The sequence below is a fragment of the Leopardus geoffroyi genome, chromosome C1, assembly GCF_018350155.1.
Source record: "Leopardus geoffroyi isolate Oge1 chromosome C1, O.geoffroyi_Oge1_pat1.0, whole genome shotgun sequence".
Taxonomy (NCBI): Eukaryota; Metazoa; Chordata; class Mammalia; order Carnivora; family Felidae; genus Leopardus; species Leopardus geoffroyi.
Genome location: NC_059328.1, coordinates 34,026,279 through 34,148,174, shown reverse-complemented (window position 1 = coordinate 34,148,174; position 121,896 = coordinate 34,026,279). Strand labels below are relative to the sequence as shown.

The 121,896-nt window shown below is 50.4% G+C and overlaps 6 protein-coding genes across 20 annotated transcripts; 3 read left to right on the top strand and 3 right to left on the bottom strand.

Annotated features, from left to right (window-relative positions):
• The first annotated feature begins 14,647 nt into the window (after nucleotides 1–14,647).
• Nucleotides 14,648–18,057, top strand: HYI (hydroxypyruvate isomerase (putative)). Of its 3 annotated transcripts, none has more exons than XM_045476970.1 (9): nucleotides 14,648–15,574; nucleotides 15,665–15,776; nucleotides 16,149–16,232; nucleotides 16,799–16,913; nucleotides 17,091–17,169; nucleotides 17,260–17,309; nucleotides 17,423–17,492; nucleotides 17,642–17,776; nucleotides 17,871–18,057. In XM_045476970.1, the coding sequence occupies exons 1-9, from the start codon at nucleotides 15,376–15,378 to the stop codon at nucleotides 17,915–17,917; spliced, it is 891 nt and encodes a 296-aa protein (XP_045332926.1). In that variant the 5' UTR covers nucleotides 14,648–15,375; the 3' UTR covers nucleotides 17,918–18,057. The 3 variants fall into 3 exon arrangements, with proteins under 3 accessions (XP_045332926.1, XP_045332925.1, XP_045332927.1); XM_045476969.1 differs by having other exon boundaries at nucleotides 15,123–15,574; nucleotides 17,897–18,057; XM_045476971.1 differs by lacking the exon at nucleotides 16,149–16,232 and having other exon boundaries at nucleotides 15,303–15,574; nucleotides 17,897–18,057.
• SZT2 (SZT2 subunit of KICSTOR complex) lies at nucleotides 18,050–69,410 on the bottom strand. 3 transcript variants are annotated; one of them, XM_045476963.1, is made up of 72 exons: nucleotides 69,265–69,410; nucleotides 59,347–59,472; nucleotides 58,640–58,813; nucleotides 58,170–58,340; nucleotides 54,179–54,310; nucleotides 53,300–53,441; nucleotides 52,797–52,903; nucleotides 49,088–49,298; nucleotides 48,686–48,856; nucleotides 48,037–48,271; nucleotides 47,717–47,846; nucleotides 46,823–46,965; nucleotides 46,442–46,594; nucleotides 46,189–46,303; nucleotides 45,757–45,974; nucleotides 45,445–45,660; nucleotides 44,984–45,062; nucleotides 44,645–44,739; nucleotides 44,023–44,191; nucleotides 43,708–43,822; nucleotides 43,480–43,593; nucleotides 43,141–43,311; nucleotides 42,880–42,974; nucleotides 42,509–42,632; nucleotides 42,241–42,405; nucleotides 41,947–42,151; nucleotides 41,545–41,660; nucleotides 41,188–41,434; nucleotides 40,158–40,299; nucleotides 39,904–39,996; nucleotides 39,674–39,752; nucleotides 39,276–39,566; nucleotides 38,978–39,119; nucleotides 38,682–38,789; nucleotides 38,531–38,594; nucleotides 38,123–38,308; nucleotides 37,609–37,776; nucleotides 37,439–37,517; nucleotides 37,233–37,304; nucleotides 36,849–37,050; nucleotides 35,955–36,054; nucleotides 35,145–35,274; nucleotides 33,228–33,380; nucleotides 33,043–33,145; nucleotides 32,848–32,953; nucleotides 32,650–32,761; nucleotides 31,905–32,023; nucleotides 31,636–31,800; nucleotides 31,299–31,383; nucleotides 30,976–31,140; nucleotides 30,720–30,887; nucleotides 30,222–30,361; nucleotides 29,629–29,795; nucleotides 29,404–29,501; nucleotides 29,180–29,312; nucleotides 28,938–29,068; nucleotides 28,734–28,834; nucleotides 28,484–28,660; nucleotides 28,013–28,280; nucleotides 27,852–27,931; nucleotides 27,639–27,764; nucleotides 27,315–27,514; nucleotides 25,100–25,190; nucleotides 24,874–24,954; nucleotides 24,717–24,791; nucleotides 22,047–22,260; nucleotides 21,489–21,642; nucleotides 21,216–21,338; nucleotides 20,702–21,107; nucleotides 20,456–20,572; nucleotides 19,068–19,136; nucleotides 18,050–18,931 (listed from the first exon to the last, which is right to left on the bottom strand). In XM_045476963.1, exons 1-72 carry the CDS (start codon nucleotides 69,289–69,291, stop codon nucleotides 18,788–18,790), a joined length of 10,293 nt encoding a protein of 3,430 aa, XP_045332919.1. In that variant the 5' UTR covers nucleotides 69,292–69,410; the 3' UTR covers nucleotides 18,050–18,787. The 3 variants fall into 3 exon arrangements, with proteins under 3 accessions (XP_045332919.1, XP_045332920.1, XP_045332921.1); XM_045476964.1 differs by lacking the exons at nucleotides 18,050–18,931; nucleotides 19,068–19,136; nucleotides 20,456–20,572; ... (2 more) ...; nucleotides 21,489–21,642; nucleotides 22,047–22,260 and adding an exon at nucleotides 22,831–23,185; XM_045476965.1 differs by lacking the exons at nucleotides 18,050–18,931; nucleotides 19,068–19,136; nucleotides 20,456–20,572; ... (4 more) ...; nucleotides 24,717–24,791; nucleotides 27,315–27,514 and having other exon boundaries at nucleotides 24,872–24,954.
• Nucleotides 69,411–69,420: 10 nt separating this feature from the next.
• MED8 (mediator complex subunit 8) lies at nucleotides 69,421–86,409 on the top strand. Of its 8 annotated transcripts, none has more exons than XM_045476973.1 (8): nucleotides 69,421–69,501; nucleotides 70,830–70,948; nucleotides 71,621–71,765; nucleotides 72,292–72,432; nucleotides 72,628–72,709; nucleotides 73,065–73,313; nucleotides 74,097–74,157; nucleotides 86,058–86,283. In XM_045476973.1, exons 1-8 carry the CDS (start codon nucleotides 69,496–69,498, stop codon nucleotides 86,119–86,121), a joined length of 867 nt encoding a protein of 288 aa, XP_045332929.1. In that variant the 5' UTR covers nucleotides 69,421–69,495; the 3' UTR covers nucleotides 86,122–86,283. The 8 variants fall into 8 exon arrangements, 6 of the variants coding, with proteins under 6 accessions (XP_045332929.1, XP_045332933.1, XP_045332928.1 ...); XR_006712236.1 differs by lacking the exon at nucleotides 69,421–69,501 and adding an exon at nucleotides 86,367–86,409 and having other exon boundaries at nucleotides 69,895–70,948; nucleotides 86,058–86,192; XR_006712238.1 differs by lacking the exon at nucleotides 69,421–69,501 and adding an exon at nucleotides 80,138–80,213 and having other exon boundaries at nucleotides 69,896–70,948.
• A 2,352-nt stretch (nucleotides 86,410–88,761) lies between these two features.
• ELOVL1 (ELOVL fatty acid elongase 1) lies at nucleotides 88,762–93,608 on the top strand. 3 transcript variants are annotated; one of them, XM_045476978.1, is made up of 8 exons: nucleotides 88,762–88,893; nucleotides 91,408–91,467; nucleotides 91,649–91,839; nucleotides 92,014–92,094; nucleotides 92,239–92,295; nucleotides 92,384–92,489; nucleotides 92,579–92,715; nucleotides 92,873–93,608. In XM_045476978.1, the coding sequence occupies exons 2-8, from the start codon at nucleotides 91,422–91,424 to the stop codon at nucleotides 93,092–93,094; spliced, it is 840 nt and encodes a 279-aa protein (XP_045332934.1). In that variant the 5' UTR covers nucleotides 88,762–88,893; nucleotides 91,408–91,421; the 3' UTR covers nucleotides 93,095–93,608. The 3 variants fall into 3 exon arrangements, with proteins under 3 accessions (XP_045332934.1, XP_045332935.1, XP_045332936.1); XM_045476979.1 differs by lacking the exon at nucleotides 88,762–88,893 and adding an exon at nucleotides 90,742–90,867; XM_045476980.1 differs by lacking the exons at nucleotides 88,762–88,893; nucleotides 91,649–91,839 and having other exon boundaries at nucleotides 91,413–91,467.
• A 139-nt stretch (nucleotides 93,609–93,747) lies between these two features.
• Nucleotides 93,748–97,854, bottom strand: CDC20 (cell division cycle 20). 2 transcript variants are annotated; one of them, XM_045476967.1, is made up of 11 exons: nucleotides 97,710–97,854; nucleotides 97,350–97,538; nucleotides 97,089–97,237; nucleotides 96,895–96,991; nucleotides 96,565–96,693; nucleotides 96,269–96,465; nucleotides 96,061–96,155; nucleotides 95,684–95,912; nucleotides 95,408–95,533; nucleotides 94,365–94,482; nucleotides 93,748–93,998 (listed from the first exon to the last, which is right to left on the bottom strand). In XM_045476967.1, the coding sequence occupies exons 1-11, from the start codon at nucleotides 97,837–97,839 to the stop codon at nucleotides 93,820–93,822; spliced, it is 1,638 nt and encodes a 545-aa protein (XP_045332923.1). In that variant the 5' UTR covers nucleotides 97,840–97,854; the 3' UTR covers nucleotides 93,748–93,819. The 2 variants fall into 2 exon arrangements, with proteins under 2 accessions (XP_045332923.1, XP_045332924.1); XM_045476968.1 differs by having other exon boundaries at nucleotides 97,350–97,579; nucleotides 97,710–97,829.
• Nucleotides 97,855–99,244: 1,390 nt separating this feature from the next.
• MPL (MPL proto-oncogene, thrombopoietin receptor) lies at nucleotides 99,245–114,886 on the bottom strand. The gene is made up of 12 exons (XM_045476966.1): nucleotides 114,743–114,886; nucleotides 114,461–114,593; nucleotides 113,974–114,152; nucleotides 113,127–113,425; nucleotides 112,571–112,733; nucleotides 112,190–112,316; nucleotides 107,952–108,130; nucleotides 107,647–107,789; nucleotides 105,859–106,018; nucleotides 105,598–105,694; nucleotides 103,400–103,487; nucleotides 99,245–103,180 (listed from the first exon to the last, which is right to left on the bottom strand). The coding sequence occupies exons 1-12, from the start codon at nucleotides 114,819–114,821 to the stop codon at nucleotides 102,785–102,787; spliced, it is 2,043 nt and encodes a 680-aa protein (XP_045332922.1). The 5' UTR covers nucleotides 114,822–114,886; the 3' UTR covers nucleotides 99,245–102,784.
• Between the last annotated feature and the right edge of the window lie 7,010 nt (nucleotides 114,887–121,896).

The window sequence follows — 121,896 nt, the reverse complement described above, 5'->3', positions numbered from 1 at the left end:
AAAGAGAAAGGAAATAATAAAGAGGAAAGGAGAAAACAATGAAAGAGAAACAGATAATACAGAAAAAAATCAACACACCCCGAATGAGTAAAAAGGGTAATTGATCAATGCAATAACATGGTTTGAATCTTAGAAGTATGTTAAGTAAAGAAGCCAGATTAAGAGAATACATACTGCATGATTCCACTTATATGGGGTTCTAGATCATGGCCCATTGGTCAAATCTGGCCCAATGCCTGCTTCTGGATGACCTTGAGCTCAGAGCGGTTTTTGCATTTTTAGAGGATTGTAAAGGAAAAGGAGGAGAAGTAGTAGTGACACAATCATAAGTGGCCCACGAAGCCTGAAATAGTTACCATTTGTCTCTTTACCGAAGAGTTTTCCAATGTACGAACCGGACAAACTGAGCTATGACAACAGACGTGAGAATAGTAGCTACCTCTGGGGGTGAGGGTGTGGGTGAGGGTGGGGGTGACTGGAACAGGGCATGGGCAGCTTTCCTATGTAATGGAAACGGTTAATATCTTGATTGCAATGATACTTGAACGTACATAAATTTTACCTCAATAGAAGAACCAGGAGGAGGTCCCGCCACCGCACCCATGTATTTCAGTCATTGATTAAAATAAAAATGGATCTTTAAAACGTGTGTTTAACTCCCCCCTACCCTAATATCTTTTCTCCTAAGTGGGATTGATATTTGGAACAAAGAGCTTTCTTCTAGAGGTTCTCTTTGATATTTTCACTTGGGTGAGAGCCAATCAACTAAAAAACTGATTATAAGGCTTCAGAAATTATGTCCTTAAAATTGTGCTTCCCAAGTCACAGTTTAACATGATTGAAAATGTAAATGTGTGGGTTTGCCTGGCTGGCTCAGTTAGAAGAGCATGTGACTCTTAATCTTGGGGTCATGAGCTTGAACCCCATGTTTGGTGTAGAGATTACGAAACATAAGTAAGTAAGTAAGTAAATAAATAAATAAATAAATAAGAAAATATAAATTTATGTTGTGAGAACTGCTGTTCTTTCTAAAGTCTGTCTATACGTGAATGGGGCTGAGCAGTGTGTGCTCTCTGCCTATTTTTAAACACACTGTAAATTATTTTGCAACATATTCCGTTTTCCATCCACTGGAATGAATTTGCCCGATCGAAAATTGACTTGGTCTTTAAACTGATATTAAATTCTGTTCCAGTATGATTTTTGGTTTTGAGAATCCAAAGTTATGAATTCTTCCTCCTTTGAAATTTATGATTTTTTTAAAATGCAAAATGATGCTGACCTGTGTTTGCTTCATCTGTATGTCAGAAGACCTGGCTCCCTCTTCCCTCTGATCAAGTGATAAAATTGGATTGGTAGAAAAAAACTTTGTAATATAGATTTTGAGATATGTGTGATTTATTCATAAAGCAATACACAGGAGCAAAAATCCCAGAGCCCCTAAAGGAGTCAATATTCTTACAATTTTTAATTTTGAGGATATTTCACTTAGAAGTAGGTTTCCATGAGTCTTTTAATGTCCTGCCCCAATGAGCAACAGGAAATAGGGATGAAATGTTTTAATTAATTAATTAATTAATTAAAGTTTATTTATTTATTTTGAGAGAGAGAGAGCAAGCAGGGGAGAGGCAGAGAGAGAGTCTCAGTCAGGCTGTGCACTGTCAGTGGAGAGCCCGACGTGAAGCTCGATCCCACGAACCGTGAGATCATGACCTGAGCTGAAATCAAGAGTCAGACGCTTAACCTACTGAGCCACCCAGGCACCCAGGATGAAATGCTTTAAAAGTTTAAAGGATACCACTTTTGCGACTGGCAAAGAGTTTGGACGGGAACCCTCTACGTGATGGCGGGATTCCTTGCACATGAACTAGAGACATGATTGAACTGGAAAAACGCGACTAACAGAAAAAGACAATGAGGATACCCTGTCTCCAAACCTGGGGCCATCCTCACTTGGAAGTGATGCCCCATAACTTCGTGTTAAAAAACCCCTCAAGCCTAAAACTTAGCTGAAGTGATTTTAAGTTTGTGGTGCCTCCAGTCAGTTGGCAGAAGCAAATATGGAAGAGTTCTCCATAGTGGGACACATTTTCACCGAGGCCTCACCTCCCACAGATAACATTTCCAAAGATATTAAAAAAAATTTTTTTAACGTTTATTTATTTTTGAGACACAGAGCATGAGTGGGGGAGGGGCAGAGAGAGAGGGAGATAGAATCCAAAGCAGGCTCCAGGCTCTGAGCTGTCAGCACAGAGCCCAACGTGGGGCTCAAACTCACGAACTGTGAGATCATGACCTGAGCCCAAGTCGGATGCTTAACCGACTGAGCCACCCAGGCACCCCTCCAATGATATTTTTAAGTAATCTTTACACCCAGCATTGGGCTTGAGCTCGCAACCCTGAGATCAAGGGTCATATGCTCAACTGACTGAGCCAGCCAGGTGCCCCTGCATACATTTTTAAAAGCCCTCAAACATAGGAGGTAAGAAGATGCTACGTGTGTATCAGCAGAAACAATGCACGGCAGAATCAGACCTATGCATCCGACAGCTACTAGAATGATCATACAGAGAATAGAATATATGAACTTAATCTCTTTAAAGAAATGCAAAAGACATCAAAAGTTTGACAAGGGGGTAACAGACCATCAAGAAAGGATTAGGCAGAGTTGAAAAGAAACTAAACAGAACTTCTAGAAAGTAAAAGTAAAGTGGGAAGGAAGACTAAAGTCCAGAAATGGACTTACCCGTATGTGGTCAATTTGTTTTTTTACAAAGTTGCAAAGGCAAATGTGGAGAAAGGATGCTATTTTCAAAAAAACAGCGCTGGAACAATCGAACATTCACACGCGAAAACTGAACTTTGGCATACACCTTTCACTTTATACCAAAATTAACTCGAAATGGATTGTAGGCTCAATGTAAAACCTACCACTATAAAACTTCTTGAAGAAAACATGAAAGAAAACGACTGTGTCCTGGGAGTAGGCAAAGGCTTTTTTATATATGACGCCAAAAGCATGATTCATTTTTTAAAAACATAAATAAAAACTTTAATTAAAAAAGTAGGCTTCATCAAAATGAAACATTTCTGCTCTGTGGAAGGCACTGTTGAAGAATGAAAAGTCAAGTCACAGACTGGGAGGAAATATTTGCAAAACACGTATGTGACAAAGGATATGTGTCTAGAATACATTAAAAAAAAAAAAAAAACCAAACCTCTCAAAACTCAGTAATAACAAAATAGCTCAATTTAAAAGTAGGCAAATACTTTTAACAGACACTTCCCTCAAAAAGATATTTGGAGGGGCGGCTGGGTGGTTCAGTCGGTTAAGCGTCCGACTTCAGCCCGGGTCACGATCTTTCGGTCCGTGAGTTCGAGCCCCGCGTCGGGTTCTGGGCTGATGACTCAGAGCCTGGAGCCTGTTTCCGATTCTGTGTCTCCCTCTCTCTCTGTCCCTCCCCCGCTCATGCTCTGTCTCTCTCGGTCTCAAAAATAAATAAACGTTAAAAAAAAAAAAAGATATTTGGATAGCAAATGAGCAAATGAAAAGATGCTCGACATCATTAGGTCTTAGGGAAGAGCAAAGAAAAACACTGCCAGACACTGCCACGCATCCTCAGGATGGTTCACGAAGCCAGGAGATCAGAGCTGACAGCAGTCAGTGGTGATGGTGAGACAGAGAGGCTGGGACTCTCCCAGGGCGCCTGCGAGCCTGCCGAAAAGGCAGAGCCACTCTGGGAAACAATTTGGTGGAGTGTCTCACAAAGTTAAACACACACTCAACATGTCTCTCAGCAATCACACACCTAGGTATTTTTCTGAGGAAAATGAAAACTTGTGTTTGCACTACAATCTATACACAAACATTTATAGCAGCCTTACTCATGATTATGGAAAACTGGAAACTCAAATACCTATCAACCGGAGAACAAATCAACTGCAATACATCCGTACAATGTAATACAACGTAACATAGCCGTAAAAACCAACTAGCAACACGCATTAGCAAGAATGAGTCTCAGGCATTATGTCAGGACAGAAAGCAAATCCCCAAAGAACACCTACAGTGTAATTTCACAACACAGGCTAAACTAAACAATGTGTAGTATTATATATAATATTACATAGTAAAACATATATAATAAAACTATTGGAGCACCTGGGTGGCTCGGCCGGTTAAGTGTCTGACTCTTGGTTTCAGCTCAGGTCATGATCTCATGGTCTGTGGGATCCAGCCCTGAGTCAGGCTCTGCACTGACAGCACGGAACTTGCTTGGGACTCTCTCTCACCTCGCTCTCTGCCCCTCCCCCCACTCGCTCAAACTCTCTCCCTCTCTCTCTCTCTCTCGAAATAAATAAACATTAAAAATAACACCGGGGCACGTGGGTGGTTCAGCTAAGCGTCCAACTTTGGCTCAGGTCATGATCTCACAGTTCGTGGGTTCGAGCCCCGTGTCGGGCTCTGTGCTGATGACTCAGAGCCTGGAGTCTGCTTCGGAGTCTGTGTCTCCCTCTCTCTCTGCCCCTGCCCAGCTCATGCTCTGTCTCTCTCTCAAAAACAAATAAATATTAAAAAAATTAAAAAATATATATATAATAAAACTATAAAGAGAAGCAATGAAGTAATCAACACCTATTTGGGATAGCAATTACCTCTGGGTTCAGGGAGGACACATTTGCCTTCAAAAAGAGGCACATAAAAAACCTCAAAGGTTCGGGGCACCTGAGTGGCTCAGTCGGTTACGCGTCCAACTTCAGCTCAGGTCATGATCTTGCTGCTTGTGGCTTGAAGCCCCAAGCTGGGCTCTCTGCTGACAGCTCAGAGCCTGGAGCCTGTTTCGGATTCTGTGTCCCCCACTCTCTCTGCCTTCCCCCCCTCAAAAATAAATAAAACATTGAAAACAAACAAAAAAAAAGAACCGTAGGCTTTAGTGGATCTGAAGGTTCTACTGTGCCCAGTAGTAATTCTTCCACCAGAAAGCATGGCCACGGTGCTAATGAACTAGAAGCTGAAATGCACTCTGCTCATTTTAGGTTCCTCAGGTCACTGCACAGCCAGGGAAGAGGTTCTCTAGCTGGCCTGGGGTAACTGTTCCTGGTCACCAGGGGGAGACTGAGTTGCTGCCCAGCAGGGGGCGAGGATGCAAGACTCTGGTGGGTGGAAAACTGAGAGCACAGCTGCTACGGGAAGGAAGGTACAAGTCATTGCACCAGGTAGGGAAGCTCACCCCGTTGAGGTGCTGGAGGAGGACAAAGCGAACTTGGATGGAGCGTTGGAAGCAGACCGCCGGGATACGATTTAGGCCCTATGACGAGCTACAATCATGTGGACGGTAACAGCTATGCTTCTGTGACTTTCCTGTCTGCCCCTGTTTGGTTTCTGTGGCTACCCGAGGAGTTATCACGAATACCATTCATTAGCTCACATTCTGGAGGTCAGAAGTCACCATGTTCACCATGCCTGCCTGGGTTCTCAGCTCAAAAGGCCAATATCAGAGTTAGGTTGCATTCTCGTCTGGAGCTCAGGGTCCTCTCTCAGGTGCACATGGTTGTGGCAGAGTCCAGTTCCCTGTGGCCATAGAATTGAGGCCTCCATATATCCAGATCTTCTCCAGGAAGAGCTCTCACCCTTTCAAAAACTCATCTGATTAGGTCAGGCTCACCCGGGACAATCTCCCTTTCATAACTGGTTTGGGACCTTAATTACATCTGCAGAATCTCTTTATAGCAGTACCTAGATTAGGGTTTGGTTGAGTATCCGAGAGAAGGTGTGCATACATCAGGGAGCAGGAGTTGGAGAGGCCATTTCCAAATTCTGCTGACACACGCTCCTCACTTTCACCTGATTCCTTATCCAAAGAACATCAGTGGTAGTAAAGTTTTAGCTTTCAGGAGGGCTGATGCCGGGCTGAGATTGTCTCGTGGTAAAACAGTAGGATTTTGGGCATCCCGTTGACTGGGACGTTGAGTTTTTCACTCAGATGAAGGGTAAAAGCATGTATCCTGAGGGAGGAACAGAGACGAACTGGGCCAGATACACTGTTTGTCCCTCCAGAGCTTATTTCCTCCTTGCTCACTGTCCAAGGAGGCGGGCCTATGTTGATTACATCAGCGGGTTCCTTTGTTCTCTGGCGACGTGTGGTTTACCTAGCCCGGAGGGAAGCGGGAGATTTGAAGGGGAAAGGAGAGCAAGGTCAGGGTGTGCATTTCTCAGGCTTCCACTCTACAGGCTGCTTCAAGCTGTCAGTGTCCTTCCACTGAGGGCTTCTGCGACTTGGAAGGCGGCTATCTCTACATGACCTTTCCGCCAGATTGGAGTCACCACCCCCCCAAACCCTTCACCTTTTCGGGCCTAGGGACGGTGGCAGAGCCGTCGGCACCAGCCCTCCCTTGCTGAGCTATCTCAGGTATCTCCCCTACACCCTGCCCACACCTTCCTAAATAGTGCCTTTAAAGAAAACCTCTTGAATTATCCTAATTTGAATGTGCCATCTGTTTTCTGTTTGGACTCTGACTGATACAAGAACCCATCAAGAGATAGACACAGGAGTGTGGGACAGATGGAGATACAAATATTACTTTTATGACTACCACCACCGAGGCTGGACAATATGGCTTAGGTCTGTGAGGCAAGCAGGTTTGCTGATGGCCCGCCCTCGGGGGGACCGGCCCTGGGACACTGGTGGCCTGGGCAGACTGGGATGTGTGCTTTCTCACAGACAACAGGGAGGAAGAGACTGAGCTGAGCAATTTGGCTCCTCCTTTGGGCCCAAGTTACCAAGCACATGAGTCACTCCTTCCAGTGGGGAAGACAGAGAAGGTGGGACAGGAGGCCCGGAGCCTTCCCCATGGAGGGCAGGCCTCCTTCTACACAGGAACAGGAAGCTCCGTGAAAGGCAGGACTCCTAAATGTTGCTTTAAATAAAGTGAGAGATAAGCAAAAAACCTGAAGACATAATATCTGGACTTTCTATAAAGAATGCCTACAAATCGATGCATTAGGACACTGGGAATCCGGCTGAGAAGTGGACAGAGGCTACCAACAAGCAATTCACAGAAGAGGGAATAATAATGGCACAGAAACATCTGGAAAGATCTTTGATCTCAGTAATAATCAAGGACTTGAGTTTTTAAATGTTTCTTCCCTTTCAGGTTGGCAAAAATCTTAAAAACTGATATTCTGGGGCACCTGGGGCACCTGCTCAGTCGGTCGAGCATCCGACTTCAGCTCAGGTCATGATCTCACGGTTGGTGAGTTCGAGCCCCATGTCGGGCTCTGTGCTGACAGCTCAGAGCCTGGAGCCTGCTTCAGATTCTGTATCCCCCTCTCTCTCTGCCCCACCCCTGCGTGTGCTCTGTCTCTCTCTGTCTTTCAAAAAATGAATAAACATAAAAAAATTAAAAAAAAACCCTGATATTCTTGAGTGTTGATGAAGATGGAGGGGAACAGGTACTCTAACAGACTGTCAGAAGGAATGTGAATTGAGAAAGCCCTTCAAAGAGCAATTTAGTGGTGAATTAGAGCTTTAAATGTACATGTCCTCTGACACCGCAAGTCCACTTACGGGATAGATGCAAGAAAAATATTCATATTTGTACACAGGCAAAAAAAAAAAACCCCATATACAAGCATGTTTATTGTTTGTAATAGTGACGATTTGGAGGCAATCTTGTCCATCAAGAGGGGAATGATAAAAATCTTCATATTTGGGGGCACCAGGCTGGCTCAGTTGGAAGAACATGTGACTCTTGATCTCATGGTCATGAGCTCAAGCCCCACATGGGGTGTAGAGATTACTTAAATGAAAACAGAAAAACAAAAAACCTTCATATTTGGGTGGGGGTGCCTAGCTGGCTCTGTCGATAGAACATGTGACTCTTTTTTTTTTTTTTTTAAGTTTATGTATTTATTTTTGGGAGCGAGAGTGCATGCGCGTGAGTGGGGAGGGGCAGAGAGAGGGACAGACAGAACCCGAAGGAGGCTCCGTGCTGTCAGCACGGAGACCAATGAGGGGCTTAAACTCCTGGACCATGAGATCATGACCTGAGCTGAGATAAAGAGTCAGATGCTTAACCCACTGAGCTACCCATGTGCCCTGAGCATGTGACTCTTAATCTAGGGGTTGAGTTTGAGCCCCACGTTGCGTATGGAGATTACCTAATAATGAAATCTTAAAAAAAAAAAAAAAAAAAAACAGCTTCATATTTTGGAATTAAATGCAGTTGAAAGAATGGCCAAAGAAAGGGGAAGAGAACAGTAAGGCAAACTGAGTTTATCCATATTTTCCTAAAAAATGACTTCCTACATATATTGGATTATATACTGGAAAAAAACAAGCTGCAAACAATATACACATAACACCATGAGTAGAATTCATGTGTGTAAAAATTAAAAATTAAACAAGGGAAGGACAGGATTTTGTAGTCAGAGTTACTGAGATTTTTCAAAAATCCAAATGTAAAAAACACTTTTTTGAATATTCACACCTGTACCCTTTGAGTCACATATAGACTGGTTGTATTTAACCAAGTTTAAAGTTTGCACGTGGATGGGTGTGTAATTAGTTAAGACCCCATTAGTTAAGGCTGTCAAGGCCTTGTGTGTTACTGATAGCATGCATATGTAAGAGAAGGGCACAAGAAAGCGTCTGGGTGTGATCCAACCACCAGTAATAGAATAGAAACTAGGGGTACCTGGGTGGCTCAGTTGGTTAAGTGTCCAACCTTGGATCAGGTCATGATCTCAGGGTTTGTGAGTTCGAGCCCTGCATCGGGCTCTGACTGGTGGCGTGGAGCCTGCTTGGGATTCTCTCTCTTTCTCTCTCTGACCCTTCCCGACTTGCACTCTCTCTCTCTTTCAAAATAAATAAATCAACTTAAAAAAAAAAAAAAAAGAAACTAAAGGGCCAGTTATAGGAATCCCCTTTGAAAGATAAGGGTCTATAACACGAAACAGCAAATATTATAATACTCTTCCAAGAATATTATATGATCACTCATGCAAACAAGTTTCATAAAATGATTCAATGCTGTTTTGTATAATGATGTTATTCAATGTACTGTGTGTACAAGATGATTCTATTTAAATGTGCTGAAATTTTAGCGATAGAGTCCTAATGTAGATGTACCACGGATATTTCTCTATGATGTGCTTGGATACAATAGAAAACTATGAAAGAAAAAATTCACCAAAGATTTAGTTTCCTTCTTGACACAGTCACAAGCAATCATAAATCTGTGTGATATGGACTGTTGCTGGCATACTGAATAAAGCAGGAAAGTTAAGTTCCAAAGCCTTAGCAATACAGACTCAATGGCTCAAAAAAAAAAATAATAGAGTAACACTTGAATATCGATATTCTTAAATCTAGGCAGGGTTGGATGTGAAAACATATAACATGATATGTGGAGCCCAATCTGACCATACTGTGTAAAAGTGATATAAAGACCAGTAGCTCGAAAAAGAAAGTTAAATAGAAATGAAGATGCTCTTGTATTAGAACAAGGTAGGAAAGAGCTTAATGAAGATTGGGTGAAATCGGGGCGCCTGGGTGGCTCTGTCGGTTAAGTCTCTGACTTCGGCTCAGGTCATGATCTCACAGTTTGTGAGTTCGAGCCCCACGTCAGGCTGACAGCTCAGAGCCTGGAGCCTGCTTCAGATTCTGTCTCCCTCGCTCTCTGCCCCTCCCCTGCTCGTGTTCTCTCTCAAAAAATAAATAAAAAACAACAAAAAATTAAAAAAAAAAAGATTGGGTGAAATAAAAAACATCAGCATAAACTCATGACTTTGAAAGATTAAGACTCTGATACAGGCTATATGAAATTATATAAATTTAGAAAATGCTATAAATACATAGTCCCAGTACCCAGAGAAACAAGTATTTCCTGAAATGTGCACTATTCTGGATCTTGGGATGAAAGAAGCAAGTTAGTTCTGGGACATCTTGTTTTTAGAAAGAGTTAAGATGAAGTAGAAAGACCAGCCTGGTTGATTCCCTTACAGTTTCCAAGCGCTGAACATAATGCCTCTTGGTTTTTCTTTGCTACTTTGCTCTGTACGTTCCCTTTATCCTTTCTGGCGGGCTGTCCCCAGGAGCTATGGTTCCATTAGGAAGGAGAACAGACGGAATAGAAGTTGGGTAGGTGACCTACAATGTCTGTAACAGGTTATATGGTTGATCCAACTTGGGTCAGGTGCCCATTCATTGACCAGCTCATGTGACTTGGAGGAGAGAATCGTATCAAAAAATGGCAGCACCCATTTATACCTTACGGGGAAGAAATGGTCAAAATTGTTCTGCCAAACCAAGGAACTCATCGCAGAAGAAGAAAGCCATCCTTTATTTGTTATCTATTGCTGCTAACAAATTACCTGAAAACTTAGTGTCTTGAAACAACGAACATCAAAGAGTTTCTATAGGTCAGGAATCCAGGTGTAGCTTAGCTGGTATCTCTGATTCAAACCTTATCTGTCACGAGGCTGCAATTAAGATATTATTGGAGGTATAGTCTTTAGGCTTAATGGCAGCAGACTTTCTTCCAAGCTCACTCACATGGCTGTTGGCAGGTCTCAGATCCTTGCTGGCTGTTAGCCAGAGACATTAGTCCCTTGACTTACAGGCCTTTCCATCAGGCAGCTCACAATCTGGCAGCTGGTTTTCTGCAGAGCGAGTGAGTAGAAGAGCGAGAAAGGGCACCCAAGACAGAGGCCACAGCCTTTTTATAACCGAATCTCTGAGGTGACATTGTACCACTTTTGCCGTATTGTTAGAAGTAAGTTGCTAGGTCCAGCCCGCATTCAAGGGGAGAGGGTGGGAAGACTGGGAGGCAGACATCATTGGGGGGGCCATTTTACAGGCTGTCTACCATAGGTTCTAAGCAGGTAACACAATAAAAGACCACTGCACGGAGCAGTGACACATTGAATCCAAAAAAGTGGTGATTATACTCTATTACAAACAAGCTGAGTCTATAGAAAAAGCCTTGAGGGGCACCTGGGTGGCTCAGTTGGTTAAACATCTGATTGGTGGTTTCAACTCAGGTCATGATCTCAGGGTTGGTGGGATCAAGCCTGCTTGGGGTTCTCTCTCTCTGCCCCTCTCCTGCTCACACACACTATCTCTCAAGATAAATAAACACATTAAAAAAAAAAGAAAAAGAAAAAGCCTTGAGGTTATGATGATACTACCAGAAGGATGTTAATATAAAATGTGCTAACAGGTGGCAGTAATGCTTACAGAAGTTTAAAAAAAATTTTTTAATGTTTATTTTTGAGAGAGAGAGAGAGACAGAGCGTGAGCAGGGGAGAGGCGGAGAGAGGGGGAGACACAGAATCTGAAGCAGCTCCAGGCTCTGAGCTGTCAGCACAGAGCCTGACTCGGGGCTCGAACTCACGGACCGTGAGATCATGACCTGAGCCGAAGTCAGATGCCTAACCCACTGAGCCACCCAGGCACCCCATGTGTACAGAGGTTCTTAAAAATTCATTTTTATTAAATCTGAAACATACAAAATGGTATTTATAAAATACAAGTGAGATATAAAGAATAGTGATAAAATGGAGGTGCGTAGATGCGTGATCATCTCAGCCAGTATAAGAGAAAGGGGATGGCCATTACTTCTGAAGCCTCCAATGCGCCCCTCTTGCCTCCCCGTCTGGGGTTCACCATCATCCTGTATTTTGTGATCATTATTCACTTGCCCTTCTTCACAGTTCTGCCACAGATGCTTGTATCCTTACACAAGATATTGTTTGGTTTTCCTTGCTTTTGACTTTATATAAATGGGATCACACTCTCTGTATTTTGCTTTTCACTCAAGATTATGTTTCTGAGATGTATCTAGCTGATATGTTCACACTGATGTTTCGAATTTGACCCAAGCTTCTCCAAGCTCTTCAGAGATCACTCGAATACAAGAGCAAACTCCATTTTATTATTTGAGCCACCAGCTTTCCCTTCACTTTTGCATACAACACTGGATGGCTATCCTGCAACTCACATGTATACGTATTAGTGGACAATTGGGTTGGTTTCGTATTTTTTGCTACATAAATAGTGCTGCCATGATCATCACTGGTTTCCTGGTCCACCCTTGCAAACATGTCTTCAGGGGATATACCTGGGAAAGGAACTGTGGGATCAAATGTATATAAAGGCTCAGCCTGAAGAGGTAATCCAGATTGTTTTCCAAAGTGATTGTAGTGATTCACACGTCTACCAGCAGTGAATAAATGTTTCAGTTGTTCCAAATCCAATCCGATATTTGGTAATGTCTGGCTTAGTATTTTTTGCAAACCTGGGGGTACCTGGGTGGCTCGGTCGGTTAAGTGTCCGACTTTGTCTCAGGTCATGGGGGTTCTCGAGTTAAAGCCCCAAGTCGGGTTCTCTGATGGCAGCTCAGAATCCACTTCAGACCCTCTGTCCCCCTCTCTCTCTGCCCCTCTCCCGCTTGCTCTCTCCCTCTCAAAATAAATAAACGTTAAAAAAAATCGTTTTTGCCAACCCGGAAGGTGTAAAATGAGTTTCATTAAGGTTTGGATTTGTATTTCACAGCAGGTGTGTGTGTGTGCATGTGTATATAATTTTTTTAACCACACTGGCAAGTGCAATCCGGTGATCAAACAAGACTCTGAACTCTACACTCAAATTTTCGCCATCATCCATGTAACTATTTACAAATTGTTGTTACCTTAACTCATTGTCATACTGAGTTCTTTGGATAAAAGTTAGATGCATAGAGTCAAGATCTGTAATAGTAACTTAGTGTAATACCTGTGTTGCAAAGTGGTATATGGTAGAAAGCCAAATGGTGAATAAAGAAAATAATTTTCATGGGCACCATACTCCTTTTGCGTTTATTTTGATGTATCATAGGAAGGTGTTGAAGAGAATTAGAGGGGAAAAGGAGTCATACACCTCTAGTTTATACATCATTTCTGCTGCCCTAAACAGTATACATGCAAAGAAGGAGTGGACCATTGATGTTGCTCAAATTTTGTTCCTGGTTAGACCCCAGCAGGTGGGGCTTTTCACATACTCAGAGAAGTGTTACAAAGAAGTGTTAAAAAGGAATTACTTTCCTTAGATGTTATTCTGTATGGTCAACATTGGACTGTAAACATGCTGGAGTTGGTACTGATTAAAATGTTAAACTTAGTGAGGTCACATCCTGATTGGACTATACCCGAGAAACACGTTTCAGGACAAGTCCAAGTTCCAAGTATAACAAATGGGCAAGAGATCAGGTGATCATAATAGCTGGTGGCAGTCCATTCTTAGAGGCAGAGCTGAAGAAATAGAACTTGCTAGCCACATGGATTAACTCTGATGCTGGCCTGGACCCCAGGTGTCTGAGCGGGCCTGACTTGGGGTGGAGGCAAGCAATGACAGAACAGACAGTGGAGGTTGGGTGTACCTAACGTTGTACTTGGAGCTTCCTTCTCTCAAAGCTAGCACAGAAAACAGACCAAGGTGACTTCCACTCATGTATTGTTGGAATATAACTTACAATACATATATATTTTTAAATTTATTTATTTTAAGGAGGGAGGGAAGCACGGAGAGGGTGGGAAAGAGAATCCCAAGCAGTTTCCACACTGTCAGCGCAGAACCCAACATGGGGCTTGAACCCATGAACCGTGAGATCAGGACCTGAGCAGAAATCCAGTCGGGCGCTTAACCGACTGAGCCATCCAGGAGCCCCTAAACTTACAGTTTTTAAAAGCACTTTAGCAGAGTATTGAGACCTTAATCACCTATTTGCTGACCACGTGAACCTGCCCAATCGTTTGGGTTACTGAGGATGAAATAAACGCATTCGAATTGTCTCAAGAAACATCAAGAGGCTACAAATACAAGAGCCCAGCTAAGTGTCAACATCCCAGCTTGGGAAGTGCACAGTCCCCCCGCAGCTGTGGGGTTGGCTAGCCTGGGGAACTCTACACAGAGGTTCTCAAGTTGCTACCTCTACCCATAGTGCTCTAGTGCTTCCTCACCCCCATCTCTGAGCTAGCTTTCCACCTGACTCCTGCTTATTTTGTTTCTACAGCCACAATCATCTTCCGGCAAGACCACCTCTTAGTTGACTTTCTCCTACGAACCTTGAAGAAGAGAATCTGATTGGCCAGATCATCTTCCCAAACCAGGCAAGTAAGGGGTCTTAGATCAGCGGAAGCCTTGGCTGCACTTGGATCAGATGTCCTCCTGTGGCCCAATCAGCCAGGGATAAGGGGGAACTGCCCGTCCATAGCCCCTCAGTGCAGAGACCACTGGTGGGGCCAGTTTTCCTATAGGACTTTGGCCCGGCAAATACTGTAATGGACATTTCAAAGGAACCTAAGAAAAAGATTCAGAGATGGAACCAAGAGGTGCTTTAAAGTACTTTTACAGGGGCGCCCGGGTGGCTCAGTCGGTTAAGTGGCCGACTTCGGCTCAGGTCACGATCTCACACTCCGTGAGTTCGAGCCCCGCGTCGGGCTCTGTGCTGACCGCTCAGAGCCTGGAGCCTGTTTCAGATTCTGTGTCTCCCTCTCTCTCTGACCCTCCCCCATTCATGCTCTGTCTCAAAAATAAATAAACGTTAAAAAAAAATAAAAAAAAAAGTACTTTTACAGCATACGCACACACAAATATGGAAAAGCCCTAATGACCATCAATAAAGGATAAATTCTGGGCTGCCTGGGTATGCGACAATGAGCAGCAAATGCAAGGACTTTTAAGGATATTGAAGAACACGGGGAAATGCTCACAAAATCATATTAAATTAAAAAGCAGACCATAAAACTGTATGTACAGTATGATCAGAAGTCTCTAAGAAAAAAACCTGCACTTAGTTTATTTTTTAATCTGTAAGGGAGAGTTAATGGGTAGCGGTGCGATGACTGGTGATTTAAATGCCCCCGATTTGGTCTTGTAGCCCTCAAACACTGCGTAAAGAACAGATACAGTGTTTATAATGAGGGAAAATACTAAGTCTTTGCTAAAGCTCACGTTTCTCGAATTTAACTGGGCTCTCTCGCCCCTCTCCGCCGGCTCTCGGCCCAGGAGTCCCAGGCCTCGCCTGCCCCGCGAAGTTGGGGGGCTGTCCCGCCCACGCCCGGACCCAGCTCCTTCCGCTCGGCCCTCTCGCCTCTCCCCGCCTTTCCCCTTCTCCGGTCTCGAAAAACGTCACTTTTCTGGACCATCCGTGGTCTTTCCTCCCTCGCTGTTTTTCTAACCTGAAAAGGCAGGCGCGGAGGGCTGGTGGCTCGGCTCGCGGCGCCAGCGCGCCCCCGCTCGGTCGGCCTCCCGACACGCGCCCGCCCCGCCCCGCCCCGCCCGCTTCCGCCTTTCGGCCCCGGACTCTGCCCCGCGAACGTGTCTCCTGGACGCTATGGCTCCGCTCCGCTTCTCGGCCAACGTGTCGTGGCTGTTCCCCGAGCTCCCCGGCCTCCCCGCGCGGCTCCGGGCGGCGGGCAGCTCGGGCTTCGAGGCCGCCGAGGTCGCCTGGCCGTACTCGGAGTCGCCCGAGGCGCTGGCGCGCGCGGCGCGGGAAGCGGGCCTGCGGCTGGTGCTGATCAACACGCCCCCCGGTGCGCCGCGGGGCCGAACCGGGGAGGCGGTCGGGGGGGACGGGGAGCGCCGGGGACGCTAGCCGCAGCTGACGCCCGTTCTCTCCTCAGGGGACCGAGAGAAAGGGGAGATGGGGCTGGGGGCCGTTCCCGGGAGGCAAGCGGCCTTCCGAGAGGGGCTGGAGCAGGCGGTGCTGTACGCCAAGGCTCTGGGCTGTCCCAGGTATCCTACGCTCTTCTCCTCCACCCCTTCCCCTTCTTGCCCTGTCTCCTCCCAGACCCTGCCCCACGTTTGGGGTCTGGGAGAACAGGACGCCAGGTCAGAGAGCTCGGAGTCCGAGCGCACTGGCCTTTCCACTCCTTCAGTACTGGTCCTTTGTCAGTTGCCTTTGGATTTTATCTGTCGTGTGCGGTTCTCCTGTTTGCTACTCTTTCATCCTGGGATCCTGTGCTGGGGGCTGTCTGACCAGGGAGGTAGCCAGGTAAACATACAGAGATCCAGTTGAGGAAGGGTCAGTTCATGGCAGCTGTGGGAGCAGAGTAGGCACCTGTCTGGGATCAGAGGAAGCTTCTTACAGGTAGTGATGTTGAACAGGGTCTTGATGGAAGGAGCACTGGAGGCGAGGATGCAGCGCAGAGAGACCAGGGAAGGCTTCGTTTGCTCAGCGGAATTCCTAAGGTTGGAAATGTGACCTTTTGGAGTTGAGTGTGGCCGAGAAAGATCAGGTGGTAACAGGAGGAGGTAGAAGGCACACCATGGGGTTGATCAAATAAACACATCCCACCGAGTGCAAATGGGCTGAAGTGGAACTGGAAACGGGTCATTACTGGCGAGTGGTGGGGGCAGAAAGCAGATGGGAAGAATCTAAGGAGCAGATGCAGGAAGTGGAGACAAGCAGCATGGAATACTCATGGGAAAGGGTCAAAATAATTTCTAAAAGGGAGGCTGACACATGTTTACAGCCTGAGGAGAGGACCACTGGAAAGAAGATGGACAGGGAGAGCCGAGTGAGAGGTCTCTGAAGCAGGAAGATGGGGTGTCTCTCAGAAGGTATCTGGGGAAGGGCACGGCCTCAGGCTGACCATGGAGTGTGAGGGTGCCGGAGGGCATCACTGCCAGGTGATAGATCACCAGCAGGGGAGATGGGGGGGAAGGCAGCTGGAGGAGATGCCCACAGGGAGCCAAAGGAGGGCCCTGCTTCCAGGATGGACTCCCCAGCCCCCACCAGTGCTGTCTCCCCCCAGGATTCACCTGATGGCTGGCCGAGTACCCCAGGGTGCTGACCGAGCAGCAGTCAGGAGTGAAATGGAGACAGTTTTTCTGGAGAACCTGAGGCACGCGGCTGGGGTTTTGGCTCAGGTGAGACCAAGAACAAAGGGACACACGATGCTTACACAGATGCCCATGTGTGCAGAGGGGGCACACGGTGGGCAGAACAGATGAGGCACAAGGCCGGGCACTAGCCCAGCTCACAGGGAACGGGGAGGGGCTTCACCAGTGACTGACTGATTGGACACAGGTCCACCATGATGCTAGGAGAGCCTCGTGGGACTGCTGGAGCCCATCAATACCCGCAGCACTGACCCTCAGTACTTCCTGGACACGCCCCAGCAGGGTAGGACTGCAGCTCTGTGCCCTCTCCAGTCCCGTGTGATCCTTGTGCTCTCCTTGTGTCTCACGGCCCCCTCCCCGCTTTCTCTCCCAGCGGCAGCCATCTTACAGAAGGTCGGAAGACCCAACCTCCAGTTACAGATGGTGAGTGGACGAAAGGGAGTGCTTCACAGAAGGCCCGTGTTCTCCACATCTGGGAAGAATGGGGTGAGGAAAAGGGCCCTGCAGGGCCTCTGACTGTAGTAATCTCTACGCAGGACATATTCCACTGGCAGATCATGGATGGCAACCTGACAGGAAACATCCGGGAGTTCCTACCCCTTGTTGGTGAGAGGGGTCTCTTGGCTCCTTGTTACTGTGTGTAACAAGTTACTCTGTGTTACTCCCTCTATCCCCCCACCCCTTCAGACCCTCGTATCTGTCCCTCTGGCCCCAGCTGGAGCGTGGGCCCCACATCTGCCCACATCTGTCTGCAGGGCACGTGCAGGTGGCACAGGTCCCGGGCCGGGGGGAACCTGACAGCCCTGGAGAGCTGAACTTCCCCTATCTATTCCAACTGCTGGAGGATGAAGGCTACAAGGGCTTTGTGGGCTGCGAGTACCAGCCTCAAGGTGAGGGGGTGCTGGGGCTCCAGGCCTAGGGCTGGTGAACGGAGCTCTGAGGGATAGGTAGCAGACATGGCTGTTTTTCTCCCCACGGGTCGAGATGCCATGGCCTCCCTCTCTCCTCAGGAGACACAGCAGAGGGCCTGAACTGGCTTCGTTCCTACTGGGATAGGCGGGGCCGCCCACAGGCTGGCCAGTGAGGTCCGGCCCGGCACCCACCTGCCTCTGTGGGACAGTGCACCAAGCATCCCAAATCTCCTGAATTAAAAGACCACCTGCTGAACGTTTTCCTCTGTGTGTTATTGGGTGGGGGGAGGACACACGGTGTCTAAACTTCTGTCTCCCTGGGTTACTTCCCTCCTGTTGAGAAGGGACGTACAGCTCACACTCAAGTCCTCCAGTCCATTGTGCCAGTGTCGCTGTGGAGATGGGGGTTTTCGAGCCCACCTCTTCATTAACACACCAGAAGCCACAGGTCCGAGAGCAATGGGGCTTGCCTGTGGTCACAGGAGCTTCAGAAGCAGAGCTGGGATGGGAACCAAGTTGTCGTTATCTCAACAACAATGTTCGGCGATGATGTTGACGTGGGAAATGAAGACCAGAGGGCTCAAAATGCTCAAAATGCAGGGAGGCTGAAAGCAATCAAAGACTTGGGAGGCAGCATTCAGGCAGAGGAGCTCTCAGGGGTGAGTGCTTGGCACCTGGTGTGAATTCCTGGGACTCCACCAGGGCAGCAGGCAGGTGGAGTCCCTTTCTGGGGAGGGTCCAGGAGCCTGAGAGGAGATGGGCACCTCAGGGAACTGACCTGACCCTCTGGAGCCCTGGGCCGGTCACCCTGGCAGGTGTTCAGCGGGGCAGCTCCTACTGCTAGGCTGGGACTCAGGCCCCTGAGATCTAGTCACAAAGCCTTCGGTGTCCGTCAGTGTCTGGGCCCAGAAGGGCTGGTCAGTCCTGCTTCAAGTGGACAGTCTCACAGATCCATGGTTTGAGTAAGGATGACATTCACTGGTCTGGGCCTCACAGGAGGCGGGTCCAGAGGGTGAAGCAAGCTGTGTTGATGACAGACTCCAGGTGGTGGTAGGTGGAGACCAGCTGGGCAGGAGGGCTCTCACTGTCCTGGGGCTGCACCGGGAAGGGCTCTCGGAAAACCACGGTCAGAGACTGTGAGGAACATGGTGGGGGTGCCATGGTGAGTGGAGGGCAGAGTGGGTACCGGGGGCAGGGCTCCTCAGCCTCAGCAGGCTCCGGGCAGAGCCTCCCACTGGGCTAACGCAAAGCCCCTCCCCCCTGTGCTCACCGTCTTTCCCAAGTGGGAATCCAGAAACACCAGCACAAAACAGTCTGTGAACTTCTGATTCAGCACAACCTGCAATGAAAGACAAAGTGAGGTGGGGAGTGAGGTCTGTCTCACCTGAGACAGCATCCCTCTTCCTCGAGGGCATTCTGGAAGTGGGACCCATTTGAGGAAGGCCTGCATCCATCACCAAACCTGCGCCCACCCGCATTCCACAGTCACCCAGGACCTTGTCTCTAAACTGAACCTCAGTCCTCGTCCTCACTGACTCCCAGTCAGCCTGACTAGAAGTCTGTTTCAGAGGTCATCTACCCAGAGGCCGCGCACAAAGCCGAAGTGTATCAATGAAGGAGAGTTCTCTACACTTGACACGACCCCTCCTTGCCTCCTGTCCTGAGTCTCGTATCTCTTTGACCTCCCCTGGGACTTACGTCTGTCTGTCCCTATGCTCAGCTCTGCAATCTCTTCCACATGATTCCTTCTACTCCCAGGCTTCAGTTCATGGAGATGCTGCCCAGGTCTCCCTCCTGGGCTCCAGTTCCTGGCATCCATATACCTTCTAGAATATGGTCCTGGGAGGGCCTCACGACTTCAGACTCCACTTGTCACCCGTCCCCCAAGGCTGCTCCTGCTTCAGCGCTCCCACCACCCACAGAAGCACCCCATCTGCTCACACCCCCGGCACAACTGCAGCTAGACCAACTCACGTCCACATCCGAAGATGCCCCTTCCCACCCTGAAACCACCCTTCTCCACAAGCAGGGTTGCAGGACCCCTCTCTACAGACCAACTCCTACTTTTGAAGCCCTCTTCTGCACGTCTCCTCCCCAGAACCACTGCTTTTGTCAGGCCCACCTCTTCAGTCTCTTAATTCCCATGCTCTCGTGAACCATTTTCTACCTGGCCCAGGCAGTGCTTTCAGTCTCTCACGTGCCCCTGGGTATCGGGCTAGGAGGCACGTTCTGAGTCTGGGGTGGGGCCTGAGAGTTTGCATTCTGGCAAGCTCCCAGGTGCCACTGCCGCTGCCGGCCTGAGGACCACACTTTGGGTAACGAGGCTTTAAAGCTCCAGAGGTCCTTTCTGGGATTCCTGCCCCTAAGACCAACCACTGATGAAGTTCCAGAGCTTGGCCCTCGGTATCTTTAGCCAAAGGTTTGTGTTTTTGTGAGCTTTTGAGGACAGAGCTCTAGGCTGTTCTCACGAATCCCATGTTGAGGGTCAAGTGCTCGAAGGGTTTTACATGGATCTGGGTAGTCCCATTTCATCTAGGCCTCTTTCCAGAGCAGACCTTGTTCAGGCAGGCTGGGGCTCCTTCAGGGGGACACCTGTCATCTCTCTGATGAGGACTTCTGCTGTGTCTCCCCTTCCAGAGGAGGATCAGGGAGACTTACCAGGTACTGAGTTCCCAAGTCTGGGCTCTGGAAATGGCGACAGCTCTGAGGAAAACGGCTTAGGAGAACCTTGATCAGGCTCTGGTACCAGGAGACCGTCATAGACAGGAAGCAGTCCTAGGGGAAGGTCCATGGGGCTGGATCTGCTGTCCCAGAGCCACCTGAGACCTCTGCACCCTCTACCCTGGCTGCTGGTAGGATTCCTAGTATCCAAACCAGCCCCTTCTAGAATCCACAGCTGCTTACCAGCTGGGGGTCAATGTCCCCGATGGATTTGGCATGGACTGCTTCTAGTAGCTCCTCCAGCTCAGCCAGGGCCAGGCGTCCCCCTAGCCGTAGCCGGTCAGGCCCTGGAGGCTCCAGCAAAAAGAGGCGCTTCCAGAGGGTGTCCCGGCGGCAGTGCCCTCCAGCCAGCCGGACCAGCTGAGCCAGCCGTGCCCGTGCCACGCCCACCTCCGTAGCCAATGGGGGGAACAGGGGAGCTGGTCCAGAGGCCAGGCCAAGCCCTGAGGCCTCCCCGGGGCTACCAGCTGAGCTCCCGGGAGTTTCCGGCTCAGGGGGCAGTCTGGGTGGCTTCCGGAAGCGGCGCAAGTCTGCAGTGAGCCTGGGGAAGAGCTCTCGTTGGCTGGTGAGCACCACGAAGAACTGCAGCCTGGGGGGCGGGAGGGGTAGGCATGTGGTGATCACAACAGGAGACGCTCAGAGCAAGGGCACAGGGGAGCTGGACAACGAGCACAGTCAAGGTGGGGGATCTGCTGACCGCAGAACGTGCCGCTCAGCTTCTCCTTGCTCTTCAAAGGGTGCAGCACAGTGACACACAAGCAGAGACACATCAAAGTCATCCTGGTGACGAAGTCCCTCAGAGTCCAGGTAGGAGCCAGAGCTGTACAGTGAGGGTGGGTGAGATGCCAACACTGAGGTTCTAATGAAGCCAACCCCCTCCCTGCTGCTTGAGACTCTGTCTCCCTACTGCCAGGATGGCCTCGACCTCAGCTTCACCAGATCACATGCTGGTGCCCCCTTGCCACTCTACCTGTGCCACGCTGATACCAGGGCATATTCGTTATGTTCTGGGCCTCCTGGCCGCGCCATCCGCAATGGCTTCATGTGGTAGGAGCTGGCATGGTCGGCCACGTAGTTATACAGCTGGTGGGCAGCAATGAGTGGTGTGGAAAGCTCCAGGGTCCCTGAGGGGCAAGTTACAGGAGATGCTGAGCCTGGGACAGACACACTGCATGGGTGGGGCAGGAGGTTAGAAGTCCCTAAGGCTCTGATCGACAAGTGGCTGGCTCTGTTTTTCTGGGGAGCTCCTGTGGAACATCGAGATGGGACAAAAGTGGCTCGGGAGAGACAGAGGGCAGGGTACACATGACACAGGATCTAAACTTTGATATGAAACAGCGTGAAGAACTTAAGATAAAGACACAAACCAGACACATGCGGACAGGGTCCAAGTGACCTGAGGCGATTAACAATACAGGACAGGAGGTGCAGAGACTAGGTCTGGCCCCAGGAAGTGGTCCCATCGGCCCTGGCTTGGAGACACCCTGTGGTCTATTTCTGGTTCACTGGCTTGCCCTTGGGCACAGACCTTGGTAAATGTGATTACGACCAAAGTGGGGCCCGTCAGGGTGGTGGGCCAGGAAGTGTCGCAGGAAGGTGGTGAGGTGGTAGCCGTGTCGCAGCACCAGGTGGGCGCCCAGGACGTGTTGGTGCACCAGGCGCAGGTGGAAGTCGTAGCTGAATGAGTGCACGTGCATCAGGTCCCGCACCTTGTCACATTCCTCAGTGAACAGCATGGACAGCTGGGGAGGTGGCGGCAGGGGACTGGGTCAGGATATGGCACACGGCCCAGCACATTCCCATTTCTCTCCCTCTTCCATGGGAAGAGGAAGTTCAAGATTCACCCTGTTGCTGTGGGCCTGGGGGAACCCCGTCTGCCGGAGTAACTTCTATGGGGAGCCCTCCTCATTACGTCCCCTGTTTCATACAGTATCGTGACTCTGTTGACATGAAACCACGACCATTTTGATAGATGGGCCTTTTCACTCTATCCCAGATTCCAATAAAGTCTGAGGCAGATTCACTGACGCAAAAAATACTTGTTCAGTGTCTTACTAGGTACTGTTCCGGGTGCTGGGGATACAGCGGGAAACAAGCAAACCCTACCTTCAAGAGCTCCCGTTCTAGTAAGTGGGTAGGTACGATGATAACTGTTAGGCAGAATAAATGAGGAGGCAGTACGCTAGAAGGTGGGGTTGTGGAAAATCTAGTAAAGCAGCTGCAGTTTTAAACAGGGTGATCCGGGTAGGCCAGGTGTGTAATTTACTATTAGAAAGTCTTTCCCGGCCCCTCCCATCTCTCCAGCTTTACCTTCCATCAAAGCACCGCTCTTCCCAGTACATCATACATTCTCTTCACACTTTTGTAACTGCTTGTTCTCTCTGCCTGGAATGCTGCTCTCCCTGCTCCCCAAATGTGGCTAACTCCTACTCAATCGTAAAGCTGCATCTGGGATATCCTGCGAAGGCTAGGCCAGGGTAGGCCTCCTCTAATTGATCTGCGAATGAATGAACCATGAACAGAGGAAGGAAGGAAGGCAGAGACACAGAGCCGGTGCTTCTCTTGGTGGAAATCACCATCACTGAGAGTGTTAGCGGCTGGATCTGCGGTGCTGGGATGGCAGAATCTACACGACCATTCCATCAGAAGCACTGGGCACAGGAGTTATTAGGAAAGGAAATAACTGGCTGTCAAAGAAGTGACAGCCTAGGGGCCAGGGGAGCTGTGTGATCTTGGCTGAGTCATGGTCTCTCAGCCTTAGTTTCCTCATGTACATGAATATAACGTAAAGGTCTTTGTAAAGCTAGAGAGCTTGTGATAAACTGAAATAACCAAGGACTATGATTATCATGAGCACCAGAGAGGCGGCCAAAGAAATGTCACAGGATGCTCACGGAGGAGGGGATGAGGAAGAAAGGAAGGCTCGGGGACACTGGTGTCTGGGACATCACTGATTTCACTGTTAGGAAGGCACACGATGATGTGTTACCTTAGGGCTCACGTCCCACAGACCTAATTCCAACCCCAGTACTGCCACCAACTGGCATGTGCCCAGGCAATTACTTAATATCCATGCACATCGGTTTCCTCAAGTGTGCAGCAGGAGGAAAACTCTCCACTGAGCACATACTCCACACTTAATAAACAACAGCAACAATAAAACAATTTACAAATCTAGGTAGGGTCAGAGATTACACAAGTAGGGGCAAAGCGAGCCAAACTGGATGGAAATCAGGGGCAGAGAAGCCACAAGGACTTCAAGAAGCTCGAGAGAGTCATGGAGGTGGGTCTTCCCTGCCAGTACAGCACTACACGGACAGCGTACCTGCTCGTCCAGAGCTCCCTTCATAGCGCTCTGGCCCAGGTAGGTTCCTGCACGTAAAGTCCCCATGCTTTCCTAGGTCACCTTATCTTGTGATGAGTGGACTAGGGATCCACACTCAAGTCAAAGGCAACCATCTATGGGCTGGACGTGAGCATTCCAGATATGAGGAGTATGACTAGGCCCAGTCAGACCTTGATCTCAAACTAGATGAGAGGCACAGAGAAGGTACAGGCCCTCACATGACATGCTTGATGACCTGAAGGAGCTGAACTAACTCAAGTACAGAGGGCTTTAGGTCCCTGACCTCACTCAATCCTCTGACTCATTCTGAGCACTCCTGAGTTGTGTGGCCCTCACCGGTATAGGGCTCTGCCCTGAGGCCGACAGGGATGTAAATAACAACTAAGGGCCAGGAGTATGCTGTGTGGCTGGGAACTCTGGTCCTCATTCTAAGAGTTAGTGATGACACTGACAAAGTCTGGCTGTCTCCAGCTCTAGATTAGGCCAGGACTGCCCTTGGCACTGGCCTACCCATGTGTCAGGTTACCCACTATGTTCAAATGTGCTAGCTGACCATCTCTGGTTATGGCTTAACCACAGTGCCAGGCTCCTGTCAGTGCCAGACCAGCCACGGTGCTGGACTGCCTTCTGCCTCCAGTGCTATGGTTGAATAACAGCTCCGGGCCATCGACACAGTGACACTGATGGGTGGATGACCCAGTCATGGCACCAGAATGACCACTGACTTGGCCAGCCCACAGCAACAGATCACCACTGGGCCAGACTATCTGTGTTCCTCTTACTGGCCACAGCACACGGGGGATGCGCTGAGTATGCCCGAGACCCCCTATTCCCTCTGTTCCTACCACATACCTGAGAGTTGACAGCTTGCCCCATGGGGATTCGGGAACATTCTAGGGCGAACTGTTTGACACAGAAGTAACAGCCCTGGAGAGAGGGTGAAGATGAGGTCAGGAGGGCAAGAGACAAATGGATCTGGCTCTCCCTACTCAGTGCTCCTCCTGCTCACCTGAAAAGCCAGCTCCATGAGGATGATGCCCCCGGGCAGTGCCCTCTGTAGGTGGTAGGTGGTGACTGGAGAGCCAGTGCTCTAAAGAAAGGAAAAAAACTGGGGTTCAGGGGCAGGGGTTGGAGATTCACCAGCCTCGAACCAGCAGGGGAGGATCAGGGATGCTAGCTTGGGTCTGGGGCCTCATGGGTTTCACTGTCAGTGAAGGTACACAATGATGCATTACCTTGGGGCTCCCGTCAGTCTTGGTTTTAGGGCAGGAGAAGGAGCCACGCCCCTCTGTTCCAAGGACAGCCATGGCCCGCAGCCGGCTGGTGCTGTAGGAAACAGAACAAGAGGATGAGGCAGGCCAGCGGGTAAGGCGGTATGGCCTGCACACCTAGAATCCATTTCATGGGCGAGCAGGGGTGGAAACAGGGCCAGAGAGGGGGTGGAAACAGGGCCAGAGAGGGGATGGAGCTGCCTGGGCTCCTGTGTCAGGTAAGTGGCCGAGACCAGAGTCCAGGTCTAGAGCGTGGGGCAGGATTCTCTCCACAGCAGCTGCTGTGGTCAGGGGAAGCCAGAGTACTCCATGGGGAGGGGGACAGCAGGCCTCGCTCTACCAGTGAGAGAAGGAGGGTCAGGTGAGGGTATGAGAGAGGCTGCTGGGACTGTGGGGAGACACCGTGATGAGAGATGGAGTGTGCGTACTGGGGGCAGTGGGAGCAGGGGGACGGAGAGGCTGATGCACGTCTAAGATTTCAGGAGGAAAATTCAAGCACATGCTTGAGGCCGTAGTTAGGCACTTTTGCTGAGAGGGAAAAGGCTTTTTTTTTTTTTTTTGACTAAGAAATGGCAGCTTCAGTGTCCCATAGGTCTGCTCAACTCAGAGGCAAGGGGAGCAGAGAAGCAGGGAAGGTACTGTGAAGAAGGGAAATAGCAGGGACCAGTGGGACACACTCATCACTTCAGGAGCTATAAACTGCCAGAGTTCTTGCTGGCAGTCTGGGGTGGGGAGTGTCAAAGCCTCTGGGGAAAAGCAGCGTCTCATTTAATCCTCAAGGAAATTGGGACAAGACTTAGGCAGCGATTGGAAATGGTTAAAGACTGATGAGAAAGGAAGGCCTGACAATAGATTTTGCTCTAGAAATGTATTTTTCAACCCAGTGTCTTTTGTTTTAAAAAGGAATCCAGGGGCGCCTGGGTGGCTCAGTCGGTTAAGCGTCCGACTTCGGCTCAGGTCACGATCTCATGGTTTGTGAGTCTGAGCCCCGTGTCGGGCTCTACGCTGACAGCTCAGAGCCTGGAGCCTGCTTCGGATTCTGTCTCCCTCTCTCTCTGCTCCCCCCCGCTCACATTCTCTCTGTCTCGCAAAAATGAATAAACATTTAAAAAAATAAAAAAAATTAAAAAAAAAAAAAAGGAATCCAGAGTTTTGGGAAGAGCTTCACTGAATGGGAAGTATGGACACTAAAGTCTCTCAGAGACACTCCTTTAGGGGGACCTGTCTAGACAGCAAGCAGAGCTCCTGCTCAGTCCCTGTCACCCAGAAACGAGAGGGGTGAGGTCCCAGAGGCGCAGGCCTGTCCTCTCCTCCTAATGCCTGGAAGAGCAAGGGAGGCCTGGCAGCTGGAACGCTGGTTTCAGAAATGCTAAGGAGTTGGAATTGGCTTTCTGGGCCAAGTGGTGTCTTGAGGAAGGAAGTACAACTTACCAGCTTAAAAACAGAGAGGAGGGAGAGAACACCTTGATAAACTCACAAACGTGGAGACCCAAAAGTAACCGTGCCATGTGAAGAGATACGTTCCCATGGCCACTGGGAAGGGGCTGGGAACGCAGACTCTGGAGGCCCAGATGTTGAGACGAACATAAAGCAGGGGCCACGGAAACGGGGATTTGAGATTTGACACAGAACAGGGAAGGTGGCTGTGGATGTTTCATGTGCTCTGGGGAGAGGAAAGGTGATGACAGAAGAGCTGCCTACTTGCCAAGACTCAGGCCTGTCACAACTGCCCACGAGCAGGCCAGACACAGGGGTCCCTGTTGAGAGAGACCGCTAGCTTCCTGGGGCCACGAAGGGCTTCCTGGGCCACGAAGCATGTGAAATACCAGGAGAGGCCCATGCAGGATCTGGCCAGGAATCAGTAAGCCCCAGATTCAGAAGCCTGGGAGCTTCACATGCGTGGTTGTACACCGGCACGTAAGCAACAAGACGTACGCGGGCATGAACCCTGTGAGGATGTACACGGCTCCGCGTACAAACGTGGCCACGAGGTTTAGACGACGTGCAGGAGGCCCGCACGAAAGCGTCCAAGATCCTCATGCATGTGTTCAGCCTGGTGGGATGAACGTGCACGAGAACCCAGTTGTTCCAACGGGACCCGTGTGAAGAGAGCAAGGGTGTGTGGGGCCTGGCCGGGGGGGGGGGGGGGGGTGGGGGGGGGAGGAAGAGACGGGCTCACCTGCGGGCGGGTGAGGGGGGCCGCAGTGGCACCAGCACAAAGCCCATGCTCTGCAGATACTGCACGTACTGCTGCAGGAAAGCCAAGCTCAGCTCCTTCAGCCAAGGCTCCTCACGGGCACCTGGCGGAGGCACATCTGAGGGCTCGCAGCCTGCGGGGGCCTCGCGGCTCCCGGAGCCTGACTCGGGGCGATGGCGCCGCTGTGGGAGTGGAGATTAAGGGAGGCTCTAGCCGCCGTCAAACACGCCACAGTGGGGGAGGAATGGAGGGCACTGCAGGTAAACGGAGGTCCCGTGGGAGAAGCCCAGGAGTCCCCAGCCTCACCTGGCCCTCAGGGGGCCCAGAGGTCTCTGGGGGCCCGTGCAGCCAGGCAGCCGGGTCGAAGAGCAGGGCTGTCGCACAGTAATGCACCAGGCGGGACGACTGCTTCAGGGTCTCCAGCTCCGCAGCCTGGGGACATGGGGCGGTGAATACCAGAACGGTGGCCAGGAGAGGGTCACAGGATGCTCACGGAGGGCACGGGCTCGGGCCACTCACACTGATGGGCATGCTGGCAGGGGCAGAACGCTGCTGCCAGGTCACGAACAGGTTCTCCATCTTCATCTGGCGCTCCAGCTCTGGGGGTTGCAGGCATTGGTAACGGCCCGGGAGCTGTCAGCCCTCTCTCTCCCACATTCTGCCCGGCCCAGTGCCCTCACCTCTGCGCTCGGCCATCTTGATCTCCAGGAACTGTTGTCCATGGTAGGTGACGGGATCAGGGGGTCTGGGCACAGGACCGAGTGAGGAGCTGGGGCGGGCAGCTGTGATATCCCGCAGGGCCTCATCGAAGGGGAATGTGTCCAGGGGAAGGGGGCCCCCACCCCGAGAGGATGCACTCAGCCGGCCTTGTTCACGGCTCAGAGGGGGGCTTGCACTCCGGATGAGGGTCTCTGCTTCCATGGTTGGCAGCAGAAATGGGTTTGGCTCCTGAGAGAGACAGAGTGTCACAATGGGTTCATGGCCTTTGCCCTCAGATCCTCTCGCCCACCCCATGGCCTCCTTTCTCAGACTCACCCTCCCCACTACCTCTGCCCTCAGTCTGTCCCCTCTCCCCTGCTCTCAGACTGGCACTTCCTTGAACTAATCCCTCAGGAACCAGAACTAGAGGAGGGGGCCCAAGCAACGGGCACCTTTTCATCCCGCACCGGGAAGTCCAACTGGCCGTAATGATGGAAGAGCCCAAGCTTCTGGCTGAGGAGGCAGAAGATGAGATGGGCACGTGAGTTCTGCCACTGCACGAGGCGAACCAGCGCTCGGCCCAATGCTGCTCCCAGGTCTGGAGCCCAGTTGTAGGTCAGCAGCTGCAGCTGGAAGTCAGGGGTCGGGGTCAGGGAGATCACCGAACCCCTTTTCAGACCCAGCCGCTGGCCCCACATCTACCTTCTTGTCCACGACCTCCAACAGCAGGAACCTCTGCCGGGGAACACTTCGCCCGGAGCTCCCATCACCTCCTGGCTCGAAGCGCTGCATGGCCTTGGCGGCTAGAGGGGGAAGCGGCTCGATAGGGGTCTGGAGGCAGATCCCCTTGAGCCCACCCTGCCCCAGCAGCTATCTGAACTCACCCCCACTAGGCCATGCCCTCACCCTGCTGGGTTGGTCTTCTCCACTGCAAGAAGTTCCTGCCCAGAAGCAGCAGATGTCTCTCAGCTGCTGGGCGTGGGGTTGGGCCCAGCTGTCCAAGGGAGCAAGGACTGAAGATCTCAGGCTCTGAACCCCTGGAGGGAGGGACAGAAAGCAGACCACCCGTGGCCCTATTCTCTGGCCACCACCTCCCAGGCCTAGCCCCCACCTGCCCTAGCTCAGCCTCCATGAGACCCCAAACTCACAAATGCTGCTCAAAGACACGGACGCTGGTGTCTCCAGCCATGGAGGTAACGAGAGCGGTGAACTCAGAAAGGACAGAAGGAAGGAGGAATCGGGACACCATGTGGGTGGAGCTTCTGGACACTGAGGCACAACCTGGAACCAGCGCAGAGAAGTCATGATGGGGCTGCAGGATGGGGACCAGGCCATGGGGTTGAGTACAGGGGAGGGGGGCCTAGGGTCTCACCGATCTGAACCATAAACTCCATCCAGCGCTGAGTCACACGAGCAAACACAGGCTGCAGGGTCCCCACCTCGCCCTCTTCTAGCTGTGTGGTCCGGCGTCTGAAGACACAGTAGGAGTGAGACCCTCACATCCATATGTGACACGAGTGTGTTTACACAAACTCGATACTCACCTGTGACTTCACACCCTCCCATGACACAACAGGACACCACAACACACACACACCTTTGTCTCTGGGCTCCAGAATCTGGGCCCGGTGCCCGCTCAGTTCCACCCGGAGTCCGAACACTTTCAGTTTTGTGACGCCTCCGGCCCCGGGTGTCTTCTGGCCGATCCAGGACAATGTCATCCGTTGTTTTGGGGGAACCCAAGTCCCCACATTCTGTTTTACTCTGGGGGCAAGGCAGTGAATGAGGAAGAGCCGTCGGGAAGGGGGATGGCATGAAGGATGGGGGCATCGTGGAAAAGTAACAAGAGCCTGGAGGGCTTGGTGTAGGCCCTGGCGTTGCTGTAGGCTCACTAAGGAGCTCTGGGCAGACTACACAGCTTTCCTGAGCTTCGGCACCCACGTTGAGAAAAGCCCTACTTATCCTGCAGGCTGCTGTGAGGGCCCCATAAGAAAAAGGGAAGCGAAGGCACTTGATGAGCTGAGGCTCTCTATGTCAGAGAGAACCTGCCACATTCTGCAAACCCCTAACGACAGGATCGTTTATATGACAGGTGATCTGGGGCAAGGTCTGCAGGGGAAGGTAGGGGGGCTAGGAAGCAGGCAAGAAGGTAGATGCCAACTTCACCACTTCTTCCCATCCTCCCATTACCAGCATATCCCAGAAGCTACGCCGGCCAGCCTTGCTGGGGGGAGTCACAGGCTCCCCAGGGCCAGGGCCAGGGCCAGGGGGAAAGGTGCTAGCTCGGCCTGCAGGGCTCTTGGTTTCCAACGACCCGCTCCTGAGACTTCCTGCGGACATCAGACATTACAGAAGCCTGTCACTGACCGTCAATCCCTATTTCCGACAGCCTAGCCCCAAGACAGGTATGAGAGTGACTTGTCCCTTACTCTACCTGTTAGTGAATGACAGTATGTGCAACTGATAGCCACACGTTTGTGAGCAGATATCCCTCTCTAAGTGGGTGACCTACTGCATGTGTGCATTTTGCTGGCGTGTCACCTTGCTGATGCAGGGAAGATAAAGGACAACCGTGAATCTGTATTTTGGAGGGAGCCTCTGTGATGCCTTCCTGGACCCCCATCTTTGCAATCTCACCAGATACCACTGTCTTCCTGGGGCCTGGGGTGTTCTCTGGACCCCACGTACCTGGAGATGTGTCCTCTGTACACAGCGAGGCTGGCAGCAGCCGCAGCTCCATAATGCCATCAGCCAGGGCCTGGCGAGCTGCTCCTCGGAGCTTCTCCTCTAGCTGTACGATACTGATGTTCCCCTTCTCCCACACATCTAGTCGAAGCCGTGGGGCCCCATTCTGAGCTGAAGGAAAGAATGGAGGTGACCTGGGGGTGCCTCTTGTTCCCAGAGCATTAACTATACACCCCCTCCTCTGACCAAGCTGTCCCACCTGAAGAACTGTCTGGCACGATCGGGCAGCGGGTGACCTGGGTCAGCTGCTCAAATTCCTCCTCTTGCAGTGGGTCTAGGGGCCCCGGAGAGGAGGGGGGCCATGATGCCAGTGAGATGGGGTTCCCCCCTTCATCCACGAAGGCTAGAGTGATGCAGGCAACCCCTGGGTAGAAATCCACAGGAAGGCTCAGGTCTGAGACCTCCAGACATCCTGTCGCCCCCTCTGGATCGCCCTGAGCTGCAAGGCTGGAAAAGGCCCTGTCAGCCACAAGACAAGAAAGGCTTTCCCACAGTCAGCAGTGGCACAGGCCTGCCTCATACCTTTGCCCCCGGTGCCCTGTCCGCCAGGCTTGTTATACAAGTAGATGTCCAAGTCGGGGAGGCCGCCCTGCGGTGGGAGCGGGTGCTGGGGAGACAAGCACAGAGCACTAAGACTAAGCGGATGGACAGAAGCCATCAGGGGGTGGTGTCCACAGTGGGGGATGGCAGACAGGCACACCCGGGAGCACAGGAAGACAATAAAGGTGCAGGGGGTGGGGGAGGCACAGGTGTATACAGGTCCACGGGCAAAGGTAAGCACGTGACACCTGTAGAAAACGGTTACAACGGCAAGGGGGTGAGTGGGGGCATGTGTGCACGGGAGGGACTGAAACCTCACCTGGAAGTGGTTCCGGCTGTTGCTGTCCGTGTACTTGGGAGAGTGCAGGAAGATGAGCAAGTTCTGCCGCAGGTACCAGGCCAGGGCAGGAAGCCAGGGCCTGCAGGAGGCAGGCAGGGCCAGATGCAGCACTTCTGAGGGGAGACTTCCGGGGGGCTGGATGAACTGCAGAGTGGGAAGGGGAGTCAGAGCTGCACGGAGAGGGTACAGCGGAGATGGTCCCCATACCCGAGCCTTGGAGGGATGTTGGAGGCTGGGAGGGAGCTGACCTCCACGTCAGCCGGTGTCAGCTTGCAGTTCCGAACCAGCATGACTGTGATGACATCCAGCGTGGCCTCGTCCAGGCGCCGACGCAGAACCCGTACCAGCTCATCTGTAATCTCGGGACCTTGACACAGCCATGGTAAGGTGGAGACACTGACCGAGGATCCAGCAACCCCCAGTACGGCCCTTAAACCCCAGCCTTGAACATCCCCCCACACACTGGAGGCAGCCAGCACTAGTTTCTAGAGCTGCCAAGTTCTAGTTTACTGTGTAACTGTGGACAAGTGAGTCTCACCTCTCAAAGCCTCAGTGTCCTCATCCATAAGATGGGAGAAATAATAACATCTACCTCATATGTAACAGTCTTAGCCCAAGACCTGGTACACGTGAAACCAGCTATAAATATCAGCTGGAACACCCAGTCACCTACTGGATACCCCATGCTCAACATATCCCAAACCGAACCCATCACCTTCGCCCCAGACCTATCAATAGAACACCATCTACACATAGTCACCCAGGCTAGATACCTGATATCACCTTTAACGGTTTCTCTTCCCCAAGCTGCATTTCATTCAGCTACAGGGCCTACCCTCTAAACATCACCGGAGTCTGTCTGTCCCACCCAGCTCTGGCATGAGGGAAACCCAGAGCACGGCACGAGCTAGAGTGGGAAGGTACCAAAGGAAGTCTCGGAGAATTCTGGAACCTCATCTGGTTACACTCCTGCCCCCTCCTCACAGTGCGTACCTGCCTGTCCTACGCCATGCACGAGCAGCTGGATATGCCTGTCCACCTGGCCCACAGGACGAGCAGCATCTGAACTGCGGCTAGAAGCCATGTCCAGGGGAGAACGAGGACCCTGCAGGGAAACTTGGTCAGGGCCCGGCTCCAGGGGGTAGAGTATGAGGGGAGCACAGGGCACCAGGATATGGGGGTGATACATGCCGAGGCTTCCTCAGAGTAGATGGGCTCCTGGCTTCGGGACAGAGCTAGGGAGGGGGGCAGGGCATCACCTTCCCAAGGCCGCTCACTGCAGGACGTCTCCAGGAGTCTGGAAAAGAGAGGCAGAGTCTTTGGACATACCTCCTCTGCCTCCGTCCTTGATCCATGCTTTGCCCTGTCTTCCCAGGACCCACATACCTCAGGTAGTACACAGCCTTCGTTGCTCGCTCCTGATAGACAAACATATTCTTCCGGTTCACCACAGAGAAGGCATTGAGCACAGAGCGCAGGGCCTGGATGGCTGTGCGAGTAACAGGGGCTCAGGACGCTCCCCTCTTCACATTCCCTCCCACTCCACCTGCCCTCTCATGCCCATCACACACCCCGAGAGACCCCCATGCTGGGCCCCATTTTCAGGCGCGAATGGACTCGAATCACGGTTTTCCACACAACGTCACAGGAGAAATGGCCAGGGACAAACTGCATGGTGGCTGCTAGGTACCCTCGGGGTGTACAACTCTCGTCAGCAGCGTAATCTGGGGAGAAGGGAGACACTGGATCAGAAGCGGGACACGGCCCTCTGCCCTTGCTACTTCACACTAATGAACTGCCTATTTGTCCTCACTCCCCAGGACTCCTTGGCCCTGTCTATTAGCCTGCAGGGGCAAGATGGTCATTCTGGGCAACAAGGCAGGACCATGCTCTTGGGAAGCCAGGTGACAGCTCAGAGGCTCTCGGGAGGTGTGGAGAAGGAGCTAAGAAGAGGCATCAGGTAAGGCAGAGCACAGGAAAATCCCAAAGATAATGCCAAGACACTCTGACTGTGTTATACTAGAACATGTTATAATCCATCTGTGTGCTCACAGGGAGTGGCAACAAGAACGCCGTTAGAACGGAGAGGATGTGAGTGCTGACACACGCTCACAGCAGAGTCAGGGAAAATGCTCTGGAGGACAGCTATCCCAGGGAACCCCTAGGGCGGTAGGACACAATGCAAGAGCCCAAGCACACGGTCCAGTGCCTCGTCGGACCCCTGCCAGGTTCCCAGGTTGATGCGGAACCTCCCAGTAGGGCCAAGGTGGCGATTTGGTTTCTCAGAGAAGCTGCTGCCGGGTGTGAGCGGTGTACGGGCCACACAGGGGGCTGCAGAGTTTGAAATGGAATGCTGGTTGCTAAGACCTTCGGCAAAACCACACGGAGAGACTATAACGAGGAGCAGCCATCTCTGGGCTCCAACTGGTCTTACATCTCAGGCTGCTACAAGTCATTTTGAAGCAAAAGTACTTGGCTGTCCTGGCTCATGCTCAATTTGTAGAAGATGCCATCAACTCCCTGGGAAGTCCGCTAATTAGGGGACTTCCGCTTTGATATGGAGCACATCTCAGGATGTGCAGAGAGATGCAGTGCCCAGGACTGTTAGGGACATTTGCCCACAGACTTGTGGAGAATGTTAAAATTAAGAAGCGGTCTGATTTTACTTTTAAACCAGAAGGGAGAACTGCAAAGGAATGCCATGATGTGGCTTTCCCCTCTGCGCTGGGGTGAGAGGTCATCAGGAGTAAGAGAAGACTGCAGAAGTGTCAAGACTTCAATTAGCATCTCGAGAATTACCATGTTTCCCAACCATGACCAGAAATCTGAGGAATCCCAAAGGGATCTTGTACCTGCCTGTCTGGAGGGACAGCCAACTGGAAGACACATCCTCCTACTGGGCCTTAGCCTCCTCCCCTCTGCCCTTCTCCCCCCTGTGACTTGGCCTATAAGTCCACACTCCCTCACTCCATTCTTTGGCCCTGTCTGTTACCCAAAGGGGAAAGACGGTCATTTTGGAAAAGAAGGTGGGGCCAGGCAGAGGCACGCCCTCAGGAAGACAGGTCACAGCCGGTGCCCCTTCCACAGTCCCTTTTCTCCTGTATTCTTCAACCTTTCCTTCTCTACTGGCTCTTTCCCTGTGGAACATAAATGTGCGAGTCTCTACCTCACTATCAAGTTCCTCCGTTGCCTCCCATCTTCCTCTAGTCTCCGCCACTTGAATGAGTAGCTATTTTCTGCTCCGGCTGTGTAATTATCTTCGCTTCTGTTTCTCTGGTTCCTAGTCCCACCTCCCTGCTGAAACTACTTTCACTGACAACACAGAGGAACTCTTCAAGAGCCCAACTCAGCAATCCTTTTCTGTCCTATCCTCCCTGCTCTCCTGGCACTGGTGACCAGGTCACGGTGCCTCCGCCCTTGTCTTTTCACCCAAGAATGGATACAGAGAGGGCAGCAGCCCGTGAGGGAGGCTCCTGGTGGGGTCTCACCATCGCTGGGCAGCGGTGCCCGCTGACGGGAGTGGAAGGGGGTCTCGCTGCGCCATAGATCTTCTTCACTCTCGGCCACCAGAAGAGAGTTACACACGTGACTGTCATGGAGGTCCTGCAGAAGCAGTCGCTGGGAGAAGGAGCAAGGTATGAGGGAACTGAAATATTTCTCATAAATTGGTGGTGGTGGTCAGGGATGATCAAAGGCCAGAGCTGATGCCTGTTATTACTGGGGGTCAGTGGTCAGCAGAGCATCAGTAATCACTGGGGTGGGGGTCGGGGTGGGGGGTCAGAGATGTGCCCCATAGTCACTGGGCTCTGAACCCCTGTTAGAACTCATCCCTCTTCTTTGCCAGAACGTGTTCCCCATCCTTCAGGTCTCAGCTTAAAAATCAACCCTTCCCCTGACACTTCAAAAGGTCAAGACTGTCATTTGCTCTCCTAATTCTTCACAATTGTAATGGATACAATTCATACAATTCAGTTGTTCAATGCCTCTCTGCCCCACTCGACACAAGCTCCAGAGAGTTTTCCCTGTGCTGTTCACTATTATATCCCTAACACTGGCACAGTGCAACTAGAAGGGACAGCTCATAGTCAGGGCCTAGGAGAGTAACCCGCGTTACTGGGACGAGTGAGGGAGCGTTCCCAGTTTGTAGAGTCCGTGGAGTAACAGTACCCTGGTAATCAGGTGTCAAAGAAAATGGCCAAGATGGATCAAGAGCCTGTGAAGGTCAAGTTCCTGGAAACTCCTTCCTCATCTGAACAGTGTCCCGTGCCTAGAGAGCCCTGCCCCCAGCCGTCCCTTACCTGGTTGACCTCCCTGCAGATCTCCCCAACTCGCCTCACCAGGAGCTGCTGCAGGTGGCGACACTCGGTGCCTGGTCCCCCATCCTCCCGAATCAGGCTCCTAGAGGGGAGGGATGGATCAGACACACTTCTGGGGTGGGGGCGGGGGGCTTGAGAGCTGAGGCCAAGAGAAATCACGAAAAGGGAGTAGGACTGGACAAAGAGAAGCAAATGCTGGGAAAGAGGAGAAACAGAATTCTCGGTAGCAATTATGGCAGCATAGGCTCCACGCTTGCTTTGTCAGCCCTTAAGTGGGCAGCACACCAACCCCAAGGCTTCCTTCACACGGTGCACCTCTTCTCCATTCTCCAATCTTGATCAGAATGGCGGTCTTCCCTTCTCAAACCCCCTCCACTCTGTGATGAGAGCCATATTTAACCAGAAGCCTACCTGTGAATTCTGGCTCTGCCCTTTACTGTGACCTTAGGCAAGTATTTAATTTCTCTGTGCTTGAGTTTTGTCATCCATGCCATAAGGAGAATAATACTTTCGAGGACTATTTCATAGATGAAAAGAGCTGATCCAGGTAGAACACTTAGAACACTGTCTGCTGCATAATAAGCACTTGTGAAATATTACCTATTATTCCCATATCAACTTCTGAAGCTGTTCTGAACTGTAGATGCTCTTAATGCTTGACGAGGAGCCCAAATCCTACCAGCTTTTTACCTCTGTTAGGAAAGCAAAGAGTAACCTGCTTTGTTATATATAGGCTGTGGGAAGTGGTCAGGACCCCCCAGCCTTAGAATACAAACCCTCAGTCCCAAGTTTTACTTTTGAGTGATATCGGAGAGGAGTGTTGTGGGACCAGGGGAAAGCAGCTAACCTCAGAGTCAGGCGCAGGACCCTACTTACCGCGCATGTGCATACACTTCTACACGATCCTGTAGTATGCGGACGATGAGCCAGAAGTCAGGCAGGCAGGGCCCAGGGAGGCCCGAGAGTGAAGGCTGTGGAGGTGCCTGCCCAGGTGGGGTCCGCAACGTGAAGGGAGGCTTCTCCCCCAGGGTCTCATTGGGGCCCTCGCTGTCTGAGCCACTGCTGCCACCATCATAACCTGTTTCAAATGTACCGAAGTTCAGCCCCGTCCTTTGGCTCATCTGAGCCTCCGAGCATATCAGGCTTGATGGGCCCTTCCATGTTAGTCCTTTCTGATGCCCCCTGCCCAGTCCTTCTGCTGCACAGCCCTGAGTCTGCTTCCTATCAGCTCAGACCCCTCCGCCCATCGCCCCGGCTTACCTAGGTGGTCAGAGTCCACACTGCCCTGACTGGACATAAGGCTCAGCCCCCGGCTAGGCCCAGGCTGTCTCCCTGGGAAGAGAAGGAAAATCCTGGAACGTCTAGTGATCCTGTTTAGGACCATCCTCTGAAAATGGAAGCAGGGCCAGGGATCTGCAAGTCCCTGGTCCTAGCCCGCAGACTTTGTTGCCCAAGTCTTCTCTTACCTCCCTGTGGCAGGCTGAGGAGGGGCGTGCCATCAGAACCCTCTGGGGAGCCAGGGGCTTGGGGGCTGGCTGTCAGGGCCTAAGGTTAGGCAGAAAGTCAGGACTGAATACAGGCCCCACACACCCACCTCCACCCCCTTCATTCCCAGGTCATCCCAGGAAAGGCTCACCTCTGCTTCGACGCCTTCGGCCTTGTCCTCATGGCTGTGCCAAGCCCAGGCTGCTGAAGGGAGCTCCCCTTGGGACCCTCCTGGCTGTTGGCCAACTGCCACAAAGAAGAAGCCACTGTCAGGATCCTCAAGAAGAATGTGGCCAGGGAGGTGAAGGCGGCGGAACTCCTGGGGAGCAGAAGCCAAGGTCACAGTTTAGGCAGGAGCAGCCCTCCCTATTCACGCCCTCCCCCTCCAACCCCCCGCTTCCTCAGCAGACCCCCACAATCATCTGGTAAAGCAGACACTGGCATCCCCATTGCTGAGGTATGCAGAGGTTCAGCGAATTGCCTAAGGTTCAACAGGCCTAGTGGCAAGGAGGGGAGCTGGGTCTCTTCCCACCCTTCCCAGGCATGGGGTGAGGGACAGTGTGGTGAGGAGGCTGTTCTGGAGGGAGGCCAGTCTACTTCCGTATCTGGAGCCCAGGGAAGAATGGGCCCCAGGATGACCAGGGGGTGTTCTGAGGGTAGCATACCTCCTTGAATTGTGTGAGGGAACGTTCTGGCCCAAACACAAAACTCAGTGGCAGGGTCTGGCGAAGGCAGGTGGAGCGTCCAGGAGAGCTATGGATGTGGGCAGCTGCACGGTGCAGGGTAGGGCTCTGGGGGATGCCCCCTCTTCGGAGGGCCGCTACCATCTCGTCCTCCAGCAACCAGTGGATCTACAGTCAGAGAGCGATCAGGGGAGTAGCCAAGGGCACCTCCCTCGCTGCCTGGCACATCACCTCACTCCCAGACTAGAAGGTACTCTGCCTCACAGATTGAGGGCAGCCCTACTCTGATCCCAGAATAAAGGGGCGCCTTAGCTTACTCATATGAGGGAGAGGGTATCGGTTACAGTGCTGAGGGGCTGTCAGTTAGGCTGGGGGAGGGAAGGCCCTCACCTCACTCATGGTGGTCTCAACAGCCAGTCTGTGGGGTGTGGCCAAATTGGACAGTCCAGGGTGCCTAAGTGGAAGAAAGGTTTAGATGTTGGTTTCCAGAAAACAAAACTGACAGGAAGTGAGGAACTCTGAGAGGGACAAAGGGAAGTACCTGTCTTCTTCTGGGGGTGGCATTGGGGGCCCCAGGCCATCATCCGACCTTAAAGATGATGGCTGCCCCGGGGATCGTGGGAAGGAAGCACTGCTTTCAGATGTGGACCTGAACAGAGTGGGAGCGAAGGTCAAAGATCAGCAGCCACGGCAGCTACTCTCCTCCTAGGGCTTCCTAGGCACTCCTTTCTTGGGACTCTTTAAGGGGTCCTAGAGCCCTCAAGTACCTCTAGATTCCTTTAAAGGGCCCCTACCCAAACAAGGCCCCAGATCCCCCCACGAGACTTGCTGCCACACCGGTGGTGCTGAGGGTCCGAGGTCGGGGGAAGCTCCACTTCCAGAGGCAATGTCAGCACAAAGACGTCCAGCGTAATACTGAGGTCCCTCAGGGGCACGCGGCCTCCAATGGGGGGGCCCTCCAGACTGGAAAGGACCTGGCCTGGAAGAGGGGGAGAGTCAGGGGTTGCTGGAGCCTGGGGACAAGCACAGACTTCAAGTTCTCAGTGCTAATGAGTTACGTCCACCCACAGACAGACAGGCAGGCAGGCAGGCTGTATTGGGACCTGTGGCCTTCCCTTGGGCACCCCAAACTCACCCAGGCAGGTGGGCAGACTGCACACAGGTACTGAGCTGTGCTGCCCGCGCAGCCGCACAGAGCACGTGAGGTGCAGGAAGAGAGGTGGCAGGTCATGTACCAGGCCCTCAGGCCCGGTAGGCGAATCACCCCCCAGGATACTGAAGGAGTCTTCATCAGGGTTCACAGTGTCCGCATCTGACAGTGAGGCAGAGTCGAGCCCAGCTGGCCCCAGGTCTGGTTCACGGCTCTCACGATACTCCACCTCTAGCTCTGGGTCACTCTCAGTGACCACACAGCAGGCTGTGTCTCCTAGACGTGGATGCATGTCGTGTGGTTAATGGGAGAGGCTGGCAGTGGAGGGCCCTGAATCCTGGCTTTAAGCAGCCTTCTCATCTCTATCCATTGTCCACACACACCTTCTTCTCCTAGGAGTTCAGCCTCCGAAAACTCCAGGTCACTGACTTTTCTGTCTACTGTGTCCCGGGGGCCCTCATCCTGAACAAAACAAAGAGAGCTTTATCCAACGCAGGACAAGAGCCACATCTGGACCCCAGGGAGCCAAGCGTCAAGAGGACCTGGGTGGGCCCAGTGGGGCCTCTGGGCTACAGGTCGGGGGTACGAGAGAGGAAGGGAGGAAGCCGCTCACCTCTCGCCTGCTGGATGGAGGGCAATAGAAGAAGTAGTGGGGATTGGAGGGCACTGTGCGGAAGTAGAGACCACTGATCTCCAGGAACTTCTCCTGTTTTGGGGTTAGAAAGAGGCTGTTATGTCAGCCAGCCCTCAGCAGAACACTATCCCCTACCTTAGAATAGACAGCTACATACCCCCACCCCAGGAGAGAACACTGCGCCCGGTGCAGGCAGTGCTCCACCCCTCTTCTGCCCTCACCAAGCGTCCCACCTGGATGAGGCTATGAAGGGCATCGTGTGCCTCTCCTCGGAGCTGGCAGACGTCCGTCAGAGAGATCTCCAGGCTAGGGTCTGGAATCCCAGGGACACGGCTGCTCTGAAACTCAGGCTCGCTGAGGTCCTCAGTCTCTATGCTGAGTGGTCAGGGAGGGGGTGAAGGGTGTGTTAAGGAGGTGTTAAGAATCAGCGAGCCCTAGAGGAGGCTGCTTCCCTACTAGGCGCAGCCCACACCTGTCTCTAGCAAGCATGCTCAGCACAATGGCACGGGCAGTGGAAGAGGCGAGGAGAACAAGCCGACCTATTTTGGCTCGAACCTCCATGTTTGTTAACGACCGGACATTGCTGTGACGCAGAGGAATGAGTACAGGTGACTCCCAGTTTTCTGACTTAGACCACTGGGTGGAGGGTGATCTCACTCACCACGGAAGGAGAACAGGTGGAGAAGCAAGGTCTGGTGGGAAGAAGATGCACTGATTTCGGGGCATGAAAGGTGGGGGATCTAGGGCTCCAGACGGGGAACTGGCTAGAGTGCAGACCTGGGTGTCATCGGCACACTCCTCCCTCTGTGTCTGCTGCTTCCCCGATGCTAATATGCGGCAGGCACGGCAGGATGGCAGGTGCCAGACACAGCCGTCTGCCTGCTTGCCTTTCTCCCTTCAGGGACCTGCTGGGCCCAAGGTGAGCTGGGGACTCAGCAGTGAGGGCAACACTCTGCGAAACTCACAGGTAGTTCCAGAGAGTATTACTATTGTATGAGCATCCTCAGAACAAGCTTCTACTTTCACTGATGGCGAGTGGCAACTCCCTACTCCTAACCCAGCTCAATACTCCACACCAGAACAGAAGAGACGGGGAGGAGACTCGGGTCTATGCCAAATGGGTGGGAGCAGGAAGCCAGCGACGAAGCGACTGCCTCCTTGGTGTGTGGGCACGATCGTGCATGGCCATTCCCCCAGATGGGAAGGTCTCTGTTTACAGGACCTTTGTGCACCCCGGACACATCACTAAGGGACAATCCTAACCTGGACTCAGAAGCCAGGACAGCTCGCTCCCGAGGCTCAGGGCCCTCCTCGATGCTGCTGCTGAAAGGCCCAGGGCTAAGAGGCCCAGGGCTTGGGGGTGCCTGAGGCAAAACCCGAATGTGGCCACACAGTGCAAGCAGGAAAGGGGTGATGTCTACTTCTTGTAGTAGCTCCTCGCAGGCATCTACCGCTATCAGCAAGTCCTGTGAGGTGACGCTCTGTGCTTGCTGCAAACTCCGGAACAGTCCTGAGGAAGAGGAAGGGGCCACGACCGGAATGGCCTCTCCAGTTCCCATCCCCGTAATCCTGCGAAGCCCCACTCCTTCCTGAGGCTCCCTCAGGCGGCCCCCTCCTCACCACGGACGTAGCATCGCTGTGCGTGCTCCTGTAGCAAGGCACAATGATTGGCTGCCTCCTTGTGCCTGGGCTCCATCCAGACTGAGGATGGGGAGGGCTGGTCGAGGAACTGAGTCCTAGGAATGGGAGCAAAGAGAGAGCTTGGCCAGCTCTCCTTAGTGACATCTCTGACTCGCCGTCTACCCACACTCTACTGGAGGGTCGGTACACCTCTACTGAATATATTCACGGCCCAGCAAGTTCACTTGATTTGCTGAAGGAAGCTGAGCAAGGGGCTGGCAGGACCTGGCTAAGAAACTGAGTTCTGACCACTGATGGTCAGCCTGTCTGTCCGTGCCCTGGACTATGGTCATGAGCCTTGGCTGGCAGCCACGCTTGGGGGAGGACCTTGAGGGTACTCACCGGAAGATGAGGTCTCGGGGTGCCTGAGGGGGCTGCAGGCCAACCATTTGCTCCCTCAGTGCTTCCAGGGCACAGCTATAGACGTAAACAGGACACCGGGTCCGGGGACCATCTGCACTCTCTGTCTGTGGAGCCTGACGCCCGGCGTAAGCCTGTAAGTCCTGACGGAAAGGTGGGCTTAGGTCTCCTGGAATCTGGGCAGTGTCTGTGGGAAGAGGGTCACATGGTCTCCAAGCCTTCTATTTGTTCCCAATCCTGCTCCTGCTTAACTGACTTCAGAGTCAGCCGCCTTACCTCCAGCTGGAGTGACGCTGAGTGTGGGAACCTGGGCCTTTGTAGCCCTCACCCCAGTTCCTCCCAGGTCTTTCAGGCTGGGGGCCCCGCTCCCATCCCCAAACTTAGGCTTTGTCTCCTCTTGAGAGGGTCCCTCCAGGCCACAGGCAGCCAGATGTTGGACATCTGAAGACGAAAAGAGAGACATAAGTTAGAGCTGCCTGGTGGGCTGGTGAGGGAGAAGAGGGGTTTGTATCTGAGGCCAGTGATAAAGGCCATTGGGTGGTACCTGAGAAGGTAGCTGGGAGGAAAGTCAGAAACACATGCTGGGGAGTCACAAGCCTTGCATAGCAGCGCCACTGAGGGGAATGGGTAGAGATGAGAGGCTTGAGAGTCTCAGGAGGGCCTATAACCTTTAAGACAGAAAATCAGAACAATCTGTAAGGGACCGCCCAACCCCTGCTCCCTCCCTCCACCCTGGAGCGCAGCCTTAGGTATAGAGTGCAAGATGCAGGGCAAAGAGGAACTCAGTACCCTGTCACTGGCAGGAGGCATTCAGTATCCCCGGTGATAGAAAGCGGGGGTAGGGGGGGCACGAATATGTGGTAATAGAAGGAGGTCAGTGTGAAAAGGGGCTGAAGGAGACAAATCAGTGCTGACCAGGGGAGGAAGCGCTGAGTCTCCAGCGGCCTGGGCGCTGCTGACTGCTTGATCCTTTAGGATCCCGTGGCCCCCCACGGGAGACTCCTCCGGACCTACGATGGGGGTAGAGGTGGGTGGAAGAGGGCAGGGCCGGCAGAGAGGCAGGGCTCTGAGGTGAAGAGAGGGGGAGACCAAAACCCAAAGATAGAAGCCCCCCTGAGGGGTGGGGAAATGGGGCTGGGCCAGAGCGTGCTGTTCGGGAAAGAGGCAGGAGCTCACCTGGACCGTGGCAGGTCCGCCGCAGCACCTCACTCAAGAAGGTGGCCTGGTCAGCAGTGGTCAGTGGGATCTCCCGGTCACTCAGCTCCTGCCCCAGGCAGCTGTGCAGCAGGCACAGCACCATGTCGTTGGTGGGACAGGGCCCCTCGGCGAGAGGGACACCCTCTGGTTCTGCCCGACATACACTCCGCTCAGCACCAAGAGCCTCCTGCCAGCCAGCCCCCTGGCTCAGCCCTGACCATGGCAGCCCTCCTGCGGCCTCCAAGCCTCCTCCTGCCCCAATGCTCCCACGCATGCTGACCCTCTACGTGTGGGTGAGTAAGTACGAAGTTCACCCACCTCTGGAAAGCAGAAGGAAAAACATCTGGAGCTGCTGACACTGAGGCAACAGTCCCATTAGGTCAAAATGGAAGGGGATCTCGTGGACACAGGTATCTCCTCCCTGGTCCAATCCTAGGAGGCAGGGAAGGAGGACGATAGCCACAGTGAGACCCGGACTCCCCAGCTACGGTTGCCTTCTCCCCACACACTTTCCTGTTCCATCCCAGGAGCCCCTTCCTCACTGACCATTAGAGATCCTTGGCTCTGGGGGCAGGGGACTCCATTCCTTGCTCTGGCACAGCTGTATCAGGTATTCAAAGCTCAGCATGGAGCCTATGCAGGCAGCGTCCCGAGGGTGGAGCTAGGGGACAAACAGCAGAGGTCAGGGGTCAGCCTGTCCTAGCCCAGAGTACTCTGGTGTCCAGCTCTCAAGGAAGCCCACACAGTCACAGACATGCAGAACACAGAGATTCAGAGGGACCAGGAAGCCCACAGCTGTGGTACTCCAGAGGGACGGCAGCTAACCCGGTAAGGTGTGGGGGTGCTTCAGAGGTCACTCACAGCTCGAGGGATCTCAGAGTATGTCAGGTCCCGTAGGTGCTTCCAGCTCTCGGGGCCAGGCCCCACTCGCCCATACTGCGGCTCTACCCACACCTCGGTGACCAGGTTGAGCTCTGAGTCTCCTTCCAGGGCCTCCACCTCCACATCGTTGTCATCATCTGTCGAGAAGCTAAAGGAGGAGGAGCCCTGAGCCTGGCAGAGCGGAGAGTCCGATCCACAACCGAATGGCAGGGGGTCAGTTCACGGAAGGCACACAGGTTGAACACAACTTGTGCGTGGCCTCTCTGGGCCCGTGTCTGCCTGAGGAAACGTCTAATGGGGCGCCTGGGTGGCTCAGTGAAGCGTCAGACTCTTGATTTTGGCTCAGGTCATGATCTCACAGTTTGTGAGATCGAGCCTCACATAGGGCTCTGTGCTGACAGTGTGGAGCCTGCTTGGGATTCTCTCTCTCTCTGCCCCTTCCGCCTCCCCCCAAAAAACTTAAAACAAACAAAGAAACAAACAACAACAAATAGCACCCTTACCCCGACTCTCTAGCAGCCCGGAAGACAGAACTTCAGGGGTAGTAGGGAGAAGGGAGAATGTGGAGAGAGGCAGCTCTCCAGGCAGACCCGGGTCTCACCTGTCTTTGGTGGAGGTAGAGTGTGGGGGGAAGAGGATGTACTGGACAACACATGTGTGCCTCTCCTCGCCTGCAGCCTGCCCCAGGGGCTCATTCTGGGGGCAGAATGGGAGATCTTGGGTAAACCTCAGCCAAGCCAGAGACTTGGCCCGGCCCAGCTCTGGCCCCCAGAACTCTAGCCCCTTGCCACATTGTCCTGGGACTGGCCTCAGGCTCTGGGTCCTCTGACCACAGGGTCCCCATGAGGCACCGTTTCCAGCAGCCCCAATGCAGCTCAGAGGCAAGTGTCCCTCCAGTGACAGACCTTGTTGGGGAGGTGTCACAAGGGACGGCACACACCTGAATTGGAAGCTCCAGGACCATGTTGATGATTCCTTCCCCACTGCAGGCAAAGTGGAACCCTTCTGACAGTCGGACTCTGAAGCCCCGTAAAGGTGGGGGCGGCGACAGGATGAGATGGGAGAGAGATGCTCAGAGTCCGTCCCCCCACCCCATGCCACTTCCATGCCCACCTCCCAGCAGCCATCCAGGCAGACCTGTGTGCTGACAACCCTGCTCAGACTACTGGTGCCTCAGGTGCAACAGCTCTAGCTGCACAGGCCAAAGTGAACAGACCTGGGGGAGGGGCAGGGGAGGGCAGTGGCAGGCGCTGCTCTGCGCTAAATCCTGTGCAGAACAGCAGTGGCTCAGAGGCTTAGAGATGGGCAGGCTCTGACTCAGGCTTCCTGCCAGCGGCCACCCAGAGTCTATGCTTGCTCTCTCCCTGCCCTGAGCTGCCCGGCCAGGCTTGGGTAACATACTCAGTGAGGACAGAGAGGAGCTGCGCGATGGCGCTGAGTGGCAGTGCGGGGACCAGGCCCGATGGGATGCTCCAGAGCCAGCGCTGGTGGTAGAGGTAGCGGGACAGAGACGCTAGGCTAGAGGAGGCTGAGCGGCCTGACACCAACGGCAGTGGCCCTGGTGGCTCCAGCGTCAGTAAGAAGGGTGCCCGGTAGTCCAGGGGTAGCTTCTCATACCTGGACAATGGAGGCAATCGCTTGATCTCCGCTCACTCCCAGCTACGCCCCAGCCCTCCCACGTGCCCTGGCCTGGGCCCCAGCCTCTACACCAACCTGATGAGTAGCTTGTCCAGGGGTTTATGCAGGACCACAAGGCAGGGCCGGTCAGACAGGGCCTGCTGCGGGCCCAGCATGGGGGGGGACTTGGAGGGAGAGCTGCCCCCACCAACACCCCCCAGCCCTTTTCGTTTGACCTTGGGTGTTGGCTCCTTGCTTTGCACCCGGTGGGGGAAACGCAGCCGCAGGATCTCTTCCCGCAAGCCCGACACAATCTGGGAAGAAATGTGATCAGATCCTCCTAACCCCGTCTCCTATAGATCTGGGAGAAGGGGTCCCCAGATAAAGTGATTCAGCCCTCTACTCCAAGCATTCCTTGGCCTGGGGGCTCCTTTCTCCGCTGGCCCTGGCCTTGTGCAGTTTGTGGGGAAGGAGCTAGTCCACTCTACAGGGCTCCTAGGTCTGGGAGTCAGGCAGTGCCCAGCTTACCTTGTGCCGGGCCTGGGCTGGTGTGCCGATGGGAAAACCCAGACGAAGAACCATGCATGGGGCCTTGGAAATGATGCGGACCATGTAGAAGGAGGAGGGGGGCTGGTCTGGGGCACTAAGGAAAAATGGGGGTGAGTGAGCAGCCCTAGACTGGGAGTAAGTGGGTTGAGAAGGAGGGGGGAGGTTTGGGGTCAGAGGAAGAGACATGGGATGCAGTGGAGGGGGAGGAGTGAGGGGACATCATTTTGCCCACCTGGAGAGCAGCTTCACATAGGAATAGCCCTCGACCAGCACGAAGCTGCTCCAGTCCCGGAGCAGAGAGGTCAGCGAGGAGTGAGAGATCCTGCACTGCACGGTGCTGTAGCGCCCATTGCTGCCGGGAGTGTGCAAGTGCTTGGGAATTGGTCTGGAAGATGGGTGCACAGAGGTCACATCTCACAGCCCCAAGCTTGGGGACAAAAAACAGATAAATTGCTACTTCTCTCTTCTGGGTGCTATCTGAGGATGTGGGGGTGGACGAGCAGGAAGACCAGGAAAGGGTCATCGTTTTTCCTTGGCTAAGGTTGGTGAGGGCTCGTCTGCTGTTCCCCTTTCCCATCACCCCCTGTCCCCTCAGCCCGCGGAGGGTACCCACGTGTCGTGCTCCAGGATCAGTACTAGGCGATGCATGTGCAGCCATCGCTGCCACGAATTAGCATCCATGGACAGCACTGGCTTCCAGTAGGCAGCGAACTGGGCGTGGGATGAGTCAGATCCGCTGTGCTGCAGGGAGAGCACCTGGGGACAGGAAGGCCTGTCTTATAGAAGCACTTGTGGACAAAGAGGGCACAACCTCCAAACAGCGAACAGGACCACGGGGCCCAGGGGTCGGAGATGGCAGTGGTTTACAGCCAAAGGAACTTAGAGCCCAGCCTGAGACAGAAGCGAAAAACAGAGGCCTCTAGTATGAAGGCCAGATTAGGATGAGCTCAGAAACAGACCGTGTAGCCCTTTAGAGCTAAATCCAGGCAAAGGATGGAGCCTGCCACGTTTCCGTCACTGACTTAAGAGGAATGCCGCTAAATGATGGGAGGAACTCGGGATGAGGCCACCACACGCCAGCATAAACCCCCCCTCATGGTTCAAGGCTGACAACTGTGGGCTGAGTGCGAAATAAGCACAGGACAAAGGAAGCTATGGTCTTCAGGAGGCACACAGTTGAGGGTGGTTGGCACTGGTGGAAAATGGAGTTGCCAGAGAAAGCCAGAGTATGTCACATGGAGATGGGGCGAAGGGGCTCACGGTCAGCTGGGATGCCACCACCTACACGACACCCGTGGTCTGTTGAGGACAGCCTCTCTCTACAGACCCTTCTCTGCCAGGAACTTGGAAGGAGGGAGAATTGCTCTCAAGGATAAAGCTTAGAATTCTGGTCCAGGTGCCTCAGACACGAGGGAAGGAAAGAGAAGGTGGTTCTGGGCTCCAGAAGCTGTGCCAGTCCAACATGGGCAGGCATGAAGCAGGGATCCCGAGCATCAGGGCCACTCACCGGGGTGGTGGAGCCAGGAGGGATATAGAAGAGTGGCACCCCACTCTTGGTGCTGTCAGGAAGCGTGAAATGTTCTGGGACCGAAGAGAAGGACTGAAGGTGGGCTAGCATCTGGTCCGTCTGGTTAATGCTGCAGAACAAGGGCTGGCCCTGAGTCACACCTGACCGTGGCAGGTACGGAGGAAGGCAGCTTGGGGGGGCACCTGGGACCCTCGACACGAGCCTGGTCCTCAGGGGCACTCTCTCCAGCTCCCAGTTTCACACCTCTGTCCCTCCCACACAACAAACGGTGTCGCTCACTGAGTGGTGACCTCACTCACCTCTGCAACGTGTTCCAGAACCGCCGGATAACATGGGTACGATATAGTGAGCGAATGGGTTGCCTTAGCGCACAAGACACATCATGCAGAATGTCATAGCCGCCTTCCATCGTCACTTCCACCCGTGTTCCTCGAGGGCCCTCCGGCTCCAGGGGCCAGGGCGCCACAGCCACATACTCAATGCGCATGTTGTGTTTCCACAGCAGCACCAGCTTCACCTCCAGCTGAGACCCTCCTTCAGGGGAAGCAGGAGGCTACTCAGGGGAAGAAGGGATAGGACTCCAGCCTGGGACTGAGTTCTATCCGAAACCCCCACCTACCTCATGGAACTCTAGCCTGGCTAAAGTTTCCAAGCATGGTTCCAGAGATTTCAGGCCTAGAGCCTGCCAACTGCCACAAACAGAAGTTTACAGGAGTGATCTGAAAACAGAGCCAAGTTCAGGACACCACACCAACCTCAGCTGACTTCTCTCTGGCAAAGGAGATGGAACTGGGAAGCTAAATGCTAAGAAGACTAACCCCTGAAGGCAGCTCAGAACCCATGTGTCTCAAATGACAAGCAGAATCTCATGTGTGATACCGAGGTGGCTTCTGCTTTGCCCAGCAGGTCTGACCCTTGTATGACGTGGCAGGGCCTAGTGACCCTTACCTTTGGCCAGGGTGACTTCTCGAACACTGTAGCCCTCTCGAAGCCGTACAGACACGGTGCTGACCAGGTCGGCTGGCACCTCCTTCTCAGTGTGCTTCTTCCGGCGCAGAGCCAAGGCAGGGTTGCTGCTTGCGGAGACCAGGTGCTCGTTAAATAAGCGGTGCTGAGAGCCTAGAAGACCAGCAAGGATGTGCAAGAGGCAGGTGGTTCTCTGTGAGCCTACAGAGATCTAGGGGGAGGGGCTACGCTGAAATCCCGGGGAGAGAAGAGTGTCAGAACAGTCAGCCCCAGGTACGCGCTCAATCTCTCTAGGGACCAGAACTCTCAAACCATTCCCGAATCACCTCTGGGTCCGTGCTACACTCCCCTGCCAGCCCCCTCTTGCCCCAGTCTGATCCTCACCGCAGTAATACTCAGGGTTCAGGGCTTCCCCACTGCGCAGGAAGGAGTAGAGGAGAAATGCCCGGTGGTAGACAGTCAGACCCAGGCTGCCTGGTTCTGGCTCAGGACAAGTGGACAGGTAGGAACCAAATGTGGCCATTGCGATGAACTTCATCAATTCCACATTGGGCACGTGGCCAAAACTGCAGTCATAAGAGTAAACTCCTCCCACCTAGAGAAAATGAGGAATTAGAGGCACCAAGAGAGGCACCTGAGAAGGAAGTACCAAAAAGTGGAAGAGACTGGGCTGGGTGGCTGCGCCCATCTCCCAGATGACAGAGTGGGAAGAGGGTCAACATTCTCCCAGGAAAGACCACTGCTCTGCAACTTTCCTTCCCTGGGCTCCTGTCTGAAGCCCATTCCATCTGGCCATGCCCTTTTTCAGAACATCAAACACCAGACTGCACCACTCACTAAAGATTGTGCGAAATGGTTCACTGGCTTCCTGTCACCATCCGAGAGACGTCAGCGTCTCTAACAAAATGCTTCTCAAACCTTAGGGTACAAAACACCTGGGGAATCGCTTCTCAGCCTTTTGGCTAAGATCAAGTGCAAAACACCTGGGGATATTGTTAAAGTGCAGTAGGTCTGGGATGGGCCTAAGATTTTCCATTCCTAACAAGCTCTGTGGTGATGCCAATGCTGCTGGTCCATGGGCCATATTTTGAACCCGAAGCCTGTAGATCAGAGGTTGGCAAACTATACATAACCTGTGTGCCAAATCTAGCACATCAGCCATTTTTGTAAATAAAGTTTTATTGGAACACAGCCATTCCCATTCATCTTGTCTGTGACTGCTTCGATACGGTAAGAGCAGAGCTGAGTAGCTGCGACATCCGTTTGGCCAGCAAAGCTTAAAATACTGACTAGCTGGCCCCTTCAGAAAATGATGACAGACCTATTCTAGAAGGTTCATCAAATCCCTGGCCTCTCAGAGTTCCTGAACCCTCATCTCCAGAAACTAACTCTATTCCACTCACTTGCCTGCTGGCTACATGCTGGCTCTTAGCTTCACTTGGAACCACTTCATTTTTGCAATTTCAGTTGCCACATCCTACTGATTACACACAATTTTATCTCTTTGGATTCCTTCCATCCTCCTTCTCCTGCTGCTCTTTGACCTCATTAAGACTGCCAGCCCTTGAACCTCTACTCTTTCCAAGTCTATCCCTGGCCCTCTTGACTTTACTCCTCTTCCCCCTTAAAAGCCCAACTGGGATCACAACCTCTATACCTGGGTCCCAAATGGAGAAAAGTGCAATGGTGTATAGGCTGACACCACATCAGAACATATGACACCCAACCCAGCAAGTCCTTCAGGGCTGTCCTCAATCCTGCTCTCCCAACTCTGGCCTCCCTCACAGTACTCACCCTTCCCTTTTCCTTCAGGGAGAGACCAGAGACCCTTAGCAGAATTATCTACATCTTCACTTCTATCCACTCCAAAAGAGTCTCTTGATCTACTTCTTGAGCCAACACCGTCCTGCCAATGTAGAGACTTTACTCCATCAGGTTTCCTTCTCTTTCCCTCATTTTCAAATCCTGCTTCCTCACGGTTCCTCAGAAACATGCTGGTATCTAGCTTAGAACAACAAAACAACAGGGGCGCCTGGGTGGCTCGGTCAGTTAAGCGTCCGACTTTGGCTCAGGTCATGATCTCACGGTTCATGAGTTCAAGCTCCGCACCGGGCTCTCTGCTGTCTGCACGGAGCCCGCTTGGAATCCTCTGTCCCCCTCGCTCTCTGCCCCTTCCCCGCTCGTGCTCTTACTCATGTTCTCTCTCAAAGATAAATAAACATTTAAAAAAACAAAACCAAACAGAACAGAACCAAGCATCTGTCTCTTCCACCCTGCACTTCCCTCTGGCTACTGTTCTCGCTCTTGTTCCCCCACTTGATCTGAGCATCCAAATTCCCTGTGTTAACACTCTTCCATCCACTGCAATCATTTCCCTGGCCACCTCTTCACTGAAATGACCTGAAGAAGATCCCCGTGACCTCTTAATCACCAAATCCAAAGGGTACTGTTCATTCCTCATTTTACACGATCTTTCTGCTGCCATCTCACACTGTTAACTACTTCTTTCCTCCCCAAACTCTGACTTCTTTGACATGAGAACCTCCTGGTTCTTGTCTGATTATTTCCCTTCATTCTTTGCTGGGTTCTCTTCTTACAAAAGACCTTTAAACACCGGTATTCCCCAAGGTTCTTCAGGGACCCTCTTCTCTTCTCAATCACCATCTGTAGGCTGACAAATTCTAACTCTCTCAACTAGTGCTGTCTCCTGAGTACCAGATCTGCATCTCCAACTGCTAACTGCTATGAATAGCAGCCATCTATTACATAATTATGCACTCTGCCGAGCACTTTAAATGCATTGTCGCACCCAGTGAAGTAGGCACCATTATAATCTCCACTTACAAATGAATCCGACCAAGAATCAAGTGATGTGCCCAATGTCACACAGCTAATAAGCAGAGGTGGGATTCAGGCCAAGTATGCCTAACCCCGAAGGTGATGCTTCCAACTGCCATCCCACGGATCCATAAGCGCCTCAAATGCAACATGCACAAACCTGGGCTCATCATCTTGTCCTCACTCTACCCCAGCTGCTTCTCCTCGTTTGCTCTGCTGGCTACCCAGCCACCACTGGAGTCACAAACTTAGAGACATCTTTAACCTCTCTTTCTTGCTCACCCCTCACACCTTGCTAATCATAAGTCATGCTGACTCCACCTCTTCATTTTCTCAATTCTATCCCCTTGTCTCTTACCCTTTATCCCCCTAATTTAAGCCCTGCTCCTCTCTCACACTGACCACCTCAATTAATAACCTCCCGGCCTCCACTCCGGATTTCACGCAACAGCAAGAGTGACCTTTATAAAACATAAACCCAACTAGTGGCTTTACTTATACTTACCCGTGTCACCCACAGAGTTATGCTGAAATGCCGTAATACGGCAGAACCAGCCCTTCGTGTTCTGCCCAGTGCCTACCCTCCAGCCTTGTTTCCCAGAGTGCTTTGCCTCCCACCCTACAGTCCATCAATCCAAACTGGCTGTGGTTCACTGAAAATTCCTATTCCTTCCTTTGCTCAAGCTAGTTTTTGGGTTTTCTGATCCTTGCAATGAAAATGGTAATCACTCATCTAATGGGGGAGATGAGGCTGGAAATGGCTGTCAAATTTCAAAACCTGCACTCTTTTTACTATAACATGCTGTTTCCCCACACCCTGAGGACAAAGATGAGAGGCCTCTCCCACCACTGCCATCTATCCTGTTCCATTTTTTTTTTAATTTTTTTTTTAACGTTTATTTATTTTTGAGACAGAGAGAGACAGAGCATGAATGGGGGAGGGTCAGAGAGAGGGAGACACAGAATCCGAAACAGGCTCCAGGCTCCGAGCTATCAGCACAGAGCCCGACGCGGGGCTCGAACTCACGGACCGCGAGATCGTGACCTGAGCCGAAGTCGGCCGCTCAACCGACTGAGCCACCCAGGCGCCCCCATCTATCCTGTTCTAGACAGGACACCTATTCCCCCCACCGACACACAAGCAACTACGTTATTGGCTTTATGTGGGAAATCATCCCCAGTAAGAAAGTAATCAGGCATATCCAACTTTGTGATATACCACACTTCCCTCTCATCCTTTCTAGAAAGTCCTCACCTGCACAAAGGAACAAGCCACGGTGCCACTGCGAAGCTGGTTCAGCAATGTCTCACAGACAGCAACATCAGGGACACTGGTCACCCCATCTGTGATCACGATGATACCTGGAGCAGGAAATATCAGACAGATCTGGGGACACTGACCAGATCAAAGCTACAGGGGGGCATCCAACTGATGGGGCCCTTCAGACCTCAGTGTCTACCGACTGATGTGTTTTATGATCCACACCCTTCCCTTTTCCCTTCCCTCCTGCTTCTCCCTCCTGAGTGCTGGACCCCAGTCTCCGAAGTGATGTCCTTGGAGCTCGAATCCCTCCCACTAGGGTCCTGGATGGTTGTCAGAGCTGGGGGTGCTTGAGAGAGATGCTCAAACACACACACAAGGAGACAGATCCTCTTCTCTGGGGCCCACTGATCCCCTGGAACCTGTATCTCTACTGCTAATGCCCCCTTCCCGTACCCTCCTATTTCCCCAGCCCCACCAAAGGTCCTTCTACTGACCTGCACTAGAGTTTGAGGGGAGCAACTGCAGTGCCAAGATGCCCTGACGAATCATACTGACCAACCCAAGGTCAGCTGTCACCATGGAGACTCCCACCTTCCGGCCAGGGGGCTCCCCCGAGTCTGGGGACTGGTCTTCGGCCTGGCCCGAGTTACGGATAAGACAGAATGGGTCAGAGAGAATTACCGTCCCTCCCATCCACAGCAAAGCCAGAATTTACAGCCCAGCACTGCCCAGGCCTGACAGGCTTAATCCTGTGAGGACCTCAACCCCTTGCCATGCAGCCAAGTCCTGACTGTGCTTGTTCTCCTAGCATGTGCTCAGATGCTGACAAGGAGTCGGACACCAGATGAAGCACCGGATTACACTGGAGCAGGCTTCTCCACCTTTTATGGCCCCTTTCCCATCACGATTATGAAATATTTTACACATCAATCGAATTAAGTCTTCAGACATAGAGCACTCAATTTGCTTGGCGACTTCTAGGATATCCAAAGGAATGCGCCAAGTGCATTCTAGTGAGTTCAAGCAGCTCTATCCCTGACTGAACAAAATCGTAGCGATCAAAGCCACACACAATCACCTTCTCAGATCCACTGGGGGAGGAGATCTAGGACTGAAAAAGACACCAGCACATGGACTTCGCGTTTTCTCCCGGCAAGAATGTGTGTCTTGGGAATGTATCTGAGCCCTCCTCCTCCAGCAGGGAACCTGTTGCGTGCACTCACCAGCACTTCTAACCTTGGCTCACTCTGGCTCTTAGCCCCTTTCCCTGACCTCTCTTCCCTCTGTACTGGGGCTTGTCCTTCCTCTCTCCCCTCTGTCCCTTAAGAGCTCTTCTTTCTAAGTGGTCTCCACCCACTTTCTCTCCCACATACCTGACTCTGAGGGTCATACTGCTGCTGCAGCATGGTGGCCACCTTGTCCTCAAAGAGACAGAGCTGCTCATATACCTGCTGCAGGAACACCTCCCGCTGGGAAGGGTCCAAAAGGCAGCCCTGTACCAGCACCTGAGAAGCACAAGGGAAAGACCAAGACATGAAGGTCAGGGGGACACAGGAAAGTACTCTTCTGGTCTGCCTATGTATCTCCACAGCTCTCTCTAGGCGCTCCTGACTTCTCGCGCAAGCAGGGTGACTAAATCCACAGCCAGTTCTTCTCGTGTCAGATCATCTACTCCACCAGGGATACCAGGCCGTTAGTTATCTTCATCTGGGTTCACAACCTTCCTCTGCTTATGGTCCTGCACACTGGGTTTCCCCAAGCTCCCACATGGGGGTGCCATAAGATCTTCCATCTTGGGTCAGCAGACAGCCCCACCTCAGCCTGGCAAAGCCTTTCTCATTCCGACTCATACATTTTTATTCTTGTTGATCTTGAAGCACTGCACACGGAGGCAGTTCTGGACCTTTTTTCTTTTAGGTACAACATCATCTTCCCTGTGAATGTTCCTTCCTTCCTTTTCCCCTCAGCAGGTAACTCCTACCCCCCCTTCTTCATACAGAAAGGAAACCAGTCAGCAGGAGCTCCCTACTTGCCTTAACCCCAGGGGGGTACTACTCTCCAACCACCGAAAACACCCACAATATTTGCTTGAAGTTTGCATCTGTGTCCTTGTTCTTCTTTTGAAACTCTGAAGAAACGATTCCTCATCCTCTTCTGTTTCCCAAAAGCTAATCTCTCCAACTAATCTTGGACCTCTTGCCTAATGCCTTCATTCTCTCTCCATGGGGTTCCTTTCCTCCTCCTTTCAACATAAATTAAGTGCCCCCATCCTAGAAATTTCATACAGGCCTGGTGGCCCCTGGGAACTCTCCTTTCAGACTCCTACAACCTTTTCACAGGCCCACTACTCCCCTACCCCTGCCCTCCTGCGTGACAACTACTTCCTCACTCCCTATCCGGAACTGGGGAAATGGGTGGTCACAGCCAGGAGAGGGGGACTCTGTAAGTCCACAGGCCTAAGAGAAGAAAAACGGACTCAGAGGAATAGTAGGGACTGGGGTTATAAGGTGAGAAAGATGTTCACAGCTATATTGTTTAGATGTGAAAAGTGGGTCAGCCCAAGAATCCTACACTAGGGTTTGGCCAAATATATAATGATAAATTGTGATGAAATATCAAACCAAGCAGCAATTAAAAATCATATTTTCAAAAAATACTTAGTGACCAGGAAGAATACCCATATTATAGATTTAAAAAGCGGGATGTAAAACTATGTGTCTGGAATCAGCCTGATAGTTTCTTCTCCTCTCTTTGGATGGTGGTGGTGAGGGAGGATAAACCAGTACTCAAAGGCAAGAAGGAAATTCCATAAAATGTTAATTGTAGTTATTTCTGGGTGGTGTATTATGGGTAAGCTTTGTTTTTCCTTATATTTTATGTATTTTTCAAGTTTCCTTCAATGGACATACATTATAAAGGTGATTTAACTTGTTCTGTTTTTTATTTTTTTAAATGTTATTTGAGAGAGAGAGCACGCGCACGCACGCGCATGCGTGTGAGTGGGGGGAGTGGGGCAGAGGGAGAGAATCCCAAGCAGAGTGGGCTCCATGTTGAGCTCAATCTCATGACCCTGAGATCATGACCTGAGCAAAATCAAGAGTTGGACACTCAACCAGCTGAACCACCCAGGTGCCTCTTTTTTTGTTCTGTTTTAAGGAACAGTAGAATACATCTTGGGGAGCTTTAGAGATGGTGAGGAAGCTAGCCCAGGGCTGACAAGTGGCCCTGAGGGCTTAAACTGAGTAAGCCTGCTCCTTCTCCATAGCTGTTGGCCTTGTTCAGGGCTCCCCTCCCCTCCTGTACTGCAATAATCTTCGGCCTGTTCTTCCCAATGCAGAATTTGCCCCCCAGTCCATCTTCCTTCCTGGCTACAAACAAGCCCGATCTTCCCAGTGTACAAATCTGATCTCATAACTGTCCACTTAAAAACCTTCCATTTTTAACAGTTTGAATAAAAATGAACAGTTTTAATAGCTAACTTTTCCGTGTTTTCTATGGGGCAGGCACTGTTCTAAATGCGTGATATATATGAACTCAGTCACCACATAATATCAGTACTGTTAATCTTCCCATTTTGAAGAAAAGACAGATGTACAGAGAGGTTAAGTTATTTGCATAAGGGCACACAGCAAGCAAATACAGGGGGTGTGAATCTAGATGCAGCGCTTGTCATCATCACCACACTAAACTCTCCTATAGTTCTTAGCCGTGACATTCAGGGTCTCTCATAATTCTGCCTCTACTTCTCTCTCATCTCCTCTTTACTACCACTCCCCACCTCCACATTCAAATACTACGGTGTCAAACAGAATAATGTGTAGTCCCCTAGAGCAACTGTGACCAAGAGCACAATCTCACAGCTCTGCAGCTTTGCTTTTGCTGGCCCCTCTGTCTGGAAAGCCCACTCCCCTTCTTTGAAGGGCTAACATCAATCCTTCCTTCAACACTCAGTTCAAATGCCTCTCTGTCCAAAAGTCTTCCCTGGGCTTGGCTGGCTCTCCCTCTTGGTGCTCCCACAGCATTCGAGTCATTACTTAACTAGTAATGTGTCTTTATCACATTCGGCCGAAATTACCTCCTTCAATATCTGTCTCCCCTACTAAAACCTCAAGTCCTCCCATCAGGACAGGGACAGTGCCTGATTCATCTGTGACTGCAGGACCTAGCCCAGGCCTCGCATAGATCAGGCTTCAGTAAGTGTTTGCCGAAATGAACCAAGTGTGGAGTGATTACCTAACACTCATGCTTTCCCGGTCTTGGCCATCAGTGCCTGAGAAGCCCGGCCTCTGTCTGGGGATGCAGGCCACAAGCAACAGTCCTAACAGCTGTGCTAGGAGAGCACTTTAATCCACAGCAGTGGGCTGGGATCCAGACACGCACCGACTGCCTTGTAGATCTCGGGTCCTCGGGAGCTGTTCCTTGCATCCCTATCTCAAAGCGAGTTTGACAGCCAAGGTGACAACATGGCCATTAGGGGCAGTTTCAGGGTAAGCCCCTAACAGTGAGTTGAAGGTGGTTAAGAGCAGATGAGGGGAAACTGGGCCACTGCTTATCTAAGCCAAAAACAGATATTCCAGTAACAGACCTGGCCATTCTCCAAAAGGAGTGTCTTGTGATGGCCTGTTTGGGTGTTGGATAAGGCTCGTAATTATCTGTATGGTCAGCATAACACCCCGCACTTCACAGGGCCCTCAGGGAAGATGGCCCTCCTCTGTCCTTGGAAGAAATTATGGTTCTGGGCATTTGTTATATTTCAAAATCATAAAATTATTCTAAAAGATCATCTCCTAGAGGTAGTGCCAGGAGTCAGGATATAAGCAAACCCTCTAATCAAATTAAAAGGAGGGTGGTAGTGGCAGCATGAAACAGACATCCAGTGGCCAGAACCACAGCCTTGCAGAAGGAGTGGGAGAGGCATTTGTTCAATCAAGGCCAACGGACCTAAAGCTCGTGAGAAGGCTCTTTTTAAAAAAAAAAATTTTTTTTAACGTTTATTTATTTTTGAGACAGAGAGAGACAGAGCATGAACGGGGGAGGGGCAGAGAGAGAGGGAGACACAGAACTGGAAGCAGGCTCCAGGCTCTGAGCCATCAGCCCAGAGCCCGATGCGGGGCTCGAACTCACAGACCACGAGATCGTGACCTGAGCTGAAGTCGGCGCTTAACCGACTGAGCCACACAGGCGCCCCGAGAAGGCTCTTTAAGAGCTGAGGAATGGATCCTTCTCAAGAGGAGACAGACTCAGAGACGACTGGTAAACAGGTTGGGACTTTGAAAATAGACAGTAGAGACAGAATAAGGACTTAGTCAATGGACTACCAGAAATGAGGTCTAAGGGTACAAACTTGGAGAAAGGATGTGATACCTGGTGGGCCTGCAGGCCAATGATTGAGGAGTAGGCCTGGATAGTTATGTAGATCTCAGGCTGGAAGTCGATGCAAGATCCGGGCACTCGGAAGGGTCGAAGCAGCCCGCCTAGGCAGCGGGAGAGCGCATGGAAAACTTCATCAAACAAGATCTCCCCTGTGGAATCATCCTGAGGGCAATGCAGAGAAAGATCTCTCGAATGTGAGCAAAAGCAGCCCTGAGCAGAGGGCAGAAACAAGCAGCTTCCGTGGGTCAGTGGAACTCCCATCTTAAAGTTGGTCACACCCCCAAATACAGTGCCACGTGTGGAATGGGACGTCTTTAAACACTGACCATTTAAAAGCCTATTTCCTTTCCACGATGGTAGGCTGGGATCACTTTTCACATCTCTGAGGCCTCTCCCTCTCCTCCTCACCCCCTACTCCATCCCTTATTCCTTCTTCCCACTGTCTCCCTCTAGTCCCTTACCACAATGCCAGTAGACGGGCTAAGGTCGAGCTCAATGACAAATCGGTACTGCCAAGCCAGGAAGGTAACCCGGGTAGAAGGTACAAGGAGGAATGGCCTTGGGACCACTGGTTCATCTGGCTGCCACCCAGGGGGCAGGACGCTGAGGACTTCCAACTCCTGCTCAGACTGGAGCTGACAATTAGGACAGAGAGAAAAGGAAAGGGTCAGGGAAGAGTCACCCCTTTATTTCCTGGACCTGAACTTCTTCTTCTTCCTTTTTTAGAAAACTTTTTTAAAATGTTTATTTTTGAGAGAGAGAGAGAGAGAAAGTGTGTGCACCAGAAGGACAGAGGGAGGGAGACACAGAATCCGAAGCAGGCTCCGGGCTCTGAGCTGTCAGCACAGAGCCCGACATGGGACTCAAACTCATGAACTGTGAGATCATGACCTGAGCCGACTGAGCTACCCAGGCGCCTCGTCCAGGACCTGAACTCTTGTATCCAAAATGGCAAACCACTGGTTCTATCTCCTGCAACCCAACTATATACTCTTCCTATTTGGAAAATTAAAATTTCCTGGGTGGAATCATTTTCTGGGAAAAGTCACTTGCCCCTTCTAGAATGAGACCCCTTAGAGTTCGTCTCCCATCCTGTTTCTAGGACCCCCTTAAAAAAGCAGATCCTTCTGAGCCAGCCCCTCCCATCCTGTAGGTTTCTGGGCCTCACCAGCATCTCCTGAGGTGTAGCCTGCACAGTTTGATGCAGGTGATTGAGGAACCAAGCCAGGCGGACATTTCGGGAGATTCGATAATCTTTTTTCATCAACAGGAACACCTGCCCAGCTTCTTCCACCTGGAGACAAAGAGACATTAGAAATAATCTAGAAAAATTCACTGAGTTCCTGGTATACATAGATCGCTGTGCAAGTGACTTGTCCAAGGAGTTCACAACACGTAAGGGAGAGGCAAGGCAGCAGAGGAGAAAAATTAGCTCCCCCCTCAGGGCAACATGTTCCCAAGGACTCAGTTCTCTGGTCCCATTCCCCTTATGTGGACTTCTGTGTTGACCAAGTGCCCTTTTAACATTATTGAATGTGTAGGTGTTTTTCCTATAAGCTACAAGCTCGTTAAGGGTGGGGATTGTGTCTTGCTCTATGTGTGTGTCCCTATGCTTGGCAAATTGCTGACAACGAAGCAGATACTCAGTAATGCCGGACACTTCCTCCTAATAAGCCTTGACGACAGCGGCCCCTAAAGGAACCTTCACTGGGTGACTAGCAAGCCCGCTGAATGCCTCAAAATTAAACTCCTGTGGGTCACGACCCACATTTTCCCCACCCTCCACACTTCTCAGTGGTCAGTGCTCCAGCTCCTTCCCACCATTGCCTCAGAGGCAGCTGGCTCCGCGGTGTCCGGACAGGCATCAGTTCCCTTACCCATGGCCTTGTCCTTCCACTCAGGAGCCGAATCTTGGCTCGGGATGAATTCGACGCTCTCCCTCATCCACACATATACCATGCCAGCGGCACTCTGACAGAGAGAAACGTGTCACTTTGCCAGGGGCGCCAGCTCCAGCAGGACTTTACCTATCCTTTCACTTCTCCCCGGTGAGCAACCTCTCCCATCCCCTTCAGAACTTGTTCCCATCTCTCAGCCCCTGGGGGCCTGGCAGATAAACTCACCCACTGTTTCACAGAGAAAATAAGGATCCACTGCCCTGAACTCCCCCAACATTTTTTCCTGACCAATCTTTACCTGAAATTCCTTTATTCCCTTACTCTAGCCTCCGATGAAAAGACGACTCTCCTTCTGGCTTAGACAAATTGCAAATTTCTCCCCCTGGGTCCCTGGCCGGTGAGGGGAAGGGCCAGGCGGTGAGGACTGAAGAGGGTGGTAGAAATAAACAGAAGCCAATAACTGTTAAGAAATGTGGTACTGAAAGGAAGTGAAGGTTTCTTCCCCCCGAATGGGGAAATTTGAAGAAATAGAAAAAGCCCTGGAAAAGCAATAACGAAGGATGGTTGATGGCAGAGAGGAGTGTGGAAAGCAGACACAATGACTAAAGATGAAGAAAGCCATTCTTCTTCAGGACAGAAGGCCTGCTTCAAAAGACACAAAACAGGGGCGCCTGGGTGGCGCAGTCGGTTAAGCGTCCGATTTCAGCCAGGTCATGATCTCGCGGTCCGTGAGTTTGAGCCCCGCGTCAGGCTCTGGGCTGATGGCTCAGAGCCTGGAGCCTGTTTCTGATTCTGTGTCTCCCTCTCTCTCTGCCCCTCCCCCGTTCATGCTCTGTCTCTCTCTGTCCCAAAAATAAATAAACGTTGAAAAAAAAAAAAAAAAGACACAAAACAGGGGCACCTCGTGGCTCAGTTGGTTAAGCATCTGACTCTCGATTTCAGCTCAGGGTCACAGAGCCTGCTTAAGATCTTCTCTCTCCCTCTTCCTCTGCCCCTCTCCCCTGCTCATGCTTGCTCTTGCTCTCTCTCTCTCTCTCTCAAAAAAAAAAAAAAAAAGACACAGAAACAGGTACTGGGAAATGGCATAGGTGGAAGCAGGCAGGAAACTCCCATTTCTTGAGCACCTGTAATATATTCAACAGGCCCCTGGAGACGCTAAGTGCAAGAACTTCAGTTTCAGACGGCCTGGTGTGAATCCCAATTTGGCCTCTTTTTAGCCTGTGAGATCAGGGAAAAGGTACTTAATTAACCTCCTTAAGCCTCAGTGCCCTCATTTGTAAAATGGATATAATCCTAATACCGATCTAACAGTGTTGTTAAGGGGGCTAAGCGAAATCAGGTATAGGAAGTGCTCAGCACAATGCCTGGCGCTCAGAAAGAATATTATAAAAGTGAACTATCACCAGGTTATTACCGGGCATAATAGAAGGCTCTTCACACTCGTACACTCAATCAGGCTTCACATAAAACACTTAACAGAAACAAACGGAGGTCCAAAAAAGTGAAATGATTTAATACAATTAGTAGGTGCAGGGTCAGAAGTCAGACCCAGGCCTCATGAGCTGCAAAGCCCAACTACTGAAGAGTGACAAGCAGATAAAACTGGGGGTTTAAGAACAGAAAAGATTTGAAGTGGTCCCGAGAAGGAACACGATGGGTCTCTACAAGCATAAAGGATGCTCCGCCATAATCAGAAAGACAAAGAGACAACTGAAATATTGATATAGGATTCAATATTATTTTGTGTTACGTCTCTATACTACCTAAAATCACACTATTCTCTATTATGCTGCTTCTGTACGCCAGGCTAAGGTAGGTGCTGGCCAAGGATTTTTCCCAAGAGTTGGAGCAAGCTACTGAACTTTTTTTTCACAGAGCTATAATATTTTATCTGCATTAAAAAAAAAAAAAAATTCCCTCTGGCTACCATGTGATTCAGAAAGATCCCCTGACAACCAGGGGAGATGGCAGTGGCCTAGACCAGAGCTACTCATAGTAGCCATTCTGTGAACTGTTTGAGACTGGTCTCCGATGAGACAGCACTTGTGCCAGAATGTAAAGCCAGTACTGCCTTTCATTGACAAAGCCTGGTTTTACACACACACACACACACACACACACACACACACACACACTCAGCTAATGCAACCTTCAAGACAAGTGAGCTTAGCTGCCATTTTAAGGACCCTTTAGAATAAGACAACAATCAGTGATTAATTGGAAGCAGTGGGGAGGAAGGAACAAAACTGTATCAAGGACGACTAAGATAGCCCTGGAAACCGGTAAATTGCAGAATGATTTCCAAGTTAGTGAGAAAAATCAGATACAGGTATTTACCATCATTTCTAACCACCATTCCCCTCAAAAGGTCCCTTAAGATTGTACACCCTTATCACCAAGATGCTAGAAACAGCAAAGGGTCTACTGGCCAAGAAGGAATGTGCAGCAGTCACTTGCCCTCTGCTTGACCTTGGTCTCGGGATGGGATGCTCTCCTAAACCAGTCAAGCTCTCCCTCAGGACTGGCTGAGCTGGTGTGGGTGTGAGATTGATGCCCACTCTTGTCTAACTGATGGTGCTGGATCCCTGCCAAGGCTCTTATCTAGGAAAGGATGGGCTGGGGCCGGGAGTACTATCAGAATAGGAAGGATACCTGCATTCAGCAGTCCTTTGTTTATCATTCTATCTTCAGAGCCTACAGCAGTGCCTGGCACATCAGATGCTCCATACAATTTGCTGAATAAGTGAATTTGCCATATGTTCTAAGCAAAGTTAAGTTGATGTTTAAAACTAATAATCAGTACAACTCTTTTTCTCTACAACTCTTCTCAAGGTGAGATAATCTTAACACTAATCTCAGTACTATATTCCTCTGGTTCTTCTTTGGTAGTTAGTAAAGACTTTTTTCCCCCCAAATGCCAGCCTGTTTCAGCTATGCAAGAAAACACCATAGGAAGGAATCTGGGCCCATACTGAGCTGGGTTAAACAGAGGAGAACACACATCCGTGGGTCAGCACCATAAGAACAATTGGGAACACTTGGTCGCTCCACTTTCTAGGTCTAAAATGTTGGTGATTCTGGGTTTCACTAACGAATCTATGATCCCCTGCACCATGTTAGGCATGACAGGTTTCACTTCTGTCACACAGTCACAAAGCAGTTTAGAATTCTTCATGGCACCCACCAGTTTATAATGAAGAATTTGTGTACTTTGTAAATTTTGTTTCCCCTGCAAGTCTAGAAGCTCTAAGGAGGTAGAAGCTTTTGTCTATATGTTGTCCTTTGCTGTATCCCTAGCAACCAGCACAATGCTAAGATGTACTAGGTGTTCAAATATTTGTTGACCGAATGTGTGAGGGAAATGGCTCTCACAAGCTATGTTTCTTCTGTTTTGAGCTATGTTCTGAATTTACCACTGATTCCCAACTTTTCACTTTTAGCAACGTCTGCTCTGTGTTGTCCAAGAGATCCCATCCTTCCTCATCCACTTTATAGAAAAACGAGCCTATTTTATGTCTGGGTTTTTCTTCTGCTTCCACCAAAGTTGTTTTTACCAGGTTTTCACTACTATTTTCTTTTCAAATATTATCTCTTTTTTACAGTTCTTGGAATCTGGGGAAGGGCTGCGGGTGTGAGTTCTAATTGATTTGTTTTGAAAGAAAATGTGATTTGATAGCTGAGGATCTGGTCTTGAACTTTATTTTCCTCCTCCATAAAACATTACCATGTATCCCAATGGCGTGTGAAAGTATAAATGCGTGCGTTAGTGTAATAAGTGAAAACAAGCAATTCATTGATCAGTTGCTGCTTTGTGTCTGGAAAGAGTCCCGCACAGCCATTCACTTCAGCTTTTTTGCTCGTCCCCATTTACCTGGCATAGCTGGATATTTCCTCACACTAAGCCAGAATCTGTCTTCTTGATATAATCTTGACCCATTCTTGAGATCTGTTCTCTTGAAAACATCGAACCCATTTCTGGTTTTACCCCTGGATAAAACCCAAAGGAAAGTCTGACCCTCTGCCAAAGGAAAATCTATCAAACATCTGATGGCAGCCCTGAGTCTCTGTTTCTCTGTAATAAACATCTCCTGAGTTCTTCAGGTAAATCTTAAAGAGCATTGTTTCAAGTTTCCCCACTATATCTTAGATCATATGCCTATGAACTCTGGCTGGTCTGTTTTTCAACTCAAAATGTGGGGGCTAGGATGGAACACAATACCCAGGTGAGGTCACAGATTCAGAGTCTCCTAAGTCCGACTGACTTTACCATACTGTTGGCGCAGGGAACCTCCATAACTTTTTCACTTGTGTTGCTGTTAAGACACATCCTCTGTTCTGTCCTCATGCAGCTGGCTTTTTGGGACACATCCAATTATTCAATTAGTCCTGTTATATTGGATAAATTCAGTCTATTATTCTATTGTGAAACCTAGAGTGCTGTTTTGTCTTTTAGCAAATCTCTTTCCAGCTTAATTTCCCTGCTAATTTCATCAGGATGCCATCAAGTCCTCATTCCTGTCCAAAGAGGACAAAGACAAGGTGAGTGTGCATTCATTGATCGGTCAACAAATTTATGGAGGGCCAGCTACATGCTAGCACCAGGCTAGGTCCTAAGGATACCACGAAAAGCAAAAACTGGCATTCTCTGCTCTCGTAACATTTACCCTGTAATGGAGAAAAAATTAATCAAATAATCATTCTACTAACTATCTGATTACAAACTGAGTAAGTGTGCCAAAGGAAAAGAAAGTGGTTCTATGGCAGCATATAACAAAGTAACCTGACCCAAGCTAGGATCTTAGGAGAAAGTGACACTGAAGGTTGAGTGGGGTTTGCTAAGTGAAGAGGAAAAGGGGAGATAAAGCGGATGGAAGACACAGATGGGTGCTGTGCTATTAGTAAACGTTCTTTAGATTATTAGTAGACGGCTTGATTTCACTACAGTACAGCTTCCATTTCTCCACCTTGTCTTGGAAGTTATTTTGAATGACAGGGGTGCTGGGTGGCTCAGTCGGTTGAGCGACTGACGCTTGGTTTTGACTCAGGTCCTGATCCCAGGACTGTGGGATCAAGCCCCTGTGTCGGGCTCCTGCTGAGTGTGGAGCCTGCTTGGAACTCACTCTCACTCTCTCTCTCTCTCTGCCCCTCCTCTGCTTGTGCTCACACATGCTCTCTCAAACTAAAACAAACAAATGAAAGTTATTTTGAATGATGGACTGTCCAAGGCCAAGTGAAGCTTACGTAGTTAGTTCATCAACCAGTTCTTACAGAATCCACTCTCTTGAAACCAGGAACATTGGCCCAACTTAATCTTTCTCACATTTCTCCCTCAAACATGACCCTTCGAAGTCAACAGCAACATGTTCAAACCATCATCTTGAAGTTTGCCTCACATTCAAGATGTAATTGATCAGAACCAGAAAACATAAGAATTAATTTAAGCAGCTAAAATAGTATTTTTCAAAGTGTGATCCAAGGACCAGGTGCATGAGAGTGGCGAGGTGCTTTTTAAGATAGATTCCTGGGCCCCAGCCAAACCAACTGAATTCAAGTTGACAGGACTCAGGAATCTAAATTTAACAAGCTCCCCAAGTGATTCTTCTGCTTTGACAAACCCTAAATTAGCTGTATTCTCTCGGCATCCACACTCACATGGAGCTTCAATGCCCTACTATGTAATCTCCCTGAGTCTGAAATGCATTACTCTTGGGACTAATCTGGCAAAGAGAAAGCAGGGTTTCAGAGTCAGAGACCTGGATTGAAATCTGGTTCTACTACTTGCTATCTATGTGAGCTTGAACAAGTTACTTAATTTTTCCAGGACTCAGCTTCTTCATTGATAACATGTGGGTAAGAATACCTACTTCATAAGGATGTTGCTGCAATTAAACGTGAGAATGAGAACAATGGTAGAGGAAGCCTATCATTTTCTGGAACATTTATTGAGGCCTACATACCATTTACAAGATGAATAATACATTATTAGGCACTGTACTGCATACCATATATATCAGGATGACGGAAACATCGCCCATCTCAATTTGTTTTTTGTTTGTTCTTTGCACCTGTCCCTTTGTGGTTAAGGTATAAATAATTTTTGAAGCCTTTTCCAACCATTATGCTGTTTGCTAACAGAATCCCATGAGGAGTGCCTGGATGGCTCAGTCGGTTCCATCCGACTCTTGACACTGGCTCAGGTCATGATTCCAGGGTCATGGGATTCTCTCTGCCTCTCTCTGCCTCTCTTCCCCACTCACGTGCGCTCGTGCTCTCTAATAAAAATAAATAAATAAATAAATTAAAAATAAAGAATCCCATGAAGTAATGTAGACATTTTCTCCCTTGAACTGTCTGAAGGCTCCTTACCACTGGACTTATGCCACATAAGTCCTGAACCTCTAGCATGGACTCAGCCTGAATCTTCTTCTCATCTCTTACCCATCTCTTGCCGATTTAGAGGACCTAGAGGGATCAAACGTTGGTTCTGTTGCTGCTTGTTAATACAAGGCCTTGGTGAAGTTACTGTGCCTTAGTTTCCTCATCTGTGCCATCAGGAAAATAATAGTGCCTATTTTGTGGAGATTTTACAAGGATTAGGGGATACTTAGTAAGCACTCTGGAAGCGTTAGCTGTTCTCATTGTCACATTGCACCCACACTAGCAGCTGCTTCTTCTGTTCTCTGAGGGCTCTACGCTCCTTCTCACGTCAGGATTTTCACTATTGCCTCTGCCTGTGATGCACTCTGGCTCTTCTCGTGGCCAACTTCTACTTGGTCTTCAGGCTGAAGTGTCATTTCTCTGAGAAGGCATCCCAAACCACCCCCGCCCCACACACTTCTTAACAAAGTTAGTTAAGAACCTCTTTTAAACACTCATTCATTCTGTAGTTTTCCTTTGCAGCCCTTATTATAATTCAATGTTTGTTTACTCTATTAAAATAGAGGACATGTCTGCCTCACACTGCTCGGTATCCACCCTGATACTTAGCACGATTCTGAATCCACAGCACTCATAAAAATATTTTAAATATTTGATGAATGAATGATTTCTTAAATCTGACTATGCCCAATTTTCTCTCTTCGGATTGTAACAACCTCTCAAAGTCAGTGACTTTTCTGCCCAGGGGCAAACTTTACTCCCTTTACTTTCTGAGATAAAATTTTCAGAAATGCAAATCAAGAACTTAACAGATGCTTCACTTTTGGCTGAATGAGACTCCCACAAGTATGTGTCTTGACTCCAAGCTCCTATAGATCTGCACTGATCAATATGGTAGCCACTACCAAATGGGGCTACTGAGAACCTGAAATGTTGTGAGTCCAAAAGTCCAAAATGAGATGTGCTAGAAGTGTAAAACACACACTAGATTTTTAAAGATTTGGTACAAAAAAGAATGATAAGTAGCTCATAGTTTTTAATACTTGTTACCTGTTGAAATAATATCTTGGAAATATATATAAATAAAATACATTATTAAAATTGATTTCCTCTGTTTCTTTTTACCATTTTAAATGTGTCTACTAGAAAATTTGCATACATGGCTTGTATTAGATTTCTATTGGACAGTGCTGTTTTACACCACCTTCGTATTTTGCTACAACATCCCATTTCCTCTCATCTTTGCTGCTGTTGTTTTGTAAATGTTTATCTATTCTTGAGAGAGGGAGAGAGAGACCAGAGAGAGAGAGCAGGGGAGGGGCAGAGAGAGAGAGGGAGGCACAGAATCTGAAGCAGGCTTCAGGCTCTGAGCTGTCAGCACAGAGCCAGAGGCGGGGCCTGAACTCGTGAACTGAAAGATCATGACCTGAGCTAAGTTGAATGCTTAACCGTTACCTACGGAGCCACCCAGGTGCCCCCATTTCCTCTCATCTTAATTCTTACGGAGGAGTACTCCAAATTCTTTCATAGTCTTTCTCAGTATTGACATTTCAGATGCATGGCTTCTTTGTGAACATGTCTGATTCTTTAAAATAGGGTAGAGTTTCCTACTTAATCTTGGGTTTCATAACACCAAATCCCAACAAACTGGAGACTTACCATCCTGTGGATATTTTATTATTTATACTATAATCACTACGGTTAACAACACAAGATCTGGGGCCAGGCCACCTGTTTTGGGAGTCCTGGCTCCCCTACTTACTAGCTGTGTAACTATGCTGCAAGGATCTCTGTGTTTCAATTTCCACAACTGAAAAATGGGAGATGATAAAAGTGTCTAGGACAAGAGGATTAATTGATATTGGCAAAGCATCTAGAATGGTGCCTGGCATGCAGTACTCATTCAATAAATGACTTCTATTTATGTCATTCTACACATCCTCGACCCTTCCCACCTACTCATATATTCTCTTACATCACTGGGCACCTGTTCTAGTGTTCCTTTTTTTCCAAAGCTGAGAGATTTTATGCTCAGATCTTCTAACTTCAACTCTGCCACTCCCCAGGTGAGGAGCACTTGGGTAAGGTACTTAACCTCCCTCACTTTTCAATTCCTTTATCTGTAAATGAGAGCGGATACTGCCACATTCTTCGCCTAAGTTTTAATAACGTAATGTATGTATGAGTTCCTCGCGTGGTCCTTCGCACCTAATGAATGCCTCCTGTGCATTTTCTGGTTTAACACGTCAAGTCCTCACAACACACCATAAGACAGGTATTTTATGAAGAAAGAAACAGGATCCTGGAAATCAAGACTTGCTCAAAGTTGCACAGATAGCTAAATGGCAGTGCCAATGCTGGACGAGGTTTCACTCCGAGTCAAATGTTTTTTCGCGAAACCAAAGCTGCTCCCCAAATGCACGAGCGCCAGAACTAAATTAATTCATGCTGTCTACGGCATTCCGATGTTTGGAGAAACGCATAAACCATCGATGTCTACTGCCGTGCTGCCCAAGGAAACTGCAGCAGAAAATCAAACTACAGATTTTGTTAATAGCATTATTAAGATCAAAGAATACGAAAGCCCCAGAGTCAGCGACGTGTCTGAAATTTCAGTAACCAAAACAAAGCGACGGGTTTCTGCTCCAGCCCCCCGACAAAACTGCGGGCCGAGGGAAGGAGGTTCAATGGTTGGGCCTACGGGGCAGGGCCTCCCCCAGACGGGAAGGCCACCGCCGTGCCAGGCCGCCGGATCCTCCTCCTCGGAGCTCGGGGCCCAGTGCCCAGCGTTGCACCCACCCGCCCCTCACCTCCGGCTCCGGGCGCTCCGAGGCCATCACACAGCCCTCCCGCGCCGGCCCGGGCCAGAGAAGATGCTCCACTCGTGACCCCTGACCCGGCTACAAGCGTCCCGCAGGAACCGGAAGTGAGTGGGAGGACCGAGTTCTGAGTTTCCTGATTGGGGGACGAAGACCTCTCAGCGAGGCTCTCGGACTAGGAAACCGGAAGGGGAAGTCGTTGCCGCCTACACTGACGCCGCAATGCAGGTGAGAGCGGGGTTGGGACTCTTGACCGCTAGCTGGTTTCGGGTAGCGGGGTCGATAGTGGGCTGGCCGAGGGGAGGGTGAGGAGTTGGGGCTGAGAGGAGGGGTTAGAGCCCGCAGCTGACGAGTAAGGGACCGCGGGATGGGGGGCGCGACTGGAGAGGTGAGGGCGGGGCCCGGACTGCCGAGTCGTGTGGAAAGAGGCCCCGCTGACTTGCTGGGGTGCGCGAAAGGGTCAGGCTGTAAACTGGCAAAGTTGAAATGCGATCCAAGGAAGATGGCTCAAGAAGGAGGCGTGTTGGCTCAGGCCCCGGCCTAGGTCGTTGGATGGACTCTGTTGGGTGCAGACGTAACAGGGGATCTGGAATTGGAGAGCAGCCCGAGAGGTGAAGGAATTGTTGGGCGGGGGGCGGTGGCCAAAAGCTAAGCTAATTATAATCTGAGGCTGTGGGTGGAACCCAGGATCCAGGCCCCTGTCTTGCACGTTGGCGAGTTTGCAAGACAATTTTGCATCTTTCTTCCCAGCCTGAGCCGGTTAGTTATTAAGGATGGAGAAATGAAGTAAAACTGGAGACCCCAGATGGGAGGAAAACGCTTTGCGGATACCCTAGCATTTAAAATTGTTTCTCCGGTGCTCAGGAGCATATGCATTTTGTTTTGTTTTGTTTTGTTTTTCACTTGCCACTTACTTTCTTGCACCTGGTCCGCTGTCAGTAAATGTTTTTCAGTTGACTGAGCTTGTGAAAGAGATACAGAAATATTGGCATTGTGAAAAAAATGGGTGCCGATTAATTCAGCAAGAAGAAGCTTGAAAACATCAAATGCTGAGGGCAAATGAAGAGTGGGAGGTGGGGGGGGGGTGGCGGTGGTGGTACAAGCCTGGTATTCAGGGAAACCTTCATGTGAAGGTAGGTTTCCCAGGGATTGTGTCTTTGGCAAGACTGCCACGCTCACAAGGCAGGTTCTAGTACAGGAGAAGTTGGAGTACACGTGCTGCAGGGGTTCACAAAAGATTATAAAGCCCAGGCATTAGGTCTGGTGAAAATGTCTCAGTGAGAGAGTATAGAGTGTATCTAACACGGAGAAAAGCCAGACGTGAATTAGGAGACGATGAGAGAAAGGAGGAATTGAGGTCAGGCGAATGGATTGAAAGGTCTGAGGGTTGATGCTGTCTGTAACCCAAATACCAAAGATAGAAAGCATGGCTCTCCTGTGCCAGTGAGATCCTGTGTTTCTCGACTGGTGTTGCACACTGTCATCCTGGCTCTTCAGCCTTCCTCTGTATGTGTCATACACCTATCTGGGTAACCCACCTGTTCCTGTTGGTGCAGAGGGAGGAGAAGCAGCTTGAGGCATCATTAGATGCACTGCTGAGTCAAGTGGCTGATCTGAAGAACTCACTGGGGAGTTTCATTTACAAGTTGGAGAACGAGTATGACCGGCTGACCTGGTAAGGGTTGCCAGGGTAAGCCAAGGAGGGCTCCATGGGTGGGGGGCTAGGCCTCCTGGTGGACCAGTGATATCACAGTTTATCACTTTGCAAACATCTTTTGGTTTGGTAAGAGCTGGGTTTCCCAACATTTAACAAGTGAAATTTGGCTTAGGGCCTCTGTGGCAAGGAAGTAGAGAAATGCCTAGTTTCCCAACCCAAGGTCTTTCTAGCTTTTGATTCTCACCCTTTGACATCTCTGGGAGGAGGTACTCCCTCAGTAATCCACCCACTATAGTAAGAATGCAGTGTTCATCCTGGGTCTCTTACCACAGTTGCTGCTGAATCTTTTCAGGTCCAACCTACTATGGAAGTGTGGATCCTATTTTTAGGCCGGAAAGGAGAATTTTACCATTTCTGAGTTTTTAGTGATAAGTATAGCCATGGTTCTTATTTTGCCACTGGATCTCACCCCATTCAAGTAACAAACTGCCTTATTTCTCCATCTCTGCTAGAAAGTGAAAGTATGTCCCTCTTTCCTAACCCCACAATCCCCGGGAGCCAGTCTGGTACCTGCCCAGTCCAGCTGTAGTGCAGTGAGTCTTTTTGGGGTGAGCCTGGGTGTTCCTAGTCTGAAGCACCCCTTCAAGGCTACTTGACTGAGACATTCTGACGCTTCCTTATCACCACCAGGCCCTCTGTTCTGGACAGCTTTGCCTTGCTCTCTGGACAGTTGAATACTTTGAACAAGGTCTTGAAGCACGAAAAGACACCACTGTTCCGTAACCAGGTTATCATCCCTCTGGTGTTGTCCCCAGACCGAGATGAGGATCTCATGGTAAGAGGAGGAGAAGGGTACAGTGTGGGAAATTAAATTCTTAGATGAGAACTTAGAGCATAATTGTTGCTGGGTTACTTTAGAAGTTCTGAATGAGGAGTAGTTTGTGGCAATAGAAAGCAAAGGCTGCATTTTGGAGGCCTTGCTTTTTGTCCCTGTAGAGTTGAGGAGCCACTCCCCAATAGTACCAAATAACCCTGAGGCTTATGTCCCCAAGGCAAAGATCTTTCTTCTCCAAGACCTATCTTGAGCAAGAGGTATGTTCTATTGCGATTTTGTCTATTTCAATCTTTTATTAAAATGTAGCAAAGGGAAACTTGCCCCTGGGTCTGGTAGAAACCGGTGTGAGGAGACAGAAATGAAGCATGGAGTAAGCAGACTAGTGTCCTAGGAAGCTAGGTATTGGAAGTGTCAGGTGGAGTCTTCCCTGAAAATGTACTGTTTGCCTATGGAAGGAACTATATATCGGGCCAGATCAACTCTTTGTGGATTACATAGGAGGATCAGTAAAATCTGTGTGTTACAGCGGCAGACTGAAGGACGAGTGCCTGTTTTCAGCCATGAGGTGGTCCCTGACCATCTGAGAACCAAGCCTGACCCTGAGGTTGAAGAGCAAGAGAAGCAACTAACAACAGATGCTGCCCGCATTGGTGCTGATGTGGCTCAGGTTGGACTGAGTCCCTGCCCTGCTGCCCCCTAGCGCCCCGAACCCCATCGTGAGAAGCTAGGATTTACCGTGTGCGCCTGGTAGGGATGCATGGTTTACCCATAAATTGCCCCTGGAGGAGCACAAGGAAGAAACTTCACCGTCATCATTTCTGGTCAATGGCCTGATCTCTGCACAAATGTATGTTTGTTACAGAAGCAGATCCAGAGCTTGAATAAAATGTGCTCAAACCTCCTGGAGAAAATCAGCAAAGAGGAGCGGGAATCAGAGAGTGGAGGTATGGAGGGACTGGTGGCAAAATGGAGAAGGAAAAGGAGGATAGATCACTGGGATAGGAATGGTGGTTTGGGTAGTGGCAAGGTGAGGACGTAAGAATGAACTGCTTAGGAAAGGGTATGCTATGTTCTGTTAGCTTTTTGTAGTTAGGGCTTGCCCTAGAGCAGGTGGAGGGTGTGTGTAAATGAGAAGGGAGAGCTCCGAGATAGTTGTGGGGGTCTTTTGGCTCTTCCTCGGGGCTGCCATTGAGTGTGGACGCTGCTCAGGCCCTGGTGCCCATATTGGTCTTCCTGCTGCTACGTTCAGTCCAGGGTTAGAGGCGAACCTCAGGCTCCTCGCTTAACCTTTTTCTTCAGGTCTTCGGCCGAACAAGCAGACCTTTAACCCTGCAGACACCAATGCTTTAGTAGCAGCTGTGGCCTTTGGGAAGGGGCTGTCTAACTGGAGACCTTCAGGCAGCAGTGGTCCTGGCCAGCCAGGCCAGCCGGGAGCCGGCACAATCCTTGCAGGAGCCTCAGGATTACAGCAAGTGCAGATGGCAGGAGCTCCAAGCCAGCAGCAGCCAATGCTCAGTGGGGTGCAGATGGCCCAAGCAGGTCAAACAGGTAAGGTGGGCAGGGGATGACCTTGAGCAGGGAAGTAGGGATAAGCTGGATGGAATGGGCCCCTGCCATCTCAGAGCTGGAGATTTTCTCCTTTTCTTTTTGAACTGTGACCCAGAAAACACTTTTCAGGAGTAAAAATCTCATTTGCGACTCTGTAGCAGGCACCAGAGAAGAGAAGAACTTGGAGCAGCAGAGACTGCACCTCCCATCCCCATTATAGAGTTCTGTCTCAAATACCTTTCTGTCCCATTTACTCTGGGTATCATGTGTGCCGTCAGGGTCGTTTCTTAAAGAAAGCAATGGTCAGACTTCAGTGGAGACCATCTGGTAGGTGCACTGAGGATTGACAAATAGGCAACACGTACTCTTCTCTGTGTCTTGTCTTTCTGCTTCCAGTTAATAGTTGCGAGAACGGTGTGGGGGAATTCAGACGTGAGTAGCTAGAAGAGGCATTTTCTTTCAAAGCTGTCTAAGAAAAGGAACAATTACAATTAGAACATACTCTTCCACCTGTGACATTAAATGGGGTCTAGCTGTTTTGTCTGGGAGTAGCTGAGCAGGAGACTGCTGGGGTGTGTTCTGACCCCTTCCCTATGAGCCCCTCCCTCCCAGACACCTTCAGGGAGAGGGCTGGTCAAGAACCACACCTCTGATCGTTGCTACCCGGGGCTGCAGAGGTTCTGAGATGAGAGTGGTGGCAGAAGGGAACTTGAGAGACCACCTGTCTGATTTATCATGAAAATCTTACTGTGCTTCAGATATCTTTCTTTGTGTTCCTTTTAGGAAAAATGCCAAGTGGAATAAAAACCAACATCAAGTCAGCTTCAATGCATCCCTACCAGCGGTGAGTGTGGCTGGCAATCCCCACTCCCAGGTGCTCTTTGCAGAGGTGGGCAGTGAAATCGCCTTTTGCCCAAAGCTGAACTAGATGTGTACAATAAAGAACGTGAGCTTTCAGCACCAGACAAATCCCAGCTTCACCACTGACTGACTGTGTGACCTTGGGCAAGTGACCTAATTTTTCTGAACCCGTTTTCTTGTTTATAAATGGTGATACCTACCTCATAGGGTTGTTGTGAGGATTAAAATGAGAAAATGAATGTAAAACACTTAGTACAGTGTGTGAAATAATGGGTATTCAATAAATGATAGGTTTTTTTTTTGTTTTTTTTTATGTTGAGAGAGAGAAAGACAAAAGAGCGAGCAGGGGAGGGGCAGAGAGAGAGAATCCCAAGCAGGCTCCGCACTGTTAGCATGGAGCCCAACGCGGGGCTGAAACCCACAAACTGTGAGATCATGACCTGAGCCAAAACCGAGAGTTGGATGCATAACTGACTGAGCCACCGAGGCGCCCCAATAGCTTCTACAGCCACATCTCCCCACTGCCCTCCTCAATCCTCGATCCAGAACTTAGGGTGATGTGATAGTGCTTCGTGTCAGTGGTGAGGTGCTAGACGCAAGGTCATGGACTGCTCTGTTCTGTTTGAAAGCCTGTGCTGATTTTGTGCTCCCGGAAACTGTCACAACCTTTATGTGTCCTTAGAGGCACACTGGCTCTGTAGGCTTCCCTGCTCAGCTTCCATCCCGGCCGTCTCTCCAACCTGCAGGCAACAAGTCTTCTCAACTGGGTCTGACGGTCCAGCTGCAGTTCTGGTGAAGCTTGGGCCTGCTCTCCTCCTCTCCTCTAAGAAGCCAGTTCAGCTGTTCCCTGGGAACTAGTTACAAAGTCCCCTGTCCTTTACCCCACTCCATACACGTGAAAGATTTTCTTACTTTGGAGGGGGAGGGGAATTATACTTCACACCATGGTTCATCAGGGGTTAGTTATCCTCATAATAATACCTAATTCCTGGACTCCAGCCAGGATGGCTTTCCTCCAGTCCACTGAAACTGTGATCAAACCTGAGCCAGACTGCTGGTGGGTGGGAACAGCCACCAGTACCTTCGCCTGCTTTTATAACGCTGAAGAGCAGAGTGAGTCAGGTCTGTAGCCTAAGGGGGCTCCTTTGCAGGCAGGGGCAGGTGTTGAGTCAGCAGAAGACCAAAGGGTTTCTCTGAATAAAATTCTTAAAATTTTCTTTTTTAACGTTTCTTCATATTTGAGAGACAGAATGTGAGCAGGGGAGGGGCAGAGAGAGAGGGAGACACAGAATCCGAAGCAGGCTCCAGGCTCTGAGCTGTCAGCACAGAGCCCGATGCGGGGCTCAAACCCACAAACTGAGATCATGACCTGAGCTGAAGTCGGCCACTTAACCAACTAAGCAACCCAGGTGCCCCTGAATAAAGTTATTTAAATTGATGGCCATTGTGTCAGTGTTAGCCAATAGCGATTTTTAAGAGAGCTATAGCGAGGTCAGAGACTATATGTCCGAGACTTTCAAAGTTGATACAAGGCAATTCTAATTTGTTCTCTCTCAAACGTTCTCTTAGCTCTGATTATCTTTGATCTAAAAGTCCCGAGAGGTTTGAGGAGAGCCTGTTCATACCTTCCAGCTGCCTTTTTTCTGTTCTCTTCTGTCGCACACCAGTACTCTGGCATTTGTTTGGTGCCGGGCAGAGTTCTGCCAGGCTGTGGCAGCAAAGTACTGGAAAAGTGGTCCCTGATGTCACATCCATTCCTGTTCCATCAAGACAAGAAATGGTACCCATAAAGCGCACTAATCGTAGCACACAATAGCGCGGGGAGTCCTGTTACCAGCTCTGAGGCAATGCCGGACCTTTCCTCCATTTCAGCAGTACTGCCTTATTGCTCTGTCAGCCCACTCGGGTGTTCCTGATCTTACCTTTTCCCTTCCTGCTGGAAGTCTCAGAGCTAACTATCATGTTGAGTGGAGTTCAAGTTGTACTTCTCCACAAGCCCTGGATCTTCTGGTGACTGCTGTCCTTAATTCCACCAGAAGATTCCCTCCTGTTGAGAGGTACCAACCCAAAGTTTCTTTGTTGTCCCAGGTAATCCCACCTTCATTTTCAACATTTGAAATGGGTTCCTTGTCCTCCCAGAGTGGAAATATCCTCCTGCCCCAACGGGAACACATGCAGGACCTCACCTACATCTGGTGACCTGAAGCACACGTTCTTTACTCCAAAGGCACTCACGTCTCTATATTCTGTACTCTGGAAGCACATGTTCTCATTTGCAACTCCCTCCCACTCCCAGATCCTCTGGAGTACACACACCTACGTAGCATCGCCAGCTTCAGGATTCGGACAGCCCAGTAAGCGCCTCGGTGGATGGTATCTCCCTCCGCTCACACACTCATTCCCTCAGGAGGGGATATATATGGAATTCCCTTTGAAGAAGAGGACAGGACCTGCTTACTTGTTCAGACGTAGGATTCGTAAAAGATGGCTCTGTTGCTCCACTTTGATGGTGTTCCTGTTTCTGGCTGCTCTGTTTTGCCTGGGGACTGTTTTCTCCTATTCTTGGGGCCCCTGGAGAACGAGATTAGGTCATTGTACCCCAGGTTTATGCCTAGGATGGAGAAAGAAGCAGCTGTGAAACCATGAGATCTTAATGCAGCACAGAGTTCACCCTGCTTAAGGCAGAAGCTTACTTAATCCACGCTGACATGACAACCATTGTCTAGGACTGCTTCCTCTCCAGGTTTGCCCTGTGGCTGGCATTCTGTCATTGTGGATCCTCCTGTTTACTCATTGCTCCAGTCACCCTATTCTCTTTCTCTTACGATGTCTATTGCTGCCCTACCTAGCCAACTTTACCTGACCTTGTACCTTCTTGTGGAACAGCTCCTTCCAGCTCTGTAAGAGATTCTGGCTTTAGGACTGAACTGGAAGGGCTGTATTACATACCTCCTGTGCCGCTGTCAGGCACGAAGCTGAACTCTGCAGGAATGCCCTAGTGCAAGGCTGGGCCCTTTTCCCACTCCATTCTCACCTCCCCCAGGCAGCTGGGAACAACCTCTCCCTTTGTCTGAGCTTCTTGTACAGAATAATCCCCCTTAGGGACAATGTATTCTCTGTGCCCTGTGGACACAGGAGCCGTGTGAGCTGATCCCAGCACCGGGCAGGACGGAGGCTGAATCCTTACAAACGCCCACCCTGGGTCAAATCCTGATTACTATCCAGAGAAATGATTAAGGGATATACATTTTCTTCCATCTGTTCCAAATTTGGGAGGATAGCCTATTGAAGTTTAACAATGGGCCAGAGACTGCGGTCCCTTTTCGGATCACTCCTGAGAGTTCATCATGCCAACCCATGGAGGCTTGATGTCGCTCTGGCTTGATGGCCTCAAACACAGGGGGAACACTCGGAAAGAATTTGCCGCCCTTCACGTGGGGCTTTCTAGTTGAAGCAGAAGGTACCCTCTCCAGCCCATCTGATGGGGGCCATGGCGCCCATCCCTTCAATGTGTGTATGTGTCCCACAGGACATTCTTTTTCTCTTCCTCTCTTTTCCCCTTTAACTTCTCTCTCTCTTGTTCTTGAACTCCTGTGAGTCACTGAGGCAGAGCTGGATCTCTATAATGGTCTCTACATGAGTTCACAAGCTCTCAAGTGCCACCTACCATTTGGACATGGCAGCTTCCCCAAGTGCATTATGGACAAGGTACCTGACTTCCCTGCGTCTCCGTTTTCTCACCTGGCTGATCCCAGATATCCTTCCTAGCTTTAAAGTCTCTGGCCATGATTCCCAAGCCTACCTGTCCTGTCCCCATACATTTTGATTGTTTTCCACATTGCCTGACTATGTTATATAAGATAAACTGAAATTTTCCTAGCTCAGCCCCTGAATCCTTCAACCCCCTACAAACTATTCCTGAAGCTCCCTCTCCATCACCTGCAAGTTAACATTACCAACCTCCCTCTAGACCACTTCCCTCAATTGTTTTCTAGCTTGCACTGGTTCTCTAGTGAAAATTCATCAAAGAGGTGGTAAGTTACCCCAGAGACACATGGATGTATGTCAGAATTTACCTTCCCACTGTCCAGCATCCCTCTCTATCCCCTGGCCAAAATCTGTGTACCAGAGAGACTCTTCCAGTGAAAGCAGTGAATGACATTTTCCATGGGATGATAGCCTGTCCTACTGAATCAGAACCTGATCAGAGTCTGGGCTGCTCCCCTCCCTGCCTGCCCTCTGCCGCTCTACCACCTTCCCTTGTTCTCACCTGAATCTCCTGTCTGAGGTCTTCTCTTGCCCACACCCCTGCACGTGCACTACCTGTGTTTTTTGTTTGCTTGTTTTTTACTACTTTCTTTGGGCTGCTCCCATTTTCATGGCCCCCATTAGTGTCCTGTGTCTTTTCCATGTTACTCCTTGACCTCACCTGTCTACTCACTGACTCTTGATATACAGGGCTTGATATACAGGGCTCCAATCACTGCCTCTTCCTCCACCCCTCCCATTCCTTCTACCACTCCTCTGGAACTCCTCTTCAGACATCACTGTTGACCTCCTGGCTAAATCCAGAATTATTTTCAGTGCTCATCTTACGTCATCTCCATGGTGTTTGACAGTGCTGACCATTACCTTTTTAACCTCACTAACCATTCCTTCTCTGCAGCTTTTGGCCTTCTGTCCTTCTGCCTGCTGTCTCTGTGACCACTACGTTTTCTGTTTGTAACTCAAGTTTTATTTTCAGCTCAGAGCTCTCTGCCCCAGGATCCATAGGTACCTCAGATACTGCACGTTTAAGTCCAGCTATCCTTCCCTCTGAACCTGTTTTTTTTTTTTTTTTTTTTTTTCCATTTCCTGGGTGTGACCTAAGCCAAGTCTGTGGAAGCCATCCTAAACCTTTCATTCTCTGTGTCCCTGGTCCCCCCGTGACCCAGTCAGTTACCAAATTCTGTCCATTCTGGCTCCCCAATATCTGTTTATCCCGCCCTGCAACTTAGGCCTCTTTCCCCAAAAGAGTTTTTCAGACTCCCTGTCTCCCACTCCAGTGCATATGCCGGGTTGCGTTGGCTCCCGGGTAAGCTGTGGATGTGATCACATTGCTCCCTTTGATGAAAACTCTTTTTTTTTTAAATTTTTTTAAATGTTTATTTATTTTTGAGAGAGACAGAGACAGAATGCGAGTGGGTTAGGGGCAGAGATAGAGGGAGACACAAAATCTGAAGCAGGCTCCAGGCTCCGAGCTGTCAGCACCAGAGCCTGACGTGGGGCTCGAACTCACGAGCTGTGAGATCATGACCTAAGCTGAAGTTGGACACTCAACTGACTGAGCCACCCAGGCGCCCCTGATGAAAATTCTTTTGATAGTTCCCTCCTTGTGTTTCTTAAGCTGGAGTCCACATAGCTGGCAGGTTGGTGGGGCAGTGTGGCCAAGGCACAAAGTACCAGGATCAAATCATCCTGGTACACTCCTTTTCCCAGGAGTAATTTAAACAGACAACACAAAACTATCATGTATGCATTATGAAGAGAAAATATACTTCAAGGAAGTCCTACTCTGACGGGATTCAGAGTAAGCTACCAGATTTCCTAGGATTCTTTCTTTCTTTCTTTCTTTCTTTCTTTCTTTCTTTCTTTCTTTCTTTCTTTCTTTCTTTCTTTCTTCTTTCTTTCTTTCTTTGTCATTACATTTACTTCATTGGAAAGGTTTGAAAAAGCAGCTCACATTTCCTGGAAAGGCAAGTAAGATTCTATGTGATCTAGCCCCCTGACTGCTTCTCCTGACTTATTTTCCATATTGTCCTGCCATCCACCCTATTTCCAAGCTGTACAAACTCCTGGAGATTTCCTGAAAGTGACAAACTCTTTCTGGCCTCCATTCCTTTATTCCCACTGTTCCCTCTGCGAGTAACACTTTGCCCCCATCATTCTGTCTGATGAATACCCAATCATTTTTCAAAATTCAGCCAATGAACCATTCCTCTGTGAAGCCTCCTGACAACCCAGTGTGTGCACAACTCAGCACCACGCCAACTAAGTAAGGTCAGTTACCTTCTCTTTTATGCTCTTTATTGTCCCCCAAGTTCAAGCAGACTGAACTGTCAGCGTTTGAATTCCAGTTCTTCTACCTGATTGCTAGCTGTGTGAGCTTTGGCATGAAATGTATGTATGGCATGAAACACTATAACATCTGACCCATCATAAACGCTATACATGGTAGCCGCTGCTATTATCAGTGGTATGATGATTTGGTTGACTTTGGAGAGAGAGTATAATGTAGCATTTTGGTTAAAAGAGCAGGTTCAGGGGGGCCTCGGTGGCTCAGTTGGTTGTGTCCCACTCTTGATTTTGGCTCAGGTCATGATCTTGTTCATGGGATTGGGCCTGCGTCAGACTCGTGCACCGATGGCATGGAAGCGGCTCGGGATTCTCTCTCCCCCTCTGTCTGCCCCTCCCCTACTTGCAGTCTCTTTCTCAAAATAGATAAACATTAAAAAAAAAAAAAAAGAAGAACAGGTTTAGACTGCCTGGATTCTAATCCTAGCTGTGCCACTTACTAGCTGTGTGAACTTGGACAAGTTAATTTACCTCTCTCTGCCTCAACTTCCTTATTCCTGGGGATGATGATATTAGTGGCTATATTGTAGAGTTGCTGTGAAGTTTAAATAGATGAATACGTACAAAGTGCTCAGAACGGTGCCTGACAATAGAAGCTCAATAAATATCCACTATCCTCAGGGTAGTGTCTAGAACTCTAATGTCCAGAATTGCTGCTTAAACCAGTGATTCATGAGTCCCTTTGTGAGGACATAACTTCTCCCTTCTCTGCACCTTGTCTATGCTCACACCATGCCTGCCATCAGGAGCTCCGCCTCCTGAGAGATCCTCTGTGCACATCTGATCTCCCACCATGTCTCAGCTCGTGCAGAGCAGTCCCTGGAACATTTTTACATTGGTTTACCTGGTGTGATAAGTCATTTTTGAATTTAGTGAATTTTCTTTCTCCCCCTTATTTGACACCTATACTCTCCCACTGTATACTTTGATTTTGATTTGAGACCGAATGATAAGCTCCCTCACCTGAAATGTTCTGTGTCCTCCCTTCTAAACTGAATCTCGGGGCACCTGGGTGGCTCAGTCGGTTAAGCGGCCGACTTCGCCCCAGGTCATGATCTCGCGGTCCATGAGTTTGAGCCCCGCATCGGGCTCTGTGCTGACAGCTCAGAGCCTGGAGCCTGTTTCAGATTCTGTGTCTCCCTCTCTCTGACCCTCCCCTGTTCATGCTTTGTCTCTCTCTGTCTCAAAAATAAATAAACGCTAAAAAAAATAAAAAATAAAAAAATAAACTGAATCTCTTCCCTGTCCAAACCAGCTGAAGACTCAGTCCACAGTCTGCCTACATTCTGACCCTACCGGGGGCCCTACTCCTCTCCTAGATGTCTCTGTGCAGGTGTGATGAGTTCCCTCCTCATCTGTCCACGCTTACTAGGCCTGTCCTCAGGTCTTCCTGGGCTGCTGTTGTCGCCCCCCCCCCCCCCCAAGGGGAATCGCAGTCCTGAGCTCCTGCTTGCTTCTCTTCACACTCCCACCAGTTCCACGGGCCTCGTTTTGTCACGGCAACTCCACTGTTCTTGCCGTTACGCTGGAAGTGCTTCAGCCGGGCCTTGACCTGGGAGTCAGGTGCTGTCTCACACCTCCACAGCTTGCACATGCCCTACCCTCTCCTTGGAGGGTCTGCCCTCTCTTTTCCCTGCTCCAGGCCCCCTTGTTCATCTAGTGAATAACTCATCCTTCCAGTGTCCCCTACTCCTGTCGTCTACCACCTCCTGACCTGGACACATCTGTTGTGTGACCTTAGGCAAGTTACTTCACTTCCAAGAACCTGTTTCTACCTCTGTAAGATGGGATTATAGCACAGACCTCAAAAGTGTACCTGCAACTGAACATATTGAAAATTAAAGTTAAAACTTTAAGTAGCTCTTGCTTTTCTACAGGGTAAGGTCCAAACTTCTTAGAAGGGCATAAAAGGCCATTTGGGTATAGAGTCAGCATTCAAATGCAAACTCCTATTCTCTTCCCTTACTCTCTCCTGAGGAATTTCATTTTTATTGCATCATGGCCTGTTAGACTGCTTTGGTTACAGCACATTAAAATTAAACTAGCCTAACCAAAAACAAAGGAAGGGGGCCCCAATTGTGTTTGGGTTATGTGGATGGGAAGTTGAAAGGTGACTGGCTGTAGGTGGGCTCAAGGGTCCGATGTCCGATGGATGTCCAATGTCCGAGGCTCTCTGTCTCTGTGTTTTTCCACTTGACAACAGAAGGGGCTCATCTCACCCAGGAACTCTGATTATTCTTGCTGGGATTCTGTGCCATGAGGAGCTTGGATTGGGGGAAGTGGGAGGAACCACGATTCCCAGGCCAATGGAGTGGGGCAGGGATTCCCTAAAGGAAATGAAAACAAGGGGGTGGGGGAAGTGTCTGAGCTCCCACAGTCCACTTTGTGTGATTTCAGAGAATCTTTGGATGTTTTTTTTCTTTTTTTGCCTCGAGCTCCACCTGTTCTTCTAAACTTACAGAACTGTATTTAAGATTGTGCAGTGTGCAACCCTCCCTCACAATCCACGTGTCCCCAAAGGCATTCAAGTCCTCCACCCTGCTCCACCTGAGTGATCCCGCACAACCATCTTACTGTCAATTCTGGGTCTCTCTCTGCTCTGTCTTCTCTCCCTGCTCACTCCCCTTTATTTATTTATTTATTTATTTATTTATCTTTTTATTAAAAAAAAAAATTTTTTTTAACGTTTATTTATTTTTGGGACAGAGAGAGACAGAGCATGAATGGGGGAGGGGCAGAGAGAGAGGGAGACACAGAATCGGAAGCAGGCTCCAGGCTCTGAGCCATCAGCCCAGAGCCCGACGCAGGGCTCGAACTCACGGACCGTGAGATCGTGACCTGAGCTGAAGTCGGACGCTTAACCGACTGAGCCACCCAGGCGCCCTCCCCTTACTTTAGATACAGCCCTGGGCGTGTCACACCTGTGCATCGGGGCTGGTCTCTCAGCGGGCCCTCCTTCCTTTCCTTTCCCCCTGATGTTATATATCTTACCGTCTCCAGGTTTGTCTTTGTAAAGAACAATGGGGATGCTACCAACCCCTTTCTTTTTTTTTTAATTTTTTTTTTTTAACGTTTATTTATTTTTGAGACAGAGAGAGACAGAGCATGAATGGGGGAGGGTCAGAGAGAGGGAGACACAGAATCCGAAACAGGCTCCAGGCTCCAAGCTGTCAGCACAGAGCCCGACGCGGGGCTCAAACCCACGGACCGCGAGATCATGGCCCGAGCTGAAGTCGGCCGCTCAACTGACTGAGCCACCCAGGTGCCCCCAACCCCTTTCTTAAAAATCCTCAGGGACACCCCAGTACAAACAAAACTCCTCCTACTTTCATTCAGACCACTTCATGGTTTGGGGCCGGCCTGCTTTTTAACCTTCTTGCATATGAAGGCCTCTTATTCAGCAGCATATCCTTTGGCCAAGCAGCATCAGGTGCAGCGATTCTCTACACCTGTCCCGCATGTTCCTACTTCCATCCCTTTGTCCACACTTTTTCCTCAGCCTGGAGCACCTGTGTTGCTTCTCCCTTACTTACCACGTGGCCTTGAGAAAACTCCATCACCCTTTCTGATTCTGTTTTTTTCATCCACAAAGCAGTGATAATAGTAGTTACCTTACAGGACTGAACCATAAGAGCATATGGAAAGCAGCTGGCCCCATTCCTGCCGGAGAAAGTATTGAATAATAAGCTACATTTTCTCTTTTCGCCGTTCGGCCTTGCTCACGCATCTTCCAGATCTGGCTACCTGTCTTTCCTCCATCCTGATGCCTTCCCCTGGAGGAAAGAGTCTCCCCTTTTCTCCCTCCAGAGCCTTTTCTGCAGGTTCTATCACAGTCCTCTCCCCCTACCTGAGTGTCTTTAGTTCTGTTCCGTGAACCCTGAATGCTGCCCACAGCGTGTAGGCATTGGCTACCCACTGACAGTTGTGATGAGCGCTTGCACGCATCCTCTCCCTTCTGCCAGCTGGATGTCTTTCCAGCCCTGGTTCCTTCAGCCACAGGCGGAGGACACCAACTAGCTGGTGAAGGCCCAGGGATATGCAGAATGATTAACTGACAAGCCCTTCACACTTTCTTTACTCCCCTGTCCTCACGGACTCAGCCCTCCCCCCAACTCCTCTGTGTGGTGAGGGTGTAGAAAGTGCCCTTTGTCCTTTACAGGACAGTGAAGGGACAAGTCTATCCCAGCCCCCAGGAGACTGCTTCCGTTTCCACCTGCCACTCCTGGTGTCTGTTAGCCTATAGACCCTCAGCTCCTATTTAAAAAAAAAAAAAAAAATTTTTTTTTAACATTTATTTATTTTTGAGACAGAGAAAGAGCATGAACAGGGGAGGGTCCTGGTGTCTGTTAGCCTATAGACCCTCAGCTCCTATTTAAAAAAAAAAAATTTTTTTTAACATTTATTTATTTTTGAGACAGAGAAAGAGCATGAACAGGGGAGGGTCAGAGAAAGAGGGAGACACAGAATCTGAAACAGGCTCCAGGCTCTGAGCTGTCAGCACAGAGCCCAACGCGGGGCTCGAACCCACGGACCACAGGATCATGACCTGAGCTGAAGTCGACGCTTAACCGACTGAGCCACCCAGGTGCCCTGACCCTCAGCTCCTATTGTCTTTAACCCACGACTCCTTGTGTCTCCATGCTCTGTCCCCCGCCCACTGCTCCACCTGCTCGCCCCCCCCCCCACACACACACGCGTGCGCGCACAGGCACGCCTTTTCCCATTTGTTCCTCATTGTTGTTCCTGCTTCTTTGACCCCGCTTCCTTTGCATTTTTCTGTTGGAACATGTAAAGCCTCAGATAATCAAGGGAACCGAGTTGTTAGCATCCACACGGAGGGTGGTTTCAGATTGAACCCTTGCAGAAAGTACATCAGTGGTTTATCTTCTGGGGAATGAGGATGGAGAAGGGCCCCTGAGAGAGCAGTGAGTGAGGAGTGAGTCAGATCAGGTGGGACCCTGGGGGAAGTCACCTTACTTCCAATTAGGAAGGCCGCATGAAGGAGGGGGAGTTGTTAGACAGCTCTACTGGGCATTCTTCCCCCCACACCCCTTCCTCACCACCTGGCCTTCATCCTTATCAAGACTGAGTTCCCGGACCCCTTCAGTTTCTCCAGTTCATCAGCCTGCCCCTCATGCTGGTAACCTTCCACCCAGCTTCTCTGCAGGCCCCAAACAGCCTCCTTCTCTCCCAGTCCCCTGAGAGTCCCCTGACGTGGCCATCTGTGAGGTGTTCCCCTTAGCCAAAGGCTAATCCCTCCATGTGGATGCTGGATCTTTCTCCATATAGCACGTAAACGTGCTCAAGCCGCTTCCCATTAAAAACAGCCATTAGAAGGTGAGAGCCAGACATTGATATTTTAAAAGCTCCCCAGGTGATAGACAGTGTGCAGCCAGGGCTGAATAACACAAATCCAAACTTCTTACCCTGGCATACAGGGCTTTTTATAAACCAATTCCTGCCCATACCTTTATGTCCTCTGAGCTTGAGCCACATCAGACTATTAGAGCCCCCCAAACCCACCACATCTCCTGCTTCTATGCCTTCACACACTTGCTTCCCTCTGCCAGCAATGCATTTCCTTGCTTTAGAACGTGTCCTTTAAGGCTCAGCTTTGGTGCCATTTCTGTGAAGCCTTCAAGAGCTCACCCCCACCCTGGGGTGAGGTGCCCCTCCTCGTGCTCTCATAACTCTCTGGGTTTATCTCTGTGGGAACACTCACCACATGCCACTATAATTGGTTACTCAGACATCTGTCTTCTCCTCTAGACCGCGAATATTTTGCAGGAAACCCAGGGCCACGCAGATGCCATTTGGTAGGACTTGGGGCTAGATGATCTCTCTCAGATATTGGAAGATGCTTTCTCCCAGGACCGGGACAGGAACTGCGCGAAGTGAGCCTTGGTGCGTGTTCATTCACTTAATCTGTCAACATTGACTGGGGGCTTGCTGTGGACATGTACCACAGGTGAATAAATGGTAGTTGTAGTCTCTACAATTGTCTCTACTATGTTTGACCTCTGGGACTGTTACATCATCCCTGATAATCTGCTTCGTTTGTTTCTAATTCGCCTCTAGACGGACGCCGAATCCAAAGCCCCTCCAGTAGTGCTCTCAGAATGGTGTGTGCACACGGTACGCATGTAGGAAATACTGGTGACACAAATGCTCGTGAATATGCATACGATATTGACATATTGGTTATTAATATTGGTGTATTCATTTTTAATGCTTTTGTTATTTTGTTTTTGAGAGAGTGTGAGCAGGGGAGGTGCAGAGAGAGAGAGGGGGACAGAGGATCTGAAGTGGGCTCCATGCTGACAGCAGAGAGCCCAATGTGGGGCTCAAACTCATGAACCGTGAGATCATGACCTGAGCCAAAGTCTGACACTTAACGGACTAAGCTACCCAGGCTCCCCTCTTCCTCCTCCTCCTCCTTCCTCTTCTTCTTCTTTTCTCCTTCTAAGTTTATTTCTTTTGAGAGAGAGGGAGAGCACAAGCAGGTGAGGGATAAGGAGAAGGAGAGACAGAATCCCAAGCATGAGCCTGACACGGGGCTCAAACTTACGAACCGTGAGATAATAACCTGAGCCAGGATCAAGAGTTGGACGCTTAACCACCTGAGCCACTCAGGTGCCCCTATATTGGTATATTCTTGGTGGGCTAGTTGCTCCCCACCCTATCTATGAACCAGTGAGAACAGAAACAGTGCTAAGCGCTTAACGTGACCTCACTCCTTTAATCTTCGCCATAGCAAGGTAGGCACTGTGGCTCCCATTTCATAGAGGCTCGGCAACTCTCAGAAGGTTACACATGTACTCCCTGGAAGGTTTAAACTTGGGCCTGTGGAGTCAGGTGTGACCCCAAAGCCACTAAAATATACCTGGAACACGTTAGGCTTTCAACGAGAGGTGGAGTGATTTACTACCTTGGGAGAGCTGTTTATACCTTGTATTGAGCCAGTGGCCAGGCCTGGAGCAGTGGGCGTGTGTGACAGATGTTGACATCCTTGGGGAAGGTAAAGCACAGGATATGCACAGGACACAGGTAGAGTGGGAGACGGGGCCAGATCAGGGAGGCCTTAGTGTAACAACACTAAGAAATTTGAGCCTTTTGAGTCCTTCTGCTATTTCCTTTCCAGGGTAGTTACTAATGGGCTGGATCATAGCTGTTCTTTGGCTCTGACCTCTTACCTCTAAGACTAAACTTTCGCACAGATACGTTCCACCGTTTACGCACTACTGTTTCTTCCAAACCATTGTTTCTTCTGAATTCCCTTTCTGTCCACATTTACACCATCCAATCTGACAAGCAGTTATTGGGTCACTATATGCAAAGGACTGCTCCAGGAGCTGCCAGAGATATAGGTTTCATTTTGCTAAAACTTAGCCCTTATCCCAGTTCAGTCTAGTAGGTTAGTGTGTGGAGCTAGGAGGGGAGAGTGCAGGAAGGCGGATGGACAGCTAAGTATATATAGAGAGTGCACCTGTCTTGGGACATCTCCAGTGTCTGCCTCTCCTATCCCATCAGTTTCCAAACCTTCTTACAACAGGCTGTTTTCTCTCACCTGGGCTGCCTCAATAGCCTCATCACCCTGGCTGCCAGAGTGAAATGACTCAGCTAGAGGCAAACCCAAACCCCATGCAGGGACAGCATCTGCCTGGTTCATTGATGTGTCCCCGGTATTTACCACAGTCTCACACACGGTAGGTGTGAGATAAAATATCAATAAATATCTGATAATACAAGCCTCATTGCAGCCTCCTCAGAAAGCTTCGCTGTTTCTCCTCTACTTCCAGAATAGAACCAAAGTGCCCTGGTTGGCCTTCAGGCCCTATGGCATTTCAGCCACAGCTGGCTTCACTTCCTTTCGCCCCCCCCACCCCCACCCCTTTTCACTACCCTCAAGGCCAGTTTAGCTAGTGATTCACTGTTCCCACCTCGGGGCATTTGTATTCTCCCATAGCCAAATCCTCCTAGCAGTCCCTAATGCTAGGGTTCATCCAAGTTTATGGGCTCCCAGGGAAGGCTTCCTTACACAGCTGCTCCCTCTGGCTGAGACCTCCCTGCCACCCCAGGTCAGCCCATATAACACACACTGCCTCGGTCCAACCCTCCCATCACCCTCTGGAGTGAAAGCTCAGGGGGAGAGGTCTGCTTAGTCCTGGAACTTTCCTCAGGGTCCTAAGCTGGGTGGGCCTGCCACAAACAGAGGATGTGTTGGTCACGTGGGTGGACAGTCACCAGAGGGCCCAGAATAAGACTGAGGGTCGGGAAGAAGCAAGGTGCACCTCTGGCGGGCCAGGGCCGGCGCAGGGCGACCTGATGGAGGCGAGCGGCAAGATGCCGAGGGAAGGGGTGGGGAGTCCGGGCTGGGCGTGCTTCCTGCCCCGGAATCTGGCGGCCCGCCCCTGCGCCCGCCCCTCGGGCCGAGCCCAGTCGGGGCCAATCAGCAGGCGCCCCCCGCCCGGCCCGCCCTGTCCCCCTCTGGTGACAGAAAGTCGGCCCAGCAGATGAGGAAGTGGCAGGCAGGCTGGCCCTGGGGACTTCTCTCTGGCCCTGCTCCTTCCAAGCCCTCCACTCCTGCCCGCCTGGCCCCCCACTGGTGAGTCTGGACCTTCCACGGGCGGGCTGCCCACGTGCCCGGGCACCCTGCCTAGCTGGCCCTGCCCTGCCCTGCCCTGCCCAGCCTGTGGGCGAGGCTGTTCCCGGACCGTGGGTGGGAGGTCCCAGCTCTCTGGGGCCGGCCCTGGCCGGCAGGCTCCCTCCGATCCCGGCTCCCATTTGCTCAAACCTAGGCCTTCTTCCACCACCTCTGGGTCTCGTCCCTCTGTGCCTCTTACCCTCCCTCTCCTTCGCTCCCTGCTCCTCTCTTCTCCCTTCCCCTCCCCCTTCCTTTGCCTGTCTCCTTTTCCCTTCCATCCATCTTAAAGGAAGGAAGCACCCAACCGAGTTCCCCTACCGGAGACACACCCAGTGCTTCTCAAGCTTGGGGAGAGGTCCTCTCCGGAGCCTAGAGCCACTCCTGACCTTCAGGGCGCATGAGTGTTTGTGGGAGGTGAACTTGAGTGGTGGCTGAGAGAGAGCGGGAGAGATAACCAGCTGGCAAACTCACATGGGTCAGGGAGGAACTGTGTGTCTGAGTGCAGGCCTATGCCAGGTAGGCCCTACCACAGGAGAGGCAGCGGACCAACAAAATCTGGTTGTGAATGAATGAATGATGAAGGTCATCCATGAAAAGAGACCTGTATGCATGACCCAAGGCAGGTGTGTGTCTGCGTGCGGTGTGGGTGGTTTTATGTTCATTCACCTCAAAGTGGAGTGTCCGAGTTTATGTCTGTGACCACATTTATCTGTGACTCACGTACGTGTGAGTAAACCCGTAAACCTGCGTGTGGGCCGTTTGCACATGGTGATGCAGGACCAACGAAGAGTGTTCTGGGTGTGTTGCCAGCGTGAATGGAGTGAGGAGCAGGTCTGAGTATCGGGAACTGCATGTCAAAGTCCGTGGAGGCTTGTTTGGGTGGTGTGTCAGAGGAGGGTGGTTGTCACCAGCAGGAGGTGTGAGGGCTCCGTGTGTACATATGTGCGCTGAGTGGGGCGGGCGGTGGTCAGTCTGTCGATGGTGGTGGTGGGGAGAGCCATGCTAGAGGCGCTCTGTGCATACAGGAGGACTTGGGGCCTGACGGTGGTGGGGGCAGCTGGGGGTCGTCACAGAGGCTGGGGGAGCATCTGCGAGATGTGTGCCCCGTGAGTGTGGGAGGGGCACGGGTGCAGCCTCAGTGGATGTGTCAGAAGGTGTATTTTTCACTTGTTGTATTTTTCACGTTGTTGTCTGGATGGAGGGAGCCTGGCAGACTGGCGGGCAGGCAGCTCGCAGAGCATCTGCTGCCCTGGCCGTTTTAGGGCAAGGCTCGTCCCTCAGGGACCGCCCCGGCATCCCAGGCTCTCCTGGGGACCGGCCGGAGCTTTTGTGTCCCAGGGCGCCCTCCCCCGACATTCCTTCAGGCTCTGAGGGGGAGAGGGCCTAGCTCATTAGGACCCTCCCTAAAGGAGGGGAAGATTCCTGAGACCTCCCCCACTCACCCACCTCCTCACATGCCACTGGCTTCCCTGCCCCTCCCAGGGAGAGAAGGGTGATTGCACCCATTCTGAAACAGGACAAACTGAGACTTTCTGGCTAGTTTAGGAGAAGATGCTGGGTGTGGGTTTTCAGCAGTTCTCTTGGGATCAAGGTGAGCCCAGGGCTGAAGTCCCGTGAGGTTTCTGACTCAAAACTAAGCTAGAGCTTTAGGTCATCTGGCTGTCCAGGGTGGGTGTGAGCCCCATGCTTTACTTGGCTTTCTCAATCCTGGTGGGTCCTGCTCCTCTGGGCCCTGACCTGTGGCCTGGCCCCACCCTCCACCTCATGCGCAGTGCAGCGGGGGCGGGCGGAGGGCGGGGCTCTGCCAGATCTAGTCAGACAGGTGGAGCCGGGGCTGGAGTCTCAAAGGCTCCTGAGTCTCAAAGGCTCCGGAGTGGAAGGGCTGGAAGGGGTGCCGGAGAGGAGGAGCGCCAGGAGTTGCGAGAGACGCTGGAGGTGAGAGCCCGGGAGGGCAGAGGAGAGGAGGAAGGGGCAGGAGGGAACCGGCGTCCCGAGAGACCAGCATCCCGAAGGTGGACCGGAGCGGTTGAAGGGGAGGATCCCTGGGGAGAAGACAGAACCAGAGCTGGAGAGGTGGGAGACTGGTGGGGAAGGAAGAAGCGGTCATTCCGGAGAGGAGAGGTAAGACTCTCCGGAAAGAGACCGGACTTGGAGAGTTCCCCTGCAGAGAAAGAGGGGAGGAGAGGTCTGGGGGTGAGAATCTCTGGAGGAGCAGAGAGTGAGGGGAGGCGAGTGAGGTGTGGAGCGGAGGGCGGGATCTGTCCTTCCCAGCAGGCAGGCGGGATGTGCAGGGAAGCGGTGCCCTGGCCAGACGGCTTCCTACCCCCAATCCCCAGCAATTCCTTCCTGTCAGTCTTCTGGCCTTTATGCAGGGAGGTGTCGGGAGTTGTCTCATCTGGTCTGCTTCCTGTCTGTGGGTCGAGGGTGGGATGGGGGCACGGTCAGCCCTGACACCCACCCTCCATACCTCCCCAGAATCCTTAGCCAGGATGGAGGCAGTTGTGAACTTGTACCAGGAGATGATGAAGTATGCAGGTAAGATGCCGTCTACCCTTCTTTTCTCCTGTCCTGGGATCCCTGGATCTAGGGCTGTCTCCTAATGGAGAGTCCCTGTGAACCCGTTGACCCTTTGTGACCTGGCCCCATGTCTGTACACCTGGTGGGCACCCTTTGGGTCCCCGTGACCCTTTCTGACTCCTTGACCCTTATTCTACAGATCCTCGGGTCCAGGGCTACCCTCTGATGGGGTCCCCCCTGCTAATGACCTCCATCCTCCTGACCTACGTGTACTTCGTTCTCTCACTTGGGCCTCGCATCATGGCCAATCGGAAGCCCTTCCAGCTCCGGGGCTTCATGATTGTCTACAACTTCTCCCTGGTGGCGCTCTCCCTCTACATTGTCTATGAGGTGGGCCCCTGGCATGTCTAGGTTTTAATTCCTGCTGGCAGGATAAGGGGCAGGCCTTGAGGCCAGAGCATGGCATCTCCTTTCCAGAGAGGCTGAAATCCATTTCTTCAGCTAGATAGCAAGAGGGATTGGGCAGGGTGGAACTCTGGTGGTCTAATCCACACCCCTTCCTAGTTCTTGATGTCTGGCTGGCTGAGTACCTACACCTGGCGCTGCGATCCTGTGGACTATTCCAACAGCCCGGAGGCACTAAGGGTAAGTAGGGACAAGCGTAGTGTGGGGTGGGTAGGTTATAAGCAACCTGGGGATAGGAGTTTGGGTGTGACTTGGGCTCCTGGCCCAATTTAGGGAAGTTTTTGGAGTAGCATGGGTGTCCTAAGGCTGCCTGACTTCTTGCAGATGGTTCGAGTGGCCTGGCTCTTCCTCTTCTCCAAGTTCATCGAACTGATGGACACGGTGAGTGGTTATAGGAGAGGTGAGAACCTGTAGGGAGAAAGGAGAGGCCCTGGCTCAGAAACCCCTTTCCTTTCCCCACTCTTCTCAGGTGATCTTTATCCTCCGGAAAAAAGACGGACAGGTGACCTTTCTACATGTCTTCCACCACTCAGTGCTTCCTTGGAGCTGGTGGTGGGGGGTAAAAATTGCCCCAGGTGAGTGGTGAAGGCCACCGGGGGAAGAGGGGCAGGCATTGAGGACCAGCAGCTCAATTCTTCTGACCTTGTTCATTGTCCCCTCACAGGAGGAATGGGCTCTTTCCACGCCATGATCAACTCCTCTGTGCATGTCGTCATGTACCTGTACTATGGGTTGTCTGCCCTTGGCCCTGTGGCTCAGCCTTACCTGTGGTGGAAAAAGCACATGACAGCCATCCAGCTGGTGAGGGGCCTGGCCCATAACTGTCCCAACCTTCTGGTCTGGATCCTACCTTTATCCCACCTGCCTTACCTTTGACCCCATCCCTCCACACTCCACATTCAGTCTTTCTCTGCCACCTCTCACTGTTCCCTCTGACCCTTGCCTTCCTCCATTCTAGATTCAGTTCGTCCTGGTCTCCCTGCACATCTCCCAATACTACTTCATGCCTAGCTGTAACTACCAGTATCCAGTCATCATCCACCTCATCTGGATGTACGGTACCATCTTCTTCGTGTTGTTCTCCAACTTCTGGTATCACTCCTACACCAAAGGCAAACGGCTCCCCCGCGTACTTCAGCAGAACGGAGCTCCAGGTACTGCCAAAGTCAAGGCCAACTGAGAAACATGGCCTACCTAGGCGCCCACCTAAGTGCCTCAGGACTGTGCCTTGGGCAGCATCTGACATTTTTCTTCCCACCTATACCTGTGACCAGGGCTTATGTGGTCAGGACTGAGCAGGGGACAGGTCCTCCCCTCGCCACAGCTGGTACACAGGGACCACAGCTTCCGTTCCTCACCCACTTCTCCTGGCCAGCTCCAAGGATGTGGCCTCATTGCCCTCTGCCACTCTGGAGCTGGGGGCTTGAAAGGGCTGGATACTTATTTCCCCCTCCCTGCCTTAAACTTGGGAGAGGAGCACTCAGGACTGGCCCTCAACCAGGGTCTTGTGGCCTTTTTCCTCACACTGAAGAGGTCAGCAATAATCTGTCACTGTGGACCCAGGATCCCTCCTCTACCCACGCTGAAGCAGAAGCTTCTTGGCCAAAGGTCAGGGTGGGTGGGGGGCCTGGGAATACAGCCTGTGGAGGCTGCTCCCTCGCTTATGTCTCCATTAAAAGTGACAGAGAAAACCACCAAGGCTGTGTGTGTACATGTGTGAATGAAAGAGGTGCTAGCCTTATTATCTGCAAACAGGAGGGATGGTTCTGGCTCTCTGATGACAGACAGCAGAGAGGAGGCTCTGGGAAGACTGGGACAGAGGTCATGCAAGGAGAAGAGAGAGAGACATGACTTTATTAGAAAAATAAAAAACAAAAACAAAAAACTGAGGTGATGAGTTGGTCCTCAACGGATGCCTTGGTGAATGAGGCTGCTTTTGGCTGCACTGGCTTTCTCCCGCTCCCGCCGCCGCGCAGGGTCCAACTCAAAGCAGCGCCACAGCCTCAGGGTCTCATCTGCTGCTGCCGATGCCACCGTGGCCCCGTCTGGGCTCATGGTCAGACTTAGGACCCGGGCAGTGTGACCTGGGGCATGAGGATGAAAAAAGTGAGAGTAGAGCATAGGAATGTAGACATACCTACAGCCTCCAATATTGAAGGCCGCCTACCTTTTTTTTTTTTTTTTTTTAACACCTCTGAGGTATTTAATTCACATACCATAAAACTCATCCTTTTAAAGTATGCAATTCATTGGCTTTTAGTATTTCCAAAGTTGTGCAACCATCACAACAGTAATTCCAGAACATTTTCATCACTCCTCACCACCTTCTTCCCATAGCCCCTAGCAACCATCAGTCTGTTTTTATTTCTTTGCATTTGCGTCTTCTGGACATTTCAACAGTCATATGATATGTGGCCTTTTGTGTCTGGCTTCTGTTATTTGGAACCTACCTTTAAGCTCAGCCACCTTGGCCATGGTTGGGTATTTCCAAATAACCAACTGGTTCTGGGCAAAGCCGTGGCCCGAGATGAGCTCCTTGTAGTGGGGAGACCAGAGGATGGAGCACACCTGTGGAGAGAGAATGGCATGTGGGCTCAACAGAGCCAGTGCTACTCAAATCAGAACTGACTCCATTCGAGCATTAGGCACCCTGCCAGGTGCCACAGACTCAGACTTGAATAACCACAGTTCTTACAAAAGTTTTTTCAGAGTTAAAAAATTGTTATCCATTTTACAGATAAAGAATCAAGCAGAAGGAACTTCAGCAAGTTGCCTAAGATCACATGCGAGTCTAGAAGGTGACAGAGCCAGAATTTGAACTCTGGCTCCAGAGTCCAAGTCTAGAATGAAGGCTGCATGGGGGAGAGGAGGGTAGAAGGGGAGGAACCTGGAGTGGGTGGGAGACCCACCAGCAAGGGCTTCAAATTTCATTCCAATGGATGTGGATTAAGTTGCTGTAGGTGATAGGGAGCTACTGCAGGGTTTTAGCACAGTCATAGACCACCCAGACCCAGTGCAGAGGACAGACTGCAGGAGATAAGAAAAGAATGCTGTGAGACCAGTGCAGGGGGCCTCCAGTGAGAAGAAAAGTGAGGCTTAGGGGAGAGACACATGTGAATGATACCCTGAGGCAAAAATGATGTGTCTTGGTGACTAAGTGAAGATAATGAAAGATTCTAGGAAGTTCTCCAGATTTCTGAGTAAGTTCTATCCCTCTCAAACAATTAAGAGGAGGAGGAACACATTTCAGGGAAATAAGAAGTGACTAATTTAGGGCATATTAGGATGGTGCCACCTATAGGACATGAGGTTGGAGTTAAGCCACAGACAGAAGTGTGGCCTGGAGATCGTGAATGAGAGCAGAGTCAGAATTTTGGAAACCATCGGGCATAGAGTTGATGAAGCCACTGGAAGGAACACGGTTGCCCATGGAAGACCACACAGAGTGAGAACACCTTCTGGGAGGGAGGGGCTGGAACAGGTAAAAGACTACCTGGGATTGGGCATCCACAGCACTCAGACAGGCCCCAGAGCAGACGTTCCAGATGCGAATGTGTCGGTCACTGGTACCCCCTCCAGTTGCCAGGACGTTGGACTGCCAGGGACACCAGGCTACAGCCTAGGTAGGATAAAGGTGGGGTCAGCAGGTACTAGAGCTAGACACTGGTCACAGGGTAATCCCGTCTAACCCTGCTGTCCCATCTCCCCTTAACAGTCCCCAGGTTCTGGGTGAGGGTAAGCAGAGGAGCCAACCTAGCCCCATTCTCACCTTGACAGCCCCTTGATGCTGGGTGAATGTCTGCAGGGGAACCCAGCCACCCTCTCCAGGAGCACTAGGCCACACATTGACCAAGTTATCGTTGCCACCACTGGCCAAATGTCGTCCATCTGGGGCCCAGCGCAGCCCACACACCTCCTGGCTGTGGCCAGTCAGTGTGGCCACATGGTGTTCTGCTACCCGAACATCATGGTGGTGGATATGGCCAGAACGTGAGCCACTGCAGGAGGGAAGAAGGGAATCAGGTTCTGTGGCAGGGCCAAACACTGCCAGCAGGACTGAGCTGCTTCCATTCAGAGGTGTACATCTGGGGAGAGCTGGCAAAAATCGCACATTGATTTTGCAACAGACTAGCTAAAACCACTAACCTGGACAGGATATAGCTGTTCCAGCATAGGGAGCCTACTCGAGCCGAATGACTGGTCATGTTTCGAAGCCGCTTCTGCTGCTGCACATCCCATAGCTAGAGAGAGAAGGCTGCTAGGATCAGAGATTGCAACTTGCCATTAACATCCTCCTGCTGGACAAGCCCCCTGTCTGGGCACAACAGAACTGCAGCACAGGGATAAGTCTCACCTGCACCTCGGCACTGCTGGTGCCCACAGCTAGGTAGTTGCCCTCTTTTATCCAGGCCACAGAAGATATATAGTCCCCAGGCTGCTCCATTTGCAGCAGCTGCAGGATGTCACCAGAGCTAGCACTCCACAAGTACACACTGTTGTCCAACGCCACAGCCAGTACATTCCCAGAGCTCCAGTCCACAAGGTTCAGGTCTGCCAGAGCAGGGAAAGGGAGGAGAATGAGCTTCCTTGTTTGTCTGGTCCCCAGGCCCTCTTCCTCTGTCCAATGGGCAAAGGGAAGGCTGCACTTACAGTAGTCATTCCGGATTTCAGGGGCGTCCAAGATACGGTCTGGTAGGGAAGGAATGTAACGGCAGGTCTTCCGGCTGGAGCCAGGAGTGGCCTTCTGGCTATAAAGCACTTTCAGTCTGTTCTGGTAACCTGTGGCAACCGAATACGTCTTGACAGTGGGAAAACTGACTCCAGTGGGAAAACTGACTCCTCCCCTGCTCCTGGCGAGGAAGGCCAGAGACGCACCTCCCCTCCCTTCAGTCTTAGGTGGGAAGAGCAGACAGGCATCTCCCCTCAACCCTGGGAATGGGCCAACACCTCCCTCCAAGAAGGAAGAACTTCAGGTCTTACCCTCTGGGGCATTTTGTGGTTTTCCACTGAGCCGAAGGATCTTGGCTTCCTCCACATCAAAGCCGTTCAGATTCAAAGCCCAGGCTTTCTGATGTTCCTGGCACAAAGGGTGGTGGTGAGGCAGGATGGCATGATCCAAAGCACACAGAGTACACAAAGTACACTCTTGCCTTAAGCCCCTCTGGGCCACATACCTTCTTGGTGGGCGTCTGGCTATTTTCAGGCTGGTTCTCCTTGCTTAGGAGGAAACTGGCCACTTCCATCTGGGAAGCGCTGCGATGGGGGATATAGCGGTCACCACCAGGTTTGCTGGGAGTGGTCTGTGCCTTGGAGCTAGATTTGCCTGGGCCGGGGAGAGGGAAGCCAGAGTCTGAGCAGGCTCCTGAGGGAGGAGGCCTGAAGGCCAATCTCAGCCGTTCCCTCTTCCTCCCTGTGTCCCGCCGCACCCCACTGACCGGGTGTTCGGCTTGGGGTCCTGCCTGCGCTGTGGGATCGGTTGGCGGCCCGCATGGGTGAGGGGGCCGGTCCCGCAGCTTCCTTAGCTTTGCGCTGCCAGCGCGCAGGGGGTGCATTGGGGATGGGTGCATCCAGCTGCAGCAACGAGTGCAGGTCACTCTCGAACACGAACTGCGCCATGGGAGCGTCTGCAGGAGGAGGGGTCCTTGGAGTGGATGCCCGCGGAGCCCTGAGGAAGAGGCGACCGTGCTCTGCCTGGGACCGCCGGCCACACACTCAGAACCAAGCCGGCCCCAGCCCGTCCGGGTCTCGGAGCACGGGCTGCATACCCACCCCAGCTCGACCCACACGGCCCTTACCTCCAGCTCCGACTAGATTCCGATCCCAGACCGGTCTTTGCGGTGCCGGCCTCCGCTTCTTAAACTCTCCGCTCTGAGCACTCATTGGCTCCTTCAAAACCCAACCGTCGCAACCGTCGCCTTCACCCATTGGCCTTTCACGGCACAGGAGGCGGGTCTTCCGGTGCAAGTCACAGGTCTCACGAGAATCCAGTCGTGGAGCGTGATTTGAAGAGTGAGAGAGTTGAGGCCTGTCTCCAGAGAACTGGTGTCGGAAAGAGAGAGGGGCGGGGAGGGGCGGGGAGGGGCGCGCCTGGGGGCGGGGCCTGAGCTGCCACTGCATTCCGGAGTCGCTTCCATTCATTCTTCAGCTTGCCCTCTTCGGCCCTTCATAGTTAAAGCGTCCATGTGGATCGTATTTATGATGCAGAAGTGCAGAAGTGACCTAAAGCACTTGAGCCCTTCAGAGAAGGGAAAGGAGGCAGGTGGGTAGGGGTGGGGAACGAGTTGAGAAGCTTAGGAGCAGAAAGAAGGTCAGACCTAGTTAGTTTGGTGCCTGTAGGAACACTGCCAGGAAGGACGTAACCTGTGTGGGGTTTTTGTTTGTTTGTTTGTTTTTGTTTTTTGAGAGGGGGCGGAGGGGCAGAGGGAGAGGGAGAGAGAGAATCCTAAACAGGGTTTCTCTGAGGGAACCGGATGTGGGGCTCTATCCGTAGACCCTGGGATCTTGACCTGAGCCAGACTCTCAACCGACTGAGCCACCCACGTGGCGCCCCACGTGTGTTAGTTTTAAAAAACTGTGTTGTTGTTGTTTTACAAACAGGGAAAATGAAGCTGAAAAAGGGATGAATTCCTTACGGTTGAGAAAAAAGATCAGGATTCAGACTTGCCTGTCTGGAGATAGGATTGAACTGCCTTCTGAAAGACATTGTGGCTTTACCCCCATGGGGCTTTAGAGGTGTCAGGAATTTTGAAGATCCACTAGGCTAACTTGTGCGTGGTGCATCCTCCCCATTCTGGCAACATACCCCTATTTTACAGATGGAAAAACCAAGGCCCAGGGAAGGGATTTGCCTGTGACCACACAGTTTGTGGGAAGCCAGGTTTGACTCCCATTCAGTCAAATCCGCTAATAATGACTTGAATGAATTGTGTGAATGTGCTTAGAGGTGAAGCGGCAATAATAAAGATAATAATGGGTACCATTTATTGGCCATCTACTAACGACTGTGTTTAAACCGTTTACACACATTATTGAGCTTAATCCTTAATCCCATAGGGCAGATACTCTATCTCCTTTTGACAGAGAAAGAAACTGGGTCAGAAAAAGGTTAGAAATGTGCCCAAAGGCATATAGCCAAAAATAAATAGTGGAGCCAAACTATCTGGCTAGCCCCTGCACTCCTAACCAAATGCTATACTGTCCCAGAGAGAGGCTGGAAAAATCATGTTTTCAATCATTACCTTAGGTCAACTCTGATGATGATAGAGAAAAATCTAGGGCTCTTAGCCCAAACTTACTATCGTTATTATCTTTGACTTTGAAGCATTCCTGTTTGTTGTTGTTGTTTATTTCCAATTACCTAGACGACTTGGGGTTGGCAACTGGGAGCCCCTGAAACCCAGAGAAAAGGTTATCTAGAGTCAGGCTGGTCAGGGCCTCAAATGTTAAGCTAAGGAGTTTGAACTCTATCTGCTGGGCATTGTGGAATCAGTGAGTTTCTGTATAGGGAAGGGCCAAACAAAACATATCTGAATGCAGGACAGGGCCAGCAAGCTTCTGGAGTAAGGGAAACTGTAGAGAAAAAGGAAAGGGTAAGTAAGGGGACAACCTTGGGGAATTCATACATTTTAAAATAAAAGAATGAAAGAAGCCAGTGGAGATTATACTGACATGGACCTTCAAGGGGGAGGAATTTCATATATGCAAAATGGTCAAGAAGAATGATGACAGAAAAGGCCAGATTTGGCCACTGACATATAAGTCATCAGTGACCTGGGAGAGAGCTGGATCAGAAGAATGCATGCTTGGGGAAGGGGCGGCAGAAAGAAGGGTGGGGGTGGGGACAGTGTAGAGGCAGCAAGCATGGGATACTTATGTGAGAAATTTGGGATTGAGAAAGGGGCAGAGCATGGGAACTTGAAGGAACCAGTACCAACAGGCCTATGCATATTTGAAGGTGAAGGCAAAAGAGCCAAGGAAGGTGAAAGAAGTCAGGCAAGGGCCAGCTGATAGAACAAGGTGCCTGGGCTACCTTACCCAGGAAGAAGTGGGATAGAAAACACAGGGAGCTTTCCAGTCTAGGAAAGAAAGAAAGAAGGCTTTCTAGTCTACCAAAGGTCACTGCTCCTGTCAGGCAGCCCTCTCTTAGTGCTACTCTCTCACAATCTAGTAACCACACTCCCCTCCCTCCTCCCTCCTTGATGCCTAGGGGTAGTCCCACTCCCCACCATTGCTAGTGCTGGGGTACTGCACTAGTCTTAGGCTGGAGGGAAGGAGAACAAGGCTTTAAAGAAGGGTAATTAGAGGCCAAGTTGCTGATTAGATGGGGGAACTCCCACCTGAAGGACTTGAATCTAGGAAAGCAAAGGTTATGGAAGGAATAAAATTTGGTGACATCCAGGGGGTAGAAGAGCCCAGTTGGGATGATAAAAATAGCTCAATAAACACTGAGTATTTACTATGTGCTTTGCGTTGTGTTAACACTTTTAATCCTAATGTAGGGAAACACTAGAAGAGGAAGAGATCAGGTTCTGAAGAGTGAAGCTAAAGATTCAGAGGTATGGAGTGGGATGAATAGGAAAGTCAGTCTGGAGGTAACATACAGGTTGGGTTTAAGGAGAGATACTGGAGGCAGAGATATTAGTTGGAAGGCTGTAGCAATAGCTCAGTAGAGATGGAGGAGATGGACCCTAGGAAGTAAAAGTGGTGAGGACATGATGGCTGAGTGGGTGTAAAGGTGAGAAGTTTAGTGGTTTGGCTCTCAATCTTAGCCTTGAGTCCCTAGGAATAGAGTTGGAGCCTTGACCATAGCTAGTGGAAGGAATTCTGGAAAACAAGTATACTGGATGTCATCCATTTGTCCCATTCAGACCCACTCTTTGTCCCTATCTACCATGCACTGTACCCTCTGAGGCTGATTTATATGGCTTACCTCAATGGATTACCTTGGGCTTTGGTTTCTGTTTGGGTTCCACAAATGGGAGGATACTATGGATTAAATTGCGTCTCCCCACCCCCCACCAATTCATATGTTGAATTCCTAAGCCCCAATACTCCAGAGTGGAACCTTATTTGGAAATAGGGATCATTGCAGATATAATTAGTTAAGATGAGGTTGTTTCAGTGGGCCCTAATCCAGTGAAACTGGTGTCCTTATAAAATGGGGAAGCTTAGACACAGATACACACAGGAGAATGCCATGTGAAGATAAAGACAGAGTTGGGGGTGATGCTTCTAGAAGCCAAGGAACACCAAGATTGCCAGGAAACCCACCAGAAGCTAGGGGAGAGACCCGGAACAGATTGTTCCTCACAGCTCTTGGAAGGAACCAACCCTAATGACACCCTGAACTTCCAGGCTCCAGAACTGTGCGACAAAACATTTCTGTTGTTTAAGCCACCAACTTTGTGGTACTTTGTTACAGCAGTGCTAGCAAACTAATACAGAGGAGAACAGAGGATGGGGGTAGAGTGAGCATGAGCTATTTATTCCCGGTTCCCTCCCTGCCATGTCCCTACAGGTTGGTTGTATCTTTCTACCAAAGGTCACTGCTCCTGTCAGGCAGCCCTCTCTTAGAGCTACTCTCTCACGATCTGGTAACTATACTCCCCCCTTACCCCTTGATGCCTAGGGGTGGTACCAGCTCCCAGTTATTGCTAGGGCTCGGGTACTGCACTAGTCCTTGATGGTTTTCCTAAATCCTGCCTTATCTTTATAACTATGGCCTTTATTAAACTCATCAAGATGACCAGTTCGAGTGTGCTCTTTCTGCCAAGACCCTGACTAATACAGTGGGTATGTTTGGAGCCAGCAAAAAATACCATTTATTTGTGAATTTGAATGAGTCAGGGGAATCAATAAACAGAATGGCCTAAGCACATTTACTGCTGAAAATGAATGGCCTAGAGAATGAGGGAGCTTGGCATGAGGTTAAGGGGGCATTGTCCAGAAAGATTTTCTTCATTTAGAAAACATTTATTGAAGGCCTACTCCCATGCGCCAAGCACTGCTCTAGGTGCTGGGGGGAAAAGACAAATAAATCACATTGCTTGCCTTCAAGGAGCTCACAATCTAGTAGTGGGAGACAAACATGTAAACAGTCACTTGCATAAAGCATCACAGGTACTGTAGTAGAAGTCAGGGCTGCAGATAAGAACTTTGGAATGATCAGCTTATAGGAAAGTCAATAGACTCTTGAAGAACTATAATAATTAAGGGGTGGAAAACATGCCTGGATAAGAGAATAATAGGAAGGAATAATTACAATAGTTCAGATATATTAAACACTTACTATGTCCTAGGCATTGTGCTGTATTTGGATTATCTCAATTCTCTTCACAAGTCTGTGAGGTTCTGTCGTTATCCCTATTTTAATAAACAAGAAACCAAGGCTCAAAGACTTTAAGTTATGTGCCCAAGGTCACACAGCTAACAAGTGGGTAAGAGAGGAATTGAACCCAGTTCTGATTCCAGAGTTTATGCTTTCACTACTCCTATACTCAGAGCCAGGAGAGATGGCAATATTATGGAAGCCAAGGTAGGAGAGAATTTAAAGGGGAAATGAGTAGCCACCATGACAGATGCCACAGAGAGATCAAGTAAATTGAGGACTGATAAGATCCTACTTGATCTTGCAATTTCATGGTTTGAAGTGAACTCTGCCAGGGTAGTTTCCTTAGCAAAGTAGGGGAACTAACTAGTCTGAAGAGCAAATGGGAAGTGGGGATGTGGAGATGTCTTTTCAAGGAGTCCAGCATTAGAGAGGAGAGAGGAAACAGGTGAAAGTTAGAGCAGCTTGGTCAAATGAGCCTGGCGTGAGAAGCGAGGGTCCTGGCTTTATGTCAGCAGCAGTACCAAAGGTCGTCATCAGTGGTCAGTGTTGTGGAGCCCAACTATGAGGACAGACAGAGGGGGATGGACGTGAGGTCTGAGAAGTTTGTGTTGTGGGGTTGGAGTGGGTAGGGAGGTTGGGAAAAGAGGTCTGGTGGGTTTGGATCTGTCCAGGGTACTGGGAGAGAGGGGCCTGCCAGCAGCTTAGAGGTAAGTAGGAATGGTTGGCAATGTGAGTGGTACAATAAGACCCCATGTCAGCCATTGGTGGGCACACAGACAGAGGCATGGTCCCCAGGCAAGAAGGAGGCAGTCTTCGGTAGTCCATCTGGGCCTGGGAGGAACACAGGGCCACGGGAGTCTTCTCTGAGGACTTGGGTAGAATTTCAAGGGGGCTGGGTTCCACTTCCTCACAGGCATCTGAGACTGCAGTCTTGGGCTGGGAGAGATGGGCGGGGGGGGGGGGGGGGGAAGGAGTCCAGATTAGAGCAGGTCCTGTGGGAGGAAGACCTGGATTGTGCAGGAAGGAGGGTTAGGCTGGGGGTAGAGCTTAGGGATGGTATGCTGGTGGGCAGGGGTCTTGGAAAAGCGTACGTGGGGAAAGGGTCCGGGTCCAGGAAGGGCTGGTGGTGGGGAGGGTGGAAGGGAATGCACTCACTGGACTCAGTGCTGCAGTATCCCTAAGGTACTGGGCTAGGACCCGGTGCAGGTCTGGAAGTGAGGGCCACAGGGCATGCTTCAGACTCCTTGGGGAGAAGGAAGAGAAGGAGACTGAGTTACAGGAGTGAATTAGGAGGGAGGAGGAGACCACTGAGGTGGGCGTGCAGCTGAGATCAGGGAGTAAGGCTTGGAGAGGTAAGAGTGTAGTCAAGGCAATAAAGGAAGGTAGAGGAGCATAGGTGAAATGGAGGGAAGGGCAGTCAGTGGTGGGGAGTTTCAAAAAAGGGGTTTGAGTATCCTCAAACACCCCTGCTTCAGCGCCTTTGTACTTGCCATTTTCTCTGCCTCTTGATTTGTTTCCTCATTTCATTTGGGTCTCTGCTCAAATGTCATCTTGTCAGAGAGGCCTTCTCTGACTGCCATGTCTAAAATACTATCACCTCCCTTCGCCATCCCTATTTCCTGCTCTGCTTTATTTGTCTTTATAGCACTTATTGTATATGTATTATATTATTACACATTTTGCCGGGGGGGCGGTGTCTGTCTCACTCCACTAGAATATAAACTCCATGAGCACAAAGAGTTTGTCTATTTGCTCAGTCCTCCAGGGTATAGAACACTATCTGACCCAGAGTAGGTGCTCAAAAAATTAGTTGAGTGGGTGAATGAAGAGAACCAGAGGGGTTTATTACTAAGTTACTGGGGAAGGTGGTCTCTCTGGGAAGAGTACGGATTAAGGTATGTTGGGGGAACCTCCAATTCTTTCGGCTCATATTTCCACATGGAAAGACTTTAGCTGAACATTTCAGGCTTCTTTTGCTACCTCATTCGTATCTCTCCAAGGGGAGGAGTGATTTATCTGGCAAACCGGGGACAAGGAACTGAGTATGCCTGGTTCAGCAGCATCACCTTCCTCCTCTCCCCCAACTTTTTTGTTGGATCTGATTACCTGCATAGAGGCTACAATCTGGTCTGCTCATACATATGAATGGATTAAAAATTCAAAGAAAGACTTGTATGTTCAAGGAGAGATGGGAGCACAGAGGAGGGACATCTAACCTAGCCTAGGGTCACCAAAAGAGGCTGCTTGGAGGACTTGTCTTTTGAGCTAGGCCTTCAAGAACCGAGAGATGTTACCAATGGAAGGACTGAAGCGTAAGGATGCTATCCTAATGTTTTTGTTTGTTTTCTCTACCTTTAGTTGTTTATAACTTCCAATGGCATTTCTTCTCAGCCTTAGTCTTCCCATATAAACAAGTCATTAATAATATTTATTTAAGGATGTGCTATTTGGCAGGCTTTGTGCTGAGGATTTAAAGGTGACCAAGTAAGGTAGAGGGAAGACATATAAAGAAATAAATACCGTAAAATGCTACTGGTACTGTGATAGAAGTCTGTACTGGGCACAAAGAGAGTAGCCAAGAGGCGAGGGTTAGGAAAGTTTTCTAGGAGTTGGTGGAGAAAGTTATTTAAAGATAAAAGGGTATTAGTCATCCAGGGAGGGTATTCCTGGCAGAGGGGACATCATATCCCCTGCACTGAGAAGTAAAACCACTTGATTTGTGGAGGAAATCACCAACAGTTTGGCAAGGCTGAAGCACAGTGTGGGGGTGAGGGGGTGCAAATTCTGGCAGGGGCCAGATTTTACAGAGCCTTGCTTGTCATTCCAGAGTCTGGACTCTATCCTGGGGAGCTAGTCATGAGACTTAAGGAGGGGAGTAGCCAATCCATGTGTGCATTTTAAAGAGACTATTTGGGTGGCTGTGTGAGGCTAGATTGGAGGGAGAAGAGGTTCTGTTTCAGTGAGCCCGGTAGTGTCTGTAGGGCTAGAAAAAGGGGGCCACTATTTGAGGGAGGTTTAGGAGGTGGAAAGACCAGACCAGGCCAGACTAGATAAAGGGGAGGGAGGTGTCCAGTGTTCTGGTCTGAGTGATGGGTGGACAGACAGAAGCCTTGTTGCTGAGATGAGGAGCCAGGAGGTGGGGTTGTTTGAGGTGTCCAGGATAGCGGGCATGTTAGAGTGTAAGCAGGCGGTGCGACTCCCAGGGGAGACGTGCAGGAGGTGGCTGAAGCCACAGGTGTGGCCCTGCGGTCCTCGGGGGGGCGGGTGTCATTGAGAAACCCTGGGATGCTTGTTTAGAGGCTTCTGGCCCCACCCGGACCACGGTCCCGTCTCCCGCGTGACCGGGGCGGTACCTGTAGTGCGCCGGAAACTGCCACCTCAGCAGCAGCAGGCCCAGGAGGGTGCTGAGGCCCAGCACCACGAGCAGAGCGGTCACCAAGGAGATCCAGGCTAAGGGACGAAACCAGTCAGACCTCTGCCGCCCCAGGCTGGAGCCCCGCCCCCAGGCCGGCCAGACCCCGCCCAGGCCCCGCCCCTCACGGCCCGCCCCTCGCTGCGCCGGCGCCCCTCCAGTCGCGCAGACGCAGAGCGCCTTGCCCCGGCCGGGCCCTCACCGGTCTCGGAGGCAGTGTCTACGCTCACTGGATCTGACCAGGCGCTCCAGGGGCCTTGGTAGGTGGGGCCGTGGAGCCTGGCGCGGAGCTGTAAGCGGTAGCGGGAGCGCGGGCGCAGCTCCAGGGTCTCTCCCCGGGCGCCGAGAGGCGGCTCCAGCACCTGCGCGGAGGGGGAACGAGCCGGTGGGCAGGCTCCGGGCGGCGGCCTGCCGGCGTCGCGGCCTCGAGAGCCTGGCATCCTTTTGGCCAGAAGCGTACAGCTTTGAATCTTCGGGGATCTCCCTCCCTCCCCTCAACGAGCCTCCTTGACAGAAAACATGCATCCTGGCGGAGAGCCTCTCCCTGACAGCGGTCTCGCCCTCCCCAGGCACGCCAGGCCTTAGACGCGCCCCGACACACACGCTGGCACACAGACCTCATTGCACGGAGAACTAACTACTCATCCTGACCCCAAAGCATACACACACTGACCAGGACACGCGGACATCCCGCCAGAGGTGCTCACCAGGGTCCAGGTCGGGCGATGGAAACCCCGGGCACATTCAGATACTCAGGGCCACACAGATTGTTCACAAGTAACACGCATCCAGGAGCGGATGCTAGGTGCTGGGGGCACAAGGACAGATTCCAAACAGAGAAAACAAGCGTCGTGTGGACAGGCAGGGAGACTAGCAATCATGTGGCGAACACTTAGGAACTGCTGGTGATATGCCAAGTGCTGGGCTGGGCACTGGGGAAAAGGATGAATGAAACATGGTTTCTCACAAGTCTAATGAGGAAGACATGCAAACCAGTAAATTATTACAAGTTATTAGCGCTATAATGATGATATAAGTAGGGGACTATAGGAACATGAAGAAGCATGTCAGGCTGCCTGAGTTGCTTGGTTGGGGGGTACAGAGTAGTTCTGTGTGCTAAGAGCATGGAGGGCCAGGCTGGGTGGTCAAAGATGAGGCGAAGGCAGTGGTAGTAGGGATGTGAGGACTGTCGGTACAATAAACTCAACTTACTTGTTGATAAATGGAGGGAAGGGACAAGGGAAAAGGAAGAAGAGTCCAGTATGACTCCAGGCTTGGATAACTGGGTAAGTGGTAGTGCCATTGTCAGATAGGGAACAGAGAAGTAAGTTTGAGGATGAAATACTATATGGTTCCATTTTGTTAAGTTCAACAACAGCGAAAACTTATCAAAATAGTAGTGGTGTCAAAATAGTAGTTGCCTTGGGGGTGTGTGTGACTGTAAGGGGCACAAGGAGCTTCTGGGATGCTAGAAATAACCTTTATCTTGATCTGGGTAATAGTTACATGGGTGTATACATGTACAAATTAATCGTATATTTAAGATCTGTGTACTTTACTGAATGTAACTTATACCTCAATAAAAAGGTAAAATAAGCTTGGGGAGGAAGATGAGTTTAGTTTTGGATATACTGGGTCTGAAATGCCCCTGGGGGCTTTACATTTATGTAGAGCTATCTGGTAAGAAGTTGTATATACGTGTGGTTAATGAGAATGAAAGTAGGAAAGAGTGAGATGGTTCAGCCAGAGAAATAGTATGAGAATCCGGAGAAACTGATCCCAAAGGCAAAGGGAAGGCAAAATTTTAAATGGCAGTAGTCAACAGTGTCAAATGTCAAAGAGAGATTAAGATACCAGTTGAATCAGATAAACATAGATCTACAAACCCAGACATAGATACATGGACACCTTCACTCTTGATAACAGGTCCAATAAAACTCAGGAATACCGTGTGTAGTGACGTCTGTGGGCATTTTCCCCTCGATCGTACCTTCCAGTCTTGATGGCCTTCTCCTGTGTATCGGAGCTGATAGCAGGTCTCTCGGGCCCCCCACGATGATGGGTGTTGCCATTCCAATTCCAGCTGCCCGCTGGAGACCTCCCTCCAGTGCAAGTTTGGAGTGGGGATGAGCACTACAGGGATGCCAGCAGGGACTGGCCTAAGCCCTTCTGTGCATGAGATATCATGCCACCAGGGCCATGGGTCAGAAGTACCAGAACTGGTGATGCTGGGCAAGGGGTCAGGAGTGGTCGGGGCAGGAAGTATGTGGGAGGAGAAGGGAAGAAAGTTCTTACCAGCCTGGCGGATCCAGAAAGGGGAGCCCAAGTAGCTGTGAACAGCACCCTGGGCTGTGGTCACCTCCACAAGGATGTGAATAACACTGTCATTTCGTGACTTGAAATGGCAGCGAGAGAACTGGGAGGGCTGTAATCCTGGATTTTTCTCCTCTTCACACTTCTCCCAGATGGGGTCCCTAAGAATCATCCCCACAGAGTTATTGAATCAGGCCTGCATCAGAGACTAATCCTGATAATTCCCATCCCACAGGGGATATGGCCTGTAGGGACCATAATGTGACTCCTCCCTCAGCTTCCAGACCTTTCTCTCTGTCTTCCTGCCACGGTGTTTTGTTTTCTGAATTTTACTTTGGTGTCCAGCCTCTAACTCTTAGGGAAAGAGCTAGATGATACATGAAAATAGCATGAACTATAGAGTTCATGTCTTGGCTTATTGGTATACAACTCTGGTAGATTGTTTGATTGATCTTTGCTTCCATTTCTTCATTGATAAAATGGATTAATAGTGCCTACTTCACTGGATTGTTTCAAAGAGACTTCATCTGTCTGGTGGAAACATACTTATGTTTTTAATCTGTTGTACAGCAGCTCTGTTAGTCACCTCTATATATTAGTTTACTATAACATTATTACAACATCCTCCCCAACTGGCTTTACTGCCTCCATTGTCCACTCCTTTCAGTTTGTTCTCCACGTAGCTACCAGAATTTGCTTCCCAAGTGTTGATCTGCTAATGTCCAGCATGTATCACAAATCTGTCCACTTACTGAAATCTTTAACACTGCCACGTGAGATGAACTACCTCTGTCTCCTGTCTGGATTAAGGCAAAGTTCTAACTGGTGACTCTGCTTCTGTCTGTACTTCTTTATAATTTCACAGAGAAACCTATCTTTTTAAAATGAAAATCACATGACGTCACTCTTCTGCTTAAAATCCTTCAATGGCTCTCTGTCCCACCTTGAATCCAAACTCCATACCGGAGACCACAGGGCCCTATATGATTTAACTCTTTCCTACCTGGCCATTCTCCTATAATTCTCACACCCGTTTACCACCCTTCATCCACGTGGGCCTTCTTTCTGTGCTATGGATATGCCACATGTACTGCCTTTGCCCTTCACCTTGCCCTGGGTTGCTCTGACTCTAGGTCTTCATGTGACTCATTCTTTTTTGCCACTTAGGTGTGGTCTCTAGGTTCTCTAGACCATAAAGTCTAGATTAGCACCCACCCCCCACCCCACTTAGTCTCTACCATATAACCTTGTTTCTTGATTTCTTTACTACTTTGTCACCCCTTCCTTTCCCCCTGACTAACATGTAAGCCCCAACATTGTGGAAACTTTTCTGTTTAATTTGTTACTCTATTCCAATGCCTGCCACATAGTCACCCTCAATAACTGTTTATTGCACAAGTGAATCATGTCTCCTTCCTGATTATAATGCCTAAATGGCTAGCTGTTCCTAAAATTATTTATTAATATATTTATATGTTTACTTCTTTATTCAACAAATAATTGATACCATGTGCCAGGCACTGTGCTGGGCACTATGAATACATAGAGGAATAATCAAGGAGCTCTCATTCCAGTGGAAGAGGCAGAAAAACAGACAGTTGGTATTTTTCTGTGGTGTGCACTGGCTGGTTGGGGGGGGCATATCAAGGAGGATAATCTAACCCAGACAGGGAGGGTCAGAGAATACTTCCTGGACAAGGCAGTGCTTAGACTGCATCTTGGACCGTAAATAGGATAGGCAGAGGGGACAAAGAGACGTACCAGGCACATGCTTGTGCAAAGATAAGAGATACAGTGCTTTCGGGGAAATTAGAAGTGTGCAGAATGCTCTTAGCTTAGAGGGCCTGGTGGTGAGTGGTAAATGGGAGAGGGCAGACTAAGGTCATAGATGGCCTTATGACCTTTGTAAGGAGCTTGAGCTTAATCTTACAGTGATTATGGAGACATTTAAGACTTTTAAACTGAAAAATTGTCATAATTAGCATTGTACTTTGGGAAGATCACTGTAACTGCAGGTTGTAGGAAAGAATTCGTGAGGGCAGACTAGAAGCAGGGAAATCTATTAGGACACTCTTATGGTTTCCATGTATGAGGTGATGAGGACCTGAACTGGGGTTGTGACAATGGGGGTGGAGTAAAATATATGGATTGAGGGGATACTGAAGAGGTAGAAATGATAAGACCATTTCTGACTGGATCTGGAGGGTGGTGCAATGGCAGAAGTCCAGAGTGATTCTCATGTTTCAGGCCTGAAAAACCAAGTTGATGGTAGGGTGGAGGACAAAGAAGGAGGAGCAGCTTTTGGTAGAAGAAATGATGACTTCAGTTTTGCTCCTCTTTAATCCATTCATGGCACTTCTAGACTATGGAAATCTGTGCAGTTATTTAAAAGAATGAGTTACATCTTTTTGTAATGGGCTCCAAGACATATTAAAATTTTTTTTAATGTTTATTCATCTTTGAGAGAGAGACACACACACAGCATGAGCGAGGGAGGGGCAGAAAGAGAGAGAGAGAGAGAGAGAGAGAGAGAGAGAGAGAGAGAATCCCAAGCAGGCTCTGCGCTGTCAGCACAGAGCCCAATGTGGGGCTAGAACTCATGAATTGTGAGATCGTGACCTGAGCTGAAGTTGGATGCTTAACCAACTGAGCCACCCAGGCGCCCCTCCAAGACATATTTTTAAGTAAAGAAAGTAAGTTAGCAAACCACAAGTATAATGGGATCCAACTCATATTGAAAATTAAATGTTGTGTATAGACATGTTTAAGTACATAGAAAAACTGGAAGAATACATTAAAGCTGTTAATGGTGGTTCTTTTCAGTATTCATTAATTTAACATTTGTTTACTGAGTACTCTCTATGTTCCAGGCACTGTGGTAGGTGAGAATACATTGGTGAGTAAAAGCAGACATTGACTTTGCCCTTAGGGATCATGTATAGTCAAGATCAGCCTTTCTCAGTTGGAGTTCTGAGAAAGAGTGATATTATCGGTCAAATAACTCCATAAAGTATAAATGTAAAATTGTAACTATGATAAGTACTTAAGGAGAGGTGTATGGTACAATAAGTATGTATAATTGGACCCAATGGGGAGGATCAGGGGAGGGTTCCCTGAGGAGGTGACATTTGAGTTGAAAATTGAAGGGTAAGTAGAAGTTAAGACAGGAGGGCTAGGTAGATAGCAAGTGCAAAGACCCAGAGGCAGGAGAGACTATGGCAGATAGCAGGGGACCAAAGAGTCAGAGAGGAAAAGACAGCATAATGTAAGGTGAAGCTGAAGGCATAGGTAGGGGCTAAGTCTTTCGGTACTTTATAAGGCTACAATAGGGTTCTTTATCTTTCCTTCCTTCCTTCCTTCCTTCCTTCCTTCCTTCCTTCCTTCCTTCCTTCCTTCCTTCCTTCCCCAAGATTAGTGGGAAGCTATTGAAGACTTTAAAGCCAAGAGTGTTATATTCATGTTTGCACTTTAAAAGATCACTCCAGGGGCATCTGAGTGGCTCAGTTAGTTGAATGTCTGATCAACTCTTGATTTTAGCTCAGGAGCCTGTTTAAGATTCTCTTTCTCCCTCTGCCCCCCTCCCCTGCTCACTTGTTCCAGCTCTCTCTCTCTCTCTCTAAAAAAAAAAAAAAAAAAAAAAAAAAATCACTGCAATTCCTATGTGGAGAATGATTTGGAGGATTCAAGAGGTGCCCAGTTAATAAGTCTTCCTGGTAGCCCAAGTGAGCTAGGGGAATGGCAGTGATGAAAAGCAGGCAGGTTCTAGAGATATTTAATAGGTAAAATCAATAAGACATGGTTTTAGGTTGGATATGGGAGGAGTGACAGATCAGTGAGGTGCTTGGTGGTAATTCTTGAAGGCGGGGTTTTGATTGGATTTGATAGATAATGGAGGGCTGCAGTACCTATTTGAGTAGGGGAGACCATTCAAAGTTTAACAAAGGTCACTCTGTCAGCAGCATGAGGGGTAAATTGCAGGTGAATGAGAAAATAGGCAGTTGCAGTGGTCCAGGTGACATGATTAAATCTGAACGAAACCAAGGCATTCCAGTGGGGATGGAGGGAGATTAAGAAGGTAAAGTATCTATCCGAGGATTAGGGCGTGGAGGCCAGTTGGCTTTGGGATAAAGGAGGGGAGTGAAGAGAACCACAAACAATCTCTCTCTGTGTGATTGTCTCTCTCTCACTACCTCAAGCTCAATCAGCAGTTCAGCTCTCACCTGTTTCCGGGACAGCACCGCGCCCTGCTGTGGTAGAAGAAGCCTTGGGAGCTAGTGTAGTTCTGTTGCTGCCACTGACAGGTAACAGTCTTCAGGTTCAAGGTAAAGCACTGCAGTCCAATCTCCACTAAGTTAACAGAAGGAAGTCCCATCAGGGCCAACACATTCCCGCTCTACAGAGCATCCAGATCATCTTCACACATAACTTGGAATATTTACTTTCATTCGTTGTTCTCTCCTTGAATACAGTCCACTCTGTCCAGTGGCAAGTTTGAGGTCATCAGGAAGGACCATGGCTCTCAGAGCTTCCATTTCCAGTCCAGGCCTCTCTAGAGATCTTTTCCATCTCCTCCCCATCTTCCCATTCTTTTGTCAACTCACCTGCATCTCCAGGCAGGTCCACAGTTGCGGGGAGGGACCAGGATCCCCAGGAGCCATGGAGGGAGACCCCGTCAGGTTGGCTGCGCAGCTGGAGCTTGTAGGATTTACCAGGCTGGAGCCCTGAGATGAGGCAGCTTCCACTCATCACTGTCAGAGATGAAGCCTTGGGAGAAGAATCCCAGCCTCAGAATCTAGGTCTGCCTCTCAACCAAGACAGCCTCCATCTCTTACATTTGAAGCCCCACAGTGTACCTGTGGAGAGATGCCCAGTTCCCCATTGGATAGATATGCACACAGACTAGGGGCCAGGTAGGTCGGTTTCAAGTGGTGTTCAGAACTTTTAGGGAAAGCCCCATGACCTCAAAGGCCTGAAACACTCAATTTTGTTGGTATGAATGACCCAAAGTGGGAGATTCCTAGATAGACATGGTTCCCACGCCCATACTAACTCCCCAAAGACCAACCCAATCTGGAATCCCTGAAGTACAGCCTGTCCTTTCTTGGGGCAAAATTAGGGGCAGGAGATAGGAGGTAGGGCAGAAGAAGGCCAGGATACTTCTCTAGTTGGGGAGGTCTGCTCTGGTCGATCCTGTTGGGGCATCATGGGCTGAGCACACGGAGGCTGGTGCAGAGCTGGGGCTGGGTTTAGTCTCTGCAGAGCTGGACAGCAGGTTTCTGTGGGCAGCAGCTGCATGACTGTGAGAGCACTGGAATTCCTGGGATCCTTGGGGCCATAGCGGAGTTCGTGCCTCAGGAAAGCACTGATTTCGGGAGCTGGGGTCTCCCAGCTGATCTGAAGTTCCCCTGGTTGGCTCCCGCCCACAGCCTTAATGATATTTGGGGGAGCTGGCAGGCCTGAGGGCAAGACAGGGTACATCAGAACTCTCTGAGTGCCACAGTCTATGGTTCAACCCATGGACTGTAGAGGGAGGAGCTGGAAGCTGGATTGCAGGCAGCCCCTGGGTTCTAGAGGATCACAGACCATTGCTCTCCTGGAAGCCAGGGCAAGGAAACTCCTTATCCTTTCTCCTTTCATCACTAGAACAGTGGCCTCTTTTCAGGTTTGTTAGACTCAGTGCTCCTCAAGAGCAGGGATCTCTTCATTTCTGTATCCTTGTCACCTAGCACAGTGCCTGGCACATAGTAGGTAGTCTGTAACTGTTGAATGAGTAGATGAATAGGTTAATGATGGGGGGTGGGGCACAGGTTGTCTCTGGTGTGAAATGAAGTCTAGTTTTGGATGCCAAGTCTGGGAAGAATGATAAGGGGATCTTGAGGTGCCTCTAGCATCTGGTAATGAAGGGCATCCATGTTGCCCCAAGAGAGCACAGACCAGTCTGATCCTAGGAGCTGGATGAGGGCATCAAATAGAGGGGCCAGGGTGACAGGAGGATGGCCCTTACCCACACTATCCACAAAGAGCACCCGCTGGGTCACAGTCTGGTTCAGAAACATGTTCTTCACCCAGAGGTGCAGTGGAAAGAAGAGGCGAACTTCATCCTGGGCTGGAAACTGGCACACATATCGAGTTCCAAAGGGCAGCACGTTCTCAAAACTAAGAGGGCAGGCACGGGGCTTCTCCCTGTGGGAGTAGGAGAAGTCTGTTCTACCTACATGACCACATGTAGACAGGCTCTGAGGACCCAAGTCTGGGCCCAAGCCCAACTTCTATTTCCATTACTGTCATTTTTCTTCTCAGTGCCTGGGATAAGTGGGATTGGGGGTTATGCAGGGGCTGAACTGGTGATATCCAAAGCACATCTGTTCTTTAAGTAGCTACTGAGGGCATGTCCCCTTATAGGGCCAAAGGCAGGGAAGGTACAGGGGCTGGGTTCGGCTGAGGTAAGTACAGGACAGATACAGGGGAGTGTGGCACAGCCCAGCACATACCCTGGATAAGCATAAAGCAGCTGGTATGTTCCATTGGGTGCTGCTTCTTCCTCATCCCAGAAGCAAGTGAGGTCCTCAAAGGTTTGAGAGAAACATTTCAGGGGCTCTGAATCCGAGGCCAGCAAGGAGGTATCTGAGGAACAGCTGGTGAGTTGGGCCCTGGGTCCTCCCAGGCATGTTTATGGGCAAGGGTAGGGGACTAGTGGGAGCCTCCTACCTTGCACCCCTCCCAGAGCTCCCTCTTCCTGGGTACAAGTGGTCTCCACCCTCCACACACCTCACCTTGGCTGCTGACTTGTGCCAGGTTTTGGGGGGCCAGGAGGAGGCAGGAGGTGACCACCAGGAGGGCCCAGGAGGGCATCTTCTCCGGCACTGTGTGCCTGCCTTAGCCCATCCTCCTCTCAGGAAGCCGGGCCCCAATCCCCTCCCGGGCCAGCCCCTCAGGTTCCTGTCAGATACAGCCCCACGTCCTGTCCCTGTCCCTGCCCCTGTGGGGCCCATCCAGACCACACTGGGGCCAAGGGCCAGGGGAGGGAGAGTGGGAGTGGGCAGGAGGGTAGGAGGAATTTGAAAGAGAAGATACAGGCCTTTTGGGAGGGAGATGGGGGTTACATTTTTGACTGTGTACCAGGAGGAGACTAAGCCTCTGTGTGTTTCTATGTCAACTGTTATAGAAGGGCGTATTATCAACAAGAATAGCAACATTTACTGAGCACTTACTATGCTGTTACGTGCTAAGGACTTTATATCTATTGACTCAGCTCATCCTCACAATAGTCTTATTTCCATTATAGAGATGAGGAAACTGAGATGCAGGGAAGTTAAAAGATTTGCCCAAGATCACAGACCTACTGAGAGGTAGAGCTCAGGAGGTCAAGCTTCAGAATCCAAGTGCTTAACGACCACACCATGCTACTGGAAGGTGTAAATCCACCGGGAAATGACTGCCTCACAACCATAACAAAATGGTGGCTATTTCCACTTTAATGAGTTCTGTAACTTTGTGCACACATTCTCCCTGAAATTGGATGTGCACCCTCCATTGTGTGTAGTCTCCACTGCTGCCTCTAGTCCTTTGCTACTCAAAGTGTGGTCTGCAGACCAGCAGCAACAGCATTACCTGGGGGCTTGTTAGATATGTGGGATCTTAGGCCGCACCCTGGACCTACTAAAACAGAGTCTGCACTTTACCAAAATCCCCAGATGATTCAAATACACATTTAAGTTTGAGAAGCACTGGTCTCAGTGGCTCAGCTTGTGATTATCTTCTTCACATCAGTAGCAAGGGAGTAGGTATGATCCCTTGTCCAAAGCCCAGGCAGGGACTGCTCTAACTATGGGTGGCTTTTATGCCACCTCTCAGGAGCTTCGACTCTTGCAGGGGTAGAGGGGAGTGCAGGTCACATTAACTCCCATATTTAGCCCCTCTGGGGCTACCATTGCTGGCTCTGCAGGCTAAGTGGCCTCAATATCACCTTTCTCTCCTCCTCCTGAATTAATGTTACTTATAGAGAGATGGGAGGGGGCAGGGTGGGGGGTTGGAGGGAGTAAACGGAAATCCTTTAGCCCTCCTGTGAGGGCTTAGTTTCTCTGGCACTGTTTCTCTGCAAGAAGTCCTTGAGGCCAGGTTTGTTCTGGTTCCTGTCCAGCTCTCAGGTTACAAGGACCAGCTTCCTCTGTCCAATGGGGATGACTTCGGATGCCTCCCCAGCCCCCAGTCAAGGGCCACCCAACCTCTAGGTCAAGTGAGAGGGGAAACACATCTTTCATGTTCACAGGGTCCCAATGCTTTGATGCTATGTATATGCCGATGACTTCAAAACTAGTATTTCCAGCTGTGACTTCCTCTGGGCTCCAGGTTGGATTGCCAACTACCTACTTGGCATCTCTACTTGTGTGTCTAATGGGCATCTTAAGTTGGCCAAAATAAAACTCTTGATTCTGGTTCCCACCCCTAAGCCTGTGATTTTGTTTCTTTTTCCTCTAGTCTTACCCACCTCTGTAAATGGCACCACCGTCTACTCAATTGACCACACCCAAAAACCCCAATACTCCTTGATTCCTATCTTTCTCTTACCCTACATTCAGTTCACTAGTAAGTCCTATTCAATATTCTTTCAAAACGTACCGTGAATCTGAACGGTAGTTACCACTTTCCACCATGCTAGTCCAAGCCTGGACTACTGCAGTAACTTCCTACCGCCTTCCCTCTTACCTGGGGGCCGTCCATCCTCCAGTCCTCCACATGACAGAGAGAGATGTTTAAAATGCAATTCAAACTTCTTCATTCCCCTGCTTAAACCCTCTGATGATTTCCAACTGTGCTTAGGATAACATCCAAACACCTTCTAGCAGCATACAAGGTCCTGCTTGACGTGGGCAAACTTACTTAAATCTTATCTCCTACCACTGTCTTCACTCTCAACCAGCCACAATAACCTCATTGTGTCTCTCCTCTCAATCCTTATCACACTCAACCTTTCTGCAACATTTGATATTCTCCTCCTTCCTTGCCTTCTACAATGTACCACATTCTCCTGGTTTCCTCCTACCCCTGGAACATTCTCTCCCAGTTTCTTCCTTTCTTTACTCTTTCTCTTAAATGTTGTTGTTTCCCAGGTGTCTTTGCTTTGCCCTTTATTTCCCTGAGTGATCTCATGGCTTCGATTCCATCTACAGACCAATTACTCCCAAGACTGTACCACTCTCTTGAACTTTGAATTCTCAGTTACTTATTGGATGCCTCTGTTTGTTGTACCATAGGCACTTCACGTAAACTCACCAAGTCCCAAATGCAAATATCTCTAACTCCCATACACCCTTTTGGATTTTCCCTTCCTATGTTCTGCATCTCACCCTAGGCTCCTGGCATCTAAGCCTGGAACCTGAAAGTTGTCCTCAAATCTTCATTCTTCCTTCACTCCAGCATCCAAGCCTTACTGTGTCTGTGACCTCTACAGTGAGGCAGTATAATAGTGGTTAAGGATGTAGAACCCGCAAGACAAGGGGCTTTATCTGAGGATCGAGATGGGGGCTTTGCGCTCCTGCACGAAAGGAGGTCCAGCTACCTGCCCCTGTCGCATGTCCATTTTTCTCTGTTTCCACACAGCTGAGCATTCACAGAGTAGGGAGTAAACTTCAGACTCAGTATTAGGCATCACCGGTGCCTTCCCCAGTCCTTTGCTTCTTTAGAATATGGAGCAGGAACTAGAAGAGTCCTGGGTGAAAGGAGACTGCTTAGGTTTGCCTGTTCTTTGGCCAAAGGGTTCCAGCAGTCTCCTCAAGGTCCAGCCCCGGTCAGCAGGCCTAGGCTTTTCTGTTGGGATATAAAGCCAAAACCCCGGCTTACAAAAGCCTGGATTTGATCTCTGTGTAGCCATTGCTCAGAGAATTTAAGGGGTTGCTGGATGAGGCTGGGCTCACGCGGCAGGGTGCTGTTAAACCACTCTCTGGGGGGCAGGAAGGAGCCCTGTTTGGTAGCATTTACAGCTTTTTTGGTGCAAATATTCTGCCGTGGCCAATTTCAAGCTGTTAACATGATGTCGCTGAATAGTGAGCTGGGAACAGAAATAGCTCTCATGATCCCATACCTGTATCCCCCTTTTCCAAGATTTCCAGCACCAGTGAGACAGTCTGGGATAGGTAGCTCCAGGCCCCTGGATTCTCCATCTCTCCATCACTTTCCCAGCATGACCAAGCTTCTCTCCAAAATGATTGTTCTACTTGTTCAATTGTTCTAGCAGTGGGTCAGAGCACTGTATTTTCTCCACACCTTTGTCGATGTTGTTTTAAATTTGCTATTCTGATAGTTGATGAATGGTCCAATCTCCTCATTCAGTGCCTTTTCTGAACCTCAAATTTGCTTTTATTCTTTCCCTGCTTAAAATCCTTTCATGGCTCCACAGGGTCCTTTGGATCCAGACTCTTCTCTCGATGCTGGAACATAAAAGGCCCTTGTACCTTTTATCTTCCCTTTCCTGGAATCTCTTCCCCACAATGCTCCCTTCACTATTTTCCAAACCCAATCACCTTTCCACCACAGGGCTTTGGTCCCTTGCTTCCCCAGACACAAGGACCCTCCAATCTCTCAGCCTGTTGGAACTTTCTTTGTGATTCAAGAACTGACCGTAAGTCATGACTCCTTGGGAGTCTTTTCTTATCCCCCAACTGTATGTAACAGAGGAGAAAGGCTAATTAAAAAAGAGAGAGGCAAATTCATATTCCTTCCAGAGGCCTTGCAGCTCTTTTGTGATTATGAACAACTGAGTGAGCCTTTGGGCATGGCCTTGATAAGAGGGAGTGAGAGAGCTAAATTTGCTGAATATGAAATTGGTGGGAATTTTGGAGCATATTGTGGTAACTCCAGAGAAAAAGGAAGAGTGCTAGGAAGTGAAGGACGGCAACCTGAGGAGAAGAGAGCCTCACCAGTGAGATTTTCAGTCGAAGGACTGTCGGAGGAAAGTTCCAGAACAGTGATGACTAATACTCAGTCTGAAGTTTATTCCCTACTCTGCGAATGCTCAGAATCCCTAGAATACCCTCAAAACATTCAACAAAAGTGTCCTCTACACACAACCTTAATTCATGGTGTTTTAGGAACAAAGGGAGAAAATGACACCTGTGGAGTGGAGAGATAGGACGGCAGCCGCAGAATTCAGGTTGAGAGGTGATCCTGAGGATGTGAACCATGGGAGGGGTCCTAGTAAAAACAGGAGGGTGTGGACTTCCTGAGGATGTGGAATGGTGACTGAGCTGTTCTAACTGGATATAAATGGAAAAGGTGGTCCCAAAGGGCTGCCTTGAGGACATTTGGGTGGCCTATGAACAATCTTTCCTTCCTCTGGCTCTCTCCAGAGTTTTGTGCCTCTGTCAGGCTGCTTTTATATGTGAACAGCTGTGCTGGGCCTCCATCTGAGCTAGATGAGCTGAGAACCCTGCCAAAGGGGAACTGTCCTCCTAACTCACTCCTCCCGGGGAAAAGCTGGCTGGGAGTGAACCTGCCTCTTCCTCCCTCACCCCCTATCTTAGCATTAATCAACACCTAGTATTAATCAACACTAGCTATTTGTCAGCACCATGCTATTGCACGGTCTCATTTCTTCACACCATGACTCTATCAGGCCCTTGTCCTTACTCTCCAGAAGCTAAAATGCAGCCGAGATAGGTTAAATGAGTTGTCCAAAGTCACTCTTAAGGGGCAGAGCTGAGATATGAATTCAGATCTGTTTGATTCCAAAGCCTGTTCTTTTAGAGACTACAGAGGCACTTCTCATTAGGACCACTGTTTCTTCTGTCTCATTCATTTATTTAATAGTATGTGCCCGGCACAGGGCCTGGTGTGAGTCTCTCCCACAGCAGGAGGCTGAGTTCAAAACAGGCATCAAGAGAGGCTTACTTCAGGTAAATGGAAAAGGACCAGTATTTGTCCAGCAGTGACCCCAAGTGAGAGGGCTGCAGGGGACCTGGTCAGGTCAGCCCTCTGTCCTCCATCCTCCATGAGACATCCTGGCTCCTGACCTGCCGGGCTCTCTTTGACCCCTGAGTCCACGTTTCTTGCTGTGGGAACAGGCAGGCCAGCCCCTGCAGCCAGCCCCCTAGTTGACTGGCTCTGCCCTGGGAGAGGGCCTGGGTGAGATAAGAGGACCCACAGCCGGTGGGAGGAGCCTGAGCTGGCTGGAGGGCGAGGCAGGAAATCACCCCTTCCTTGGGGGGCCAAGGGGGAATGACTCAGGGCTGACTGGCGGGAGTTCCGTTTTTGTGGCCTAGATGGGCTGCAGTGGGGCCCCTTGGATAACGTGCTCAGGGAGGCCTTCCCCAGCCGTCTGCCTACTGAGGCTTGGAGAGGTGTGCCTTGGCCTTTTCTCTTCCCTTTCCCACTATTTCTCTGGAAACAAGTTTGTGCTGCTGGGCTGGTCTCTTGCTCCACCCCCTGCCCAACCCAGGCCGTCCCCTGCAGGAATACAACCACTGAGGGAAACAGTGAGGACTAAAGCCAGAACAGGTGTGGGCAGCCGAGGCTGAGAATCTGGGTGCTCTGTCCCGCAGATTGCCGCCTTGTCTGTAGCGGGGCTCGGCTGCGAGGAGGCCACAGTGGAAATGTGGACCCGGGATCCGAGGCATGCCGCATACGATCAATGCATCTGTGTTGAATTTGGAAGTTGTATTCTACCCCAGTCTGGCCTCTTTCCACTGTGCTAGAGAAGCAGCATAGCATTACGTCTTAAGAGAGAGACCCTGAAATCAGAATAGCTAGGTTTGAATCTAGCTCTGCTATTTCCTAGCTGTCAGACTTTGGTTAAGTTACTTACCGTCTCCAAGCTTGTTTTCTCTCCTGTAAAATGGGGATGATAATAGTGGTGCCTACCTAAGAGGGTTGTTCAGGATTGAAGGAATTCATATGTACAAAGTGCCCGGAACAGCCCCTGGCAGGTAAGTACCATGTAAGCATTAGCTGCTGTTTTTTTTTAGTAACTGGTAACTCCATCAACCCAGTCATCTATACAGAAGCTTGGCAGTAATCCTAGATTCTTCCCTTCCCCTCCCTGCCATAGTCAACCCCCTCCCCTGATTCTTCCTCCTGTGCATTCCTTCTCCACCCCCCGCAACCCCCCCCCCCCCCCCCCCCCCGGCTCACCACCTCTTGCCTGCACTACTGGAACTCACTGATCACTGATCTCCCTGCCTTCACGCTTTCTTTCTTTAACACTTTTATGGAGATATAATTCACATGCCATAAATCTACCCACTTAAATTGTGAATTTAGTATTCACATATATGTGCAGCCTTAGTCAATTTTAGATCTGATCTTTTTTATCTCCTCAGGAAGAACTATGAAATTTTGAGCTCTTGCCCTCCTACTTAGCCCTAAGCAGGCACTCCTCTACTTTCTACCTCTATAGATTTGCCTATTCTGGACATTTCCTATGAGTGAAATACAAGAAAATGCAATATGTGGTCTTTTGTGCCTAGCTTCTTTACTTAAGATAGTATTCCCAAGGCTCACGCATATTGTAGCATGTGTCAGTACATCATTCCCTTTTAATGGCTGTATAATACTCCACCATGTGGATAGACCACATTTTATCTGTCATTAACCATTTGAGTTCTTTCCACGTTTTGGCATTACGAATATGTTTCTATAAACATTTGTGTACAAGTTTTTGTGTGGATATATGTATTTTTTTAAGTTTATTTATTTTGAAAGAGGGAGAGAGAGAGAGAGAGAGAGAGAAACTGTGAGAGGCAGAGGGGCAGAGAGAAAGGAAATGAGATAATCCCAGGCTGTCCGCACAGAGCCTGACGCGTGGTTCAAACTCAGGAACCTCAAGATCATGACCTGAGCCCAAATCAAGAGATGGATGCTTAACTCACTGAGCCACCCAAGCACCCCTGGAAACTTATGTTTAATTGAGGAACTGCCGGACTGTTTTCTAAAC

Excerpts from the sequence above, each read along its gene's own strand:
- HYI (XM_045476969.1), top strand. The coding sequence starts at position 15,376 with ATGGCTCCGCTCCGCTTCTCGGCCAACGTGTCGTGGCTGTTCCCCGAG. Across the intron at positions 15,575-15,664 it reads GCTGATCAACACGCCCCCCG|GGGACCGAGAGAAAGGGGAG; the intron begins GTGCGCCGCGGG and ends TTCTCTCCTCAG. Across the intron at positions 16,233-16,798 it reads TGCTCAGCGGAATTCCTAAG|GATTCACCTGATGGCTGGCC; the intron begins GTTGGAAATGTG and ends GTCTCCCCCCAG.
- SZT2 (XM_045476963.1), bottom strand. The coding sequence starts at position 69,291 with ATGGCCTCGGAGCGCCCGGAGCCGGAG. Across the intron at positions 42,406-42,508 it reads CCTCCCAGCTACCTTCTCAG|ATGTCCAACATCTGGCTGCC; the intron begins GTACCACCCAAT and ends TTTCGTCTTCAG. Across the intron at positions 31,384-31,635 it reads ACAGCCGGAACCACTTCCAG|CACCCGCTCCCACCGCAGGG; the intron begins GTGAGGTTTCAG and ends TTGTCTCCCCAG.
- MED8 (XM_045476972.1), top strand. The coding sequence starts at position 70,782 with ATGTGTCATACACCTATCTGGGTAACCCACCTGTTCCTGTTGGTGCAG. Across the intron at positions 71,766-72,291 it reads ACCGAGATGAGGATCTCATG|CGGCAGACTGAAGGACGAGT; the intron begins GTAAGAGGAGGA and ends TGTGTGTTACAG. Across the intron at positions 74,158-86,057 it reads TCAATGCATCCCTACCAGCG|ACCGCGAATATTTTGCAGGA; the intron begins GTGAGTGTGGCT and ends CTTCTCCTCTAG.
- ELOVL1 (XM_045476978.1), top strand. The coding sequence starts at position 91,422 with ATGGAGGCAGTTGTGAACTTGTACCAGGAGATGATGAAGTATGCAG. Across the intron at positions 91,468-91,648 it reads GGAGATGATGAAGTATGCAG|ATCCTCGGGTCCAGGGCTAC; the intron begins GTAAGATGCCGT and ends CTTATTCTACAG. Across the intron at positions 92,490-92,578 it reads GGGGGTAAAAATTGCCCCAG|GAGGAATGGGCTCTTTCCAC; the intron begins GTGAGTGGTGAA and ends GTCCCCTCACAG.
- CDC20 (XM_045476967.1), bottom strand. The coding sequence starts at position 97,839 with ATGGGTGAAGGCGACGGTTGCGACGGTTGGGTTTTGAAGGAGCCAATG. Across the intron at positions 95,534-95,683 it reads AGCATCAAGGGGCTGTCAAG|GCTGTAGCCTGGTGTCCCTG; the intron begins GTGAGAATGGGG and ends TATCCTACCTAG. Across the intron at positions 93,999-94,364 it reads CAAGGTGGCTGAGCTTAAAG|GTCACACTGCCCGGGTCCTA; the intron begins GTAGGTTCCAAA and ends CTCATGCCCCAG.
- MPL (XM_045476966.1), bottom strand. The coding sequence starts at position 114,821 with ATGCCCTCCTGGGCCCTCCTGGTGGTCACCTCCTGCCTCCTCCTGGCC. Across the intron at positions 113,426-113,973 it reads GCTCTTTGTGGATAGTGTGG|GCCTGCCAGCTCCCCCAAAT; the intron begins GTAAGGGCCATC and ends TCTTGCCCTCAG. Across the intron at positions 112,734-113,126 it reads AGACCTCCCCAACTAGAGAA|GCTTCATCTCTGACAGTGAT; the intron begins GTATCCTGGCCT and ends TCTTCTCCCAAG.